The following is a 134,234-nucleotide window of genomic DNA, read 5'->3' as shown; positions in this document are numbered from 1 at the left end:
CTTGTACAGCTCAATATCAAAAAAAAGAAAAAAAGCAACTCAATCAAAAAATGGGCGGAAGGGAATTCCTAGGTGGCGCAGTGGTTAAGAATCCACCTGCCAATGCAGGGGACATGGGTTTGAGCCCTGCTCTGGGACGATGCCACATGCCACGGAGCAACTAAGCCCGTATGCCACAACTATTGAGCCCATGTGCCACAACTACTGAAGCCCACGCGCCTAGAGCCTGTGCTCCACAACAAGAGAAGCCACAGCAATGAGGAGCCCAGACACCACAGTGAAGAGTAGCCTCGGCTCACCACAACTGGAGGAAGCCGAAAGCCTGTGCACAGCAACGAAGACCCAACGCAGCCAATAAGCAGACAACATAAATTAATTAATTAATTTTAAAAAATGGGCGGAAGACCTAAATAGACATTTCTCCAGAGAAGATGTACAGATGGCCAACAGGGACATGAAAAGATGCTCAACATCGCTAATTATCAGAGAAATGCAAATCAAAACTACAATGAGGTATCACCTCACATCGGTTAGAATGGGCAACATCAAAAAGTCTATAAACAATAAATGCTTTTATTGGAGAAAATGGAACCCTCCTACACTGTTAGTGGGAATGTAAATTGGTGCAGCCACTATGGAGAACAGTATGCAGGTTCCTTAGAAAACTAAAAATAGAGTTACCATATCATCCAGCAATCCCACTCCTGGGGATATTTCTGGAAAGATAAAAACTCTAATTCGAAGATATAATTGTAAAAGATGCTATTGTAAATAGCATCACTATTTACAATAGCCAAGACATGGAAACAACCTAAGTGTCCATTGAGAGATGAATGGATAAAGAAGATGTGGTATACATATACATTGGAATACTACTCAGCCATTAAAAAGGATGAAATTTGCCATTTGCAGCAACATAGATGGACCTAGAGATTATCATACTAAGTGAAGTAAGTCAGACAAAAACAAATATCATATGATATCATGATATAGAATCTAAAATACGATAGAAAGGAAATTATTTACAAAACAGAAACAGACTCACAGACATAGAAAACAAACTCATGATTACCAAAGCAGAAAGGGTGAGGAGGAATAAATTAGGAGTCTGGGATTAACATATACACACTACTATATATGTAGGACCTACTGTATAGCACAGGGAACTCTACTCAATATTCTGTAATCACTCACATGGAAAAAGACTCTGAAAAAGAATGGATATATCTTGGATATATCTATCCAAGATACATCCAAGATATATCTATCTCTATCTCTGAATCACTTTGCTATACACCTGAAACTAAGACAACATTGTAAATTAACTACACTTCAATTAAACAAATATATATATATATATATATATAAATGTACGTGTATATATATGTAAAACAACTGGGCCAAAGCAGTCAGACCCATCCCCTTCCTCTTGCCAGTCACTTGCTTTCTGAGGTTCCCTTGCAGCTGTGGTTAGATACGTAACACTCCCCTACTCCCCCCCAGCCCCCTGCTCTGGCCATGCCTGCTTGGAGAATTTCTGAGAAAAGTGAATCAATTATCTACTGCCACACTAATGCTACATAACAAGCAACCACCATATCTCAGTGGAAAATAATAATAAGCATTTATTACTCATGCATATGGAGTCATCTGGGGGTGGGCTAGATGGCTCTGCTGATCTTGGTGGGGCTCACATGTCTGGTGGTCAGTGGCTGTTGAGTGATCAAGGCTGGCCTAGGTGACGAGAACAACTCACCTATGCTCCATGTGCCTCTCTCTCATCCTCTAGCAAGCCAGCCTGGGCATGTTCTCATGGTCATGGCAGAGGCTCAAGAGTGAGATGAGCCCAATCTCACACACCCAATTCAAGCTTGGGCTGGCATCACATCTGCTAATATCCCATCAGCAAAGGCAAGTTCCAAGGTTAAGCCCAGAGTTGTGGTGAAAGTGCACTGCCAAGCTTTAAAGCTAAGGCATGGATACAGGGGGAAAAAGGGGAATAGTATAGTTTTTTGCAATCTACCATAGAAAACGTTCTGGATTAAAATATCAAGACTCATAAGAAAAAAGCCTTTTGCTGTTGATCTCCATCTTTTCCACTTGGGACAGTGGAGCAAATATGTGATGCTTGGAGCTGCAGCAGCCATTTTGTGATCATTAGGCAACAACAATGAGAATCAAAACATCAGTACTCTGAGGACAGTAGCACAGAGGACATGAAAATCTGTGATGATGTGGCTGAGCTGTGGAACCGGCCCTGTAAAATCCACCTCCAGTTGTTGTTAGTTGAGTGTTCTTTTTTTCTTGCAGCCAAACTCATCCTAATGAATATAGTTTGATTCTGCTGAGCATGTCTACCTCTACCTCAGCACTTGACATTTGCCATTGTGTAGCCACACACTATCCCTTATGCTCTTCTTACAATGTGACTTCGGCATGTCTCCTATTTAGAATTGTGTCCTGCGTTCCTTCCCCTTGAAGCTGGGCAGGCTCGGGACTATGGCAGAAATGACTTGTTATGGGTTGAATTATGTGTATCCCCCCACCTCAATTTCTATGTTGAAGTCCTAACCCAAGATACCTCAGAATGTTCTCTTACTTGGAAATATGCTTGTTGCAGTTAGGCTAATTAAGATGAGGTTATACCGGAGTAGGCTCCTAATCCAATATGATTATAAAAAGGAGAAATTTGGGAGTTCCCTGGTTTCCTAGTGGTTAGGATTCTAGGCTTTCAGTGCCATGGCCCGGGTTCAGTCCCTGATAGGGGAACTGAGATCCCGCAAGCCGTGCCTTGCGGCCAAAGAAATAAAAATAAAAATAAAATAAACAAAAAAGAGAAATCTGGACACAGACACTCACACAGGGAGAACACCATGTGATGATAAAGGCAGAGATTGGGGCGATGCAGCAGAAGCAAGGAATACCAAAGTTTGCCAGTAAACCACCAGAAACTAGGAGATTGGCATGGGACAGATTCTCCCCCAGCCCTCAGAAGAAAATCAACCCTACCAATATCTTTACCTTGGACTTCTAGCCTCTGAAATTTATAAGTGAGACAATACATTTCTGTGGTTTGAGCCACTTGTGTTTGTGGTACATTGTTTATACCAGCCCTAGCAAACTAACATATGACTCTATGTGACTTTTGAGGTGAGGTCATAAAAAAGCAATCCAGTGTCTGTTTAGCTCTCTTGGGACATTGTCTTTGGAACCCTGAGATGTCATGGAATAAGTCCCAGTGTCCTGAGGCCGCCATGTTGTAAGGAAGCCTGGACCACATGGAGAGGCCAGGGGCTTGTGTTCTGGCCCACAGCCCCAGCTGAGTTCCTGGTCAACATCAGCATCAGTTACCAGATGCTGAGTGAGGAAGCCTTTGAGATGACTCCAGCTCACCTGCCATCTGACCATCACTGCCTGAGAGACCCTGAGCCTAATGAATCTGGGAGTTGACTGGACACAGGCTCAGGGTCTCAGGCAGTAACGGTCAGATGGCAGGTGAGCTGGAGTCACCTCAAAGGCTTACTAATTGTAATTATTTAAGCCACTGTTTTAGGGCAGTTTATCATAGCAGCAATAAATAGTCAGAATACTGGTTAAGTCCTACTTATCCATTAAATCTTAACCGAAACATCCCTTGCTAAGCAAATCTTTCCTGACCCTCCAGGCCTGACCAGATCCTCAAGTCACACCCACCCTCTCACTGGCCCTCCACTTTACCTTTGTAGCGCTTCTCACCATCACTATTAGTTGCATAATTAGTTTAATGTCTGTCTCTCCTACAGACTGTGTGGGCAGCATCTGACATACTCAGTTTTGTATCAATACAACTCCAGAACCTGGTCCACTGGGTCCAAATATGTCTAAAACTGATCTCGTGACTGTACTCTACTCTGCCATCCATTCCCCGTCTCTGTGACCACACTACCACTCATTCACCCAATTGCTTGGCTTAGAAATTACGGAATCATGGAATTCCCTGGTGGTCCAGTGGTTAGGACTCTGAGCTTTCACTGCCGAGCCCGCAGGTTCAATCCCTGGTCGGGGAACTAAGATCGCGCAAACTGCGTGGCTTGGCCAAAAAAAAAAAAAAAAAAAAAAAAAATGGAATCAGCTTTGACTCATCTTCTCTTTCCTCAGCAAATCCTCTACCTTCAAAAGCAATCCTCCTTGACAGGTTAAACATAGAGCTACCACATGACCTGGCAATTCCAACTCCTAGGTATATATGCCCAAAAGAATGAGTCCAGGTATTCAAACAAAAACTTGTACATGAATGTTCCAAGCAACATGATTCATCACAGACAAAAGGTGGAGGCAATCCTGTGTGTGCAAGTTTCATCCGTGTGGCAGCATGTATCAGTACTCCACTCCTTTTTACTGCTGAGTAACATCTCACGGTAGGGATACACATTTTGTTATCCACTTATCAGTTGATGGACATTTGGGCTGCTTGCACTTCTTGGCTATGATGAATAACGCTGCTATGAACATCTGTGTACAGGTTTTCATATGGACATTCTTAGGGGTTTTTAAACAGGTGAGAGTGACAATCAGATCCATGTTCTTAGATGAGAGGAGATGATGGATCTTAAGAGGGTTTTGGTGGGCAGGCACCATATCTCATTCATTTTTTTTTAATAGATTTATTTATTTATTTATTTATTGGCTGTGTTGGGTCTTTGTTGCTGCACACGAGCTTTCTCTAGTTGTGGCGAGCAGGGGCTACTCTTCATTGTGGTGCATGGGCTCCACATTGCTGTGGCTTCTGTTCTTGCAGAGCATGGCTCTAGGTGCGTGGGCTTCAGTAGTTGCGGCACATGGGCTCAATAGTTGTGGCTCACAGGTTCTAGTGCGCAGGCTCAATCGTTGTGGTGCACAGGCCTAGTTGCTCTGTGGTTTGTGAAATCTTCCCAGAGCAGGGCTCGAACCCATGTCCCCTGCATTGGCAGGTGGATTCTTAACCACTGCACCACCTAGGAAGTCCTCTCATTCATTTTTGAAACTCCAGGGAATTCCCTGGAGATTCAGTGGTTAGGACTCCATGCTTTCTCTGCCAAGCGTGCAGGTGCGATCCCTGGTTGGGGAACAAAAGAAAGAAAGAAAGAGAGAGAGAGGGAGAGAAAGAAAGAAAGAAAGAAAGAAAGAAAGAAAGAAAGAAAGAAAGAAAGAAAGAAAGAAAGAAAGAAAGAAAGGAAGGAAGGAAGGAAGGAAGGAAGGAAGGAAGGAAGGGAAGAAAGAGAAAGAAAGAAAGAAAGAAAGAAAGAAAGAAAGAAAGAAAGAAAGAAAGAAAGAAAGAAAGAAAGAAGAAGGAAGGAAAGAAAGAAAGAAAGAAAGAAAGAAAGAAAGAAAGAAAGAAAAAGGAAGAAAGAAAGAAAGGGAGAAAGAAAGAAGGAAAAGAGAAAGAGAGAGAGAAAGAAAGAAAGATAGAAGGAAAGAAAGAAGGAAAAGAAGACAAAGAAAAAGAAAGAAAGAAAAAAGAAAAAGAGCGAGAGAGAGAAAGAAAGGAAGGAAAAGAAGAGAAAGAAAAAAGGAAAGAAAGAAAGAAAAAGAAAGAAAGAAAGAAAGAAAGAGAAAGAAAGAAAGAAAGAAAGAAAGAAAGAAAGAAAGAAAGGAAAGAAAGAAAGAAAGAAAAAGAAAGAGAGAAAAAGAAAGAAAGAAAAAGAAAAAGAAAGAAAGAGAAAGAAGGAAAGAAAGAAGGAAAAAAAGAAAAAAGAAACTTCAGGTCCTGGAACAGTGGCAATTAGGGGGTACTCAGTAGATGACGGCTGAGTGAACCTAAGTCCAAAGAGGGATGTATAAGGCTATGAATGGTTTAAGAATCTCAGAATATTCACTCTTCCGAACTTCTGGGATCCAGGCATCTCACAGGCTGCTGAATTACTCTTGTGCCACCACAGCTGTTGAGGATGGTGGAAACAGAAAAGGTGTTTGAGTTGTCCGTGGGCTCAGATTCTACTTTGGAAATTATTTCAGTTCCTGCAGGCAGGAGGATGGAAAGGAAAGTCTTGTCTTTCTGGGCTCCCAAGAAAATAATTCCAGACCCATGTATGTATCCCTCCACTGTTCAAAAAACTGCTAGTGCGATGGTCCTCAAACGGGAGCGATTTTTGCCCTCGGGGACCCTTGGCAATGTCTGGAGACATTTTGGTTGTCACACTGTGGGGAGAGGGTGCTACTGGCCTCTAGTAGGTCAAGACCAGGGAAGCTGCTAAACATCCTATGCAGGACATGTTCCCCACAGCAAAGGGTCATCCGATCCCAAATTGTCAGTAGTGCTGAGGTTGAAAATTCTGCTGAGGGGGTTCCCCATGGCTTACTGAACAAAGTCTAAGACTCCTCCACATGTCACATTCTGTTAAAAGTCTCTATAGAATGAATAAACAACAAGGTCCTACTGTATAACACAGGGAGCTATACTCAACATCCTGTGATACACCATAATGGAAAAGAATATGAAAAAGAATATGTATATATATATGTGTGTATATATATATATGTGTATACATATATATGCATATGTATAACGGAATTACTTTGCTGTACAGCAGAAATTAACACAACATTGTAAATCAACTATATGTCAATAAATTTTTTTTAAAGGCTCTTCCACGAAATGAGGTGAGCAATAGTATCTACATCCAGGGGGGTGGTTGTGAGGATTAAGTGAGATTATACAGATGGAACGTGTAGAAGAGGATTTGGCAATGATACACACTATTGAAGGCTTTGTATCATGGCTGCTACCTCTGTTTTATTATTATTATTATTATTATTATTACTATATCATTCTTGGAGCATCAATCTGCAGCCCCCAGATCTAACTCTGGCCCTTCTCAGAACTTCCCAGGCTCACTTTCCCTTTCTTACCCCTCATTCAGGGAGATTCCACCCACCCACACCCTGGGGATATTTTTTAGCCAAGTGTTTGGCATATGGGAAGCAACTGATGGCTATTGGGCTAACTGAATCCACCATCCACACACCCTTTAAAAATGCAGATTAGAGAATTCCCTGGTGGTCCAGGTTAGGACTCCCCGCTGTCACTGCCGAGGGCACGAACTAAGAAAAAATAAAATAAAATGCAGATTAGATCTGAAACTTTAAAACATCTGCTCCAGTCCTCATAATCTTCTCTTTCTTCCTTTAGCCTGTAGAAGCTAAGTTCCTCCTTTGGTGTTTAATCAAATGCTGCTGGTGCTTGAATGTTTGGGGCTGTGTGATTTCACATTGATTTACTGTGTGCCGTACGCTCCTAGGTACTAGAGATACAAAGATAAGTAAGAGTGTCTTACCTCTTTGACTTGATTTTATGGTCAAATACTAAGGTACTAAGGATTCTTAATTTATTCATTCAATCAACAAATATTTCTTGAACAAGTATGTTTTACCTACGGTGGTAAAGAAGGGGGGTTATTCCCACCTTTGCCTCTTCCTTGCTGCGTAGCCTTGAGAAAGTTACTTAACCTCTCTGAGCTGGTTTCCTCTTCTGGAAGGTAGGGATGATGATAGTATTTCTATCACATCAGCATGTTGTGAGGAGTGAATAAATGTAAGTAGAGCTCAATAAATGTTTTCTGTGTATATCATACATTATAATTAGGTTGACCAACTATCCCAGGTGCTTAGAATTGAGGAGTTTCCAGGGACGTGGGGCTTTCAGTGCTAAAATCAGGAAAGTTCTGGGCAAATTGGGATGAACTGGTCACTTATTGAACAAAGGTGGATGTGTGCTGTGTTCAGCGTGCAGGGCTGGGTCGCTGCGGTGGTGGCCAGCCTTCTCCTGAAAGAGTCTAACAGAGCACCCCAAAACTGAAGTAGATTAATGGTACCAAAACTAGTGATCCTTGAAGGGTGATCTCCAGTCTCACAGGTGCCACTTCACCAGAGAATTTGTCAGAAATGCAAATTCTCTGGCTCCGCACCCCGATTCGGAGTCAGCCCTCCAGGTGACTGGCGCAGACTCAGTTTTGGGTACCACTGTGCTGGGGAAAGTAATAATAATTCTTTCAAAGCAATATTCTTTGAAAATATTCAAAGTATTCTTTCAAAGAATCTTCCTCTAAAAGAGATGGAACTGTGTCTTTTCACCCTCAAAAGCAAAAGTTTAAAAATACTGAGGGTCTTTTTTTTTTCAGTTTTATATATATATATGCTTTATTTCTATATATATTTATATATAAACATTTATATATACATACATATATATATATACATGCTTTTTATATATATTTTCTTTTCCATTATGGTTTATCCTAGAATATTGAATATAGTTCTCTGTGCTATACAGTTGGATCTTGTTGTTTATTGAGGGTCTTTTAATTTTTTATTGAGGTAAAATTCACAAAGCAGAGGTAAACATTTTAAACCTTCACAATCTTGTGCCACCCTCAATTCTAATTCCAGAACATCTGCATCACCTCAAAAGGAAAACTTATACTCATTAAATAGCCATTTACCTGAACCCCAACCCTGGGCAACCACTAAACTGCTTTCTGTGTCCATAGATTTGCCTATTCTGGACATTTCATATAAATGGAATCATACCGCTTATGGCCTTTTGTGTTTGGCTTCTTTTATGTGGCATAATGTTTTTAAGGTTCATTCATGTCATAGCAGACATCAGCACTTCATTCCTTTTTTATGGCTGAATAATATTCCACCAATAGACATTTGGGTTGACTGGAGTTTTTCTGTTTTTTGTTTTTTTTAGGTGTTTTTACGCAGAAGGGCTGTCTTGATGGAAAATGCCCTTCCACACACAAATCTTAAAAAGAAGTCTCCACTTAAAAATAGGGGTAAAGCCATTTGCACAGACACCAGTGTCTCCTCCAGACAGGAAGAAGGCTGCCATTCTGAGGCCAGTTCCAGCAACCTTTCTTCTCCCTACATGTTTCCTCCTACAGATGTCCTCAGGGGCTGGAGATGCCTGGCCCTCATGAAACTATAAGCTCTCCCAACAGGAGGGAATTCTTAATTTTGGGCACAAAGTCACCACTTAGGCAACCAAAATGTGATAGTAAAACAAGGACATGAATCCTTTTCTGAGATTTTCCAGAATTTACTAGGCTCCTTGAATTTTCTTTTTCTCTCTCCAGCATATGCTCTGAGCAAAAGACAGACACAATATTTCTTAATATCTATTAAAAAAATGCAAGCATCCTTGTTCGTTCATTCCTAGGATTTCAGTCCCGTCTTGCTAAGGGGACTGACATCCCTCTTGTCCAGTGCCCCCTCCTTCCTGAGTCTTGGTCTTTTCGTGGAAAAGCTTATCTTGAGTTGGACATAAGGGGACACTCAGTACAGTGAGTCCCTTACATACCAAATGAGTTCCGTTCCCAGAGCGTGTTCTTAAGTCCAACAAAGTTAGCCTAGGTACCCAGCTAACACAATCAGCTATATACAGTATTTGCTTAAGGGAAGAAAGAATGGCTCACTCATTCTTGACTTCATCCCATGAAGGCTTCATCCCATGAATGGCTTCATCATGTCAGTGGTTAAGTCCTACTTCCTGTAAGTCGATTCTCAACGGCCAGGACCCTGTCTCCTTATTTTCTTATCTGCCCAGCTCAGGTGTGGCACACAGGCAGAGCCTCAGAATTTCCTAATATTTGCTAAAGAACAGAAGAAATGAATGCTTTGAAATCTGTTCTCAAGGTTTAAATCCTGCCTCTTTCACTGGACCACCATCTCCCCTGTGACCAGTGTCCTCTCTTCTTTTTTTTGTGTCTCCTTCAAAGTGCAGCATCCCCACCCCCACTCCCCACCAAAAAAAAAAAAAAAAGCACAGCACCCAAAAGATTTCAAGCATTGAGAGGGGATAAAAGGAGTTACTTGAATTGTTCCAGAGGCCAAAATCTTGCTTCCCCAGCTGAACTCTCATTTCTCCCTATACGAAATAACAAACAAAACCCCCAAACCAACTTTGTTTTCAACTAAAAATGGAGTAGATATTTTAAAATCAAATATAAAGAAGAGGAATAAAATGAGCACCAGTGAGCCCACCATCCAATTTAAGGAAAAAAACCCATTTCCTCTGCAGTCCCCTATGGGCCATTCTCCATCTCAATTCATTTCCCTTGCCCCTCAGAAGTAATTACTTTGCTAAATTTTGTGTTTCTCTTTCTCTTACATAAAAAAAGCCAACTCACTATACTTGTGTCCCTAAACTGTATATTGTGTAGTTTGGCCTATGTTTTGAAACTTTATAAATAAATGGAAGCATATCTGTATTGTAGTAACTGAAACAGATGCTCACTGCTATAAAATATTTCATTGAATAAATATACCACAACTTATTCAGCCTCCTCCAGAAGGACATTTTCTTTTCCTTTTTCCTATACATTTGATTTTGGAGTAATTTTACATTTACAAGAAAATTGGAGAGAGACACATCTCCATATACCCCTCACCCAGTTTTCTCTAATGTCAGCAACTGATGTTATCACAGTACGTTTGCCAAAACCATGAAACTGACACTAATACATTACTATTAACTGAATTTCAGTCTTTAAGATTTCATTAGTTTTTCCACGAATGTCCTTTTACTGTACCAGAATCATCCAATCAAAGTTGGTTTTTTGTGGCAATTCCCAGGCGGTCCAGGGGTTAGGACTCTGTACTTTCACTGCCTAGGTTTGATCCCTAGCTGGGGAACTAAGATCCCACAAGCCATGGTGCACAGCCAAAAAAAAAAAGCCAAAAATAAAAAAGTCAAGTTGGTTTTCTGTTTGTTTTTATTTGGTTATTACAAACATTGCTGCTTGGGACTATTCTTGTGCCCCTCTCCCCGTGCATATGGGCAAGAGTTTCTCCACCATCAACTCCTGGATTGCTGGGGCATGGGACACATTTCATCTTTACTTTTATTCAATAACTTGAGTTTCTTCTCCAATGTGACTGAACCAATTTTACGCATTACCAGTACTGTGTGAGCTCCCCTCGCTACGCCTGATAGAAAAAAATTTTTAAATTTGCCAAACTGGTAGATGTGACCTATTATCTGTGGTTTTAATTTGCATTAAAATCTTGCTATTGTTAGGCCCTTTTTCCTATGTTTCCTCGTGTATGAAGTGCCTCTACAAATCTTTTGTTTATTGGGTTGTTGCATTAATTTGTAGTCTTTTAAAATAATTTCTGAATGTTACTTGTGTTTTGTGTTGCAAGGATCTTCTGTCTCTGTCCATAAAGTGATCGATGTTTGTCAAAGGACAGTAAAATGTCACTTTCCTTCAGGAGCTTAAAGCCTGTTTTTTAAACTCTCATCTACCCATTGGCCAGGGTCCTCATTTCTTCTACCAGGAGATCATACTGCTGAAACTAAGTATTTTTTAATGTTTGCTGAGTAAATGAAGAATCCCTCCTAAATTGAAGGCAGGTGTTTAATGCCTGTCTTTGCACAACCTACAAGATCCTGCACCATCTGCCCCTAGTTTACTCTTTCCTTTACTCACGTGGTTCTAACCACACTGGGCTCCACTGTTCTTCATGGATCCCACATTTTCCTGTCTCAGGGCCTTTGCACTTGCTCCTCCCCCAGATATTTTTATAGCTCCCTTTCTCATTGCTTTCCAGTCTGTGCTCAGTGTAACTTTGCCAAAGAGGCTTTTACTGACCTGTATAAAATAGCATTCCCTGACACTCTCTAGCTTCTTCCCTTACATTTTAAAAAAAGTATAACCACACTGCATTATAAATGTGTTTGCCTGTCCCCCACTAAAGGTATGCTTGCTGTTCAGTACCACAACCATTAGCTACATTTGGCTATGGAGCTCTTGAAATACGGTTGATCTGAATTGAGATGTCCTTTTAAATGTAAAATATACATCAGATTTTAAAGAGTCGCCCCCATAGTAAACTATCTCATTAAAAATTTTTGTATTGATTATATGCTGAAATAACATTTAGGGTTAAATTGTATTATTAAAGTTACTTTCACCTTTTAAAAAAAAATACCTTTAAATAATATGGCTACTAGGTAAGACAAATGAAAAAAAGAAGAAAAATAAATAAAAAAAATATGGCTACTAGGAAACGTAAAATTATGTGGCTGGCACTTGGGGCTTGTATTATATTTCTATCAGACAGTGCTGCTCTACAACATAAGCCAGAGTGGGGATGTCTGACTCATCCACTGTGGTATTTCAGAACAGGAGAGAAACTCAACAAATAATACTCGCTGAATGAAGAAATCCAAAAGTGGAATGTCAGTCCTTTTCCTCCCCTCTCTGTTCTACCTACCCCAGAGACCAACTTTTTAAAACATCAAAACTTTATTGAGGTGTAATTCACATGAAAGTCACCCATTTTAAGTGTATGATACAAGGATTTTTAGTAAAGTCGCCACGTTGTGCAACCATCGCTACAACTCACTTTCAGAATATTTCCATCACCCTAACAGATCCCTTCGAGTTTGTCTACAGTCGACCCCCATTCCCAGCCCCAGGCAACCACGAATCTGCTTTCCGTCTCCATAGCTCAGTGAGCAATTTCTAAGGAACTAAATTCCCCGTCTAAGTCGTTCAGACTTGGCAGATCAGCACATCCTTCCCCCCGCCCCCCCCCCCCCCAATCCCGGACCATTGCTCCTCGCGGTTTCCTTCTGTCCGGCAGCACAGCTCAGCACAGAGCCCGATCCACAGATGGGTCAGGGTTTGCTTAAAGAAAGGTAGAGCAGATCGCGACCCGCTTTGTGCTTCTCCAACCCCACAGCGTCCCAACCCACTGCCGGGGAGGTCTCGGTGGCCCCTCGAGAGCACGGGGCATCGCCTCGCTGGGCCCCACGACCCTGGCGAGCGTAGCCCCTGCTCTCACACACCCCCCCGCCCATCGCGGGAGACCGCCGCTCAGAGAGGCCCGCGGGGAGACGGAGCTCCCCATGCTGCGTTCCAACACCGCCCTCCGAGAACAATGGCCAGAGGCGCCCGACTCGGCCTTCGTGTGTGGGGCGTGGGGGGGCCGGCCCCTCCCCCCGCAGCGCCTTCACACCCTCCAGTCTTCAACCGCCCTCCTCCCAAAATGGCGACCAACCGCCTCCTTTCCCGCCCGCCGCCGGTCACCTGACCGCGCCAGGCCCCGCCCCCTTGTGTGGCCCCGCCCCTCGGCGGCTGCGGCGGACTAGCGGCCGAGACTGCGCGGCCGGGCGGCACGCGCCGGGAGCCCGGACGGCGCGAGGCGCGCGCGGGGCCGCTCTGGGTGGCGCGAGGCGCCCCGCGGTCACGCCCGCGCGCCCGCGCCGAGGGGTGAGCGGGGCGCTCCGGGGGCGGGCCCGGCTGCGCGTGCGCTCCCGGCCGGCGGGCGGCGCGGAGGAGGCGGGGGGCCGCTGGGTGGCCCGCGAGGCGCGAGGCCCGGCGCGCGAGCCCCCGGGGCGGGTAAAACCCGGTTGCTGCTGCCCCTGCCCCGCCCCTGCCCCATCCCCTTCCTCCTTACCCCGCCCTTTCCCGCCCCTTCCTCATTCTTCAACCCCGCCCCCCTTTAAAAATCTATTTCATTTATATATTTCTTGTTTAGGGGGGCCCATCTCCCTTTCGAGGGGCGCAGCAGGCGCGGCGGGCGCCCCTCATCCCGCGTCACGCACGCACCTTCTGCAGCCCAACAGCCCCGGGCCCCGCTGCACCCCCGCAGCCCCTTCCCCCTTGGAGAAGACGCTCCTCAGCGGCCCCTGGCCCACTGCACCCCCTTTGCTTTCCTACCCCGCCCCCCCAGGCCCCAACTGCCCCCTCGCAGCTCCCCAGCTCGCGCCGCGGGCCCTACCCGACCTCCGCACTTTCTGCATCTGGGCCTTGCATTCGCCCTCCGCTTTCCAGGCCCCTGGTGCTAAAAACCCCCTTTCCTCCTGAAGAGTCCCACTTTAGGGGATCCAGATTTGTTTCTTTTTAGAATCTTCCAACAAAACTCAAAAGCCCTCCTAGACTCCTTGATTACGCCCCTCCACCTCCTTTTAGGAGCTTCCTGTAGCAAAAAAAAAATTACTTTTTCTTTCCCAGATTTCTCCTCCATTGAGGAGCACTTTCCAGCAAAAATTCTTTCTTCCCACCAAGAGTCCCCCCTGTTTGGAATATCTTTCCACTGATAACGAACCAACTCAGTCCTTCCATTTTCTCTCTTGTCTAATATTTATTTTTCCAACCCTCTTCCCCCAGCTCTCCGACAAAAACCACTTTTCATCACCAGTTCCACCCCCATTAGGCTTCTCCCAGCAAAGCTCCCCAGGTTCCCTCCCAAGGAAAAAAAGAAAAAAATAACTCCTTTAACAACAAAATCCCTTTTCCTACCTAGATCTCCCCAGTTTAGTATTGCTTTCTCCTTTCTTCCAAAAATTGCCAATCTCCCCCCAATTTCACCTGTGTCCTTGCTTCTTTGGGGACCCAAGTTCTGACTGCCCCTTCCTTTCCACCACCTGCTTTCAGGGCAGAAGAAGTTGGACGAGTGTCCCAAATTTACTATCCAGCGTTTTAGGAGGAAATATCCAATGGTGTGACTGTCACCTGAACCCCCTTCCTTGTGGGGCCTAAACTGGGCCCTCCTGTTCCCTGGAGATTCACTCACTCCTACTTCTCCTGGTGAGTTTCCTGCCTTTGCACTTGTCCAAGGACATCTAGATACTCTGTCAGATGGATTCCTTTCTTTCTCAGAAGGGTTTCTGATCAATTCAAGGGTCTCTGTACCAATGGTGAAACCATTAGAAGTTGCTGCTTTGGGAGGTCAAATGAGGGAAAGGGTTGTTTATTGTACATGTTGGCTACTCTGGAGAAATGCAGACATTTATTAGATTGGTGTATGTTTCATTGTTTATTGCAAAGAAACTCTTTTTTGTTCTCTAGCTCAGCAACTTAGATACCTACAGGGGATGCGCAGGTAAAGGCCCAGAGTATGGCGAACCAAAGATTGTGTTTCCCATCTAAGCCATGCCAGCGAGTGGAAATGGCCAAGTGGAAATGTCAGGGCAGTGTTGCCAGAACTACTTCCATGTTCTTTTTGTCTCTTTCTTTCTTTTTTCTTCTTATTCTTCTTTTTTTTAGAAGAAACTAGAACACTTTTTTTGTGAAGCGTTTTGATCTTTAAATGTTGGCAACCAGTTTAATGTGTTTAAAGACAGTGTGGGACAGGGATATGTGTATAAAAACAGATGATTGAACTTGGTATACCCCCCCAAAAATAATAAATAAATACATAAAATTTTTTTTTAAAAAGCATGAAAAAAAATAAATAAAGACAGTGTGGGGCCTTGCAAAACATGTTTGCATGTTTACTGGCCACCAGTTTGGAATTTGGGGTTTAGGTTAGACACACATACACGGATACCCACCCGTTTGGGTCTGTTTAGTGTACGTACTGGACTTTTTCTCTTCTGAGGAGCAGTTCTCAAACTTTTTCATCTTAGGATCCTTTTACACTTAACAGTTATTGAAGACCCCAGAGTGTTTCTGTGCATGTGAACTGTATCTGCTGATATTTGCTGTATTAGAAGTTTAAACTAATAAAATTTTTAAAATATTAATTTATTTAAAAATAGCAGTAGTAGGACTTCCCTGGTGGTGCAGTGGTTAAGAATCCACCTGCCAATGCAGGGGACATGGGTTTCAGCCCTGGTCCAGGAAGATCCCACATGCTGCGGAACAACTAAGCCCGCGAGCCACAACTCCTGAGCCCACGTGCCACAACTGTTGAAGCCTGCGTGCCTAGAGCCTGTGCTCCACAACAAAAGAAGCCACCACAATGAGAAACCTATGCACCACAACAGAATAGCCCTCGCTCACCGCAACTAGAGAAAGCCGTGTGCAGAACAAAGACCCAACACAGCCAAAAATAAATAATAAAATTTTTTTAAAAGAGGTAAAAATAGTGACAGTAAACCCATCACATGTTAACATAATTGACATTTTTGTTAAAAAGCTATATTTCAGGAAGTAAAAAACAGAATAGTGGCATTGTTTTACATTTTTAGAGTCATCTGGAGTCTTTTTTGAAGATTTATTTTGTTTGGCTACATTGGGTCTTCGTTGCTGTGCATGGGCTTTTCTCTAGTTGTGAGATGGGGAGCTACTCTTCATTGTGATGTGTGGGCTTCTCATTGCAGTGGCTTCTCTTGTTGCGGAGCATGGGCTCTAGGCACGTGGGCATCAGTAGTTGCAGCACACGGGCTCTAGAGCACAGGCTCAGTAGTTGTGGCGCACAGGCTTAGTTGCTCCGCAGCAGGGGGGGATCTTCCTGGACGAGGAATCAAACCCGTGTCTCCTGCATTACCAGGTGACTGGAGTCTTATATCTGCTTCTGCATTCAGCTTTTTGAGATAAGTCCTGTAGCTCCTGGACAGTTTCACTGAGAATAAGAAAGGCAGATAAGATCTAAGTATTATTTTGAAAGTAGTTTTGACCTCACAGACTCCCTGAAAGACTCTCGAGGACCCCAGGGGTCCTCTCATTGTCCTCACTATGAAAATGTCTATTCTAGATTTTAACAATTGTCTGCATTTTCTGCTAGGAAGAGCTTGTGGAGTGAGAAACTTTGATGTCTCTTTTCCTCATTTAGTTAATTCTATGTAAGAATTCTCTCTGCAAGCACAGTCATAGCCTTCTGATTCCTCTATATCTTTCTCTTTTCCAACGTAAGCTTTACATCTGCTTATTTAGTTATTTATTTAATTTATTGGCTGCGTTGGGTCTTCGTTGCTGCAAACAGGCTTTCTCTAGTTGATGGAAGCGGGGGCTACTCTTCATTGTGGTGCACGGGCTTCTCATTGTAGTGGCTTCTCTTGTTGTGGAGCACAGGCACTGGGCGCGTGGGCTTCAGTAGTTGTGGCACGTGGGCTCAATAGTTGTGGCTCACGGGCTTAGTTGCTCTGCAGCATGTGGGATCTTCCCAGAGCAGGGCTCGAACCCATGTCCCCTGCATTGGCAGGCGGATTCTTAACCACTGTGCCACCTAGGAAGTCCTAAATCTGCTTTTTAATGAGTGATTAGAGGAAATGAATTGACCTTATGGTTAAAATTATATATTGATTACATGGCTAGAGGAGGAGTTTTCCTTGATTGTTCAACCTAAGAATGTAAGTGCAGGGTATAGGGTAGGAGTCCCAGCATCAAGCATGGAATCACAGCACAGTGGAGTGGTTAAGTGTGAGGGCTTTGAAGTCAGACTTCCCGGGGTTGAATCCTAACCTTGATTTGGGACAAGTTACTTAACTTCTATGGACTTTATTTACTTCATCTGTAAAATAGAGTTAATAGTATAGTAATTGCCTCAAAGGGATGTTGTGGGAATTAACTGAAATGATATGTAAGTGATTGCAGTAGTGCTTGGAATTTGATAAATCTTTGGTAAATGTTCGCTGCTGTTGTTATTAGAATGGTGATTATTATGGGGGCCAGGCAGGAAGAGAAGTGAGGACTGTGGGAACTGGAGCCCATTGCCCTATCCAGAGATGACCGTTGTCCCTCACTCTATCCTAGTATACCTATCCAGGAATATCAAATCTAATCGTTTGTAAGAGAAGCCAGAAATTCATATCTCTAGGTGAAATCTCCCCATTAAAAGCAATGTTGGTGACTGATCCACTCTTTCAAAACACTGTGTAGGTTGAACAGAACAGGCCTATAGTTTACAACAATGTTTGGAGTGGGAAAATAAGGCAAGAATTGGTATAGGTAGGGTAAAAGCTGCAAGTTACTCCTATCTTCTAGGTGCCAACAACCCATTGTTACTGAGACATGATCACTGTCTCCCCTGATGCAGAGAGAGAAAGAGAAGGTGGAGCTTGGGGGGGTGGGGGGAAAGCTGACACACCAACAGGTTAGGGCTTCTCAAAGAGGAAAAGAGGTGACACAGTGGAATCCTGTCACTCATCAAGGAGAGGGTTGCTGAGAACCTTATTTGACCAGAGTTCTATGCCCGGCAAGATGCTGTGAGAAGTAGAGACACATAAGGCAGAGTCACAGCCATTGTAGAGCTTATAATCTGGGGGAAATAGAAGAACCTGAAAGATAAATCCTGAGGCCATTTGGGATAAGTGTTAAGTGTATTGTCAGTGCTTATCAGAGTTCAGAGGAGGGAGAAATAATCTCAGACTTAGTTATGTTGGGAGTATTCTTTACAGTGCAGGGGGTATTTAGGTCTGATTTTGAAGGGTTTCATTTGCTAAAGCCGACTAAAGAGAAGGTGGTCGAGGGAAACTGCACATATCAGGGTCATAAATTCAGATGTCTTGAGGGGCCTGGTGGGCATATAGATGAGTTGGGTGGGAGGGTGGGAGAGATTAGGGAGTGGTGGGGCCTGTGGCAAACTGGAAGGTACATGCTGTGTCTAAGGGCAGCTGTAGCTTCTCAGCTCCAGCCAGTTGTTGTTTTATGGACTCAGTGTTGACAGAGGATCAGATTTTTTCCCCCAGATTTTTAAATAGAAGTTGGAAAACCCTATTTTCAATGCAGTGTCCCAGGTGGTAGCCACAAGCCACTTGTAGCTAATTTAATTAAAATTAAATAAAATAAAGAACTTGGTTTGTCAGTTGCACCAGCCACATTTCTAGCTGCTCATTGGCTACATGTGGTGAGTGGCTATCATTGGACAGTGCAGATTGAGAAGGACCATCACAGAAAGTTCTTTTGGACAGTGATACTGTGGCCAAAAGAACTCTGATAGATTTTCCAAATTGATAACTAATTGAAAAATATTTAAACTTACTGCAGGTTAAATAAAGCATCTTTGTAGAACAGGTTGATATTGAAATTGTTCTCTTCCTTCCCTCCAAACAAGGCCGCAGTAAATATTATTTACCTAATTGTGGATTTATGGCTGCAGTCTAGGATCGTGTGGTGGGTTACTTTCCCGAGAGATTGTAACATTTCACAGGAGAATCCACTTCTTCTCTTACCCTCACCAGTCATAGAATGATAGACCTTTTTAATTTTATTTTTTAAAATTTTATTTATTTATTTATTTATTGGCTGCGTTGGGTCTTTGCTGCTGCGTGTGGGCTTTCTGTAGTTGTGGCGAGCAGGGGCTACTCTTTGTTGTGGTGTGTGGGCTTCTCATTGCAGTGGCTTCTCTTGTTGCAGAGTCCAGGCTCTAGGCGCATGGGCTTCAGTAATTGTGGCATATGGGCTCAGTAGTTGTGGCTGTGGGCTCTAGAGCACAGGTTTGGTAGTTGTGGCTTACGGGCTTAGTTGCTCCACAGCATGTGGGATCTTCCTGGCCCAGGGCTCGAACCTGTGACCCCTGCATTGGCAGGCAGATTCTTAACCACTGCGCCACCAGGGAAGTCCTAGGCCTTTTTTAAAAGAAAAAAATTAAAATTGCTTTGGATCCCCAGTGTTGACTTAAATTGTTTTTTAAACTATGAAACAAGGCCTAAATGATGATCAAGTGAGGCACAAGCTCCTAAAGCTTACAGCTCTTGTGCCACCATAAAGCCAAAGTCAACTTACAAATTAACTACAAACAAAGCAACCAAACCAGTGTAACTCAAATTACAAACATTAATTTAATGAGAGGGATGGTATTTTGCTGGAACTTAACTGCTTCCTTGAAACAAATACTTTGCAGACTGCAACACTGAGCCCTTTTGGGTTTAGCAGGCCTCGTGGTGTCTCAGGTCTCCCATCCCTGATCTCAGTTTGAACTCTAGTTGAGCCTAAAAGCATTATCATGAGCTAAACCCACCTCTATCCTCTTCTCATTAGCCTGCAGCAATTACGGTAGTCCTAGTCTGCTTAATGGCATTAATGCAATTATAAACATACCCCGGGCATGGAAACCTAATGGTAATACTGCTGGGTTGTAAAGTGTTAATCTAATAATAATCCAGATATACAGATTTTCTTCTTTTAAATTTTTCTCCAAACGAAAGCACAAAATTACAAAATTCTTGGAAAGAGTAGTTGAACGCTTGGGAATGCCTCCAGGGGACCAGAAACCCTGCCCTACAGGGACTAGCGGGGAGCTCTGTGGGTAAAAGGTGCTAAAACTTGTTGAATTGAATTTATCTGTTGACAGAACAAGAGCAAATTCAATATTGGTTGATGGGGGGTTGCTTTACTATTGGGAAAAGGATGTAAATATTAAAGCCTGGCCTTTGGACTTTCGGCGTGCCTGCCTGAGGTTGTAACTGGACCAGTTTGTTCTCTGGCTGTAGGAGTGTGTTGGAAGGCGGGGGATCCGGCATTGGGGAAATCCCAAGACATACCCTGACTCCCGGCCCGCTCCCATCCGGCACCTTTTGTGTTTTCTAGTGCAGTTGGTGCAGTGCAGTCCACAGTTTAATTTATAGGGAATCAGTATTGTGCAGCGGGTAAGAACACAAGCTCTAAAGTCGAAATATCTGGGCTTAAGATCTGGTTCAACTACTTGTTAGGTGTGTGACTTTGGACAAATAATGTACCCTCTCAGAGTCCCTTTTCTTCTCTGCAAAGTGGAAGTAATAATAGAACCCACCTTGGGGTCATTGTGAGGGGTGAGTGAATGCACCACTTGGTGTGATACCTGACAAGAAGAAAACGCTTACGATTTTACTTTGTAAAGATACTGCTGTATGTTTCTTTTAGATAATGCTTTATGTTTTATATTATTTGCTTGTTTTTATTATTGGGAGGTGAAGGAGATGGGTCCTTTTCCCCTTGGCATGCTGGGGACACTTTATAGCAGCACTGTAGAAGAAACTTTGGAAGTGGCAGAGAAATTCACTTTACCTTAAAATATAAACTTCTGTAGTCCACATTCCCTTGTCTGCAATTTAGAATCCCCAAAAGCTCTGAGAATGCTGAGGTGGCTCAAACCTCATTTGGTGGCCACACCTGAACTCACACGTTGCTCTTTATGCTCTTTATTTATTCTGTTTACTCTGAATTGTCAGGGTTTCGATGCAGAAAGGATGATTTGGTCACCGGGTGCTGGACCCACTGGGGATTACTTACAATATGGCATATGCATTGATTTACCTTTTTAAATCCCCCAGATTCTGAATTCTAAAACTCACTTGGATCCCAGACTTGTGGTACAGGATTTCAGACCTGCACTGAGCTTTAATTTGAGCACCCTCAGTAGGCTACTTACACAGACACACAGATGGACATATTACGTGACACTCAGATGTAGAGGGTGCAGCTGTTCTATTATATTGCAACATGAAAGGTTTAAAAACAGTAGAAACCTATGGCCTGGAAACTAGGCCCAACTCCAGTTATTCTAGGGTCCACTCAATTTATCAGTGAGTCGTCAAGCATTTATTAAATGTCTAGCTATGGACAGAATTACTCGTGACAGCCCAGAATGTCAACAACCCAAAAACCCATCGACAGGTGAATGGATGAAGAAAATTTGCTCTGTGCAGACAGTGGAATAGCGCTCATCCAGAAAAGGGAATAAAGTGATGATACGTGCCCCGGGGTGGGGGTGGGGGGCACGGATCAAACTTGAAGATGCTGTGCTTGGTGAAAGCAGCCAGACAGAAGAGGCTGCGTATTGTCTGATGCCATTTGTAGGAATGGATGGCCTTCTCCGTAGTTTGTTTGCATGCATCATAACTTTTTTGTTGAAAAACTGGACATTTTGAGTATTTGATAATAATATGGTGACTCTGGGAATCAGATTCTCCCCCGCACCCTCCCCCCCCAGGCGCTGCTGCTGCCCACTGTGGGTTGTAAGTGTTTGCTCATTTAGTGACTCCTCTAGGCTATTTTCATAAAGACTGTATTTTTGGTCATGTGTGGTCAGTGAAGTCTCTCTTCTGTTAGCTTAGCTGTCAGCTGGTGATTTGACAGAGATTTCCTTAAACATCCAAAGCAAAAAAAAAAAAAAAAAGAACAATAAAACCCCGCATCAGACAACTCACAGTCTTTGCACTGGGCTCTGGGTGAGTGTTGGGACAGGCCTTCAGCATTCAGCAGGCGGCTTACACCTCTGCTTTAACCTTCACTTCCTGCTTGCACAGAACGAAGGTCTGCCAGAGGTGACAGCTCAGAGCCTTCTCAGGCCTTTTCTGAGCACGTGCCTGCCCTGGGCATGTGGCCTTCTAGATTCCCTACAATATGGAATATATGGAAGGTTTTGTTTTGTTTCATTTTTTAAATTAGCTTAAGTCCACAGTTTACATTGGGGCCCACTCATTGTGCTGTGTAGCTCTGTAGGTTTTGACTAACGTATGATGTCATGTATCTCCCATTATGGTACCACACAGAATAGTTTCATTCCACTGAAAATCCCTCCTGTGCTTCACCTATTCATCCCTCCTCCCTACCCCTTGAACCCTGGCAACCACAGGTCTTTTTACTGTCTCGCTGTAGTTTTGCCTTTTCCAGAATGTCATAGAGTTGGAATCATATAAAGTATATAGTCTTTTCAGACTGGCTTCTTTCACTTAGCAGTGTGCATTTAAGGTTCGTCCATGTCTTTTTGTGGCGTAAGAGCTCCTTGCTTTTTATTACTGGATAACATCCCATTGTATGATGGTAGTGCAGTTTGCTTATCCATTCTCCTGTTGAGAGACATTTTGATTGCTTCCAGTTTGGGGCAGTTATGAATAAAGCTGCTATAAACATATGCGTGGACATATGTTTTCAGCTCATTGGGGTGGATACCTAGGAGTGCGATGGCTGGGTGGTATGGTTAGGCCATGTTTATGTTTAGCTTTGTAAGAAACTGCCAGTGTGGAAGCCTTTCAAAGCCCTTATTCCCCAAAGCATCTCACTCTCCAGCTTTTCTCCCTGGCTTTCCATGGTGTCTGTTGTCGGCCTCAATTAATATCCTTTGCCCCAGGCTGCAGTGACTGGTTCATTGCCTTGAATGTTTTTGACAAATGCCTTCCCCATGGCCTCTCTACTCTGAGCCAGTTCTTAGGCACAATGAAGGCAAGACCTTTTCATTAGACCTTAAGGGGCTATTCAACAGGTCAAGACAGACAGCCTCAGGTCTTTGAGAACAAGATCCTCTCTGCTCCCTCCTGCACCAGGAGTTTGCTCCTTCATTTGTATTTTCTCAACTTCTCATTCATATTTTCATCTCTTTATCTCTCTACACTGAATTGGGGGAGGGGATTGTTTTCAGATTGCTCCATCAGTTCGTTCTTTGTCTCTTCAGCATGGTCTAATCTACTGTTTAACCCTGCCAGTGAGTTTTAAATTTAAATGTCTTTCATTTCTAGACGTTACATTTGTTTCTTTTAAAAAATGCCCTTGCCCCTGTGTCCTGTTCTTTTCTCTGCTAGGTTTTGTTATCTCTAGTTCTGTTTTTCCCTAGTTCTTGGGATGCTTCTCTAGGCTTGTGTGCAGGGTTTTTCTTTTCATTTATTTAGTTCTTCCATGGCTGGCTCAGCTCTTGCAGAGTCCCAGGTCTCCCTTTCCTGTGAACTCAAGGCCCTGTTTCCTTTTCCAAGTGTGTGTTTCAACTTCAGGTCCCAGCCTCCAAAGTAGTGCTCTTCAAGGGAAATATAATTCAAGCCAGGTGTATAACTTAAAATTCTCAAATAGCCACATGAAAAAGAGGTAAATGAAATTAATTGTAATAACATATTACATTTAAGCCAGTAGATCCAAAATATTATCGTTTCAACATGTAATCAATATGAAAATGAATTTTTTTTTCTTGGTACTAAGTCTTCCAAATCAAGTGCGTATTTTACACTCACAGCAAGTCTCACCTCGGGGCCTCACTGATGTCAGCTCCAGTCCCTGTATCAGAGTCTGGCTTTCCCCCATGGGCCAGCTTGCGCCCATGCCTCTGGCTTTGGGTTTCCTTATTAGTGCTGGCACTTGGGATTTCCTGTCTCTTGAGCTTGGCTCTGTATTAAAAACGGTCTGTTCTCGTATCTCTGTGTGTTTACAGTTGGAGAAAGAGGTCAATTTGGTCCACGGTGTTGCAGAAACCCTTTCATTTATTCGTTACAACAATCTTATGATGGAGGTACTGTTGTGCTCAATTTACAGATGAGGAAACCGGGGCTCATGGAGCTTAAGTGACTTGCCCAAGGTCACATGGCTAATAAGTGGCAGAGAATAGACCCCAGTACAGGTGTTTTTGAATTCCAAGTCCACGCTCTCTCCACCGTGTGTGTTGCCATCTCATAATTGTGATTCCTCCTCATTCATTCTCAGGAATTAGACACCACCAAGAGCTCTCTCCTCCCTGACTCCTTTACACAGCCTCACGTGTCTAGAGAGTAGCTCTTGGCCCAGACCTGGCAGTGGAGAGCCATGGACCAGTACAGCCTGGGGGACGAGGGCACCCTTCCATCCGAGATGCACCTCCCTTCGTTTCCCGAGAGCCAGGCGCTCAACTGCAGCGACACCCTCAGCCAGGATCTGGGCACGCGAGACCTGCTCTGCGCCGGCCTGAGTGGCTCAGACCTGGACCCCAGCCTCCCGACCCCCGACGCGCCCAGCGAAGCGCTGGAGGACAACTTGGACACCCTGTCCCTGTACTCGGGGAAGGACAGTGACTCCATGAAGCTGCTGGAGGAGTACGCAGACCCAGAATCTCAGAGTTCCTTACAAGGTGAGAATGTCCACCCGGGTCCCTGGCCTGGCGAGCTGTTTGAGAGTCCCCGTGGTCAGTAAGGGGTTGAGTGTGACTATATTGGCTAAGAACATTTTTCTCTTCCACGGGTAAATAGGGAACAGTCATTATTTTCCTACTTGGAAATTGTTCCCAGCTTCCTAGTCAGGGAAACCGAACACTGATCCTGGGGAGTAACGTTGAGAAACTTGGGTGTTTGAGGGGATCCTAATCTCGTGTGTGGTGGGCAGACCTTTGGGTTGGTGGGACACTTTCCCATCCAGTCACCACATCTCAGAGGCTCCTTTCGCGTGTCCAGAATGACCTGGGATCCTGTCCACCTGCTGCTTGGTCGTCTTAGCTTCCTAAGCCTCAGTGTCTCCATCTGTGAAGTGGGGGACAGTAATACCCACGCTGCTTCCCCCCACCCCCAGAGTGATAGCAGTTAGGAAGCAAAAGAAGAAATGAATGTAAAGGCTCTTTGCAGACTGTAAAGCACTAGACAGATGATAGTGATTTTTACCAATATTGTCAGAATTAACTCCAGACAGTCCACTGATGCAGTTCCAAGTCTATCTCTTCCGCACCAGAGGAGCAAAGGAAGAACTAATGGGACAGTCAGAGACCTTGGTTAAATAGCCTTTTGGTTTACCTTCAGACTTCCCCTAGGATAAATTTGATTTCTGTTTTTAACCCACTTCACGGGTTCTTGGGTAAAGTCGTCTGGTCAGGCTGACTAAGAGCTCTTAGATATGTGTGATCACACACCACATGCGTGGAAGACCACACCTGAAACAGCCCTGCAAAACAAGGGCCAGTGTTCACTGGCATCAGCAGCTCAGGGAGCGTCCTGCGAGGCCCGCACTCCGCACAAGTATAGGCAAGCCAGCAGCCTTGTCCCCGTGTTGGAACCCTGGCTGCACGTGAAGTCCTGGAACCCCAGGACATCCTCGGCGTTGCAGGCGCTGGGCCAGGCCTGGCTACAGTAATTAGGGTTGTCAACCTGGGCCACAGAAGTTACCTAAAAATGCTGCTAGTGTGACGACGTGTGCATTTTGCTGGGCAGAGAAACTGTGGTTTCCACCAGATTTTCATATGGGTCTGTGCCCCCCAGCAAATGTTACAAAACATTAATCTAGTTCAATTTTTTCTAATTTGTTTTAAATGTGAGGGGGTTTTTTTTTGTTACCTTATTTTAAAAAAATCCACTGAACATTAAAATTTAACTCTTTACACTTCTCTAACTTAAATTCAGATTCACACAAATGCATATACTTATATTTTTTAATTAGAAAAGTAATACATGTTTATAAAGAAAACTCAGAAAATAAAGTAATAACAAGAAAAATCCCCACCATGGCTCCCACACGTGAATTTTTAAAAAACGTGAGTGAAGCCACTGAGGTACACACGGTTTTGTAGAGATGCACGAAGTGTCTAATTCAACTTAAAGTTTTTAAAACTCAGTGTGTTTGCTTTCTTATATGAAGGTAGACTATTCACTTGTCATTGTAATGGTCATTCCATTGTATGGTCAGACCACACTCTTGCCTGATAGGCTGTTATAGTGTATCTGTGAGTAACTTTTACATTGAGTTTTCTCTTGCATGCGTTCTTTGCATGTATTCCTCCCTTGTAGGCTTGCCCACTGGAGAACACACACAGTTTTAGAGCTCGTACTCAACGCTTTCTGGGAAGAACAAGTGGCTTCCCAGGCCAGTGACTTGGTTTGCCTGTTTTTCAGTGTTCTTGCCAGTGTTTTGAAACCACATTTTGTTTTCTAGTTTAATAGTTGCTTTAATGAGCATTTTAAAAGTAACTTAGCAAGGCAAGGACTTTCCCCTGTGGGAGTTGTATTTTCCCTCATTTAAACTGTTAGAGGGACCTCCCTGGTGGTCCAGTGGCTAAGACTCTGCACTCCCAATGCAGGGGGCCCGGGTTCGATCCCTGGTCAGGGAACTAGATCCCCCATGTATGCTGCAACCAAGAGCTCGCATCCTGCAACTTAAAAAAAAAATCCCACATGCCACAGGTAAAGATCCCGCATGCTGCAGCTGAGACCCGGCACAGGCAAATAAATAAATATTAAAAATAAATAAACCGTTAGAATCATATGACCACTCATCATAGCAGTTTTTCATATGAATAAGATGTAGACCAGGCAGATTAAGTGACAGATGGCCAGAAGCAGGGTTGGGATGAGAGTCCGGGTTCCTTTCTGCTGTGTCTCTCATGCTGCATCTCAGCCACAGAGAATTAGCATTTGGGGTCCTTTAGTGCAATCCCTCCCCCCTCCCCATGCCCTGGCCTATTAAGATTTTGGGTCCAACCTCTGCGGCATCCCAAATGAAGGGCGATTTTTAACCCTGCCATCGCATGAGCCGGTCTGATCCATCTTAAGGGGTCGAAAAACCTTCCACGATTCATCCATCCAACAGTTACTGCGTGCCTGCGAATACCAGGATGGGAATCCCAGGAGCTGGGAGCACAGCAGCAAGCCTGCAGAGTTCTTGTATCCATGGCCCTCACGTTTCTAGTGATTTGAAATCAGCTTCCCTTTCCTTTTTTTTTTTTTTTAATAAATGTATGTATTTATTTATTGGCTGCGTTGGGTCTTTATTGCTGCACATGGGCTTTCTCTAGCTGCAGCGAGTGGGGGCTACTCTTCATTGCGTTGTGTGGGCTCCTCATTGCCGTGGCTTTTCTTGTCACGGAGCACAGGCTCTAGGCACGTGGGCTTCAGTAGTTGTGGCACATGGGCTCAATAGTTGTGGCACATGGGGTTAGTTGCTCTGCGGCATGTGGTTATCTTCCTGGGGCAGGGATCGAACCTATGTCCCCTGCATTGGCAGGTGGATTCTTAACCACTGCCCCACCTAGGAAGTCCCGCTTCCCTTTACTTTTTATTCACCAAACCTAGCTCTGCCCCTATAGCAAGACAGAAGCAGTCTGCTCCATCCTCCACATCCTGGCACTTCAGGTACTTGAAGACATCTATCTCCCCTCTCCCACGTGGACATTCCCAGTCCCTTCACCTGCCCCTCTGATGACATAATTCATAAAAATACCTTTTATCATTTACCCGAGGAGTACAGAAACGTGGAAAATTCAGGTATATGAGGAGAGGAGAATCAAAATGAACCATAACTCTACCAGCCAGTCCCATTCTCTGTTTTCTGTTCAAATTTATTTTTCTGTTTTAAAGACTAGATCATTCTGTCTTGCAACAGGCTGCTTGTTAGTGGTATAGCACTTAGTGGTACAGCACGAACATCCTTTCACATCATTGGATGTTGTCCAGAAGTTTTATCTTAAATGCCTACGCCATAGACCACTGAGACCAGAATGCAGTCACTCACCTGCCCTCATAGCAGATGTTAGGTGATTTCTCACATTTCACCAGGAAAAGGGATGTTGCTGTTATCGTGCTTGCAGTGAACTGCAAGGCTTCCGTTGATTTGTAACAGATCTATGTTGATTTTCTTAATTAAAAAACCCAAAGTGGAATTGGCTGGGAGAAGGGACTTAAACTTTTTTTTAATAAATTTATTTATTTTATTGTTTATTTATTTGGCTGCATTGGGTCTTCATTGCTGCACACGGGCTCTCTCTAGTTGCTGCAGGCGGGGGCTACTCTTCATTGTGGTGCCCGGACTCCTCATTGCCGTGGCTTCTCTTGTTGCGGAGCACGGGCCCTAGGCATGTGGGCTTCAGTAGTGGCAGCACATGGGCTCAGTAGTTGTGGCTCACGGGCTCTAGAGCACAGGCTCAATAGTTGTGGTGCACGGGCTTAGTTGCTCCGTGGCATGTGGAATCTTCCCTGGGCAGGGCTCGAACCCATGTCCCCTGCATTGGCAGGCGGATTCTTTACCACTGCGCCACCTAGGAAGTCCGGGACTTAAACTCTTCTAAGATTTTCGACTGTACATTTCCGGATGGCACTTGCGAGAGTGCCGTTGATGGTACGGTCATGAGGCCCCACCCATCGTGTCACTCTGTCCAGGAAGCGCTCAGACTGTTGCCGTCTGCCCCCACACACATGTGTCCCCAAGACTGGGTGCTGCCCTGCACGGGTGGCCTGACCAGAGTCCCTTCTCCCCTTCACCTGGGGCTAACCCTGGTCTTCTCTGCGAGTGGAGCTGCTGAAGTTGGGGTAAGGGTTCTTGGCCCGCTCTCCCGGAGTCTGCCGTGGTCTGAGAGTAGTGGAATGCTTTGGCCCACTCTCTTGTGTCCCCGGATGTCTATAACCTGTGCTTTCTCCCTCCATCTAGACCTGGGGCTGGGCGCGCTTAAGGTGCCCAAAGAGGCTGACGAAGGAGGCAGGGCCACCTGTGGGAGCGCGAAGAAAGGAAAGCGACAGCACAGTTCCCCTCAGAACCCGCTCCTGGACTGCAGCCTCTGTGGGAAGGTGTTCAGCAGCGCCAGTTCTCTCAGCAAGCACTACCTGACGCACAGCCAGGAGAGGAAGCACGTGTGCAAAATTTGCAGCAAGGCCTTTAAGCGTCAGGACCACCTGTATGTAGGAGTCTGCTCAGGGCATCTGTTCAGAGGGCTGGTGGGGACTGGGCGTGTTCCTGGGTGTTTTTCATCTTCTGCCATCAATCCGCACCATCCCCTGCCGTCAGATTCCCCAGGTGTCTTCAACCTGTGCTTCTCACACTGACAGTGATCCGGGGGCAGGGCCCACACTGCCCTGGACAGGCGTCCCTCCCCAGCCCCCAAATTCACTCCAGTGGGGAGGGCACCCCTGAGACTTGCAGATGGGACCCTTGTGGTTTAAGGACACACTCCAGAGGCCATTTTATCATGGAGGGAATTGGGCTAACTCTGTAGAGAAACGTTCAGAGTCCCTGGGAGGTGTCTGAGCAGAATGGATCTGCCCTCCAAGAGGAGTATATGTTGGGAAAACACCGTGGTGTGAGAGGTTCTGCAATGCCTGTTTCTAGAACCTGGCAATGTTCATTCTTTTTTTTTTTCCTTTTTTTAATTCCCCCTTTTTTTAGCTCTTGATTTTTTTAACTCAGTTTTAAAAAGCAAGCTCAGTATAAGAGGAGAATTCCTTTTGTTCTTCATAGCGTACAAATGAAAGCTTTTCTTGCTACTGAGGAGGGAAAGACAGACTTTCAAACCGAGGGATGTGTAAGAGGAGAGGACGCTCCCTTGCATTTTACAGCACGCCCAGCCTTTACTGAGGGCTTTGATGAATCCTGCTTTCGTTTTATCGTCCCCCATCTCCCCATGAAGCATAGGACGTACTTTACTCCCGTCACAAGTTGGTAACTGTCAGGGCTAGAGACTGGATCTCCTGACCCCTTCTCTGCTGCTTGCCTCAGGTGGAGGCCGAGGGTCCATCTGTGGGGGAGGGTTTTATCACTTATTGGGCCACATTTATTAGAAGCATCCAGAGTAGGACTGTTGGGAACCCAGAGGGTGATGTACCCATTTGTTTATATTTAAAATATAGTCATGTAGATATAAGTATGATATAAATATAATACATATTTGTATTCATTTATATTTTTACGGAAATTATAGGCAAATCTTCTAGAGAGTTTTTACAGATTGGGCATCGGTAGTTTTGTTTTGTTTTGCTTTGCTGTGGGGGTCCCAGGTAGCTGTCTAGAGGAATCCTATGAGAAGGTGAAGACTCCTTTGTTCAGGGAAGGCTCATCCCCAAGTTAGCATCTCTTCAAGTGCCTTCTCAGAACTCTGGTTCTCAGAGATGCTAAAAGGGGCCATTTGAAAAAATGGTTCTGTGGGCAAACAAGTTTGAGAGACGTGGCACGTTAAACAGATGTCTCTTTATCTACTACGTGGCTTTTCAGTTTGCTGCTATGAACCTCCAAGAAGCAAGCAGTGTTTTTCCAAAACTTATTCACCAGCTGAGCCCAAGTCCTCAGGGAGCAACTCTGGAGGACTGGTGTTCCTTGGGAACCCACTTTGGAGAACTCTGACTTGGCTCCCACTGACTTGTTTTTCTCAGGGGTTTGCTTAAGGGTGAGGGAAGAGCCCCCCTTCCAGATGGCTTTGGCCGCCACAGGAGTCTTTCCTTGTGGGGTCTGAGCACGGTTTCTGAGCTGTGATGTAGCTGCCCTGCGGCCCCCAGGGACACACGTGGGGTCCTGCGGTGGGTGACCCGTGCCGAGACGCCAGCTGACTTCCTCCTCGTGTGATTCCAGGACGGGACACATGCTCACGCACCAGAAGACCAAGCCCTTCGTGTGCATCGAGCAGGGTTGCAGCAAGAGCTACTGCGACTACCGCTCCCTGCGCCGGCACTACGAGGTCCAGCACGGCCTGTGCATCCTCAAGGAGGCTCCCCCGGAGGAGGAGGCCTGTGGGGACTCGCCCCAAGCGCACGAGGTGGCCAGCCAGCTGGCGCCCGCGGGCCTGCGGTCCCTGGTGCCCCCGGAAGCCCGGTCCCCCCGCTCCCTCTTGCCCAACCGAGACCTCCTGCGCTGTATCGTGAGCAGCATCGTCCACCAGAAGATCCCCTCCCCCGGGCCGGCCCCGGCAGGGCCCTCAGACAGCGGCCAAGGGAGGAGCACGGCCCGCCCCTGTCTGCCCTCAGCGGGGCCCTCCTCCTGCGACCCAGCCAGTGCCCCGGCGGCCCCGGGAGCCCTGGGAGCTGAGGTTCCTGAGGAGCCCCGGCCCCCACAGAAGGAGCCCGCCGCCGATGTGTTCCCAGCTGTCCACTCGCAGGCAGCGGAGAGCAGCGGCCCTGACCCCGCCGAGCCAGAGCCGCCACTGCTGCAGCTCCCGTCCTCCCTGGAGGGCTGGCCCGAGGGCGCCCCCCTGCCCGCCTGCCTGCCTCTGTTGCGGGGCCAGACCGTCCCCGCCGGTTCCCAGCCGTCCAGCCACAGCTTCCAGTGGCTGCGGAACCTGTCTGGCTGCCCTAAGAGCAAAGGGAACAGTATGTTTGTCGTCCACAAGCCCCCTGTGGTGCCTTCCAGGGAGGGCCCCAAGCCTGGCCCCGGGCTCAGCAGCGCCTCTCCTGCGGGGGAGCCCTTGCCCAGCCTGAGCACCGGTCTGGAGGACACACCGCCCTTCCCTCCCGCACTCCTGAAGGCTCCCGGGGAGGCCTCGGGCGACCCCAGATACAGCAGCGCCAGTGGGGAAGACGACTCCTGGGCTTCCAAGAGGAGCAAGTTTGACTGCGACTCCTTCTCGTGGCAGAACCCCGGGGAGCCCGGCCCCCAGGACGGCCCGAAGCCCAGCGGCCTCCCATCGGACGCCACGCCGCTCTTCCGGCAGCTGTTCCTGAAGTCACAGGAGTCTCTGGTGAGCCACGAGCAGATGCAGGTGTTCCAGATGATCACCAAGTCCCAGAGGATCTTCTCCCATGCCCAGGTGGCCACCTCCTCCCAGCTCCCCACACCCGATGGCAAGCAAGTCACCCTGAAATCGCTGCAGGGGCCGTGGCCACAGCAGCCCCTGCCTCTGGCGGCCACTGTTGACTCGCTCCACGCGGGCCCCGTGAACCCCGAGCCAGAGGGATCCCCAGTCCGCAGGAGAAGATCCACACCTGCTTTCCCCAGAGAGGCCTCCCCCAGCAGCATGAGCTGGGACTCGAAGGGAGGACCAAAAGGGGCTGCTGCTCCGCCGGCCCTCACAGCGTCATCCCTGGACCCACCTGGGAACCCAGACATCTCTCTGGCCAAGCCGTGGAGATCCTCAAAAGAGACCTTGGACCTCGGGGACATCTTCTCCCCCGGGGGTCTGCGTCAGACCCAGTTAGGAGGGGACGAGCCATCTGGAGCCCACCTCCCAGGGAAGCAGGCACAGGCTGAGAATGGCACGGCTTCCGGGGCCACAAAAGGCGAAAAGGGCCCGGCCTGCTCCCGGGGCGGAGGCTACAGGCTCTTCTCCGGCAACTCCAGGGCCCAGCGCTTTTCGGGCTTCCGGAAGGAAAAGGTGAAGATGGATATGTGTTGTGCGGCTTCTCCAAGCCAGGTGGCCATGGCCTCCTTCTCATCGGCCGGGCCTCCAGCAGATCCCCCACGGGACTCCAAGTCCAAGCTGACGATATTCAACAGGATCCAGGTACCAGGGCCCTCTCCCGGAACCTGACCGTACAGGAGGCAGTCTCGTCCTTACTTGTTTCCGTGTTTCTGCCTTGTTCAGGCACCTTGTTTAAACCTCAGCGAATCCTCAGATGCGGTTTTACAGAGGGGGGAGTGAGTGTTCAGAGAAGTGATGGTTCCTCCCATCACCGCCACCCCCCCCACCACACACACACACAAAACAGAACGAGGGCTTTAGAGACTTTGTCATGTTTCTTCACTAAACTTTTTCTATTTGCTTTCTCTCTGCCTTTCGCTTCCTTTTGGATTTGCCTCCTTCACTTCTTCAGAGGATGTAAAGGTAGAGCTCCTTGGCCCTTGATGTTTGTACATGAAATGCTGAGTCTTTTCTGGTTGTGAATCACAGGTCCACAGGTCCACAGGTCCAGCCTGGCCTCTGCTGCAGGCCTGGTGCCAGTCTGCCCTTGTGGAGCAGCTTGGGTTCTCCCACATCATGCCCACATGGTCTGGGCACAGAGAGCTTGGCCACTTCTCTTCGTGATGTTCTGAGGTCCAGCATCCTTCCTTTCACACCACAACTACCTCCTCTTTTTATTTTTTCCAACAGCTTTAATATTCACATACCATCTAATTCGCCATTTTAAAGTGTACCATCCAGTGGTTTTTAGTATGTTTACGAGGTTGTGCACTCATCATCGCTCTTTGCCAAAATGCTTTCGTCGCCGCAGAAAGAAACCCCACACCCTTAGTTGTTACCAGCAGTCTCTCCATCTTGCCCAGCGCGTGGCAGCTGTCTCCATGGATTTGCCTGTTCTGGACACCTCATATGATGGGAATCACACGCTACATGGCCTCTTGTGTCTTTTGCTTCTTTCACGTAACGTGACGTTTCCGAAGTTCATCCGTGTGGTAGCGTGGATCAGAGCCTCCCTCCTTGTTGTTGCTGAGAATTGTCCATCACCTGGATTTACCGTCTTTTGTTGATGCATTCGTCAGTTGACAGCTGTTTGGGTTGTTTTCGCTTCTTGGCCTTTGTGATGATGCCGCTATGAACATTTGTGCGCAGGTTACTGTTTAGACGTGTGTTTTCATCTCTCTTGGGAAATACCTAGGAGCAGCATTGCTGGGCTCTAGGCTAATTCTACTTGAGGAAGTGCCAGACTTTTCCAAAAAGCTGCACCATTTTACATTCCCACCCAGAGTGTACGAGGGCTCCAGTTTCTCTGCATCCTCAGCAACACTTGTTATTGTCCAGTTGTTTCTTTTCATTACGGCCACCATAGTGGGTGGGACGTGATATCTCATTATGGTTTGATTATTAGCCATCATTTCCCTGATGCCTAATAATCTTGAGCATCTTTTAATGTCTTTATTGGCCATTTGTATATCCTCTTTGGATAAGTGTCTATTCAGAATCTTTGCCCATTTTTAAATTGGGTTGTGTTTTTATTATTGAGCGGTGAGAGTGCATTATGTATTATAGATACATAAAGATACATAGTCCCTTATCAGATATATGATGTGCAGCTCTTTTCTCCTATCCTGTCTTTTCACTTCTTGATGGTGTCCTTTGAAGCACAGAAGTTCTACGTTGTGATGAAGTCCAATTTGTTCTGTCTTTTGTTTGGTTTTGGAGTCATCCGAGAAACCAGTGCCCACTCCAGGGTCACCAAGAATTACACCTGTGTTTTCTTCCAAGAGTCTCATAGTTTTCACTCTTGCACCTCATTTCTGATATGTTGGCTCAGATGTATTTTCATCCTCAGGGTGGAAATATCTACCGGCTCCCCCACCCGCTGAAGGAGGAGAACATGGCAGGTGGCTGGTAAGTTCAGGAGCCCCTCGGGGGTCCCCTGGTGGCTTTGCCGTGCCGGCCCTGGGTGAGCAAGCTCTGGATGCTTCACTCCGGAAGGGGCGAGCGCCAGGCTGTGGAGAATCGGGGCATCGTCTCCATTCCTTAGGGGTCGTGCAGAGCTGTCAGAGGATCTGTGTTTGGGGACAGAGTCCCACTCTCACTTTCATCCCTCCTGATGTGTCTCCCCACAGTAACCAGCACAATGGGGGCCCCGCAGACTGGGCAGAGCCAAGGAGCACTTACATCTGCAAGAACTGCAGCCAGATGTTTTATACAGAGAAAGGGCTGAGCAGCCACATGTGTTTTCACAGCGACCAGTGGCCATCGCCTCACGGGAAGCAGGAGCCGCAGGTGAAAGGGTGCAGCTGCCTTTCGTCTCAGGGTGGAGCCGTCCTCCTGCGGGGAGCCTGGCAGGGGCCATTGCTCCCCACCTACTGTGTCTCTTAAATGGCTGGCGCTTCTCTGTGTGTAGGTGTTTGGCGTGGAGTTTGGCAAGCCACCAAGACAGGTGCTGAGGCCGGAGAGGGACGGGCAGAGTCCCTTGGGAGCCAGAAAGTCCTTGGACAACATGACCGCAGCCCCTTTGGTGGTCCCCATGTCGGTGCCTGTGGCTCCAGTGAACCGTCCCCCAGGGAGCAAGGTGGGTGCTGAAGGGAGCGGGTGCACTTCCTTCCTGCTGCTCTCCACCTGCCAGTGGGAGCTGTGGGGAAAGCCCCAAGATCTTGACTTCAGAAGAGCGTGGTTTGCACGTTCATTCATCCATTCAGCCTCCTCTGAACTTCCTCTGGGTCTGGCCCTGTGCTGGGGACACTGCAATGACCACAACAGGCCCGCCCCAGCTCCTGGGACTCCCAGCCCAGTGGAGGAGATAGACCTGTCCCCAGACAGCGAGGACCCAGAGCGGCCTGGACTGGGAGAGGGAGCTGGGGGAGCCTCGAGCAGGCCCCAGAAACCCAGCCTGAGGAGGTCAGGGAGGACTTCCTGGAGGAGGGGGTATCAGAGCTGAGACCTGGAAGATGAGAAGGAATAAGATGGGCAGAGAAGAGGGGAGGTTGCATAGAGGTAAGAGAGAGCACAGCAGGGGCAAGCGATCAGTCTCCTCCACCTGCACTGGAAGTCCCCACCTGGAGAAGCTCACGCTGGACTTGGGCACGGTGTGCACGGAGCCCATTGTTTGTCTTGCAGGAGCCGCTGTCATCTTAAGGGGAACAATTTTTCCTTTTGTCATCTTGTTGCGTGCATCTGGCCCCTGCTGTTTAAGTGCCAGTCATTTTAACAACAGACAGAAGTGTCCAAAATGGCCTGAGTGAGGGCCTCTCCTCGCGGGTGTGGGTGCTTAAGAAGGCTCCGACCTTGAATGTCGCCCGGCTTAGGGTGTGGGGTTTGGCTCAGGTGTGGTGGGCCTGCTCAGCTTCCTCTGCGGAGGGCTCTGCGCGCGGCCGTGCTGGGTGTGCGCCTCTGTGGTCAGCACTCTTGTGCCATCTTGCAGACTGAGCTATGGGGCAGGTGGCCTCAGGTGCCCCCCCCCCCCCGGCCCCTGCCCCATGATTCTGAAGTCTCTTCTTCTCCAGGGACAGGAGAAGGATGGGGAAGAGAGAGACAGCAAAGAGAGCAACCAGCACAGGAAGCGGAAGAAGCGCCCCCAGCCCAAGGCACTGTTCATCCCTCCTCCACCCTCCACGTTTGGGGAGCCGGGCCTGGAAGGATGCCACCAGAGCTGCCTGCGCTCCCCCGTGTTCCTGGTGGACCACCTCCTGAAGGGACTGTTCCAGTGCTCTCCCTACACGCCGCCCCCCATGCTCAGCCCCATCCGGGAGGGCTCTGGGCTGTATTTCAGCACTCTCTGTTCCACATCTGCTCAGGCTGCTCCCGACACACTCATCAGCGCCATGCTTGGTGAGCGAGGCTAATCGCCCTACGGCAAGCCTGCGGTGGGCCAGACCCACCCCGTCCTGTAGCATTTGGTCCAGGCATTCTCTCTGGCCTGTGCCTGGGTCTGGTCTGGGGGTCCCATTGCCGTTCAGAACTATCCCAGGACCATCTGGGACCAGCTGCCTTCTAGGTGCTTATAATTTTATAGCCAGAAAGAAAATAGAGGCCATTTAGCCTAACCACCCTTCTGCCTGTCCTTTTGAGTAATTGTTAAAACAGCTTTATTGAGATATAAATCACACACTATATGAACCACCCAGTAAGTGAATATTTTAGTATATTCATAGGGTTGTGCAGCCATCACACCGTCTAATTCTAGAGCATTTTCATCACCCCAGAAGATGCTCTGTGTCCATGGGCAGTTACGCACAGGCCCAGTACCCCCAGCTCCTCAGCCCTGGGCAGCCTCCCGTCTACCAGTCTACTTTTTCTCTCTATGGGCCTGCCTGTTCTGGACATTTCATATAATTGGAATCATACAGTGTGTGACATTCTGTGTCTGCTTTATTCACTTAGGATAACGTGTTCAAGATGCAGTCACGTTGTAGCGTGCCTCAGTGCTTTATTTCTTTTTCTGGGTGAATGATATTCCATTGTCTGGACAGGCGACATTTTATTTATCCATTCAGCAGTTGATGGGCATTTGGGTTGTTTTTGTCCCTTGGCTGTTGCAAATAGTGCTGTTAACATGTATGTATAAGCTTTCGTTGGACGTAAGTTCTCATTTCCCTTGGGTGTGTGCCTTGGCATGAAATTGCTGGGTCATAGGTTAGGTATGTTTAGCCATCTAAGGAACTGCCAGGCTGTTTTCCAAACTGCCGAGTCATTTGATATTTCCACCAGTTTCTCCACATCCTTGCCAGCACTTCTTATCTGTCTTTTTTGTATTATAAGCATCCCAGTGGGGGTAAAGCGGTAGCTCATTGTGGTTTTGATTTGCATCTCCCTGGTGGCTGATGACATCAAGCATCTTTCCATGTGCTTATTATCCATTTGTATATCCTCTCAGGAGAAGTGTCTATGCAGATCCTTGGCCCATTTTAAAAATTAAATGCATATCTTCTAATTATTGAGTTCTAACGGTTCCTCATAGCTTCTGGATGGCAAGCCCCTTATCAGATATATGATTTGCAAATTCTCTCCCATTTTGTTGGTTGTCTTTTCATTTTATTTATGGTATGGTTTGCAGTACAAATTTTTTATATTTGATGAAGTCTAACTTACTTTTGTGTGCTTTTGCACAAGTTTTGCCTAACCAGAGGTCACAAAGATTTAGTACTCTGTTTTTTTCTAAGAGTTTTATAGTTATAACTCTTACATTCAGGTCCTCCATCCTTCTTTAGTTAACTTTTATATATTGTGTGAGGTGGGAGTCCAGATTCATTCTTTTGCACGTTTATATCAGTTGTTCCAGCACCGTTTGTTGAAAAGGCTATTCTTTTCTCATTGAGTTTTCTTGGCACCTTTGTGGAAAACCAGTTGACCATAAATGATTTGAGATTTTTCTTCTTTTTTAATACATTTTACAGCTACAAATTTCCTTCTGAGCATTTCTTTGGCTACATTTAAGTCTTAGTATGTTATGTTCTTATATTCATTCACCTCAAAGTATTTTCTAATTTCTTATACATTGATTATTAAGGAGTGGGTTGCTTAATTTTAAATATATTCGTGAATTTTCCAAATTGCCACCTTTCATTGATTTGTAATCTAATTCTGTTGTGGTTAGAGGACATACTTTATATAAAATTTATTTTAAAAATTAAAATTTGTTGAGACATGTTTTATGGGCTAGAATATGTTCTGTCTTGGAGAATGTTCCATGTGAATTTGAGAAGAATGTATTCTGATGTTGAGTGGAATGCTCTATAGGTGTCTGGGTTTGGCTTTTTGTTTTGTTTTGTTTTTTGGGGGGCATTGGGTCTTCGTTGCTGTGCGTGGGCTTTCTCTAGTTGTGCCAAGCAGGGGCTACTCTTTGTTGCAGTGCACAGGCTTCTCATTGTGGTGGCTTCTCTTGTTGCGGAGCACAGGCTCTAGGCACGCAGGCTCAGTAGTTGCGGCACACAGGCCCTAGAGCAAGCACGTGGGCTTCAGTAGCTGTGGCATGTGAGCTCAGTAGTTGTGGCACATGGGCTTAGTTGCTCCACAGCATGTGGGATCTTTCCCAGACCAGGAACCGAACCTGTGTCCCCTGCATTGGCGGTGAATTTTTAACCACTGCGCCACCAGGGAAGTCCCTACCATGCAATCTTAAAGAGGTTGCTTTCAGCTGCTCTGGAAAGGCAGGAAGAAAGGTGCCATGGGTCGATTCTAGCCAGTCTTCTTGAGGCTCTTCTTTGTGCATTTTCCAGATCACGTGGATGGCTCTTTTGGCATCTGTGTGGTGAAGGATGACACCAAGATCAGCATTGAACCGTGAGTTGGAACAGACTTAGAACCTGGGATCCTTCCAAAGTGGGGATGCTTTTACCCTCCTTGCATTCCAGTGTCAGTTTTTCCCAAGGGCACCTTCATCAGGGGGAAATCAGGTCTAGATCCAGAGCCTCTCTTGGAGAGAAGTGTGGATTTCTCCAGGTGTTCCACCAGTATTCCTTCTGTCCAGACATACCATAGTTGGGTCTGTGAGGACAGAATGCCCAGCTCCCTGGGGTTCTAGGTAGAATGGTGGTGGCACAGTGAAACACTCTTGTATAGCCATGGACGGTGGCTAGGTGGATGTGACCTTGGATGTAGAAGCATACCAGGTATCAGCACATAATTCCCCTGTCCTAGACCCCAAATGCCTGAGGCCAGAAAATCAGAGGAAGGAAGGGAGTATCCCTCGAGAGGTTTCTGTAATGCCTGCGCGTATTGATCAGGGTGACAAACAGTCCCTGCGTCCGCGACATGGCCGAGGGTTTCCACAGAGCAGGGCTGTGGCCCAAGAGCAGGGCTCAGCTCACGTCTCTATTTTATTTCCCATCTTGGTCACACACATATGTCTTATATGTCCATGTGTGTGGCCTCATTTCAGACACATCAACATAGGAAGCCGGTTTCAGGCTGAGATCCCAGCTCTCCAGGACAGATCGCTGGCTGGAATCGATGAGCACGTAGCTTCTCTGGTCTGGAAGCCATGGGGAGATGTGATGACCAACCCGGAAACGCAGGATCGAGGTGGCTGAGACTCTGAGGCCAGGTTCCCAAGGGCCTTCCTCCGTCGCCAAGGAGTTTCTCCTCCCAGTTCTTGCCTTGACCAAGAAGCAGTGTCCCTGGGGTAGGGAGTGGAGGGTGGGCAGAGGTGGCCTCCAGAGCCGTATTGCTGGCCTGTGCTGTGGTCCTGGGCCCCCACCTCTCCTCTCACCCAGTCGCTGTCCAGGCCTTCCAGAGCAGGGTCTCTGCCCTTCCTCCTTGTCCCTCCCTCCCCTCAGGCTACTTTTCACAGAGACCTGAGGGAGATGGTGGCCAGGAGACCCCCCCCCCGCCCCCGCCCCATCTGTGCTGCCGGGGGGGGGGGTTGCCTGCCTGGCCCTTGCTGACTCTCTGCGTCTCCTCTCCCTTCACGCTGCCGGGCTGCTTGCTGGAAACAGTGACTGAGCTCTGCAACGTGGCCTGCTCCAGCGTGATGCCTGGCGGGGGCACCAACCTGGAGCTCGCTCTGCACTGCCTGCACGAAGCTCAGGGCAACGTCCAGGTGAGGTGCAGGCGAGGGTGGGCTCGGAGGAGCCGTGGACGCTCCCTGCTCTCTTGGGGCGGGATGCTCTAGGCACATGCCACGTGGCCTTCTACTTGGGGGTTTGCAGCTCATGAAAACGGAAGGCCGGCCACCCACCCTTCTCCCTGGCGGCTTTGGGATGGGTGTTGTCCTTGTGGATGTAGGGGACATGCACACCTACGGGCTCAATCAGTTATTTATCTGGGGTGACAGCAGAGCACCAGGGTTCCTCCAGGATGTCTCAGCGGCCCTGGGGAGGGGAGTCTAGCAGGAGCAGCTCAGGGCCTGCATTAATCTGGTTTACTTACTGAACTTTAACTTTCTGATTAAAAATGTGTGTGGAAAGCCTCTGATGCAACAGGAAGGCCTCTGCCTCCTCCAAGGACCCTCCTCACAATCCTGACGTTTAAAAAATAAAAGTCCAACTCTGTGTAGTGGGACAGGAACTCACGTCACCCGAGTGAGAGACCCAAGAGTCAGGGCCACAGGGTGCTTTTTCTCAAGCTGAGAGGCAGCAGCTGCCACGTGGTGGGTGCTCAGCAGAGTAGGCAGCACATATCTGCCAAGTCCTGCTGACCCCTGGCGACGTGGTGGGACGGGGCTGGGGCCAGCTCAGGGGCCCATTCTCCGTTTACTGCTCTGCTGCCGCCATCTTGAAATTCCCCATAGTTTTTGAACACGGGGCCCCACGCTTCCGTTTTGCCCTGGGCCCTGCAAATTCCGTACCTAGTCCTGACTGGGGTTACGCTGCTGAGCAAGACCAAAGCCTGCTCTTTGCGGGCTTATGTTTTAGGGGAGTCAAAACACGAAATGCGTTTTTTTTAAAGTGATAGATAATGATTCATGCTATAAGGAACGTAAAACGGGGAAGGCAGGGGCGGTGCTCCTCCAGATGCTGCTTGCTGAAGAAATCAGGAGCTTGTGCCAGAAGAAGTCCACACACTTCTTCCTTCATCGAGCGCACTTAGTGCTGGAGGTGACGTGTCCTGGTTCACACGTGACCACACTGAGTCGCCCTGGGCTAGGGGTGGCTTTAGGGAGGGCTGCACGTATTTTTCGAATCAATGAAAGAATGAAGGTGGGTCTCTGCCTCACCTTCTCTCCCTCAGAGAGTTGCCCGCCTCTCCTCTCATTCCAGGTTGCCCTGGAGACCCTCTTACTCAGAGGACCCCTGAAGCCGCAGACTCACCCTCTCGCCAGCTATCGCTACACAGGTTACTGGAGTGTGGCTGCCGGCGTGGTTTGGGCCTGGCTGAGGCCCCTGTGAGCCAGTCAGTTTCTCCGGCAAGCTCCGCGTGTGCCGCTGCAGTTCTCTTGGGGCCTGCACCTGCCTTCCCAGAAGGGCCCGTCGTCTCCGGGGGACTCAGTGGGCGCTGTTCTCTAGTTGGACCCGAACTCTCCCTTTCCACTGGTTCCCTCATGGGCTCTGCCAGGCCAGGAAGGGGGTGCCAGGGAGAGGGGCAGGGGCTGGACTCAGGTTCCTGCGGCTGAGCACTCCAGCCCTGGAGTCAGGCAGCCTGGGGACCCCACCTGTCCTTGGCCATCCCTTAACCAGTGGAAGCCTCCGTTGCTGCATCTGTCAAGTGGGGATGGTCGTAGGCCCCAACCTGCTCAGATCTTTGTGAGAATTGTGTGAGATGAAGCAAAAAGGGGCTTAGCAGAAATCTTGGCATGTAATTGGTGCTTGGTAAGAGTGGCCTGAAAAAGGAGGGGAATCTGCACTGCAGCCGTGGCTGTGGTCCCAGGAGAAATGTCCCTGCCCCTCTTGGCTGTTTCTCCAATAGGTTCGGACATCTGGACCCCCATGGAGAAGAGGCTCTTTAAGAAGGCATTCTGTGCCCACAAGAAGGACTTTTCCTTGATACACAAGACGGTAAGGCGAACGTGGCAGGCTGGTGTAGACGGGGCTGCCTCACTTGGCTGAGGCTCAGGGCCTGTCAGGGGCGACGCTCTGCTCATGCTGTGACTGTCGACAACTTTAAAAAGCCACTGCTGTGGGCAGCCCCAGATAGTACAGCAACGAATCCCATGATCAAGGAAAGCCCTCCAGGCCCCTCCCTGCAGTCCTACTTGTGACTGATAACCTGACAGGCAGTTACAGCCAATACAGATTTTACACACATACATGCACTTTCTCAAAAAAGGATGAGATCACATATTTAATATCCTGCTGATGGGTTTTGCTCTTTTCTTTTAACTTGATGTACACAAAATTGCACATAATCGAAGTGTAAGATTTGATGTTTTTGATGATTTTATACACTTTAAGACCATCACCATGATCAAGATAATGCAAATATCCATCACCCCCCAACGTCTCCTCCTGCCTGTTGGTAATTCCTCCTTCCTGCCATCAATTCCTGTCCACTTTCTGTTGCTATAAATCAGTCGGCATTTTCTAGAGTTTTATATAAGCGGAATAATCACACAGCATGTGACCTGCTTTGTCTGGCTTCTCACACTCAACGTCATGGTTTAGAGATTCATCCATGTCGTCATGTGCACGTGTGTACCGATAATTCACCTCTTTGTTGCTGAGGAGTATACCACTGTGTGGACAGACCACTGTTCATTTAATCACTCACCTGTTGGCAGTTTCCAGTTACTGGTCACTGATGACTACAGATGAAGCTGCTGTGAGCATTCACGTACAAGTCTTTGTATGGACATGTACTGGTTTTCTTTGGGGGCGGGGTAGATACCTAGGAGGGGATTGAGGGTATCATATGGTAGATACATGTTTAACTTTTTAAGAAATGGCCAAACTGTTTACCAAAACGGCTGTACCATTTCACATTCCCACCAGCAGGTTATGAGAGGTCTAGTTGCTCCGCACCCTCGCCAGCACTTGGTATGCTCGGTCTCTTTAATTCTAGCCATTTTAATGAGTGTACAGTAGCATCTGACTCCATTTTCCTAATGACCAATGAGGCTGAGCATCTTTGCATTTTTTTGCTGTCTGTGCACCTTCTTTGGTGAGGTGTCTGTTCATATCTTTTGCCTATGTTTTTGTTGGGGTGTTTGCATTTTTATTGAGTTGTAGGAGTTCTTATTTTGTTCTGAACACCGGTCCTTTATCCAGATATATGTTTTGGAAATATTTTCTCCCAATATGCAGCTTTTTAGTCTCTTAACAGGGTCTTTTGAAGAAAAGTTTTTAATTTTGATTAAGCATAACTTATTAGTTTGTCCTTTAGAGCGTGTTTTTGGTGTTGTGTCTAAGAAATCTTTGCCTAACCCAAAGTCACAAAGATTTTCCCCTATGTTTTCTTCTGGAGGTTTTACAGTTTTAGGTTTTATTTCTAGATTTATGATCCATTCTAAGTTAATTTTTGTATGTGGTGCGAGGTGTGAGTTGAAGTTCATTTTTGCATATGGATATTTAATTGTTCCAGTACCTTTTGTTGAAAAGACCATATTTTCTCCACTCTCTTTTGTATGTTTGTTAAATATCAGTTGGTCATATATATATGCATCTACTTCAGGACTCTGTATTCTGTTCCGTTTATCTATTTGTCTGTTATTAAGCTATCGCCATAGTGTCTTTATTAGTGTAGCTTTATTCTGTCTTGAAATCAGAAAATGTTAGTCCTTCAACTTTGTTATTCTTTTTCAAAGTTATTTTTTCTATTCTAGATTCTTTTTATTTCCCTATGAATTCTAGAAATAACTTGTCAATTTCCAAAAAAAAAAAAAAAAAAATCCTGCTGGGAACTTGATTGGTACTGTTTTGACTCGATAGGTCAATTGGGAAGAGTTGTTATCTTAACAGTATTAAGTCTTCTGACTCATGAACAAGGTATATCTCTCTATTTAAATCTTTAATTTCTCAGCAGTGTTTTGAAATTTTTAGTATACAGATGTTGCATACTTTTTGTCAGATTTATTCCTATTTCTGTTTTTTTATGATGTTATAAAGGGTTCTTTTTTATTTCAATTTCCAGTGGTTTATTGCTAGTATATATAGAAATTAAATTGATTTTTATATTGATCTTGTGTTCTGAAATGTTGCCAAACTTATTAGTTTTTGTAACTTTTTTGTGGATTCCATTGGCTTTTCTATATAGACAGTTAAATCATCTGCAAATACAGACAGTTTTATTTCCTCCTTTCCAAGGAGGCCTTTACTTTTTTCTCGCCTCATTGCACTGTAGAACCACCAGTGCAGTATTGAGTAGAAGTGGTAAGAGTGGAAATCCTTGTCTTGTTCATGATCTTCAAGGGAAACCATTTCGCCTTTTACCTCTAAGTATAATGTTAGCTGTAGGGATTTTGTAGGTATCATTTATCAGGTTGAAGAGGAGTTCCTTCTATGCCTAGTCTGCTGCGACTTTACATCAGCACTGCACACGGATCACATGCTTTTTTCTGCACCTATCAAGATGCTCATACGATTTCTCTTTTTTAACTTTAGTGAGATGAATTACATTGATTTTAGACTGTGAAACCAATCTCACGTTTCTGGGGTGAGCTCCACTGGGTCATGGTATATTGTCCTTTATGTATATATTGTTGGGTTCTATCTGTTAAAGTTTTGTTTAATAATTTCCATCTGTGTTCATGAGGGAGATTGGTCTGTAGCTTTCTTTCCTTGTAATATCTCTGTCTGGCTTTGGTATCGGAGTAATGCTGAACTTATGGAATGAGTTGGGAAGTATTCCTCCCTCTTCAGTGTTTAGGAGAGCTCTGTCTAGCTATCGCAAAGGCTGTGAGGTATCCACCGCATGAGGGCCTTCCGCTTTAGTTAGTCAGTCGGTAGACACGTGGCTTCCCATGATGTCACAGCGAGCATCCTCATGTGTACTTCATGTGCGTCTTCCTGGAGGGAAGGGTTCCTGGGCCGGCCTTGTTGCTCAGAGCGTGCAGAGCTTAGATGGTGTTGACTCTGGTGGCTTCTCTCTGAAGCCCCTCATCCAGGACTTTGTGATTCTCCGCCCCCCTGCAGCAGAGGGGCATGCCAAGCCACAGGGGAGAGGCGTTTCAGGAGGGCTTGCCACAGCCGGCTTCTGTCTTCCACTAGATCCAGACAAAAACCGTAGCCCAGTGTGTTGAGTATTACTACATCTGGAAAAAAATGATCAAGTTTGACGGCGGCCGAGCTCCAGGGCTAGAAAAGAGGGTCAGGAGAGAGCTGGATGAAGCAGACAGGACGGAAGCGAAGGTAGAGGGTCTCAGGGTAGGGGGTCTGGAGTCCAGCGCTGATCTGGAGGCCTGGTGTGCATTCACATCGGGGGGGGCGGGGGTGTGCCCCGCTGGAAGGGCTCTGGATCCCTGCTTCTCCCTTAGAAGGGGGGCGGGGGCGGCGCAGTCGGCACCCTTTTGTCACCTCTGCCCCACTCTGCAGGTCATTTGCAGCCCTCGGGAGAGACCCAGCCACCGTCCAACCCCCGAATTAAAGATGAAGACTAAGAGTTACAGGAGGGAGTCCATCCTCAACGCCAGTCCAAACGCCGGCCCCAAGCGGACTCCTGAGCCGCCGGGGAGCGTGGAGGGCCGGGGCGTCTTTCCCTGCAGGGAGTGTGAGAGGTAGCGCCCTTTCCAGGATGCGCCCACACCGCCTGCCCTCAGCCCCCTGGGGTCCCCCTCAGGGCGCTCCGCCCCCCACACCCCCCTGCTCTGACCTCCGGTGTCCTTTGGTGCCTCCTCAGGGTGTTCGACAAGATCAAGAGTCGAAATGCCCACATGAAGCGGCACCGGCTTCAGGACCACGTGGAGCCCATCGTCAGGGTGAAGTGGCCCGTGAAGCCCTTTCAGCTGAAGGAGGAAGAGGAAGAGGAGGAGGAGCTAGGAGCTGACATCGGCCCCCTGCAGTGGTGATTCTGGGCGGGCGGCAGCAGGCTGGGACGGGCACCTCCAGCCCTGTCACCTCTCTTTTAGCCTCTCCAAGGTACCCCTCTGCCTCCCCCGCCCCGTCACTGTCCCCACTGGCCAGCTCGGCTTGCAGGCGTTAGGCCCCGAGCAGGCAGGGACCACTTCTCTTTAGGTGAATCGTCTGCCCCCCTCCTCAGTTCTGCTCCTCCCAGGGCAGAGAGGCTTGGGGAGGTTAGACCTGGGGAGCTCTTCAATCTTAGCCTCAGTTTCAGGCTTTGGTTCCATTTGTTAGATAAGGCCAAGATGTAGAGAATCAGTGGGAAATGCCTTCAGATCTCCACCGTGTTGGGGCCCCTCAACCCAGGAGTCTCACTGCATTGGGGATTCTGTCCCCAGTCTTGCCATGACTTGTACATTGTTAGGTTTTTTTTGTACATGTCCACTTGTAAATCTTATTAAATTGGGTTCTTAAGCAGCTGTCTTCTGGCTTCCCTGCCTGTCAATCCAGCGAAGGCTTTTGAGCCCCTGCCCCTCCCAGAAGCCCCAGAGACGAGTAAGCTGAGCCCTGCCTTGCAGGAACCTCATGCGTTCACCCCGCCAGCATTTCTGAAGCACCCACTGTAGTTGTGCCAGACAGTGCCCAGTCCCTGCAGCAGGGACACAGTGATGCAGAAAGACAAGGCCCCTCCCCTCACAGAGCTTACATTGTAGGAGCAGGAAGGCAGCAGGATACATCAGCAAAAAGACGCGTTTACATATAGATCGTGCGTATGCTTTTGGCCGTAATAACAGAGGAGTCAGCGTAGGTTTAAGCTGTCAGGACATGCAGTGGTGCCCGCGTTGGCACGTGGCATGTCGTCGGCTGCAGCAGCAGCAAGAATCCCCTCCTCCTGCGCCAGCACTCGAACCTTCGGAGGTGCAGGGCAGAGAGCACCTCCCTCCCTTCCTCGTTCCCCTTCTTAAGAGTGAGGAAAGCTGTTGGCAGCGCCCAGCAGACCGCCCCTCATGTCTCCTCAGCCAGAAGTGTAGCACATGCTTTCTAAACTGATCCCTGGCAACGGGAGGGGACACGGCCCCCGTTATCCTGGACTCTCAAGATTTGTCTCCAGAACTGGGGAGAACCAGTGTGTTCCCTCAATTTTGCTGTCACATGATCAAAACTGGAATTTCATTTGCCAGGAAAAGAAGCAGGAGCAGAAATGGCTACTGGGGAGTCAGACCTTGTGTCCACCACAAAATGACACAAGGAAAGTATAGCAGAGGGCTGAGAGGGCGGGACAGGGCGTGACACAGGCTGCTAGGTGGACGGTGGGGGTGGTGGCAGCGGGAAGCCACGCTGAGGAGGCTGCTGAGGCTGAGATCCGGCTTCCAGGCCAGACCGCGGCGAAGCACAGACTCTGTCGCAGGCGGTTGTTCGAGGGTCTAGCTGCTGTGTGGAGGCCGTGGGTCACATGAGGGGAAGCCTGGAGGGGAGCTGGAAGGCTCTTGGGTGAGATGGTGGCCTGGGCTGGGGTAGCAGTGAAGAGACCAGAAACACGGGGATTAGGGATCCTGTTAGAAGTAGACTCAGACTTGTGGATGGGTCTCCTGTCACAGGAAGAGCTGGGAAGGAAAAGGACGGACCGAGGTTGGCGTGGCAGGTTGAGGTTCGAGCAGCTTGAGTAGATTCTATGTACTGAGACGGGGAAGAGGCACACATCAGAGGACTGATGGCTTCACGGCGTGATTGTGTCTATGACAGCGTGTGCTGCCTTCGGGGGGACTGGTTGGGGGGGCAGGGTAAACGGTGCTGTCAGGAGGCTTCACTGAAGGGCCACATTTCAGCTCAGTAAATCTGAAAAGACAGGGAGGCAGGAGGAGCGGAGGAGGACGTCGAGTTCGAAGCGCCGCAGGCATTGTGGTTAAGGGAAAGGGCTCTAGCATCAGATGAACCAGAACTTACAGCCTGGCTCCTCTTCTTTCTTTGTGACCTTGGGCAAGTCACTTTCCCTGTCTTGAGTCTCAGTTTTCTCATTCTGTAACTAGGATGGAAAACGCCCACTTTCCCTGTTTTGAGTCTCAGTTTTCTCATTCTGTAACTGGGATGGAAAACATATCTGTTCATGAGTAAATGTAAATCGGGTATCGGCAGGTGCCCCGTGTGACCTGAGCAGCTGCCACTTAACGAGCACTCACGCTGTTGCTGTCACCATGTGGGTCCCACCCTCCATAACAAGTGAGGCCCGATGACACTGGAAATGAAAGTCTCTGGCTTCCCGGTGGGGTGGTACATTAGTTATCTATTCCTGTGTAACCAATTAAGCTGAAACTTAACAACTGAAAACAAATGGAAACTTTTACAATACTGCTGCCATAGAGGGGCAGGGAACCCAAACTGCTTGTGGTTACCCAAACTCACCCCCATCTTATCTGTGGTCAGAATTCAGTGGCAACCACAACTGGGTGGTCCAGAAGAGTCTCTAGGTGTAAGAAGAGAGCTGGGCAAAGGTTTCTTGTGAATTAACCACCCCCCTCAGCCAAACTCCACCCCCAGAAAACATTTTCTCAGACCAAATTATCTGCATCCTAATCATCTAGGGGTCCTGTAAAAAAATGCATATTCTTGTGCCCCACCACAGACTTTCCTAATCTGAATCATTGGAGATAGGGCCCTGGAATTTAAGTTTTTTGAAGGAGCTTTCTTAGAAGAATAGTTTTTAGATATACATTAAAATTGGGAGGATGGTACAGAGAATTTCTATTTACCCCATACCCAGTTTCCCGTTATTATCTTACATTAGTATGGTACATTTGTTAACAGTTAATGAACCAATATTACTATATTATTATTAACTAAAGTCCATACTTTATTCAGATTTCATTAGTTTTTACCTAATGTCCCTCTTCGAACCAGGATCCTCCTGGACACCACATTACGTTTAGTTGTCACATCTCTTTAGGCTCCTCTTGGCTGTGACAGTTTCTCAGACTTTCCTTGTTTTTGATGACAGTTATGAGGAGTCGTGGTCAGGTATGTTGGAGAATGTGCCTCAATTGGGGTTTGTTTGATGTTTCTCATGATCAGACGGGAGGAAGACCACAGAGGTGAAGTGCTGCTGTCATCATATGTTATTAAGGGTACCTAGTATCAGTGTGACTTGTCACTGTTGATGTGGACCTCCATCACCTGGCTGACAACATCTGTCAGGTTTCTACACTGTAAACTCAGTCCCCGTCCCCAATACTGTGATCTGTAGAAGGAAGTCACTGTGCACAGTCCACGCATAAGCAGTGAAGAGTCATACTCCAACTACTTGAGGGCGGAACATCCACATAAGTTATTTGGAATTAGGCACGGAATATTTGTCCACTTTCTGCCACGTATTCATTTGTTCAGTTATTCATTTATATCAGCATGGGATCATGGCGATTTTATAGACTGGGTTATAATCCAGTGCTACTTTGTTGCACAAATTGTTCCAGCTTTGACTATTGGGAGCTCTTTCTGTTGGCTCTTGTATCTCTTTGACATACCCCATCTGTGTGTGTGTGTGTGTGTGTGTGTGTGTGTGTGTGAGACAGACAGAAAGACAAAGAGATGGTGGCTGAGAGACTTCCCTTCTGGAACTACAAGATGCTCCAAGCGCATCTTGTATAATTTCTTGCCCAGTCCCAGAACCAGCCATATATCCAAGGCGCCCTGGTTCCTTTTATTGGAGAACAGTATTGAAAACTAAGATCTGGGCACTACGTGTGGTTGAACCTGAACTTTTAACACAGTCTCACCAGCTTTTTTTCCCCAGATCTTTTATTTATTCTTTTTTTCCCCCCACCAGCTATTTTTTAACAAAACCAGAGTTAGAGAACCTCTGCTCAGTTTTGACTCCCATATCTCAAGTACCAGTATGTCTCAAAGGTATTGCAGGTTCAGTTCCAGACTACCACAATAAAGCCAGTCACACAAGTTGTTTGTTTCCCAGTTGCATATAAGTTCTGTTTACACTATACTGTAGTCTATGCAGTGTGCAAAAGCATTGTTTTTAAAAAAGTACTTACCTTAATTGAAAAGTACTTTATTGCTAAAAATTGCTAACCATCATGTGAGCTTTTCGCCAGTCATAACAGTAACATCCAAGATCAACGATCACAGCTCACCCTAACAAATATAGTAATGAAAAACTTTACAGTATTGTGAGAATTACCGAAACGTGAAATTGAGACATTAAGTGAACCCACACTGCTTGGGAAACGGTGCAGCTTGGACCGTTGAGCAGACTTGCTCAACGCAAGGTTGCCACAAACCTTCAATGTGTAAAAACAAAAAAAACGCACTTTCTGCCAAAGGCAAGAAAGCAAAGCACGATAAAATGAGGTTCGCCTATTTCACTGGCCTTCCCAAACCAATTTCAGCGCAGGTCGACAGAGGGCGCAAGAAAAGGGGGACCATTTTCCTTCTTAACACTATGGCCTTTCCAAGTGAAGAAAAACGTCAGGTCGTAAACAGCGAAGGCGGGGACTGAACTCAGCGCAAGGGAACTGTCAAAGCCAGGAGTGGATTGGCGGCGTCTTCCCGCATGGAGCTGTCACATGAGGATCAATGATCAGCTGACTAGCGTCCAAATTCTGCAGGGAAGTACACACGGAGCCAAACGCTGTTGTTGATTGGTGGAGGAGGATCCAGAAAGGTAGCACCTCAAGGCGGGCCCTTGGCAGCGAGGGCCACGATTGGCTTATGTGCAGTCACTTGGGCTCTCATCCGGAGCACCAGGAAGAGAGTACGAAGGCCTACGCGGATGCTTGCGCATGCGTTAAAGCATCGGCCCGCCGATTGGAGGCCGTGAGTCACGGGGTGGCGTGCGGCGCTTAGTGAGGGCGTGGCCAACGGAGCTCGAGCCGCGCTGCGAGGCCGCTGATTGGCCAGCGCGAATCACGTGGTTCTGAGCCGCAGTAGGCGCGCGCCGGTGCGACGTCAACGCAACCCGCTAAGCTCCCGGTATCTGGGTACCGCGGGCCCAGCGTAGCTGAGTCCTCCGACGGCCCGGGTCGGGCAGTTTGCTGAGTACTTTTGCAGCCGCCATGGACAACTCCGGGAAGGAAGCGGAGGCGATGGCGCTGCTGGCCGAGGCGGAGCGCAAAGTGAAGAACTCACAGTCCTTCTTCTCGGGCCTCTTTGGGTAAGAACCGCGCCGAGGGGTCGATCGGGACTTAGGCTGAGAGGACAGAGGAGTCACGGACTGGGGCGGCGGTAGAGACGAAGGTCTCGGGCCTAGAGGATGGGGGAGGATTGCGGGATTACGTGGCATGGTCTGAAGCAGCAGAGGGGACACAGGCCGAGGGCCAGGGTGCCCGGGCTGTGGCATTGGCAGCATAGTTTGAGGAGAGTCTGTCCGAGATGGTGGAAGGGCCTTGGGCTGGGGACGCCCAGGCCAAGGCGACACCATCTGAAGGGAGGAAGGGGACCCAGGCTGAAGACGGGCCAGGGTGCTGGAGGAAAACCTGGGCCGAGGTGAATGTGGTCTCAGGCCTTGAAGGGGACCTGGCCTGCGAGGATTGAGGGAGCTTGGGAGGGCAGCCAGGTCAAGAAGGCTTTTGGAGCTCTAGGAGAACCTGTTTGAAGGATCCCAGACGGGCGTCTTGGGGCCATGGGACTCAGGACCCCTGCCCGAGGACTTCACCTTTCCAAAGCCTGGGGCGGCGGTTGTGTGAACTTGGGCTCAGGGGTCAGGGCCAAGGTGATCCTGGGTGTGACGAGCCCAAGTCTGAGGTGTCTGAGGTGAGTATGGCACTAGTCACGGGTGACTAGCGTAAGGGGACCTGACACCCGAGTGAGATCTGAGCAGAGGAATCTCTGGGGTGCTGGAGTTAAGGCTGAGGAGGCCTGGGCTAGGAGGCTGAAGACTAAGATGGGGTGAGGCTTGGTTTAGGAATTGGAGGGATAAAAGGGAGAGATGAGGGAGGTGAGAAAACCGAAAGGGGCGGAAGGTCTGCTGTGTAATCCTTGGTTAAGGATTGGGCAGGCAGTGTGAGTAGGATGAGAGTGGCGTGCCCAGGATAGGGCTGAAGGCGTCTGGGAGACAGAACCAACACCTACAGTGTGGCAGACATTTCACATAAAGTTCATGTTGGCTCATAAAAGTTGTTTGGATGCCCATCACTGAGGAATTTTAGTGGCTTAGAGGTGGTTTGAAGTGGGCTCTGCCGTTTCATGACCTTGGGTAAGCTGTTTAATTTCCTGTTAACAGAGGGTCTTAGTGAGACCTACCTCAGATGTTTGTTACTAGTATTGAATAAGAGTGTGTGTCAAGTGCTTAGAATTAAGCCTGGGACGCGGTTATCGCTGTGGAAGTGTTAGCTGCCATCAGTGTAACTTCCAGGAAGGAAACAGGTGTGGAGCCTGTACGGGGCTGGTGGGGATCACGGTAAGGGTCTGATGGGAGAAATGGGGATGGGGGGATCAGAGCAGAGAGAGACAGTGTGTGAGAGGAGCTGAAAGGGGTTGGGGAAGGGACTCCGGGCCATGGGAACTTAATAGAGTTAGGGGAGGGGGTCTGAGGCCCCGGGCAGAGGGCCGAGGGTGATGAGAGCCAGGAAGGGCTGAGGAGGGTTCTGTTGCTCTTCGGCCTGGGAGGAGAGCAGCAGCGGGCGGGTGAGTTTGTAGAGAGTTAGAGGAACAGTGAGGAGAAGGCACGGAGCCTAGCAGGAGAGAGGCAGAGGGCTGGGGGCTGGGAGAGAGGGCCAGAAGACTGGGGAAGGGGTTTGCGGGGAAGATCAGGGATTGGGAGGGACGGTGTTAGGAGGTTGGTAAGAAATGGAGGGGAGGATTCTTCCCAGGAAAGGAGTTGGGGGCCGCTCATTGTTATTTGAGGGTGAATAATGTTTAGCGAAAGAACTTAAGTAACCTGGTTGAAAATAGTCTGGTGTGGAGAAACATCCGGGGCCGATGGACTGTATTGATTAGGTGAGGAATGTTTTATTTTAGAGGCTGAGTGTGGGGAGAGGGTGTGTGTATTTTGCTTCCTTCACAAGGGGAGAAATTGAAGTGCACTGTTTTGGGGTGGGGCCAAGAGCTCAGTTTTAAGTAATGGTTTTCCAGGGTGGCTTTTGGCATCTGGTCCCTTTGGACTGGGGATTAGTGTACTGTTGGGCCACACTTGGAGGGAGCAGCTGAGTCAGACCCTGAAACACTTGCCACCTGGTTGGAAAGGCAAGATGGACACGTGCTAAAACACTAGTAAAGCAAAATTGTCAAATGCGACTGAGGGCTAGACTCTGTCATTTGTGGGAGGTTCCTGACCTGAGAGGAAGCTGTGTGAGCTGAAGGAAGGTTCTGGTGAGGTGTGAGCTGGGCCCCAAGGAAGCCTAGGACATGCTAAGGGAGTAGGGGCTGGGGAGGGTGTTCTAGGCAGTGGGGATTGTGTGAACAGAGGTCTAGTGTGAAGGGAGGTTCCACCCAAAATGCTGGAGAACCGAGATCCAGAGGGACCAGGGATGGCTCCTCGAAGGAGAGGCCTTCATCTGGGAAGATGAACAGGACTTCCCACCAGGGGTGCCCTCCGGTGGGGGAGCACTGCTTCAGGCAGAGGAGACAGCTTGAGCAAGGCCCTGATGTGTGAAGGTTAGTGTATGAAGGTTTAATACAGGGGGTTCTGTGTTAGCCCATAAAGGGAGACCGGGCAGAAGGGGGTGAGACTGAACAAGAACCAGGCTGAGTCCCAGGGAAGGGCTTGGATTTGAGGAGGCACTGGAGAGCATTGAAGATTTTAATGTGGGCCTGTCAGGCTGTTCGGGCTGCTGTAACAAAATACCAGAGGCTAGGTGGCTTGTAACTGACAGACGTTTATTTTTCACACTTTCGGAGACTGAGAAGTTGAAGTTCATGGTGCTGGCAGATTTGGTGTCTGGTGAGGACCTGTTTCCTCATAGACAGCTGTCATTTCACTCTGTCCTCACATGTGGAAGGGGCAGTGGAAGGGGCAAACTAGCTCTCTGGGGTCTCTTGTAGAACACTAATCCCAATCCTGAGGGCTCCACCCTCATGACCTAATCACCTCCCAGAGGCCCCACCTCCTCATAGCATCACGTTGGAGGTTAAGGCTTCAGCACATGAATTTTGGTGGGGGACACAAACATTCAGTCCATAGTAGGGCCGGTGCTGGAGGCTCCCAGTTGCCTGTTAGAAGGCCTGCAGCAGGTGTGTGGGGGAGAGGGAAGGCAGTGACCGTAATAACAGCTGATAACGTTTATTGAGCGCTCACTCTGACTCGGAGTCCGGCCTGAGCCAGGCGCTTTACCGGCGTCCTCGCATGTAATCCTCACAACATTCTTGTGGAGGTGGACAAGTGGGGGCTTCGAGATGTGGATGTAATTGTCCAGTCCTGCAGTGAGTAGGAGATCCACGTTCACACCCAGGCCTGTCTGATCCCAAAGCCCTCTCACTGCCACACGGAGTTTCTCCTTGACGCTCAGGCCCGCTTCTGGGCACTCAGTTTAGGGAAGATGTTGACAAACTAGGTGTCTTAGGGAGCTTCTTTCCTCTGATTTCCCCATCTTCCCCACCCACGGTGCCGTTTTCTCCAAACATCTGAAAGAAGGAGGAGCAGGTGTGTTCATCCCAGACCCTGCAGCTCCAAGAGCAGTTGTGTGGGTGCAAGGCGCGCATACAGGACAGGGATGCAGGTGGAGACTGAGCCCGGCCTGACCAGAGCCTGTCTGCTGGAGGGGCCAGCCCAGGAGGACTCGCCTCGTGGGTGGGAACCACTGCGGACTCCTCCCCTCTGGAGCTGGGGTTGCCGGGGTTCCGTGTTTCATAACCCATCTTTTCTCAAGGTTCTCCGTGGCTTCTGGGGACTGGAGGACGGAGTGTCAGGGCTCGGCTTGTCCCTCTTGCTCCTCCTTCCCGTTTTAGGAACCTCAGCGATGACAGCCTCCCAAATTGAGAGGTCTCTGCTCATGTCAAAAGGGCCAAGTAGGGTCACTCCTGCCTGGGATTGGGGGCAGCCCCATCGCCTTGGATGTTAAGGCCTTCTTTGCTCTTTGTTGTTTCTGGGCTGCCAGACACTAGGGGGCTTTGGTGCACCAGCAGCCTGTGAGGGAAGCGGTACCAGCCAGCGCGTAGATCCAGGCTGCTTCTGTACCTTCCCCCCGTTCCCCTCCCCCCTCAGCTCCCCAGCCAGTGCTCAGGAGACGGGGGAGCAGCCGAGACTTCTGCTCTGGACGCAAAAAGGTAGCGATTTCCCAAACAGTGCAGTTGTGGAGAGGGAGAGGGGAGAAGCAAGATGCATGTTTTCTCCCTTCCTGCTCCATCTCCCGATGGATCTAGACGTCCTTGTGATGCCCCTTCGGGATTGCGCGGATTCCAGACAGTGGTTCTGTTCCCTGGGGGTTTTCCTCGTCCCTAACATCTCCCCCCGACCCCCTCCCCCAAATCCAAAATAAAAGCTTCTTTCCACTCAGATACCAGTGTGTTCAGCAAGTTTCTTCATCTGTGAAATGAACATCATAGTAATACTTACTACATAGGGTTGTTCTAAGGAGAGAGAGAGTTTATACACGTAAAGCCTGCGAGCACAGTGCCTGACCCTGGTGAGCTCTTATTAAGTGCTTACTGTTATTAGCAGTATTAATATTAGGTATTGTGATTGGAGTTGAGCCCGAGGCGCTGGAGAACTAGAGATAACAGGGTGTTCACATTCTGTATACAAACAGCAGCCTACAGATCAAACGTTGACACAGTTCCTGCTTGCAGTTCCTGCTTGAACCGTCCGTGGGCACCAGCAACCCTTGGAGCCCTGGAGGCTGGCTTTCCTGAGGCGAGCATTGCGGCCAAGGTCCGGGTGGGTGTCCCCCATCCAGGACCCCCCTGGACCCTGGGCGGAGCCTGGGGAGGAAGTGATAGCTTCTAGACCTCCCTCCACCTGCAGGGCACACAGGACCCCCAGACGCCAGTGAGCTGGGCACCGGGGTGACTCACCGTGCCCTGCCAGCTGCCAAGATCCACAGCTTAAAACTCAACATCTCTTGCCCAGGCTCAGAGTGGAGGCTTTCCTGAGGGGACACAAGGTTTCCAAGGAACCTGGCCGTCATTTCGCCGCCGTCCTTGGGTTCTGCCTCACTTGATGGATGGGACCCCACTGCCTGGTCACACACAGGTTTCGATGCTCCTGTTTGGGGTGGAGCTCCTGAGAGGCATAGGTCTTTCAGAAACATCTTTTAGGGATAGGAACCATTGGGCTCTGGCTGGAATGAAGGAACCCTGTTGGGGTGCAGAGGGCATCAGTATAAGAACCACGGGGAGGCCTGCTGGGCCATGTGGCAGCCACAGCCGCTGCCTCTGAGCTCATGGTCAGGAGGGCGATGGCCCAGGAACCAGCCCCGTCAGCGTGGGGTGCTGGGGGTGGGGTAGGTGAGAGGCCCCCGGCTCCATGGAAGCTGGGGGAGGGGCGCCACTTAGTTAATCTGGGGGTGGGGAGATGAAGCCCACACTGAGATGCTGAGGGAGGTGAACATTTCCAGAATCTGCTCTCCGCCAGCCTGGGGGGAGTGACGCTCTCGTTGGCTGAGCACCTGCTCTGTGTGGCAGGCACTCCTCTGGGTGCTGCCTGCGGGGAGGTGGGGGGCTGGTTCCTCGTGCCTCCAGCAGGCCTGCTGGGTGTGGAGTCTTATCCCCGCTTACAGATGAGGAGGCAGAGGCTGGGGCGCCACGAGCTGGCGCTGGAATCCAGGCCTGTCTGACTGTAGTCCCTGATTTTCCCACCCACCCCAAGCGACTCTAGAATTCTCATTGCCGTGTGGCCCACAGCCCTTGGAATGCATTTCTCCTCCTTCATATAATGGCAGCCATTCTAAGCCATCTCTGATCCTCACAGAGACGGCTCCCAGGTCAGGCTCATTGTCTCCATGTGACAGATAAAGAAACCGAGGCTCAGGGATGGCTAGCCCAAAGTGACACAGCTAGCAAAGTGCCCAAGGCTGACTTCAGCCCAGGTCTCTTGGCCCCCACGTCCATTCTCTCTTTCCCGCTTGCCTGTCCAGGCGTTTCTGAGCTGGGCAGTTAGTGTGTGACACTGGATTCTTCCGTCATTGCTGGGGCCTATGCGAGCACGATGGGGCCAGGCTCTGCCCCACGGGAGCTCAGCACACTGCAGAGCCCGGGGGACAGGGAGGGGCTTAGCGCTCGTGGGCGATGCGGGAGGAGATGCTGAAAGATGCCAAGGGCCCCCCTGCAGCTCTGGCTCTGAAAGCCTGGTGCAGTCAGCAGAGGGGCGAGGCTGGGGGCCACTGCTTCCTGTGTCGGGGGGCCTCTCTGTTTTCGGATGTTCTTTCTGCTTGCTACAGCACGAGGTGCGCTAGGGCTCGGCGGGGGGCTGGCTTCATGACTCCCTCCTCGGCCTCGAGGCTGCTCAGCCTGGCTCCAGCAGAGAGCAGCATCTACTCCTCAGATGTGGGAAGCCTGAGCAGCGCCAGCTGTTTAATCCACAGCAGAGGCCAGAGCCAGGAGGGACCTTGTGTGCCTCCTCCTTTTCCAAAAGACTCTCAGATATAGGAAGGAATCACCTAGGATCACCTAGGAGTAAGCGAGAGGCAGGGCAGGTTTCACGGCCCTGCCACTTCCTGGCAGCGTTGTCTTGGGCCAGCCCCTTCATCTCTGTGAGCCCCAGCTTCCTCCTCTGTAAGCCAGGGTCACACCTAGAGGACCTCGCTTCAGGAGGATGCACAGCTAAGGAGAGGAGGTCAGAGAGGGACCAGCCCTTGGGTCCGTTCTTCCCCACCCAGGGCACTGACCAAATATCAGGCCCTGATATTTTGGGGACCTTGAGGCCGAGGAGAGGACCGAGGGCAGGTGTCTGTGGCACCACAGAAGGATGGGGGTTTAGGGAGTGTTGGGGGCCTAAAATGGGAGTTACTCCATCTGCCTGCCTCCTGAGGCCCTCAGGAGACTGCAGGTGGGGTGGGTGGAGTGTTTCTGGGAGCCAGAAAGTGCCCAGGGGAGAGAGGAAGGAAGGAGGGAGGCTGAGACTCTGTCCTGTGGCCCCCTGGCCCGGGTCCCACCGGGCCGTCTGTGCCTCCCTGGCACTGCTCCCTCCCCTCCATATGGCAGTCACTGGAGGATGGTGGCTGTGCCTGGGAGACCTGAGACTGCTTCCTCCGCCTTGGGAGCGGGGAGAAAGCAAAGATGAGCGGGGTAATTATAGACAGCCCTGCACCAGGCCAGCCCGAACCAGTTCCCTCTATTCCCAATGTGGCTCAGAGCCGTGGGATGGGAAGATCGGAGCAGAGGCAGCTTGCGGGGGGGGGGGGGGGGGGGGGGGAATCAGTGGGGGAGGGACAGTCAGCTGTCACAGGCGCTGCCACCCCAGCTCTCCCGAAGACGCAGGGCCAGCTAGCATCTCTGGCTCTTGTGCAGGGGTCCGAGGGAGGCCTGGTTTCTTTCCCTCAGCAAGTTTGTGGGTTTTGTTGGGGAGGCCACCCTTGGATAAGTGACACAAAGTGATCTGACCAAGGAGAGAAGTCCTGTAGTAAACCATGCAGGTTTACCACGTGGAGAGACAGCTTGGAAAAGCAGAGGAGCTGGGGTCTCCTTCCTTACCTGTTCTTTCCTTGCCAGAACCCTCCTTATTATAGAACCTAAACCCTTCACCTGGCTTCCAGCGTGGGGTCCCCCACCTGCCATTCCAGCCTCGTTGCCTGCTACTCCCTGCACCTTAGCCATCCTGGCCCCCTTCTCTTGAACTGACCGAGTGTGTTTCTGTCTCAGAGCCTTTGCACGTGCTGTGACTGCTGCCTGGAACGTGCTTCCTCTTTGCATGGATGGCTCCTTACTCATCTTTAGGCACTAAGCTTAAGTCTCTCATAGTCCCAGCAGCTTTCCTTGACCTGCCCATGCAAAGAAGCTCCTCGTCCCCCAGTCGCTCTGCAGTTGTCTTGCTGTTGTCCTGTTTACTGAGGGGCAGGTCCTTCTCCTTCGTTTGCTGCTGTTATCTGCAGTGCCTGGCACATAATAAATGCTCACATATTTGCTCCCCAGATAAATAAGTGGCCATGTGAATGGCTTCTCCTTCAGGATCTGCCAGGGACCCGAGGCACGTTACTTTCCCCTTTGGTGACTCCACTTCCATCTCTAAACCAAGAGGATGGCGCTCCAGAGATTCTCCTGTCAAAGTCGCCTGGCCGTGGAAGCCGCTGGGACCCAAGCTTTGAGGGGAGGGAGGAGGCAGGCCTGGAGGTCTAAGCAGATGTTAATCCCTCTGGCTTTTCCACCCCTTAGTTAGAATCACTGACCCAGCACGGGGCTGGCCCAGCTTAGTCTGGGATCATAGAACTTCAGCCCAGCAGCTGACAGGCTTTGCGTTGAGCTGCAGCAAGCCAGCTGGGGCTGACTCTGCTCATTGTTCATCACCCGACTTTGGGTCTCTCCGTGGTGGCACTGGCCCTTTCTGCTCATCCAGGAGCCGAGCTTTTTCAGGGAACCTCTGGGTCTGGAGAGGACTTAATGGCACCCACAAAGAAAGGAAGGATGCGCTAGGGGACCCATGGGGTGGGCAGACCTGTGATAGCGGCCTGTGAATGCCTCTGGCTCCTTTAAGAGAACCTTCCAGAGAAGATCCCCCAGGGGATTTTGTAGCCTGCCCAAGGGACCCTTCTGAAATCTCTTCTGCCCAAAGCTTGTCAAAGTCCCTCACCTCTCCAGGGTGGGGAGTGGGTCCCGAGGAAGCCACTCCAGAGGAAGCCACTCCAGAGGCCCCAGGCGTGTTGTGCAGCTGTGGGGGGAGGACAGTGGGACCCAGTAGGATGAGCATGGGAGGAGCGCATGGCCACATCCCTCAGGGCTACTTCCTGTGGGGGGGGAGGTGCAGAGGGTCCGCACAACCCCAGGAGGCAGAGGGGAGACTTTCCTCTAAAGAAGAACCTTACCTGGTGCAGTTTGGATTCAGGAGGCCAGGATTCCAGTCCCAGCCAGCCCGCCCTGGGGGTGTTGCCCTCTGACATCACCTGACATAGGACAGGTCACTGGTGGCTGCTTCCCACGCGGTCGGTCTAGGTCAGCCTTTTCCCTCCCAGAGGGGACGCCTGATCATCTGAATCTTCTGAGGCCATTGTTACAAATCCTGATTGCAGGCCCCACCCAGACCTACTGAGTGGACTCTCCGGGGGGGTGGCTCCAGGGCTCTGGTTTGACTTTTATAACAAAGGCCCGAGGTACCTCCCTGAACCCCCCAGGCCCCTACCGAGCCAGCAGCACGGAGGGCAGGCGTGCTCCCCACACGGCACCCAGAATTGCCCTCTGAGGCTGGTGCCGGCGAGGTTCCGGGGCTGGGAGACACAGGGCTGAGGGTGGAACCGTGAAGGTGATTTGTGTAGCTTTATTTTTGGGGATTGGGGGCGTGGTGGGCAGCCTCACAGCTTGCGGGCTCTTCGTTCCCCAACCAGAGATTGAGCTCGGGCCACCGCAGTGAAAGTGCCAAGTCCTAACCACTGGACCGCCAGGGAATTCCCTGTGTGGCTTTTCATTGGAAAATACCCACCTTTTTTCTTCCTTCAAAACGAAACACTAGTTGATGTCAGGGAGGAGAGAATCTGAAATCCATTCACTGGGACTCCTGAGCCTGTGGATTTCACTCCACCAGTTATGTGGGCGGTGGGTGTTTGAACACTTAGAGAGGCCACAGACCTCATGGGCTAAGCCTGGTTGGATTATTGGAGGTGGAAGGACAGAAGGACACAGCGGGGCCCTACGGGTGAGGTGCTAATAATAAAAGGTCCCCTGATTCAGGAAGAGGTTCGTCTGTACCGCTTGGAAGTGAGAAAGCTGGGTAAAGCTGCCCAAACAGGGCGCTCTTCATTTTTTTTTAAAATGTACCTCCCCTGAACCTCCCAGGCCTCTACTGTTGCACAGTAAGTTTCTTGAGAGTTATTTTGCTACTTTATTTATTTTTGGCCATGCTGCACTGCTTGCAAGATCTTAGTTCCCCAGCCAGGGATTGAACCCAGGCCCCAGCAGTGAAAGCTTCGAGTCCTAACCACTGGACCGCCAGGGAACTCCCATTGCTTTGCCATTTTAAATAACCCTGTGCTGAGCATCCTTGTAGCTTCTCTGCTTAGTTTATTAGGATAAATTGCTAGGACTGTAACTCACTGCTGGATCTCAGGACACAATGTAAACCCTAATATTTAAAATACATATTTTTTTCTCAAACAGGTAAAATATGCAGATGATTTAAAAATCCAGACAGTACTAACGAGAGATATGAGTCTGTACCCCCAACTGGCACCCAGTGTGTACACCCCGCCTTGGAGAAGAATACCGTATTTTTTGTGTGTATTTTTCCAGAAATAGTCTATGTTTACCTGTATGTTTCTGTCCCCACTCTCTTTTTTTGTTTTGTTTTAACACAGATGGGAACTTTCTGTGTACACATTTAAAACCAGTATTTCTTCATGTGTCTCTATTATATATCTGCCTGTTTGTGAATTTGCAGTGACACGCTTTTAGGGTTGAGAGGTCTTCATTCGACAGCTGCGGTGTGCAAGGCACAGGGTTAGGGCATCGAGGAAGGGACAAGATGTCCAAGGGTGGACTCTTCCCCCAGAATGCTTTGCAGTCTTATGGGGAAAAGGGATTTGCAAAGAGCCCGGGAGCCAGTAGTCAACCACCAAGCATCTGAGCTGGAAATGGAGGAGGCTGTCAGAGGCAGGGCACCTGGGGGAGGTAGGGAAGGGCCTCCCCCCATGTGAGGGTCCAGCCCAGAGCTGCCCAGCAGAGAGCCTAGACAGCCAGGGACTCCTTCTCCCTTGAGCCTGAGCAGAGGCCTGAGCTGCAGCTGGACTTGGGAAGCTGGCTTCACGGGGAGAGGCTGGAGCTGGGGCTGGGGCTACCATCCAGTGGAGGTGTAAGGGCACATCTCCACTGTCGCTGGGCAGAAGGCTTGCTTTCTCTCCCTCCCTCCCTCCCTCTCTCTCTCTTTCTTTTTTGGCCGCACCACGCAGCACATGGGATTTTAGTTCCCCGACCAGGGATCGAACCTGTGCCCCCTGCATTGGAAGCAAGGAGTGTTAATTAAGCACTGGACCACCAGGGAAGTCTTGGCTTGCTTTGATACCAGATTAGATCTTCTTATCTTTTTTCCTTTCCTTTTCCCCAGAGGCTCATCCAAAATAGAGGAAGCGTGTGAAATCTACGCCAGGGCCGCCAACATGTTCAAAATGGCCAAGAACTGGAGCGGTATGTGACCCCTGCCGGAGCGCCTCCGTGGCTCTTTCTCCTCTTCCCCCCGCCGGCTCCTGGTCCTGAAAGCCTGGCTCAGGGGTCAGCCTTGCAGCGCCCTCTCTCCAATGCCACCTTCAGCTGTACAAACCCACTGGCCTGCCATCTGGTCGTTCTGAACCCACTGGGTCATTTTACAGCTTGGGTCACAGGGCCTTGGAGAGAGAACTTAGAGGACAAGGATGGATTATTGAATTCAGATAGCCCGGTGTGGATTGATGAGCTCTTTGAGGAGTTTCACCTTAAATTCAGAATTTCAGGTTTCCAGCGAGGACCTACTGTATAGTGCAGGGAACTATATTCAATATCTTAGAATAACCTATAATGGGAAAGAATCAGAAAAAGAAATATATATAAAATTGAATCACTTTGCTATACACCTGAAACGAACACAATGTTGTAAATCAATTATACTTCAATTTGGAAAAAAAAAAGAAAAGAAAAGACTCTCAGGTTTCCCCAGGAGCAGTTCCCTAATTCTTGCATCAGAGTCTGAATTGTGGACCTGGGGGGGGAGGGGGCGACATTCATACTGGTTCCAGTAATGACATTAATCACGGCTCCATTTACCGAGCGCTCCCTAAGCACCAAACGCGCGTTACATAATTGAATCATCACGGCCATGGCGTGAGGGTCGGTACCATTAACATCCCCGTTTCACAGATTCAGAAGCTGAGGCTTGGCCCAGCCCTGTGCCCACCAGGCCAGGACTAGTGAGTGACTGAAGCAAAATTCAGAAACCAGAACGCTGACTCTGGAGCGGGAGGGCCTAACCTGCCCCATGTGGCCTCCTGACCTTTGGAGCCAGAGTGACTTATATTTGTGTCACAGCTCAGGCTGGCCCTGTGACCCCGGGGAAGTTACCTGGCCCCTCCAAAACTGTTCCCTCCTCAGCACGACAACGGGAAGAGGAACGGTCCTGACCCTGCGGGGCTGTCGTGTGGGTTCAGGGACATCAGCTGTCCCCACGCAGGGCAGTGAGCACAGCACAGTGGCAGCCGCCAGCTCCGTTCCCCACTCCTGTTAGCAGCCCCCTCCCTCTAGAGGGGGAGGGAGAGCCCTCAGAGGACTCCGGTCAACAGATTGGCAAACCGCAGGAGCGCTTGCAAGGTCCCCATCCCCGGCCATCTGTGTGCTCGCACTCCAGTTGGGGCAAGACACACACAGACAGCGTCATAGAACACTGCAAGGGCCTCTTCCCGGAAGAGGGCATCCCAGGTCACGTGCCTCCGGAGACGCTCACAGGCTGTGTTGGTGGGCGGAGCGGCCCTTCCGACTTGGCCGGGGGGTTGTGGTCAGACCCTGGCAAGGCTGGAGCTTGGGTGGCGTCCACCGAGGAGGGGCGGGCAGGCGGGCAGGGAGGGGCTGCTTGAGGTCAGAGGGGCTGAAGATCTGTTTGGGAGCTACCTGAGGGCCCGCAGGAGAGGTTCAAAGAGCCAGCGCTTGAGCCCTTTGGAGGCTGACTTCATAGCATGGCTTCAGACATCAGCAAGATTGGATCAAGAAAATCAAGAAAAACCAGTGTTGAAACCCAGGGAGGAACTTTCCCACCACAGAGGAAAGGAAACTCGGGATGGGGCAGTGGAGGCACAGGACAAAACGGACGATCGTTTTCTGAGAATATTTTTGATTTCCTGAAAATTAGAAGAGTTTTTCCTGAGCTTTCACTGCATATATTGTGCTTGGAGCCAGATTCTATATGTATTTTTTATATGCTCCCAGGCTAACAGAATACTAGTAGAGGAAAAATATTTCTTTTTCTATCACATAGATGGTACTTTTCTCCTAAAATTTGTCACCTCCCTCCCTCCCCCCAAAGATTCAAGCAAAAGTCTTAGGCCGTTTTTTTCTTTTAACTTTTCCCCAATGATACTACTTTTCTGGAAATTCTGCACTCAAGTTTGGAGCCCTTAAAAATCAGAAAGAAATCACACATCGTGAAAACCTGGGCGGCTCTGTCTCCCTCCTGCTCTGAAGGTGCAGGACGGGGCCAGGCCCTGTCGTCCTGCTCCAGCTCAGGGGTTCTGTGGTTCGTACTCAGCTGGACGAGGATGAAGGGCAGGGCCCGCGGCGCTGAGCTGGACGTGGGCGTTGGAGCCCCTCCCCTGGAGGAGGAGGGGTCCCGCTGTCTCCCACAAGTCAGATTAGGGGGCAGAGACGTGGAAACAGGGTGGCCCGGGGCCCGGAAGGGGACAGGGCACCGCTGAGTACAGGACAGCCTGGGCTTCGGCGTGGTCTCCGCCACCCTCCACCCATGGCCCTTGTCCCCACGCGCTCAAGCTCGTGGCGTCCGCGTCCTGTTTCCCTCTCTGGACGTGAAGCTCCTGGGGGAGTGGACCCCATGAGGCCTCCTTGCCCCCACAACCTTCAGCGACTCCCCACGAGGGACTGGCATGTGGACAGAGGCAGGGGAGCTGGGGAGTTAGACTGGAAGGGCTGGGGGCTGTGAGGGGAGGAAGTCAGACTTGGAAAGGGGGAGGCAGTGGCGGCTGTGATGTAGCTGGATCTTGATCGCCCCTCTCTTCCCCAGCACCCACGCGCGGCCCCATCCCACGATTCAGCCTGCACTCTGCCTGGGATGCGGGTGCCAGGTGCCCTGGGGCCGGTGGGCAGGGCGGCACCGCTGGGGTCAGGAGGCCTGAGGTCTAGGCCGGCACCTCCGCTCACCCTGGCTAGTCTCTGCCACTCTTGGGGATGCTCCGCACGTCTCGAGGGCTCGGCTACCTCCCCGGGCACTGTCTGAGCGGCTGAGTAAGGCACGGAGCCCCGCTGAGGCCGGGATCGCCCTTTTCTGTTGCAGCTGCCGGAAACGCTTTCTGCCAGGCGGCCCAGCTGCACCTGCAGCTCCAGAGCAAGCACGACGCAGCCACCTGCTTCGTGGATGCCGGCAACGCGTTCAAGAAAGCCGACCCCCAAGGTGAGGGCCTCTGTGGGCCGCGGGGACTGGCGGCCCAGAGCCCCAGCTGTGCCCCCCTCCAGAGAAGGCCTCCAGTTTCCAAAACGAAATGCGATAGGCTGGGCGGGAGGCGCTGGCGCTCTCACTTCAGAATTGGCTCCCTCCCGCCGGCGTTGGCATCCCGCTCTGGGCCTCCGCCGCCTCCCCCTCCTGCTCTGTGCCTGCAGCTGATCCCCCCACCCCCGCCCCGCCCCGCCTGCGAGCATTTGGGAGTGGGAGTTACATTTCAGACCCACCGCATGCCGAGGAGGGAGGAAAATCTGTTCTGTTGTCAGAATTAACATGCAGGAGGGGGTGGGAGGGGGTTCTGAGACCAGCCAGGTAGGAGTCGCTGCTGAAAAAGGAGCGGAAATTATCCTAACCTGGCTTCCCCACCCCCTGGGGGGATGGGGGATCGGAGAGAACAGAGCCCAAGAGATGTAGTTGCCAGAGAACAAGTTCCTTAAAATGAGCGCGTGTTAGGGACAGAAGCCCAGTTTGGGACTGACTCACTGTGAGGAGACCGTTTTGGTCCCCCTGGGCTCGTCCTGAAGCAGAAGCACAAGCCCGTGGGCACCAGACTTTTGGGTGCCGTGGAGCTGGAATGTTACCTTTTTTTTTTTTAATCTTGGTGCCAGACGTGGGTTGCCAAATTTTAATTTTAACAGGCAAAGACTTCTTTTTTCTTAAGTGACCATCTATTGTCACTCTCCACTCAGAAGAGAATGGGAAAATATATGAATGTTCATTTTTTTTTTTAAAAAAGGAGATGCATCACCTTGTAATAAAAGCCTGTCCTTCCCAAGAGAGGGCGATTTGCACCCGTGCCCGGAGGTCTCTCCAAGGATCTGGGAGTACCGGTTCACATTCGTTTCCACCATCGGGACACTTAGTTCCCAGTCGAGGATTTGACATCTGTGTGGACCAAGTAGCTTTTCTCTGACCCCAGACGTGACAGGTCTTTCGTCTGCAGCCGGGTGTCTCACACGTATTGGCCTAAGTGGTCGCGTGGTGAGCTCACGCCCAGCAAGGAGGCCTCGTGACTGAGTGGGCTGTTGTCACTCTGCACAAAGCTAAGTGCACCTGGCTGGTAGCAGGCCACGTGGTCATGTGACGATGACCCAGGGTGACCTTGGGATTGTTTTCAGCTGGGACCACCCAGGGACGTCTGGGTGACTTCCCCCACAGAGGGTCCCCTCCCCCCACCGCCCCCATCCTGCCTTCTCCCTGGGGAGCTGGTTGATCTGGAGATGCCACCCTAGCATCTGTGAGGTTCAGCTGCTCCTCCAGAGTGACTGGAAGGGCTGGTTTCTGGGGCGGGAGCTGAGGCCAGGCTTCATGGCATGTGCATAGAGCCCTTTACCCTTTAAACAAGCCCCAGCGCTTCAGGCAGACAGGCCCCGCCTGGCACCATGATGTCGTGTTCTTCCCCAGCTTTTGATCTGAGCCTTTTCAGCTCTGCAGGGTGTTTGTGGGGGCTAGGGCCTGGGTTGGGGGTGTGGCCCTGCGTCCCCAGGCCTCCGGAAGCGCGGAGGGTGGCTGAAGCGTCAGTGGAAAGGCAGCCGTGGCTAGGCGTGGTGACGTGCCCATCGTGGGGCACAGAAGCTGACGTGGTTTCTTTAGGGCTCCGCGAGCCTGGTTCCCTGCCCTGGATCTGGAGGCTGGGAGGGGGTGGATCTGGCACTGGGGGTGGCTCTCAGCGAACAGGAGGCACCGTGGTGCAGGGAGAGCCTGATGTGGGCAGAGCCGGGAGCGGGTGCCTCGGCCAGAGCCCCGGGTTCGTGGTGCTGGGTGGGGAGGGGTGTGGAGTGGCGTCCCAGCACCGCCACGTCACGACTGCCCACCCCAGTCAAGGAGGATGGGGCTCACTGTGGTCTCTGAGGCCCGGGGGAGCCTGCTCCCCTGTGACATCGGGCAGTCGCCTTATCTCTTGGGTCTCCATTTCTTGGTCTGGTAAAGCAGAGACCACACGTGAGATAAAAGCACAGACGTGCCCAGCACGGCCCCTGGCGTGTCATAAACGACCAGGAAGGGGCAGCCCTCGGCTCCCATCAGATGGGGGGCCTGGCCTGGGCGCCCCCCGCCTCCACCCGGCCGCTTGCCTTGTGAAACAGAGCCGGAGGGCCCCTGTGGATCCCTGCCCGGTTTCCCCAGGCAGGTGGCCAGCTCCCTGGGGCCTCGCCACGTGCCCCACCTGCCTCAGAGGCTTCTGCCTGAGTCGGCACTTCATACGGAAGCCCTGGAAGCTCTGGAAGCCCCACCAGCACCGCCAGGCCGCCGAGCTGCCAGGGCGGAAGGAAGGGATCTGGCTCCTCTCACCACGCTGCCCTGCCCTGCGTGTGGGCCAGGGCGTGGCCTGCTGCCCTCTTGGTGGTGGGCGGGGCTGGGGGTGGGGAGGTGATGCTCACAGCTGTCATGGGAGTTCCCTGGAGTTCCCCAGCCACTGCCGGCCGCTTTGGGTAGACTCAGGCCAGGGAGGCCTCTTACGCTGCCCACCTGCTAGCCAGGCCCAGGGGTGCGTATGCGCACGTGCCCGCGTGCACCCAGGGCAGGGGAGTGGCCAGACCCCCCCCCCCCACGGCGTCTTTCTTTTACCTATTCCGCTTCTTAGTGGGGTTCTGCAATCTGCTCCCATTTTACCGAGGAGGCCTGTCTCCCTAAGCCAGTGCCTTCCTCTCTCCGGGCCTCAGCCCTCCCCTCCCACCTTCCGAGGCTGCGTCCTTCCCAGAGCCCCTTTCTGGCTCCAGGTTCCTGCAGGTAGATGGTGTTGCAGGTGTGCTGGGGTCTGCTCTGCTTGTCCAGGGGTGCGCAGGCCATTCACCCCTGGGGCCCTGGTGAGCGGAGATGAGCCGCTTATAGCCAGTGTGTCCACAGCTTCTCCGCCAGCGCTCTGGCGGGGTGACAGCTGGCAGCCCGCCGCTTTCCTGCCAGCTGTCCTGCAGCGAGGGGACGCAACCCTGTGAATCCATGCTGCTGCCTGCGGGTACGTCTTCCTGCCCCGCCACCACCGCAAGGGCCGTCTTGCTGACGACACTCCGGGCCACTGCCCACCGGCCCCCAGGCTGCCGGGGAGCCCATCCTGCCAGGGGACCTTCCGGCCTCTCCCCTCCAGGGCTGCTAACCTCACCTGGGGCAACCTTTGCCACCTCTGCCTGCAGGTGCCAGGTTGTGCACCCTGTCCCAGGAGAGGGAGCCCACGAGTCGCTTGCCAGGGGGACCTGTTGATCGCGTCCGCGTCCGCGCCCCTGGGGTGGAGGCTGGAGCAGGGGGTGTGCAGAGACCATGCAGTGCGGCCCTGCAGCCTGGTTCCTTATCATCCTTACCGTTGGGTTGCCAGCTCATCAGTCACTTCCAGCAACGCTCTGTCACACAACGTGTGTGTGTGTTAAAGTGACACTGCTTCCGGCTGTGCTTGTGTGTTGTGTTCTCTCCCTTTCCTCCTCCTCTGCCCCTCTTTGCCTTCTTTTCCTCTTCCTTACTGCCTCGGGCTTCCACCTGGCAGCCTCAGGACGTTGACCCAGTGGTGTACGTTCTCTGAATCTTTTAGGGGTCCCCAGAGGCCGTGCAGAATCCAAGCTACCGACCCTCCCCCAGAGCAGTGCTCATAGACACCACCTTTTGGTCTGTAAATTTAGGGGGGCTTGTGGACTCCCTGTAGGGCCAGCCACAGGTCTGAGGCTAAGAGCCTCTGGTCATGTGTCTCCCCGGGTGATAAGACCATCAGCCCCTTGAGAGCAGACACCGGGCCTGTGGCTTCTTGGCAGCATCTCAGCCCAGTGGGCCCTGCTGACTTTGGAGACCCAGGCAGCAGACCAGGAGGCTTACAAATGCTCTGGGACCGCAGAGTGAGCTTTCAGCCTTGCCCCAGCTCAGAGCCCCCCTCCCATGGTCTGTCCATCTCCCTCCACCTCCCCCAACGCCCTTTCCTCCTGAGACGCATTAAAGTGGTGTTCAAAAAAAATCCACCCCAGAGCTCATCTCTATCTGCTAGAAGATGCCTCCCACTCACGCTTCTCTCTCTCTCCTCCAAATAACTTGTCAAAAAAAAAAAGAAGCCTTTCCCAAATTTCCAAATTTAAAATCTTGTGAAAGATAGTACAACAAAGGTACCCCAATTCTTCCTCCCAGGTGTGTTTGTTTTGTTGGTGAAACCTGTGGCTTGAAGAGCCGTGGGCAGCAATGCCAGGCTGAGTGGGGCGCGGAGGGCTCTGCTGCAGGTTGAGGTGTGGGCACGAGAGGACGCTGGAGACCCCACCTGCAGGGCCCTCGGCCTCATAGCACCCCTCCTCCTCCTGCCGCGGAAGGACGCCAGGCAGGTGCGGGGTACACGGCTGGTTCAGGGTCCCACCGTGAAAGGGTGACAGAGCCCAGGTGGGACCTGGGTGTCTCTCTGGTGTCAGGCTGGGCCACCTCTGCCGGCAGCTTCTCCTCAAGGGCAGGGCCTTGGCAGGTCTAGCTCAAAACACCCACGGGAGTCTGGCCATCGCTGGCTGTGCCCTGCCCCAGGGGCTGTGGGGAAGATGGTGGCATCGTGGTGGCCCAGGGGAGAGGGCAGCTGTATCAGCAGGGCTCCCCCAAAATCACGTGCCTGGCAAGTCGCAGTCTGCGGAATAAATTAGCCTGACCAAGTTTCCTGGGGCTCGGGGGTCCCCTCACCTTCCCTCCCAGCCCAGGAGCATATCCCTGGCCGCTCCCAGCGCAGCCCTGAGCCTTCCTCCTCTCCGGCCTCTGCTGAAATGACGTCACCTTCTTTCTCCTCCCCACCTCCCTTTTCTCCCACCAGAGGCCATTAACTGCTTGATGAGAGCAATTGAGATCTACACAGACATGGTAAGGGTCACTGAGTGTCCCGTCCCATCCCCGCCCCGCCCCAGGTCCTCCCATATTGTCACAGCCTCCCTTCCTCTCCGGCCCCAAGTGCAGGCAAGTGGGGCTGGTCTGGCTGGGTCCTCACGCAGCTCTGCACCAGCCTGGCTCCTGGTGGCAGCTCCCAGCACATCACAGGGGCCGACGGCCCCGCCCCAGGTCCTGCCTCTGGCCGCCCACGGGCCATCATCGTCCTCACGTGTAGAAGTTACTGCTGCTGGAGCCCTCATGTGTCCAGCACGTTGCCCACATGGCCACGTGGGACGGGGAGGCCAGGAGGGAGGCTGTCTCCTGAGCAGCGGGAGCTTTCACCAGGTGACTCTGGGCTGGTCATTTCGCTTCTCTGGACCACCTGTCCCGTGCATCCTCGGGTCAGGGCCTCTGGCACGACCCTGTGCACATGTTATCTGTGATGTTGCCCCACCTGCCTGTGCCACCGTGGAGGCTGAATGTGGAGGGACCTGCCCACAGTCACCCAGTCGGGACAGCGCTCAGACCCAGGCCACTCGTGCTGGAGCCTCCCTTTGAAGCCCAGTGCCCCTCGGGACCCTCCTCTGCGCACCTCTGCTCCCAGGGGCGGCTGAGGGCTGAGAGCCCAGCTTCGGGGACCCAGAGGGCCGTGACTGAGCTGGGGCGGGGCCGCTCAGGACGCCCCTCGTCGCTGACAGCCCCGTCCCATGTCTCACCCAGGGCCGGTTCACCATCGCGGCCAAGCACCACATCTCCATCGCCGAGATCTACGAGACGGAGCTGGTCGACATCGAGAAGGTCAGTGGCTGGCGGGGCCCGGCCCAGCCAGTGGTGGGGGAGGGCTGCCTCGACCAGGCCTCTGGGACCAGGACGGGAGCCGGGGGCACCGTCAGAGCCCGGGTAGAGGGCTCCGGCGAGTCCCAGGCCATGCCAGGCCCGCGGGTGACGACGGCTGCGTGGGCCCCACCGGCCCTCTCCCCCCACCCCCTGTTTCCCCAGGCCATCGCCCACTACGAGCAGTCCGCAGACTACTACAAAGGCGAGGAGTCCAACAGGTACCCGGGGCGCCTGTCCTGCCCGCCCCAGCCCCTTGGTGAGGGCCCTGGGCCCGGCCACCACCGAGCTCCCTCCCCTCTCTCTGCCCCATTCAGCTCCGCCAACAAGTGTCTGCTGAAGGTGGCCGGGTACGCGGCGCAGCTGGAGCAGTACCAGAAGGCCATTGACATCTACGAACAGGTGGGGGCAGGCAGGGCTCCAAGCCCTGCGCCCCGGGGCGGGCATGGCGCCCCATCCCGCCTGCCAGCGCCCCTGCTCCAGCATCTCCCCCTCCCTCCGCCCCTTCTCGGCGCGTCCCTCGGTCATCCCCACGCCCTCACCATGCACTCAGCCCGGCTGCACACTCTCCACCCACGACCCCACGCAGCAGCACCACCCTCTCCCTAGACACGCCCTTCCCACACTCCTCACAGGGAGCTTCCCGGGTGGCCCCAGAGCGGAGCTGACTGCAGCAGAGTCAGGGAGAGAACAGAAAGAATTGCGAGGCCTGGGGTGGCCAGAGGCAGCTGAGCCGGCTGGAAGGGGACTGGCTGGGGCCCGGGAGGGGGTGTCCCCTGGGTGTGCGGGCTCCCCTCTGCTGGGCAGGGAGGGCTGGGCGGGGCCCGGCCGCCCCGGTGGGTTCAGCCTGGCCGGGAGAAAGGCAGGCAGCTGGCCTCGGAGGAGAGCAGGGCGGACGCCGCCTCTCACGTTCCCGCAGCCGGCTGCCTCTCTGCCCACCGATGTGCCAGCCTCCTGTCGGGCCTGACCGTGGGGCCGCCGCCCCCTCCACCATCTCGGGCGCCTTGGGAAGCCCACGGACACCTGGCCTCAGCCCTGTGGCCACACCCCCAGCCCCCATCATGCCCTGGTCCTCAGTCATTCAGGGACTGGCCGCTGACTTCCCCAAGGCTGGTCTCTGGCCTCCCTGCCCTTGGGGTCCTGGGTTAACAGGGCCTCACTGGGGCATGGGCCCTGTTCCCAGCTGGCCCCCCAAGTGCCTGGCAGTGACCCTGGCCCTCTGGCTGCCTGCCTCCTTGTGCCCGCAGGTGGGGACCAACGCCATGGACAGCCCACTCCTCAAGTATAGCGCCAAGGACTACTTCTTCAAGGCGGCCCTCTGCCACTTCTGCATCGACATGCTCAATGCTAAGGTGAGCCCAGGCCCAGGGGCCCACCCAGAGCTTATCCTGCCCCCCACAGGGTGACCGCCCTTGGAGCACCAGGTCTGTGATTAGGCCAAGTCACCTCTCAACCCCTTCGGAGGGGCAAACCCCTCAGTCATGTTTGGCCCCTGGCAGTCAGCCTTCAGGCAGGAAATGGTTGTTTCTACCCCTGATTTCACTCGCTCGGTCCTGGTAGCCTTGGAGTTTCCAGCTCCCAACTTGCTCAACGCCAGGCTTTTACTTTTGTGGAAGCACTTTTTGAGTCCTTACTTCACCCCATGAGGTTGGCACCATGGTTGCCCCATTTTACAGATGAAGACACTGAGGCTGAGAACAGAGTCCCTTGTTCAAAGCCATATGGCTAGTAAACTACAGCCCCAGGATTCCAGATCTTTCTGACTCCCATTGTCATGATTTGAACCAGCACCTGCATGCCAACCCCACCCATTCTCAGGGCTTCTTAGCAAGAGAGGGATTAAGGCTGGGCGAGGGATTGGGGAATGGCAGGGGAGAGGAGCTAGGTTCTGCCAGAGATCGGGATTTCCTGGGGTCTCCAGCTGCCCTGTCCGCAGCCACATGGCGCGTTTGAGCCCCACCCTCACTCCCTTTGCGGGCATCCAGCGGGGCAGGTGAGAGCTTGGGCTTTGGGGTCAGGACGGTTCACGTCCCTCATGAATCCTGTGCCCTGAGCGGGTCACTGCTGTTTCCAGATCTGTTTCCCACTTTCAAAATGGGGTCCGCGTTGTTTGAGCTCCCCTGGGTCCTGCTGAGGGTTAAACGTGAAAAGTGCCTCGCATCAGGCCTGGCTCATAGGATGTGCCCCTACCCTGGGTGGGCCGGGTGCAGGCAGAGGCACTGAGGACCGAGCAGGGGAACCCTGCTTCCTCCCCCAGGCCCCTGCCCCCCGCCCCCCTCCCCTGCAGCTGTCTGTGTCGTCAGGCTTGCGCTGAGCTCAGCTCTGTGGAGCCCCTGCCGGGCACGGGGCCCAGTGTCGCTGGAGGCTGGGTGGGGGCGCAGACAGCTGACTCAGGGCCAAGCGGCCCCAGAGCCCCTCGGCTGCCAGGCCAGCTGCTCCGAGGGCCATTCTTTATTAGCCTGTCCCCTTCTTCCTCTCCTCCACCCTCACCAACGCTCAGCTTGCTGTCCAGAAGTACGAGGAGCTGTTTCCCGCGTTCTCCGACTCCCGGGAGTGCAAGCTGATGAAAGTGAGTGGCAGGGCCTCGGGCCGTCCCTTTCCTGCACCTGCGCCTGGCGCAGGACGCGTGGATGGGAACCTGCGGGCTCGGGTCCCGGTTAGCACAAGCGCTGAGATTTCTACAGTGCTCCTCAAGGGTCTCTGTTTTTTTGCCCCTCGTCTGCCATTTAGGTCTCCATTATCTAGATGAAACATGTAAGATTCAGGCAATGATGGAGCCGGGGGTGGAGCTGGAGGCTGCAGGATGTTCAATGTCAGTGACCTTCTGACGCGGAGGGCAGGACTGGAACACAGCCCCCTCCTTCCTGTCAGCATAGGCGTACCCCCTCCTCCACCCCCGCGATTTTCACTCTCCTAGATAGTGTGTGTGAATCTCATTCAGGTCAGGCCTCAGGCCAGCCTGGGCCCCTGAGCCCTGCCTGCCATCTTCTTGCAGAAATTGTTAGACGCCCACGAGGAGCAGAACGTGGACAGCTACACCGAGGCGGTGAGTGGCCGGTGAGGGTGGCTGCCCTTGTCAGACATGGTCCCGTGAATTTCATCCTTTTTCATCTGCAGCCCTGGCTCTGAATTTCTTTCTCTAGTCACCCCCGAATCCTCACAAGTAGCCCCAAGAGGTGCAGGGAGTGGTCTCCCCATTTTAGAGATGATGGCACTGAGGCCTCTCGGGGACAGAGCTGGGATTCAAACCCAAGTCTCTCTGCTCCTGAAGGCCAAGGCCTTTGCACGACCTTGGGTGAGCAGCTGAGGGCATCTCACATCAGGCCGCTCTGGGTGACGCAAGAGGTGCAGGGAAGGAGGGAATGGGTTGTGTCATCCCCCTCCTCTCCTGCCTGAAAGCAGGAGGGAGGGAGGAGCAAGGGGCATGAGAGGCCAGAGCGGGCACCCCTTCCAGCAACTTCTCTGATAGAACTGCCCCACAGAGATGTTCCTCCCTTTCCTTGCCCTGTCCTGGGCTTTCTGGAACTGTTACATCCAACTCAGGTCCCCTAGCCTGCATCTGCCGAGCGTCTCTCCCTGGGTACCTCTTACAAATTGTAGGCCCCTGAATGATGACCGAGACCAGGCTCGTCCAGTCCATCTCCCCCAGACAGCTGGCTGGGGGTGGGCATCGAGAAGCTCACCATGGCGCACAGGAGGGGGGAGAGGAGGAGGCATGACAGACCTTGGGGTCTCGCTCCCTTCCCCGCCCCTCCCCCCGGCGCGCAGGTGAAGGAGTACGACGCCATCTCCCGGCTGGACCAGTGGCTCACCACCATGCTGCTGCGCATCAAGAAGACGATCCAGGGCGACGAGGAGGACCTGCGCTAGGCCGCCCGGCCGGCGCCCATCTTCCTGCCCCGCCCGCTCTCCCCCGGCCCGGCCCTCCAGCGAGGACGGCGAGGGTCTCGGTGTGAGCCCAGAGAGGCGGGCCCGAGACCTCGGCTGTGAGACCCCCCTCCTCCCCACCGAGGACTCGCTCAAGTCACAGCACGCGAGGCCGGGCCCGCTGGCCAGACGGTCACCCTCTGTTCTCGCTGCACCTCTCGCCCCTGCTCCTTTATTTAAGCCCCTGGAGGTACCCTTCACCCCAAAAAGCAGACTCTTTGACGCAGACCTGTTAGCTGGGGTTGTTGCCAGGGGGCGGGGTCAGCATCCGGCCCCCCACCTCCCAGCCAGCTGAGTTGTGAGGTTGGGGTCTGTCTCTCCAGCCTTTGTCCGCCAGCCGAGCCCTGAGCCCACGTAGCCACCACGATGTGCTCTCACCGCTGGGGTGGCCTCCTTCCCCCGCACCAGCGCTGGGAGCCTCCCAGCCTCCTGCAGCCCCGACCTCTCCGGATAGACCCAGGCCCTGGCGCTCCGAGGGTCGTCCCCGTGCCCGCCCTTGCATCTCCTCCCTGCGCTTCAAGGTGTTGTTGGTGGGAAGCTGCCGCTGCCCGAGGAAGGAAATAAATGACAACACTTGTGCTCGAGTCTCTTCCTCCCCACCTGTGCTCCCCCCTCACCCTTCAGGGCCCGCGTCCCGTCTTCCTGGCCCTTCTGGCTCCCCTGCCTTGGGTCTGGGCGCTCCTTGTGAGGAAGAAGAGGGCAGGCTTGACAGGGAGGGTGGGCTGGGGGGTTTGGGAGCCACGGGCTTGGGCTCTTGAGCTCTGGGCGTTCTGGGCCCTGGTCTCCTCAGCTGGGATGCTGGGTGGCAGTGCCTCCCCCCCCCACCCGCCACAGAGCTGGTGGGAGGATGGATGCAGCAACGGCGATAAGGGGATGGAGAGGACGTCCCTGGCGGTCCAGTAGGTAGGACTCCGAGCTTCCACTGCAGGGGGCCCAGGTTTAATCCCTGGTCAGAGAACTGAGATCCCGCGAGGCCATGGCCAAAAAAAAAAAAAGTGGGGTGGGGGGCGTGGAGGAGGCCCACCAAGTCTCCCAGCCTCACACCCGTCCACGTTTCCCTGGAGCAAGGGCTGAAAGCCCCAATGGCACTGCTCCATCTGTCGAAGGATGGGGGAGGGAGCGGCTTTGGCGGGCAGAGTACAAGGACCCAGTGGGTACAGGGAGTGGGAGAGGAAACAGCAGGAGCCCTTTGCCCAGGAAAGGAGGGCAAGAACCAGCCACCGCGGACTTCCCTGGTGGCGCGGTGGTAAAGAATCCGCCTGCCAATGCAGGGGACACGGGTTCGAGCCCTGCCCTGGGAAGATTCCACATGCCGCGGAGCAACGAAGCCTGAGCGCCACAACTATTGAGCCTGTGCTCTAGAGCCCGTGAGCCACAGCTACTGAGCCCGTGTGCCACAATTATGGAAGCTCACGCACCTAGGGCCCGTGCTCCACAGCAAGAGAAGCCACTACAATGAGGAGCCTGTGCACCACAATGAAGAGGAGCCCCCACTCGCAGCAACTAGAGAAAGCCCATGTGCAGCAACGAAGACCCAGTGCAGCCAATAATTAAATAAATAAATTAAAAAAAAAAAAAAGACCCAGCCACCTCCTCCACACTCGGCATGCGGGCCTGCCTGTTGGGTGGACTGTCTGATGTGTGTGTGCGTGCACCCGGGCCGTCCCCACTTGGGGGTAGCCCTAGGAGGGTCAGTGCCTGGAGGCAGACTCAGGGTCACAGTCTGTGGGATGACATTAGGAAGTGGGGGGGCTGCAGAGGAGGGGCTGCCTGGGAAAGCAGGGCAGGCTCCTCAGGAAGCTGCTCCAGCCTAGAGCCTGGAAGGAGCTCAGGAAAGGTTCAGGCTCGCCGTGTGTCGAGAGAGTGGCCTCCGTGTGACACCCTGCCCCGCTCCTCTGTCCCCTTCAGTGTCTCCCGTGGCTTTAATCGATTGATCATGACTGCCTGGAGCTCAGTGAAGACTCCTGAGACCTCAGGTTGATTACCAGCGTCTGCCGTGGCACAGGCTGAAGGATAAGTAGCGTGAGAATGTTTCTGCCATCCATGACCTAAATAGTGATTCTCAACCCTGGCCGGGCTTTTAAGTCATATTAAAAGTGCTCAAGCTCGGGTCGCACTCTGATAAATTGTGGTTTGATTGAGGTTCCCCACCCTTTTGGTTTTTGGGGTTTTCTCCCCTGAAAGTTCCACAGGTGACCCAGATGTATAGCTAGGGTTGGAAACCACTAAACAGGACAGTTCTTTCCTTTCCAATCCATAACTTCATTTTGATTATTCATTCACTCAACAAATATTAAGGGAATATGGTTTAGCATTTACCAAGGAAGGGAGAAGAAAACATCCTTCAGAAGTGGCAGAGCCAGACCCCACATCTGTTAACTCAGTGAGAATCTGCTAAGCACCTACTGTGTACTGTGCCCAGCTCCAGTCCCTGGGATCACAGCACTAAACAGCATAGCCAGATCTGGAATTGACACAAACCTCTGTCTTTTCGCCACTCTCCAGATCCAACCTGCCTTTGAGAACTCTCTTCTTGTGTCTCTTATGCAACAGTGTCCCGGATGCTTGGCAGAGGGCCTAGTACATAGTTTTGGGTTCTTAACATTTACTAAATGCTCTCTCCGTGTCAGGCCTTGTGGTCCAGGTGTTGGGGGTTTGACTGTGACCAAGGGAGATATAGTCACTGCCTTCCCAGGTCTTGCAGTCAGTGTGTGCACACGTGTGTGTTCTTTTTCTGCATGAAAGGGAGTGACAGAAGATTACTCAAGGTAGCCAGGACAATTGGCCAACTCATGTCTTCTGGAAATAATATACTGGTATACACAGAGTCCCTAAACCCTTGATGCCCTTCCAGGGACAAAAAGGTATATACAGGAATCCCAGAAGACCTCATCTTGTCTCCACTACTTACTATCGTATCAGTCAAGGGACTTATTCTCCCCGAGCCTCAATTTCATTCTCCAGAAACTGGGATAATAAACCCCTTCCCAGGGTTGATGCAAGAGTTTACTGAGATACATTTGTAAAGTGCTCGATAAATGCTGAGTAAATGAATGGGGTGACAAGAGCTGGGTAGTTGGGAGGACTCAATGAGAAAATCAGCCGATACGACCGGCATAAAGTTGGCTTTCAGTAAAGAAGGTGGTGGTTATTGGCCAGGACAGATATCTAGAACTTTTTCCTTGGGGTAAGAAGAATGCATTTCACCATTTTAAAGGTGATGTGATTAAAACAATAAACTATGCAGGACTTCCCTGGTGGCGCAGTGGTTAAGAATCTGCCTGCCAATGCAGGGCACGTGAGTTCAATCCCTGGTCCGGGAAGATCCCACATGCCACGGAACAACTAAGCCCGTGCGCTACAACTGCTGAGCCTGAGCGCTGCAACTACTAAAGCCCTCGTGCCTAGAGCCTGTGCTCTGCAATAAGAGAAGCCACTGCAATGATAAGCCCGTGCACGGCAAAGAAGAGTAGTCCCCGCTCGCTGCAACTATAGAAAGCCTGCATGCAGCAACAAAGACCCAACGCAGCCAAAAAATTAAAAAATAAAATAAATTAAAAAAATATTTTTGAAAAAGAATTTGTCTGACATTAAAAAAGCAAATAAAAAAACCTATGGAGCTATCTTGTTTGGGTTCCAATACTGACTGCTGCTTCTAGCTGTGTGATCTTAGACAAATTACTTTACCTGTCTGTGCCTCAAGTCTTCATCAGCAAAACGTTATCATAGTACCTACCTCAGCTTGCTTGTGAGTTTTAAGTAAATTAATAGATGGAAAGCGCTTAAAACAGTTTGGCATGTAAGGGCTATATTGAGTTTTATGGTCCTTCTTATTCAGCCTTCCGCACAGCCCACAGCAGGGGCCGCCAACTCCCACCTTCAGGCCATAATCTGCAGTCACCTCGGCCCTGAAAAGGACCAGACAGGAGCGCGCAGGCGCGTTGAGGCAAAGTCTTGTGGGCAGCCCGGCTGGCGGCCATCTTGGTAAAGGGCAGCGGCGGCAGCTTCTATACGTAATCAGTCTGCGCTGCCGGCGGGCGCCTGGTGATCGATGGGGTAGAGCGGGCAGCCGCGGGGACTAAGGGGATGAGTGGCTGAGGGGCGTGATGGGGGAGGCGGCCGTGGCCGCGGGGCCTTGTCCGCTGCGCGAGGACAGCTTCACACGCTTCTCGTCGCAGAGCAATGTGTACGGGCTGGCGGGCGGCGCGGGCGGGCGCGGGGAGCTGCTGGCCGCCACCCTTAAAGGCAAGGTGCTAGGCTTCCGCTACCAAGACCTCCGACAGAAAATCCGGCCTGTCGCCAAGGAGCTGCAGTTCAATTACATTCCCGGTGCGTGGCGCCGTGGGGCTGGGGGCTTGGAACGTAGTGTTGAGAAGGTTTCTGAGGCTCTGTCTGAGCCAGCTCACCAGGATGGGAGAATGGGATCAGGGTGATGGCGATTGGAGGGGGTCAAGGCTGGTAATCTGGAGGCATTGCGGTCAGAGGACCAGGGGTAATAGGGGCCTGAATTAGTTAGGGTTCAGGATTACCCGGACTCCGAAACCAGATCCCTCCTACCATGGTGGTGGTGATCAGGACTCACTCTGACCCACAGGTCATGATAATTTGTCGTGGTCGGAGATGACTGAGTCCTGGAGGTCAGAGGTCACTGTGATTGGGGATATTGGGGTGATGAGTCTGCCTGAAACGTGAACTTTGAACTGTGCTTTTCCAGTGGATGCAGAGATTGTCTCCATCGACACCTTCAACAAGTCGCCCCCAAAGCGGGGCCTGGTTGTGGGGATCACATTCATCAAGGTACCCAGAGCCCCCTCCGCCTACCCATCTTCTCCTGCTTACTAAGTCAGACCCAGATCCCTCTTGCCGCCCCTTCTCTCCCCTGAAGCCAGTTTCCTCTCCCAGGATTCAGGGGACAAGGGCAGCCCCTTCCTTAACATTTACTGTGATTATGAGCCTGGCTCTGAGTACAACCTGGACTCCATCGCCCGTAAGTGTGGCCTGTAGGGAAGGAGGGATGGGGGAGGGGGGCCGCTGTCCGGTCTCCTGTGCCCATCTGCTGTGCTCCCCCTGCAGAGAGCTGTCTGAACCTGGAGCTCCAATTCACTCCTTTCCAACTGTGCCACGCAGAGTAAGTAAGCCGCAGGTGTGATGCAATAGGGGATGTGTGTATGCGCGCACGTGTGTTTATGTGTGTGTGTGTGTGTGCGCGTTGGGAGGGCGGAGGCTGTAGCAAACTGGAGACCGCAAACCTGCCTGTAGACAGTCAGACTAGTTTTGTGTTTTAGAGCATCGTGCATTTAAGGTAACCATGGACCAGCCTTGGTTGACGGGCTGCCATTTTGTTATCCCCGAGCTGGATAATTTGAGAGTGAATTGAGTACCTGTGCTCCAGATGTGTAGAATTCTCAAGTCCAGAGGTCTAGATTTGGACATTCCAAGATCCAGAAATGCTAATTTTTCTAGAGTTGTAAGCGCTGAGATTTAAGGTCTACAGTTTGATGATTTTGAGATTCTGTAATATTAAAGCCCTAACATTGTTATATTTCCAGGAGGTAGAATACAGACCATCTAGAATACTGATGTTCTAGAATCCCAAAGGATAAGAATTCCCTTCTAGAGCTCTGAATTTCCAGAACACCAGTGTTTTAGCAGAGGAGTTGGCAAACTTTTTCTTTTAAGGCCCAGCTTGGGGGTCCAATAATCTCTATCACAGTTACCCAAGTTGGCCACTGTAGCAAGAAACCAGCCATTGACACTGTGGAAATGAATGGGTGTGGCTGTCCCAATAAAACTTTATTTACAAAAACAGAGGAATTCCCTGGCAGTCCAGTGGTTAGGACTCGGCTATTTCACTGTTGGGGCTCTGGATTTGATCCCTAATTGGGGAACTAAGATCCCTCAAGCCAGGTGGCACGGCCAACACATGCGCGCGCACGCGTGCGCGCGCACACACACACACACACACACACATCACACACATACACAGAGGCAGTGGGTTGGATTTGGGCTGCAGGTCATGGTTTGCCAGCCTCTGGTCTAGGAGATGAGAGTTCTATAAACTGAAGGTTCTAAAGCACTAAGGTTCTGGGTTCTACAATCTGGATATTCTACCAATTCTCTGAGTCTGAATATCCATGATGGCAATTTCCAAAAGTTCTAGCATTTCAAAGGAGGCATAAAACAGAACTTCTAGAACACTGGGGTTCTAGGGTAAAGAGTTACTAGCGTTCTGAGGTTCTGCAGCCCATTCCAGAGCTCCATGTTCATCCCTGAATCCACATCCAGAATGATGATTTTAGCAGGTGAGGGCTCTCAAAACAGGAGGTTCTAACATGCTGAGTTTCTGTGATTCTGAGGCTGGAAGGTTCTAAAATTCTGTGATTCGGAGATTCTGTGAGGGCTGTTCTCTACAATTCTACATCCTGAGTTCCTAGCTCTGGATCCAGCATCTGGAATCCAGAATGATAGGGTTCTCACAGGCAAGAGTTTTTACAAGAGAAGGATTTTAAAACACACGGACTCTACCACACTGGGGTTCTAGATTTCTTTGCTTTCAGGGTCCAGGTCGGGGATCAACTGGAGACCGTGTTTCTCCTGAGCGGGAATGACCTGGCCATTCATCTCTACAAGGAGGTGAGGCAGGGGGAGGCGTGTGGGCAGACCCCTGCCGGGGCCACCGCGGGCTGGCACAGGGCGCGGTATGTGAGGCCGGCCGCCAACTCTGAGCAGGCGGCGGGTCTTGGTTCCCCCAGAACGAGGGGCTACATCAGTTTGAAGAACAGCCCGTGGAAAACCTCTTCCCAGAGCTCACGAACCTGACCAGTAGGTAGGCGAGCCCCTGACAGAGGCCAGTGGGAACCGGGGCAGGCGGCCTCGGAGAAATCAGGTGATGGGAATTGACCCCTGGAGAAATCAGGCCCAGCGGAGGCCCAAGGCTCTACCGGAGGTGGGGGTGGGGTGGATGCTTCTTGGGAGGTGGAGGTGGGGGGCTGGGGCGTGGTGACGGCCCTCGGGCCCCTCTGTCCACCCGTCCACCCCCAGCGTCCTCTGGCTTGACGTATACAACCTGCGCGGCACGTCCCGGCGACTCTCAGCTCTCGGCTGTCAGAGCGGTTACGTCCGAGTCGCCCATGTGGACCAGCAGAGTAGAGGTGATGGCCGGGGTCGGGGCTCGGACGTGGGGGTGGGGGTCGTTGCTCAGAGCCGGGACGGGGGCCTGAGTCCTCACCCCCCACACAGAGGTCCTGCAGACGTGGACGATCCTGCAGGACGGCCCCATCTCCCGAGTGATCGTGTTCAGCCTCTCGGCCCCTGGGGGTGAGCTCCGGGCAGGGGGAGGCGAGGCTGCGGGCTCGGCTCCCCCCCGCACCTTTGCACCCCTCCCCCGAGATGTCCAGCTCCCCACCCACCCACCCTCCCTGCCTCCTGTGTGCCTCCACGCCAGCCCTGGAGCTGCAGTGTGCCCCTGCCCTCCCCCGACGCTCCTGAATTTCACTCCCAGCTGCTTGTCTCTGTGGTCTAACCTTAGCTTTTACCCTGGAGTTGAACTTCCACCTTTCCCTTGGTGGTGTAACCTTCACCTCTCACACTGCGACTTCCTCTGCCCCTGCCCCCCGCCCATGGCCTCTTCACTCTGTCTCTTGCTGCCATGCAAGTCCAGGCTTTTCTCATGGACTCAGCGCTGTCCCTCTACTCCAGGTCTCTCCTTTTACCCCCTGCGTGCTGATCTGTTCCTCTTCCTGTAGTCTGTCCTGCTCTGGCGTTTCTCTTGGCCTGGCCTCCGTGGTCTGTCTTCTGCCCCTCCCCTCTGGTTTGTCCCCTGGTGTGCCCATCTTGGACTTCTGTGCTGTCACCTCACCTTTGTGTCTTCTACCCTGGTGGTCTAACCTTGGACTTTTTTTTTTTAAGAACGTTTATTGAGATATAACTGACATACCATAAACTGCATGTATTTAAAGTATATAATTTGATATTGTTTTTCTTATTAGTAATGTACATATGGCAGTCACACTCTCCCAGTTCATCCCACCCACACCCCCCCCCCCACTTTCCCCACTTGGTGTCCATATGTTTGTTCTCTACATCTGTGTCTCCATTTCTGCCTTGCAAACCGGTTGATTTGTACCGTTTTTCTGGATTCTGCATATATGCATTACTATACGATTTTTTTTTCTCTTTCTGACTCACTTCACTCTGTATGACAGTCTCTAGATCCATCCATGTCTCTACTAATGTCCCCATTTCTTTTGCTTTTACAGCTGAGTAATATTCCATTGTGTATATGTACCACATCTTTATCCATTCATCTGTTGTTGGACCTAACCTTGGACTTTTTAAACAGTTGTCCAACACCTCTTCCCCCTCCTGGCATCTGACCTCCATCATTCTCCTGTGGTCTAACCTCTAACCCTCCCCCTGTAGCCCAGCCGCAGGTCTTTCTACCAGGGTCTAACCTCTGTTCCTCTCTGGTGTGGAGGGGTGGGGAGGAGAGAGGAGGAGCCTGGAACCTGTCCCCTCACACCCTCCCCCCCATTCATGTTCCTTCTCCAGAGACTGAGGACAGGCCACAGCGAGAGGAGTACAGCGTGCTGGTAACGAGCATGTTGGAGCCAGCGGTGGTGTACCGGTGAGGGGCGTGTGGGCGCGGGCTGCCCCGTGCCTTTGCACCGTGACCTAACCTTGTCATTGTCCACAGAAAGTAAAGCTTTGGGTGCGGTGGTTCAGGGCTGGGCAAGTAAAGGTGTCTATGCCGCAGAGAAGGGAGCGCGAGTGTTTAAATCTAGAACTTGTAGGGGATGTGCTGAGGCCTCAGGTGGGAACTGAGATGTCCAGTCCCCCAAGGTAGGTGGACAGAGCATGTTGACAAGTGTTTAACCACTGGCTCCGTGTGGAAGAAGGCCCTGGTGTATAGCATCTGCCCGTTTCTGTAGTGTCAGCACTCCCAGCACGGTGGATTTTGAGCCACCGACACGGTACCAACACGCTTGGAAAGTTTCTGAAAATCTCCCAGTCGGCTCCCGTGAGCCAGTATGAGCCAGCCATGTGCAGCTGGGGGCAGTGAAGGTGGATGGGCCGGGCCAGGCTCTCAGGCTTCAGGGGGCCTCGTGAGTGTCCAGACTGGAGACACGGGGATCACCAGGAGGAACGGTGTGGGTTTCCATTTGGGAACAAGGTGGTCGTGCCTCCAGGGGACAGTGTGGGTGTCCAGAGCGGGGACAATTTGCACTCCCCTTGGTGGATGTGACGATGTCCAGCTTGGAAAGGAGGGTGTCCAGGCTTCAGGAGGAATAACGTGTCCAGACCTGATGCGTGAGGGGCTGGCGCTAAGGGTGGCAGGCACCGTGGTCTACGTCAACCTCCCCGCCGTGGTCGGACCCACAGGGACCTCCTGAGCCGGGGCCTCGAGGACCAGCTTCTCCTGCCTGGCAGCGACCAGTTTGACAGCGTCCTCTGTGGCCTGGTCACCGACATCGATTTGGATGGGCAGCCAGAAGTCCTGGTGGCCACCTATGGACAGGTGGGGCTGGGGAGGGATGGAGCTGCCATGGCCTACGCCCTCCGCTTCCCGCCTCTGCCCGTGTGACCCCGACCCCTGCCCCTGCAGGAGCTGCTCTGCTACAAGTACTGCGGCCTGGAGCGTGGGCTCCCTGGGGCCCAGCCTGGCTTCCGCTTGCTGTGGCAACGGAGCTTCTCCAGCCCCCTGCTGGCCATGGCGCACGTGGACCTGACCGGGGACGGGCTGCGCGAGCTCGCCGTGGTCTCCCTGAAGGGCGTGCACATCCTGCAGGTAGCTGGGGGGGGGGGGCCTGAGACAGGGCCCTAACACCCGCCTTATTGAAGGCATGTTCTCACTGGAGAGGGGAGGTCTTGGCTACAGGCCCCCTCCTGGGGGAGGGAGGCGGTTCCTGTTGGTCAGGGAGAAGGGGAGACTGGGGGCACTCACGGCCAGGGGTGCAGGGGACTCGGCTGCAGCCTCTGTCACCCCCGGCCCCCTGGCCTCCCTCAGCCTCCCGAGCTTCTGTCCTTTGTTCCTCCCACTTTGACTGTGTCGCTTCCCTGTGGTCCAGCCTGGATCTGTCCCCGTGACCTGACCTGCACCCTTCCCCTGCGCCCTGACCTTGGCCCTGCTGCAGCCACCTTCTCTTCCACGTGTGTGACCACTGTCGCTCTGCCTGGGGTCTGACCTCCAGCCCTTCCACTTTGGTCTAACCTCTGAACTTTCTACTGTGGTCATGCCCTTGACCTGTGGCCTAATGTCCAGCCTTCTCCTGTGCTTTGACCTCTCACCCTCCCACAGCAGCTTAACTGCCCATACGGTTTAATATCCAGCCATTCCAATGGCCCAGGGTCCAACCTGGAACCTTCCATGGCTGTCTAACCTCCAACGAATATGTCTGACCTCTGACCTTTTCCCTACGGCCTGACCCCAGCCCTTCAGCTATGATGTACCTCTGTTTGCTGATCTGGTGTTTGTCTACCTCTTCCCTCTGGTCTCACTCCAGCCTCCTTTCCCATGTGGTCTACCCTGGGTTCTTTCTACTGGAGTGTGACTTCACTGCCTCCTTTGCAGGCTCTGCTGGGGGCCTTTTCCTTCAGTCTAGTCATCAGTGGAATCGTCCAGGTTAGACCTCATAGGGATAGAGGTTGGACCCCAGTGGAAAGGTCTGAGGTTGAACCACAGTGCACGGGACAAAGGTTAGACCCCTGAGTCAGACAGAATGAAGTTAGACTACGGCGGGAGAGGCTGTGGTCCAGCTGTGGGAGAAGGGGCTTCCCTTTTGCTGTGGTCTCAGCATCCCCGCATCCCTCATTGTGATCTGTGTCAAGCCATTTCACTGTGATCTCCCCTGCATCCCTCCTGTCAGGGTCTAACCTCAGGGTCTGGCTCCGTCTGTCATGTGGTGACATATTCCTCTCTTTCCCACTGTGATCTGCTCCTGCTTTGTCCCCTGGGCCTAACCTTTTCTGCCAGCGCCTCACCTTTGTCCCCTGTGCTGTGCTCTAACTTCAGCACCCCTGGTGGTCAAGTCTCACCGCCGTATAATGCCAGCTCTCCTTTAGGTTTCGATCCATCCTCGCCCCCTCCACCGAGTTCTCAGGTCCGGGACTGGGCTTTGTCCCTCCCACTGGAAGTTCCCTGAAGGCCGTCCCCCTGGGTCTGACCTTCACCCCATCACAGAGACCCGTGCTAACGCCACGCTCGGTGGTCCTCTCTCCAACCTCCCGCCGTGGCCAAACGGCCAGCCTTTGGCAGGGTGGGGTGGTGGCGTGTACCCCGCCCCCTGCAGCTGCATCTCAGCCCCACCTGCCGCCTCCTCTCGTTCCCCACAGCACAGCCTGATCCAGGCCTCGGAACTGGTCCTGACCCGGCTTTGGCACCAAGTGGAGCAGAGGAGACGTCGGCGACAGAGGCTGGGGGACAGGGTGGGCGCCGGGCCTGCGGAGACCCCCGCCTCCTGAGCCCCCGTGCTGGGCCTGCGCCAGTCCCTTGGGGCGCCCGCCCCCAGCCCTCCGTGGCGGGGTGGGGAGGGGAGCATCCTGAAGGAGGCACTGGTCTCCCCAGACCCCCCAGGGTGGCGAAGCTCTGGGTGCTGCTCTGACTCCGCCCCAGCATGCCCCGTGACCCCCCACTCCCCTCTCTGTGCCTCAGTGTCCCCATGTGGAAATGGGATGATCCCACCCCCCCCGTGAGAGTGGGTCAGCAGTGATGATTTCTGTGTCCAGAGGAACCAAACGTGCACTGGTCTCCGTGCGTTTGTTCGGCACGTGTTTGACGAGGGCCCGCTTCAGGCCAGGCTCTGTGTCGGGAGCTGGGCTCGCCCGGAAGAATGGAGGGAGGGGACGTCGAGGGTTGGCGATCCAAGGTTAGACCCAGAAACAGGCCTGACGTGGGGTCGGAGTATAGATTTCAGAGGAGAGAAGGGATGTTGGGCCCTACAGGAAGGCTGAAGTTAAACCTGCGCAGGAAAGACTGTAGAACGGAGGGGAGAGGTCTGCAGGGTGAGACCTCCGCAAGCGAACTGTGGTTAGACCCCACTGGAAAGCTCTGGATCTGCGGTCAGGGCTCAGTGAGAAGATAAGGACACCGAGCCTCCGAGGAAAGGATGCGGGTGGAAAAGATGGTTGTGGGGAAGCCACGGTCAAATTGTAACAGAGGGTCTGAGGTCAGACCCCCTGTGAATAATGCTGGAGTTGGACCCTGGTGAAAATTACGATGGTTTGACCCTGCGCCAAGGGCCAAGTCGACCCCCAGCAGAAACTGATTGAGTTTAGATCCCCACTGGGGAGTCCTGAGATGAGCCCCGGGCGGGTAGGACCCAGGCTATACCGTGCTGGGAAGGACTAGGGGGCGGGAGATAAGGCCAATTTCCCTGCCCCATGGCTGTAGGGATTGCCCCTCCTGTGGCCACTTCCACGGCACCATCGAGGCCTACATGACAGGCACCAGTAGAGGACAGGGTGACAGAAGAAATCTGGCCGGGAATAGAGTCCAGGTCAGGAGGGTTGGGGAGCAATGTCTGACCGGGGTTCAGGCCGGTCGGGGTGGCGGGGGAGGGGCACATGCTTCCTCCCAGGGACAGGGTTTGGCTGGGACTCCTGCTTCCTAGTGGAGAGGGGCAGGCAGCGAGGTCATTCTGGCCGTCTGCCGGCTGCCATGGAAGTCCACCCGTCAGTCTGCCCATCTGCACCGAGGAGGAGGACCAAGCTCCGGTGCCCCACAGTGGGTCTTCAGGAGGCTGGAGCCTAGCCATTCTTGGCCATCCCTGTCTTCACCTCCAGGAACCTAAGTCTGAGCGTGGGAAATTGCAGGGAGCGGGAGCTGGGGCGCCTTCCTCCTCTCCTGGCAGCGCGCCCGAGGCTGTCCAGCCAGACGGACCACTGGCAACAGCGGGGGCTCACTCCTGCCACCCGTCTGCAGAGGCAGAGTGCTCCGTCACCTCCGGGCCCAGGCAGGAGTGGGACCCTAGGGTGGCATTTGGGGCGTTTAACTAGTGATGTTGTGAGTCTGTGAAGTATGTGCACGTGTGTGTATGTGTGTGTGTGTGTGCGCGCGCGCGCGCGCGCGTGCTCACTGTTTCAGGACTCGTGAGTTTGTGTTTCCAGCGCCCGCCAGGTCATCTGCAGCTCGCTCCCTGACTCGCCAGCATCTCAGTCTGGGACAGCATGTAGTGTAGCAGTTAAGGGTAGAACCTGAAGCCACACTTCACCACTCTGTGCCTCAGTTTCCCCATCTGTAAAATGGGCCTAGTAGCATTTACCTCACAGGGCTTTTAGGAGCGCTGTCAAAAATGTTACAGCCGTGCCCGGTACATCCCTGGTGAGTGGTAAAGGCTGGAAGCAACCGTGTGTGGATGGCAACTGCTATTATTATTACTGGGTGCCTTTGTGGTTGTTTCTGGCTGGCTTTGTGAGGTTGTGTCTGCAGGCATAGCGTGAGTTTGGATATGACTCTGGCTAAACATATTCTTGCCCTCCCCCTCCCCGCCCCCCTCCCAGTTCTGGGAGCTTGTGACTATTTGTAGCTGTTTTGCCTCTTTGGCCCTTGTATGGATCAGAGACTGTATGTGGGGGGTGGGCAGTGTGGAGGATGCTTCGGAATGACCACCACAGCCCCCCAACACACACACGCACACACACACACACCCCTTCCGCCGCTGTCCCTAGCCTGTGGTGCTGAACCCAGAGGGTGGGTGGGCGGCTTGGGCTGCCTCATCTTCGCCCCCTTTCCCTCCCCCCGCCCCTCCTCTCTCCAGGCCCCTCCCCGCCTCCCGCGCCTGCCTCCCCTCTCCCCGCCTCCTCCTCCTCCCCTCTCCCTCCGGCTCCTCCTCCTCCCTCCCTGCGCTCTCCCCCGGCCCTCCTCCTCCTTCTCTAGCCGACTCCCCCTCCCCCGTGTCCCTCCCCCCTCCTCCTCTCCTCTCCTCCCTCTATCCCCTCTCCCTCCCCTCCTCCCTAGCTCTCCCTCTCAGTCTCCAGCTCCTCTCTCTCTCCCTCTCTCCCTCTCTCCCTGTCTCCCTCTCTCCCTCTCTGTCGGGCGGAGTCGCCCACCACTGCCAATCCAGGGCTGAGGGAACCTGCTCTAGGCTGTAGCTGCAGGTAAGAGACCCCCAGTTAGAGGGGGCTTGGGGGAAGGATGGTGTTACCCCCGGTGGGTGGAGGAGGGCACTTGAGGAGCCAGGAGCCGCTTCTCCCTGAGCTCCGTTATGGGGGGTGGGGGGCTGCATAGCCCCGGGCGCGGGTACCAGAGCCCCGACCCGGAGTGAGGGGCGCCACCAGCCGTCAACACCCTCAGCCCCTCTTGCGCTTCAGGAAGCATGGCGGGCTGGGGAGGGGGTGCCTCCTGGGCACTGAGGGGTGAGAGCAGCCCACCCCGTCTGGGGCAGCCCCCGCTCCGTCCCCCGCCTTCTCAGCCTCCGCCCCCACCTTCCTGTGTCTGTGTCTCCACATCTCTCGGGTCTCTGTCCTGCGGGGTCTGGCCACCTCTCTGAGTCCCTTTCCCCGTGTCCCTCAGTCTCACTCTTGTCTCTGTCTCTCTCGTGCCTGGGTCTGTTCCGGCTTTCTATCTCTCAGTCCTTCGCTCCTCTCTGCTTTCCTCTTTCGCCATCTCTGTGTGTTTCCCTCTGTCTCTGTCTCTTTCCACGGTCTCAGCTTTCCCGTGTCTCTGTCTCTCCATCTCCGTGCGTGTCTTCCTCTCTCTCCCCTGCTTCTCATCTCCATCTCTGTCTCTAGGCACCTGGTCTCTGTTTCTCTTCCTCTCCCTGGTTAACTCTGCCTCCTACACACCTTTGTCTCCGCCCCTGGCAAGGGGAGACCTGGAGGAAGACGATCCCCCCCTGCCGCCACCGCGGCAGAGTGGGCTCCCCCAGGAGGCATGGAGTCCCCCGAACTCCTCTCCCTTCCTCAGCCGAGCTCCCCCCATCCTCCTCGCTGGCATCCGCCCATCTCTCTCCTGAGGACGGAGCTCCTCTGCTCTTCCCTGCCTTATTTCTGGCATCCTGAAGCCAGTCCTTCTTGCAGTCTAACCTGTGCCCTTTGTAGCAGAGACTGAACCAGTCCTGTCTGCAATCTGACTTCTCATTCCTTTTCTTATTGACTGGACCAGTCTCTCCTGCAGTCTAACTTCCATACCTCTTTTGCCATTTATCCATTTGTTGACTCATTCATTCTTTTGACAATTACTGAGCACCTTTCCTGCTCCAGGCACAGCTCTAGGTACCAGATTGGGCCAGGCCAGTCCTTCCTGCAGTCTTGCCTCTACCCCTCTCATAGTGTACCAGCCCTAGACCCGTCTCCCAGTGGGGCTGGAGCTCAAAAGCTTCTCCACACCCTTTGGGGACTCTGAGAGGGCCCTTCCGAGTCTATGGGTCCCTGGCTGATACATCCTCTTTTTTCCTGTTGGGAAGGGGGGTCTCAGAGAAGGCAGGCGAGATGAGAGGTGTGGGGCTGAGCCTGTAGCCCATGCTGTGAGGGGATGAGGTCCCCAAGTGCCCACGTGGGGCTCCAGGTGGGTTAAAACAAGCACCAGGTTAGGAGTCCCACACCGTGAGTTCCATCTCTGCTCTGCCCCTGACTTGAAATTGCATGACTTGGCCAAGCTCTGTGCCCCTCCGAACCTCAGTTTACTGATCAGCGTATCATAGCCTGAACACGAGACTGTGTGCGTCTGTGTGTGATCCCCAGGCTGGGACATTGTGTGCTGGTAGGAGAACCTGGCTCACCCTGGGGCAGTAAGCGTGCGTGTTTAGCAAATCGTGTCCCCACTGTGGGCAGACAGCGGGCACCCCCTGCCCCACCCTGAGTGCAGTCAGGAAACACCACCCCCCTTACCAGTATGAGGGACTTGAAGGAGGGGTGTCCCAGCTGGCGTGCCAGACTGGCCGCCCTACCCCGCTCAAGCTTGCAGTCCTACCCTACAGATGAGGTCTCCGAGGGCCCGAGAGGTGGGTGAAGTAGAACTGGGGCGCTCACCACTGACCCAGCTGGCCACCAACCCATGAGGGAGGGGAGAGATGGCCCCAGGAGACGATGCCCGCCATCTGCCCTCCAGAGGCTCACCCTGGCCTCCACCTGATCCTTTTGCCCCTGGATTCTAAACCCAGATTAGGTTTCAGGGCCGCTGGTGGAATGAGAGAGGCAGAGACAGGAACCTCAAACAGAGGGAACCCAGCTGTCCCCAGTGACAGAGCTCAGACCTCTTGGTGGTTCATCTCACAAATATTTATCTAGTGCTTTCTCTCCCTGACCTCTCTTTCCCTAAGGCCTCAGGGAGAGGAAACCAGGTCTTACAGGAAAAGGCGTTGAACCAGGCTGCCTTGCCCAGCACCCGGCAAGGAGGGCAGGCCTGCCATCAGCTCATTCTGGTCTCCCTTGAGGACCAAGATGGGAAGGACAGGTGGTTGGACTTGAGGGAGGACTTCCCAGGCCAGGGCCCTTCCCTGAGAGGAGTGAGATGCTATAGATGAATTCTTGACTCCCAGGTGGCCCTCGTTTCTCCTGAAAGCTGGTGGGGCGGGGCGGGGCGGTGGGGGGGGGGTGGCAGGGAGGGAGGGAGAAGAGAGCGTGAGTCTTTGTTTTGGATCCTGGTGGGTTTGTAATTATGCCTAAGTCGTTGCTAATTAGGGGGCTGCTAATTAGACGTATCATTAGGGGCCTTGCCGAGGGGGCTAATTGTGTGGTGGCCCTTTAAGAATCACCCCTCTCCCCCGCCCCCCGCCCCCCCCCACACACACACACTCACTACACTCCTTCTCAGGGAAGTTCTGCCAACATTCTGCCTCCCTCCCCCGGAGGAGCTGGCTCCCAATCCGTGATGACTGGGTGTGCGTTGGGGCAGGCTGTGGGTTAGACTCTGAGAACTTTTCAAACAGAAATGGAAGTTTCTGGGAGAACAGAGGCTGGTAGCCAGGAGAGGGGTCAGGGAAGGTGGAGGCCCTGAGGATCCCTCCCTTCCTCTCTCAGTCCCATTTTATAGGCTATGGGGTTACCATGGCAACACAAGGGTGGGGCAGGGGAGCTGGAAGTCAGGACCACTCTTGGAGAGAGAAACTGGGAGCCGCAGAATGGGTGCTGGGGGACGTAGGGCAAGTTATTTAGCTTCTCTGAGCCTTGATCCTCTCATCTGTGAGATGGCTGGGGACGCCCCAAAGTGGGATGGTGTCATTTCGAACAGAGTAGTAAGGGAAGGTGACATCTGAGTGGAAAGCTGAAGGAAAGGAGGGAGTGGATATGTGGGGAAGAGTGTCCCAGGAAGGGAGGCACAGCAGGTGCAAAGGCCCTGAGGCAAGAACTTGTCTGAGGAACAGCAAGGAGGTAGTGTGGTTGGGGCCAAATGAGGGAGGGGGAGAGGGAGAGAGATGAGGCCAGAGAGGGAATGAGGGGGCCACATTATGTGAGACCTTATGAACCAGGGAGGGGACTTAAGTGTTCTGAGTGACACCGGAGCCATGGATTTGCATTTTTAAAGGAGACCTAGACACAGAAATAGCCACTCAAACCCAGGACCAGAGGCAGGAAGAGAAGTATTGACACCACACCCTCAAATGGGGGCAAAAAGCCCAACCTGGGGCCTCATATGTCACAGCTTCTAAGGAACCCTGCATCTCTCAGAGACCCAGGGATACTGGAGAGAGACACGTGCCAGCATCTCAGGGAAGGATGTGAGTGAGAGACCCTCCAGCAGCCCCTCCCCAGCCCCACCTGAGACAGACAGACAAACACCCCAGCACCTGCCACAGCCCAAACCCCAAGCAGGAGCCGTCCGAGCACCAAGTTGGAAACCATAGGAATCACCAAATGAGTTGAGGGCCCCCAGCCCCCTGCCTCACCCACTAACTTATTCAGTCTGTGTCCTTTGGTGCCTCTCTTCCCTCTTGCACGCTATGTCTGTGAGATACATCTGCGTTGTTGGCTGTACCAGTTGCCCTCTCCCTTTTCAGTGCTGTATAATATTCCACTGTGTTCTTCTCCATGTTCTTGCTGATAGGCGTCCAGGTTGTTTCAAGATGGGAGCTGTTATAAATGAAGCTGCTGTGAACCTTTGTGTGTGTGTCTTTTGGCAAACACATGACTTATTTCTCTCGGGTACATACCTGGGAGCAGAATTGCTGAGTCCTAGGATGCTTGATGTTCGGCTGTAGTTTCCTGCGGTGGTTTGATTCCCAGCAGCAGGGCACCATGTCTTTATCTTTCTGTGTCTTTCTCTCTTGGTCTCTGCCGGGTGCACTGTGTCTCTTTGTGTCCCTGTCTCTTTGAATCTCTGTCTCTCTTTGGCTCCCCCAGTCTCTCACCTCCCTCTGCTAGTCCTCATCTCCTCCCCCATTCTCCATCCCCAACAAGCCTTGACTCCTGAACCACAGGGAGGGGCTTGCTCCCCTCACCCAGACTTCCTCCTCCCCCACAGGACCCCGCCCCCCTCCATGGCTCCCCTGGCCTTGGTGGGGTTTGCACTCCTCCTGGGGACTCCCCCATGCTCAGGGGCAGCCACCCCGACCCCCTCGCTGCCACCTCCTCCAGCCAATGACAGCGATGTCAGCAGCACAGGGAGCTGCCAGGGCTCCAACCGCTGCCAGCCAGGGGTCCTGCTGCCTGTTTGGGAGCCCGATGACCCATCGCTGGGCGACAAAGCAGCGCGGGCTGTGGTCTACTTTGTGGCCATGGTCTACATGTTCCTGGGCGTGTCCATCATCGCCGACCGCTTCATGGCATCCATCGAGGTCATCACGTCCAAGGAGAAGGAGATCACCATCACTAAGGCCAACGGTGAGACCAGTGTGGGCACTGTCCGCATCTGGAACGAGACCGTGTCCAACCTCACACTCATGGCTCTGGGCTCCTCGGCCCCTGAGATCCTGCTGTCCGTCATTGAGGTCTGCGGCCACAACTTCCAGGCGGGCGAGCTGGGCCCAGGCACCATCGTGGGCAGCGCTGCCTTCAACATGTTTGTGGTCATTGCCGTGTGCATCTATGTCATCCCGGCTGGCGAGAGCCGCAAGATCAAGCACCTGAGAGTCTTCTTTGTTACCGCCTCTTGGAGTATCTTCGCCTACGTCTGGCTTTATCTCATCCTTGCCGTCTTTTCCCCGGGTGTAGTCCAGGTGAGCAAGGACCCACGGACATTTCCTTGGTGCATGTATGTCAGCAAAATCCAGAGAGGTGGCTCCCTGGGCTTGGAGAGTCAATGCCTGTATTTGTAGAAATGTACGCTCATATCTGAGAGGGCTGCCAGGTATGGTTGTGCAGGTCACACACTGCTCAAATGCATTGGGCCAGAGAGGGCAAGCTGGGGCTGCAGTCCAGTGGGTGTTTCCAAGCCAGGTCTGGATGGCACTGCGGGCCCTGGAAAGGGCTCATCTGCACAGAACGGGGTGCCCTTTTGCAATACGCCCATCCAGAGCAGCACCTTTCAGCTCTCACAAGGGTGCCATGTGTGCTAAAAGCGTCCTAGTAATCTGTGTAATGCATACGACAGTCTCGCCAGGTATTTGCCAGGTATGGTCACATGTTTTTCTATGCTCCCTGCCCTTTGCATAACTTATTTCCACTTTTGCAATAAGGCATCCCTCATTTGCATAATTCATGTTACAGTTGCCTAATCCAGCCTCGTGTTTTCTGACAGCGTTAATCATTTTGGATAACTCAGTGTGATTTGCATAGTTTACGGATGGACTTTACATAGATCCATGCCCACATCGGCATAATCTAGCTCTGTTTGCCAAATGTGCAGTCATGTTTGCATAATTCATACATTATTAATAATTGATTTCTGATGTTAGGATAATTTATGCCACTTCACTGTAATTCATATCACATCCAAACCAACCTAGGTATAAACCCGGCCCACTGCAAAGACCACTTTGCATAATTTATTCCAATAGTGAGACAAAATTTAGACCCACAGCTGCATAATTTACACCCACATTCACATAATCATTTGCCTCTCATTTATCCAGTGTCTTAATGGGCACACTGCTTAGTCTTCCTTTAAAACATTTACCTAATTTATTTCCCACAACCCCACGGTGGCTACCTGTATTTGCATAATTTATTCATGGGCCTGGCTTAATTCGCTCACACAGATGCATAATTTATTTGAGGCTACCCAGGATTCCTTCACACATGCGTATAATCTACTCAAGCGTATCTGTCACGTTTTGCCAGTTACAGTTACTTTCCAGGAAGGATCTGAAGTTAGAGGTATAAAAACTCTGCAGATGATATCAAGGCAGAACAGAGGGATTAGAAACCACAGCAAGGAAAAGGGGAGATGGTAGCACCAGAAAACAGGGATGAGGGGGGAGAGAGACAGTTACTGTGATTGATTCATTATTGTAACGCTGAGTTTCCTGGCTGCCATGGTGAGAAGTACAGAACGATGCTTCCCAGTGTTCTCAGGCCTAATTAAAAAAAGGATGCTATCCTGACTTGGGTTTTCAAAGTAGTCCCTGACAAGGATTTACACCTAAACTGTGAAAAGAATTTTAGACACCATGGGTGGGAGGAGGGAGAGGGAGAGGTTTCCCCTGAAAAGGAGCTGGTTCAGACAGAGAAGACTGTAAAATGCCACAGCTCTGGGTAGAGAAATGGCTACGGAGGGATCCCTTCATGAGTAAATGGAGACAAGATTTATGGGATGTTTTCATGAAATAACTGAAAGAACAGGCATGAGATAAAGATGACGCCAGTCCCTCGTAGAGGCAGTGGCTGGGGCAGTGAGGAGATAGCTCTGGCTCTGGGTTTTCTCCGGAAGCGCTGTGTGACCTCAGGCAAAGCCTGTACCCTCTGGACCTCAATTTACACATCTGAACCACAGAAGGGGTTGGACTAGACCGTTGGTTCTTGACCCTTCACACCTAATCCTCCCTTTTTATAACAAAGTTTGCTATGTCCCCTTTACTCTGCTGGTGTGAAATTCTTAGCTAATAGGAGAGAAGCCTTCTAGCTTCGGAGTTTGGTGCCTGGACTCTGGAACCCGAGATCTGGGTTCAAATCCCATCTCCGTTGTTTCCTAGCTGTGTGACCTTGAGGAGATTCCTTACCTGCTCTGTGCCTTAGTTTCCCCACCTGTAATCATGGGGTCATCCTAGTACTGACTTCAGAGGCCTTTGTGAGGATCTACTGATTTGCTGCATGTGGAAGGGCTTAGAACAGCGAGCCTGGGACAGAGGAGATGTGAGCTCCTCTACCCATTAACAAACCTGCCTACACTATTGGCTTCCCAAAAGTCAGTATAATGCCCGGACTGTGATGTAAAGTCATATCTAATAGAACAATCTGCATTTCTAGATGCAAACGCTTCAGCATGACTATCTTCAAAGACATGATGAAGGAGCCAGATGCTGGCACCTACTTACATGTAAGGAACAAGTGTGGGTTTAAGAGAAAAAAAAAAAAAGATCAGAAACTATTCTCATGCACAGAGACCAGCAGAGGAGTGGGTAGCCACGAGATTAAAATCAGGGGTATTCAGTGTACATTAAAGCGTACAGGAAAATACTTCATACAGACATAAAACAGAATGGCGTCTAGTCTCCAGTTATCATAAGCAGGGTTTTCGCTGACATGAACATCCAGTGGGAGGTTCTGAAGTCAGGCAGGACATGGGACAATTCTGTATTGTGTGGGACTGTCCCATGAGTCGCTGGGTGTCACCAGGCTGGGAGCATATCCCCCTCCCCAATTACGGTGGACAACCCATGAACACCCCTAGATCTGGGATACCCCCTCTTGGGGGTGTTCTGTCCACTGAGACCCGAAGGTGTCTCACTCCCCTCTTGGGGTGGGCAACCCCGTGAGCCATTTGCAGGAGACGGCCTAGAAAGCAGATGTGAATCTATTAGAATCACCTTTTGTTTACCTGCAGGGAAGAAAGCAGATCTCAGGTGTTTGAGATCTCTCTTCTGATTAAGAGAGAATCTCCCACAACATATACAGTGGCCAGTTCAATAAGCACGAGGCAAGAGTTCATTTTACAGCTTGCGTAGAAAATTCAGCTTCTTTTCACAAACCTGCCTTGATGGCTTTGTGCGGTTGTAACTATTTCCAAGTCCTGCCTTTTCTCTGAACCATCAGTAAACACAGTGACAGGGGGCCATGACAATCGGAGCTTAAAGATATTTTCCCTACCAGGCTCATTTTAAAGATACCTCTGGGGCCATCTGATTTGTAAATACTCTTTAATCTTTTCATCCTTATTTTTAATGAGAAAGGTAACATATGAGTCTTTACATGAATATTTCAAGGCGAACTGTCAGGTGTTGGTGGATGTTTCCTGTACGTGCCTGGGCCAGTGCCAGACCACGGGCAGACTGAGTCCCAGACCGCAGTAAGCCCGAGACAATAGCACTAGTAATAATAATAACAGTAATGGTAGTGTTAATTTCACCTTTTGTGTATTTTCCATGAGTCAGTAACCAACAAGGCTAAGTGCTAGGGGTACATAAGTTCATTCGATCTTGGGGATGTCCCCATTTTACGGACAAGAGGCTGGGCCAGGCATTCCTCTTCTAGAACCAGGATCTAAACTCAGCATTGCCTTGTCTCTCTGGGGAGGTAGCATGTAAACATGGGAACACCCTTTATGAGGCTGTCAGATGAGCCAAACTTGTGCCTCTTTTAGAGTCAGAGTCCTGTCCCTGAGGGCCAAACAAATCCTAAGGAACAAGAATCTGGCAAGGGCTGTATTCACTGGTGGTGTGTGGCGGGGGGTGGATTGGGGAGTCTGGGGAGGTGAGCAGAGGGCAGACCCTGAGTGATGGGTGGGGTTCGGAAAAGTAGAGGCATCCTGGATGAGGAGGGGCAGAGGGCAAATGGAGCAGGGAGAAAAAATATAGTGAGAGAAAGAAGCAGGAAGAGACATCAACTCTTCTCCTGGACAGGGGCTGGGACCACAGGGTGGGGACGTGTCTCTGGTTTGGTGGTGGCTGAGGATGTCTGGAGATAGGATGTCCGGGTTCCTAGCACTTGGGCAGCTGGGTGTGGTTCTCAGTGTGACAAAAGGTGGGTGGATGGATGGATGGATGGATGGATGGATGGATGGATGGATGGATGGATAGGACCAGGAGAGAGACAGGAAAGGCGGGGGAAGAGGGGACACAAAGAGAGAAGGAGAGGTGGGGAACAGCAAAGAATCTCATAAGAGAGAGGTAGGTATCTACAAAAGATTTACAAGACATGGAGACAAGGAGACAGGGGCAACAAGAAAGGAAGAGACGGAGGGAGAAATAAAAAACCAGCTGACACAGAGAATGAGACAGAGGTGGGGAGAGAAAGAGACAACCAGCTAGAGAGACAGAGAGAGAGAGAGAGAGATGGGGAGAGGCAGGGAGGAGCGGAGACAAGAGCCAGCAAGAGAGCCAGAGACGGAAAGAGAGAAGGGAAAGGGGCAGAAGCAGAGACACGAAGAGAAATGGGGAGAGGCCGAGATGAAGAGAGACGAGTGAGGGGCAGAGACAGGCCAGATGGGGAGAGATGCGGGAGAGGGACGCGGGGAGCGCCGGGTGGCGGCAGGGACTAGGGCGACGGGGAGAGCGGCGCCGGGAGGCGGCGGGCGGGCTGCGAGCGCGCCCCCTCCCGGCGCGGCGGTCCTGACCCGCGCGGCCGCCCGCAGGTGTGGGAGGCGCTGCTGACCCTCGTGTTCTTCCCGGTGTGCGTGGTGTTCGCCTGGATGGCCGACAAGCGGCTGCTCTTCTACAAGTACGTGTACAAGCGCTACCGCACCGACCCGCGCAGCGGCATCATCATCGGCGCCGAGGGCGACCCGCCCAAGAGCATCGAGCTGGACGGCACGTTCGTGGGCGCCGAGGCGCCGGGCGAGGCGGGCGGCCTGGGCCCGGGCCCCGCCGAGGCCCGCGAGCTGGACGCCAGCCGCCGCGAGGTCATCCAGATCCTCAAGGACCTCAAGCAGAAGCACCCGGACAAGGACCTGGAGCAGCTGGTGGGCATCGCCAACTACTACGCGCTGCTGCACCAGCAGAAGAGCCGCGCCTTCTACCGCATCCAGGCCACGCGGCTGATGACGGGCGCGGGCAACGTGCTGCGGCGACACGCGGTGGACGCCTCGCGCAGGGCCGGCCCGGCCGAGGGCCCCGGCGAGGACGAGGACGACGGCGCCAGCCGCATCTTCTTTGAGCCCAGCCTCTACCACTGCCTGGAGAACTGTGGCTCCGTGCTGCTCTCCGTCACCTGCCAGGGCGGCGAGGGCAACAGCACCTTCTACGTGGACTACCGCACGGAGGACGGCTCCGCCAAGGCCGGCTCCGACTACGAGTACAGGTGGGTCCCCGCCGGGGGTGGGTGGCGCAGGGAGGGCTGGCTGCTCGCAGGTCACGGGTTCCCCCATCCTGCACCCTCGGTCCGCTGGTTACATCTGGCGGCCGTCCTTACTTTGCTATGGGCAGACCTGCAGTATTCTGGCAGACCTGCAGTATTCTTTTTCCCTTTCTTTCTTCCTTTCCTTTCTCCCTTCCCTTCCCTCCTTCTCTCTCTCTCCCTCCTTTCCTTCCTTCTCTCTCCCTTCCCTCCCTTTTTTTAAAAATTTATTTATTAATTATTTATTGGCTATGTTGGGTCTCCTTTTTGCTGTGCGCGGGCTTTCTTTAGTTGCAGTGAGTGGGGGCTACTCTTTGTTGTGGTGCGCAGGCTCCTCATTGCTGTGGCTTCTCTTGTTGCAGAGCACACACAGGCTCAATAGTTGTGGCACACGGGCTAAGTTGCTCCGTGGCTTGTGGAATCTTCCTGGAGCAGGGATCGAACCCGTGTCCCCTGCATTGGCAGGCGGATTCTCAACCACTGCGCCACCTAGGAAGCCCCCTTCGTTTGTTTCTTTCTTTCTTTCACACTTGACAGTCTACTTTGTACCAGACACTGTTCTAGGCATTTAGCAAATGCCGCTGGACAAGAGAGACAGCGTGGCTGTCCGCTGACCACAGGCTGCTCCTCCACGATCTACCTGCGCGTTCTTGTGCTTGACGCTGCACTGTCATCATTATAGCTCCATTACATGTATCCTTACCTGGTAGAACAAGTGCCTCCCACAGGCCATGATTAGAGTAAAAATGTCTATAGAGCACCTACTATATGCCAGGGGTATACCCCGGTGAACAATACAGCTAGGGTCCCTACTCTCAAGTTGCAATAAGGTTATAAACAATGAAACATAAAAACATCAGGTGATGATAAGTGCTATGGGGGAAAATGAAGTGCGATAAGAGGAGAGACAGTGTCCAGACTGCATCCAGGTCTTTGGTTCCACCGTAAAGCCACCCATGCTTTGCCCCGTCCCATGTGTCACTGCCCCAGGCCTTCTCCTCACCCCTCTTTGAGCAGAACTGTGCTCTTGTTCAGCAGTTCCTACTGCGCGCCTACCAGGTGTGAGATGCTTTTTAAAAATTTTTTATTGAAATACAGTTGATTTGCAGTGTTATTGCAATTTCTGCTGTACAGCAAAGTGACTCAGTTATACATATATATATACATTCTTTTTCATCTTTCTTTCCATTATGGCTCATCACAGGATATTGACTAGAGTTCCCTGTGCTCTGCAGTAGCACCTTGTTGTTTATCCATCTGCCAGACACTTTTTTAAGGGACTCAGCAGAGAACAGTAAGCAAGACAGATAACTCTGTGTCCTCATGGGACCACAAAATTCTTTATGTATTTGTACAATAGATCTGTCTCACACTCTTTCAAGAACTAGAGGTTTACAGTACGTGCTGTTAACTGATGTGCAAGTCTCCCATGGTTTCCTGTAATACTGTTTATCATGTGTCTTCTGGATGCCAGAGACGAATCTGGGCGATGGAGACCAGCAGTCAACGAAAGATGGGAAAGTCCCAGCCCCAATGCAGCTGACGTTCTCATGGGAAGGATGGGCCATTAGAAAGTATACATTCAATACATTAAAATGTCATGGAGTGGCAAGAACAGTGAAGAAAAATAAAGCAGAGTATGGGAGAGCGTGTTGGTGGCTAAGCTTTTCACGGGCTCTACCTGCTAAGTTGAAGCCGAACTATTCACAGATTTTTGGTTCTGCCATCGTGCAGCAGCCAGTCCCTCATCCACGAACTCTTCTCAGTCTGGGGTTGAGGCCCCTGTTTCACAAATCTTTAGTTCCACCACTGTGCCTCCGCAAAGACCTTTGGTAGCTCAGGCTCCCCTCTGCCCCATCACAGCCACATATCTCTCCACTGCTTCCAACATTTGTAGGGTTTTCCCTCCACCTCAGTCAGTCCAGCATCCTTTAGTCTGCCCGTCCCCATCCACCTCTCCTGCCCTGCTCCTCCACAGCCTTCCCTGAGAGGGGAGCCCAACTGTTCTTGGATCTTTGCTCCAGTAGCGTGGAATCGCTTTGACCACCCATGACCTCCTCCCTCCATCCTCTATGCCCATCCCACATCTCCAGCCTCCTTCGACTGAAGAAAAGGCATTCACCATTTGGGGGCCTCCTGTCATTCAGTCTCTTCACCATCCCACTCCTACCCACACCTTTGGTCTACACTGCCTCCCTCAAAGCCCTGAGCCTTTGCAGAAAGAAGTGAGTACAAGTGTCACCTGCTGGGATCAGAGGCTGCCTTCTCACCTTCAAATGACCTCGGGAAGGAGATGTTTGAAGTAAAGGAGTAAATGCTGCTCAGTGGTGGAACCAAAGAGCTAGGAAGAGTTGACACCTTCCTACCCAACTCTGCTCTCCCAACCTAGTTGATATTCACAGGCATTGTGAACTGTGACATTCAACTGGCATTGCTCATCAAGGCAGCTTACGTCCAGGACTGGGAGGAAGGACACCTGGGTTCCAGTCCAAGCTTAGCCCTGCCCCCTGTTCCTTGGGCAAGTTCCTGCCTCAGTCTGGGCAGGCAGGGCTGTCACGTACTGTTGTTAAGATTGTGTGCTGCATAAGAGCAGCCCATCTAAGGAAGCGCTATTCACATAGTGGACATTGTAGGTTTCTATGTCTATTAAGACAATTTTCAGATTCATGGAAATAGTGTCTTGAAGAAGGGGAGCCTTTTTCTAATTTGCCCAGAGGTATCGCTAGGCTAGGGTGGTCCTGTGGGGGGGGTCTCAGTTTCTCCAAATTAATAATGACTTCTGAGGCCCGCAAACTGCACAGTTCTTCCAAGATTTTGAGATTTAAGCCCCTGTAATCCTAACACGCTCAGGGTCTAAAGTTCTAAGAGGCCAGGATTCCCATGTTTTGGTATTCTGTCCTATACCCCAATCAGTCTCTGACCGATGGTGCTAAGATTTTCATCTTCTCAAATTTTGTACATCCAGTGTTGGAATATGAGTCCTGTGAATCTAGCCTTCTGTGATTCTGATACCTAGTTTCTAAAATCCCCACGTACTTTTTCTCCCCAACTTTTTATTTTGAAAAATTTCACACCTACAGAAGGACTGCAAATATAGTCATATAACCTTCACCCAGATTCACCAATTGTTCTTATTTTGTCCTGTGTGCATTCACTCTCTCTAATATATAATAATATGTATTTTTTGAAATGCTACTGTATTTTTTAAATTTTTTATTTTATATTGGAGTATCATTGATTTACAATGTTGTGTTCGTTTCAGGTGTGCAGCAAAATGATTCAGTTATACGTACACATATATCCATTTTTTTTCAGATTCTTTTCCCATATAGGTGATTACAGAATATTGAGTTCCCTGTGCTATACAGTAGGTCCTTGTTGATTATCGATTTTATATGTAGTTATGTGTATATGTTAATCCCAACCTCCTAGTTTATTCCTCCCCCCACATTTCCCCTTTGGTAACCATAAGTTTGTTTTTGAAAAATATATAATATTAATAACTGTGGCACTTTATTAGAGTGAGTTGCAGGCAGCATGGCCATTCAGCCATAAACAAGCGTGCATCTGTTAAGAATAATGACATTCTCCTACATCATCACAATACGATGATCACACTTAGGATGTACAATAGTGAATCAATATTATGACCCAATCTACAGTCTATGTTTGCATTTTCCCGGCTGTCCCTGTCTCACCCTTTATGGCTGTTTTCATTCCCTCCCTCTCTTCCCATCTGATCCTCAACCGTGTGGTGCATTTGGTTGTTGTGTCTCTTTCGCCTTCTTCAATCTGGATCAATCCCTCAGCCTTTCCATGACTTTCGTGACCCTGACACTTGTGAAGACGACAGACCACTTACTGGAACACCCCTCAATTTGGGTTTGTCCAATATTTCCTCATGATGTGATTCAGGTGATGCACTTTGGCAGGACTCCACGGAGGAGATGCTGTGCCCTCCTCGGTGCATTGTATCAGGAGGCACATGATGCCCGTGTGTCCCATTCCTGGTCACATCCAGGTTAACCATTTTGTAAAAATGGTGCTAAAAGCCCAATATTCTACTATCCTTTATGTTTCCACTTCTAACTTTAGGATTCACTAGTTAGTGCAATTATCATTCAGTCCTTAACACCACCATGAAGTAGACATTATTTTTTTTAAATTTTTATCACATTTTATTTTATTTAGTTATTTATTTTGGCTGCGTTGGGTCTTCGTTGCTGCTCGCGGGCTTCAGTAGTTGCAGTGCGTGGGCTCAGTAGCTGTGGCTTGCTGGGTCTAGAGCGCAGGCTCAATAGTTGTGGTGCACAGGCTTAGTTGCTCTGCGGCATGCGGGATCTTCTCGGACCAGGGATTGAACCCGTGTCCCCTGCATTGGCAGGCGGATTCTCAACCACTGCGCCACCAGGGAAGTCCTTAGACGCTGTTATTAGCTCCATTTTATGGATGAAGAAACCAAGGCTCAGAGGGCTGCAGAATCCTAACTGCCTGAGATCACACGGCTGGCACAGGGTGCCAGCCAGCTTGGAGCAGGTCGGCCCACCCAGCTGGAAGCCTCAGCCACCATGGACAGCACCTCCTGAGCTGATGGCTGCCCCAGCAGGGAGCCCTTGCTCCTTCCATTTACCTCTTGTCATCCAGTTCTACCTCTGCCAGAACCTTGGGGTCCCTCTGCCCCTCCACAGAGGGGTGGGCGGTATATTATAGACTTTTGACATTTGTGAACATCCCAGGGTCATTTTTTTTTTTTCTTGAGCCATTTTATTTTATTTCTCTTTTTGGCAGAGCCGCGCAGCTTGCAGGATCTTAGTTCCCCAGCCAGGGATCGAACCTGTGCCCCCTGCAGTGGAAGCGCGGAGTCCTAACCACTGGACCGCCAGTGAATTCCCCCAGAGTCATTTCAATGTCTGCAGCCCTGCCAGGAGAACCCCATTCATTCCCTGTCCCCTCACAGTTTCACCCTGCCTCAGGTCAATGCCTCACTCCCTCCCCCACCCCATTATAGAGCATCTTGCATATGCTTTAGAGACTTACACAACTGACGCTCTTTTAAACCTAAGTCAGTTCACGTCCCTCCACTACTCGGAGGCCTCCCGTGGTTCCCATCTCACTCAGAGTAAAGGCCAGAGTCCTCAGCGTGGCCCACCAAGGCTCCATGACATCTGCCCCTGTTCCCTCTGTGACCCCATCTCCCACCCTCTCCCCACTGCTCCCTCAGATGCAGCCACCCTGGCCTGCCTGGTGTTCCTCAAACACTTCAGGCCCATTCCTGCCTCAGGACATTTGCACTGGCCATTCCCTTTACTGGAATTCTCTTCCCCAGGTATCCTCCACGTGGTGCCCTCCCTCAGGCCTCTGCTCAGGTGTCACCTCCTCAGAAAAGCTTTCCCTGACCACTGTAACACAGCTCTTTCTCCTCACTCTCTACCCTCTTTCCTCTGTTTTCTCCAGAGCATCATCACCACCTGACATTGTGTTTTATTATTCGTCTCCTGCACTGGAACAGAAGCTCCATCAGGGCAGGGATTTTTCTCTGATCTGGTTTCGCTGCTGTTTCCCCGACACTAACAACAGTGCCTGGCACACAGCGGGTGCACAATACCTATTTGTTGAATGAATGAACTGTAATTAAATCCCTAGATGTGTGACTGTCACTGCGATATGGCTCTGCCATGGGGCTGTTCCCGTGTTCCCAGCACCACCCAGCAGGCACCCTGGGAGGGTATGTTATAGACTGAATGATGCTAAGTTAAGGAGTGTGGACTTTCTCTTGGGGATACCTGGGAGCACAGAATGGTTTTTATGAGAAGCACGACAAGGTCAATCCTAGGCCCTATGTTCCTGCTACTGAAAGTGTGGTCCATTACCAGAACCATTCGCGTCCCTTGGGTGCTAACTAGAATTGCAGAGTCTTGAAACCTAGGAGCTACTGAACCAGAATCTGCATTTTAACAAGATGCCCCAGGGAATTCGTGTGCACATGGAGGTTCCAGAAGCATGGCTGTGGAACACTCCAGGCTCCCCCTCCACCCTGGGATTTTGCATGTGCTATTCCGTCTGCCTGTAGCTCACCTGCCCACTAAATCTTCTCCCACGAAGCCTGCCCTGATCTGACCTTCATCATCACGTGATGATGTTGGGAGGGACCGACTGTGTCTTGTTCTCCCTCTGCATCTCCTGCCTCGGAGAAGCCCACCCTCATTCACCCTCAATATCACTTGTTTAATGCCTGTCCACCATTATACTTGTGAGTTCTTCCACGGTGCGGCCTCTCCTCCAGGAGGCCCACCCTGACTCCTCCCACCTCCCCAATAGCCTTCCAGCAACCTTCACCCCTCTCTTTCCCCCCTCCTCCACCGCAGCGAGGGCACGCTGGTGTTCAAGCCGGGCGAGACACTGAAGGAGCTGCGCATCGGCATCATCGACGACGACATCTTCGAGGAGGACGAGCACTTCTTCGTGCGGCTGCTGAACCTGCGCGTGGGCGACGCGCAGGGCATGTTCGAGCCCGACGGCGGTGGGCGGCCCAAGGGGCGGCTGGTGGCACCGCTGTTGGCCACCGTCACCATCCTAGACGACGACCACGCGGGCATCTTCTCCTTCCAGGACCGCCTGCTGCACGTGAGCGAGTGCATGGGCACCGTGGACGTGCGCGTCGTGCGCAGCTCGGGTGCGCGCGGCACCGTGCGCCTCCCCTACCGCACGGTGGACGGCACGGCGCGCGGCGGTGGCGTGCACTACGAGGACGCGTGCGGCGAGCTCGAGTTCGGCGACGACGAGACCATGTGAGCGCGCCGGCCGGTCGGCCCGCGGGGCCGCGCGAGACCGAGCGGGACCGGCGAGAGGGGCGGGGCCAGGGCCTGGGAGTGGGCGTGGTCGAGAAGTGGGTGGGTCTCGCAGAGGCGTGGTCTGGGAAAGGGGTGGGGCCTTGATGGAGCCTTGCTCTTGAAATGGAGAGGTCCGGGGAGGTGGGGTAGGGCCTGGCCAGGGAAGGGGCGGGACAGCGGGAGGAGGGAGGAGACTGGAGTGAGGGGGCGTGGCCAAGATGTTGGGGCAGGGCGTGGGCGGGGCCTGGGAGAGCTGGGCCGCTTTGGGGAGAGGAGAGTGGGACACCAGGAAGAAAGGCCAAGTGAGGAGAGAGAGAGGAGAGGAGATAGGATGGGCCCTGGAGAGAGGAATGTGGAGGGCTTAACTGGTAGAATGGAGAAGGAGTGTGGCCTGAGGTTCCTTTCGAGGTGGGAAGGTGTCCGCGGAAATGGAGAGCGAGTCTGTGGAACGGAGAAGGGGCAGGGCGCAAGGAGCCGGGTGGGGTCTGGGTAGGGACGCGAGGAAAAGGACGAGGACAGCAGAAGAGGGCGTGGTCTAAGACGGTGGGGCGGGGCCTGAGGAGGTGGCTAGGGAGAAGGGGTGGAGCTATTGGGTAGGAGAAAGAACCTGGGGAAATAGCAGGAGACCTAAGGGGAACGAATGTGGGCGAGGCTTTGGGAAGAGGCTGAGTAGGAATATGGGGGCCTAGGAAGATACACGGGAAACTGGAGGGCTGGGATTTGGGAGGGCGGGGTGGAATCTCAGGAGGTGAGCTGGGTCCGCAGGCATACGTATGTAGACACACAGACACAACCAACACGCACGCCGGCACGTACATACACACAAAGGCACAGACACAGAGTCAGGGCTGTTCTCACGCCCAGACACCCGGCCACCCCCTTACACAGATGCCTGAGGCCCCTCATGTGTGCCTGCAGCCTCACCTCCCCCACCCGCCTGCCTGGGATGCAGAAGGTGCCTCCCCTCCTTTGCCCGCTCCCTTCCGCCCCCGCACACCCGTCTGTCTCCCTCCTCCTGCCGCCCACGCTCCTCCCACGGAGCAGAGCCCCCACTGCGCCCCCCTTCCCTCTCCTCCTCCCAGCCTCTGTGGCTTGGCCTCCGGCTCCGTTTCTCACTGCTCTATCTCTCCATCTCTCCCTTTGCGTCTCTCATTCCAAGCAGTCCCCCTCTGGGTTTCTGTTAATCTCTAGGTCTCTGTCCCCAGTATCTAGCTCTCTGACTCGGGTTATATTTGAGTCACGGACTCTCCATACCTTTCCATCTCTCTCTCCTTCTGCTTAGGTTGAGAACTTGGATTGAGGGCTGAGGGCTCCATTCCAGACCCCATCTCTCACACCCAAGAGGCAGAGGGGATGGGGTAATTGTCTTTCTGCTTGTTCCAGTCCTTCTTGTAGTCTACCGCTTCCAAGCAACTTCCCGCCTGCCGCCGCAGCCCCACAGGCCCTCTCCTCCCCCACACGGCTTCCCCAGGCTGGGACACCCTCTGTCCCCCGCCCCCGTCCAAGCTTCCAGCTGTGGCTTCAGGAGACAGAGAACAGGAGGCTAATTAGCGTTTAGGGAAACACATCTTTCCTTTGACGGGCAGGCGCTAATTAGAGATGCTCCGAAGCAGCCGGGCTGGAGGGCTGGCCCCAGGCAGGATCAACACAGAGATGGAAGAGAGACGCCCAGAGATGGGGTGGCAGGGAGAGATGCAAGAGACAGACAGACAGACAGAGAGGTACCCAGAGACAGAAGAGACCTAGCGAAAGAGAGAGCCAGAGAAACGGAGAGTCAGAGAGAGAAAGAGAAAAGAGAGACAGAGAGCGGGAGAAAGACAGAAAGACACAAACTTAGAGATGGATACCAAGGGAGCTGGAAACAGTGACAGAGGCCCATTGAGAGAGGGAAAAGGGATTGGGAGACTGAGATGGAGGAAGACTAAAAGGAACAGAGATGCAGGGGAGATAAAGAGAGACATTCTTCTCACTGAGAGGAACTCAGTGGGATTCAGGGAAGGAAAAGTCCTCCTGGTGCTACAGAGAGAAGAGAATTTGGGTCAGCAAGGGAGGACGGGAGACAGAATAAGAAAGAGACTGGGTCCGAGATCAGAGTGGAGTTTCCAGGAAACAAGGAGGGCAGGTGTGAGGATGACAAAATGTCAGGCTGTGGAGGAAGGCTGTTTCCTTTTGAAAAAATAATTAATTTTCATTGAACTATACTAGATTTACAATATTGTGTTACTTTCAGCTGTACAGCTAAGTGATTCACACACACACACACACACACACACACACACACAGATATCTATTCTTTCTCAGATTCTTTTCCATTGTAGGTTATTACAGAATACTGAATATAGTTCCCTCTGCTCTACAGTAAATCCTTGTTGTTTATCTATTTTATATATAATGGTGTGTATCTGTTAATCCCATACTCCTAAGGCTGCTTCCTTTGATCTCAGGAAGTCCTGCCCTTGTGTAGCTCGAGTCCGTCTTGCTGTCCTCTGCCAGTGGGGTGTCTCGTTCTTTTGGGTCCCTCGAGGGCACTTGTCAGGGTGCCCGTTGGCGCGTGTGTCACTGCGTGTCAGTCACTTCGTGTCAGTGGATCACGGCATGTCTGTGAAAGAGTGCGCGTCGGAGGTGTGTGTGTGTATCACCCTGTCAGGGTGTCAACGTGTCAGTAGGTGCTTGCCTGTATCAGGAGACTCCCCTCCTTGCCGCTGTGTTTCAGCACCGCGGACAGCTCTCAGCCCCCTCCTGAGGTGGGGGGCCGTTATTCTTTTCACCCACAGAAAATTTTAAATATCTTTAGATCGGGAGTGGATGAAGGTGGAGGTGGGCGTATGTCCCCACATAACCATCTTGTGTGCGTCTGTCTTTGCATCGGTGTCACTGACTGTATGATTGAGACCCTTTTGCTTAGATTGTGTTGACTTGACTTTGGCTGTTCCATTCTGTTCCATACAGTCTCACTGACACTGAGAGATGGAGATGGGGAGAAGAGGATACAGAAAGAAAGGCAGAGAGCTAGGGAGAGACTGAGACAGAGAAGGTCAGAGAGATGGAGAGAGAGACACAGAGAGGCTGAGAGAGAAGCAGAGAGACAAAGGAAGATTGAGAGACGGTGATGCAGAGACAGACGTTGAAGGGAATAAACAGACACCAGGAGGCATAAAGAGTGAGATGTAAGCAAGGAGAGTCTACATGGAATCACAGCAGGGGTCTTATAGGCTGGCGATGTTGCCCAGGCTGTGGTGGGGGTGTCGTGCTAATTGGCATCTGGTCCGTGCGATTTTGCCACTGCATAGGGAATAGCTGCGGGGTATGATGGTGTGTGGGTGTGGGCGGTGTGATTGGCTGTGCTTCCTCTGCACAGGTGACTGTGTGGGCTGGGTGTTTGTGTTTCTGGGTTCTGGGGCCAGGCCTTGTGGTTCCTACAGCTGAAAGAGCTGCTGCTGGCAGAGCTGTGGGCTTTGGGGGGTTGTGGGTCTTCATAATCGAGGAGGGTGTCGATTGTGCCTGAAGGGGATGGGTAACTTCTGGCTGCTTCTCCCCTCCTACCCCCTGGTTACCATGGCAGCGCGGATGCTGGGAAAATCAACTAGTGCTTGGTTACCCCTTTGAATGTGGTCAGGACAGGCAGCAGGAAGCCAAGGGTCTCCCAGGCTAAAAATTTTGAGTTAACAACTGTTTATGGAGGGCAGCTATATGCCAGGCACTGTTCTAGGCATTGGGGATACAGCAAAGAACATAAATAAACAAAGATCACTGCCCTGGTGGAACTTACATTTTAATGTGAAGAGGCAAATGGCAAACAACAAACAAAATAAACACATTAGATGGTGTGTTAGAAGGTGATCTGGAACAATGAAGACATAAAGCAGAGGAAGGGAGCCAAACGTACTGGGGTAGGGGCCGTGATGGATTTCAATATTAAAAAAGGTGGCGGGAGTGGGTCTCATTGAGAAAGAAGATAAAGTTTGAACAGAGAACTGGGGAAGCTGAGGGAGTGCGCATGGGGGAACAGTGTTCTCGGTGGAGGGAGTTGCCAGTGCAAAGGCCCTGAGGCACAAGCAGGCCGTGCATGTTCAAGGAGCAGTGAGGAGGCCAGTGTCGCTGGAGTGAGTCAGCGAGGGGGAGAGGGGTGGGAGGCCAAAAGGGAACAAGGGCCAGATCGCAGGGGGCCTTGTGGGCCATCCTCAGGACCTTGGCTTTTATTCTGAGTGAGATGGGAGCCACGTGAATGTTTTGAGCAGAGGAAGCACTCAATCTAACTTAGGTTTTATCGGGATCCCTCAGGTTGATATTTAATACAAACTCAGCTTCTTCAGATGTTTCTGAGCTTGTTTCTGTCAAATGGGGAAAATGAGAGAGTCTTCCCCCCAGGGTGGTTGTGAGGATTAAATGAGATTACAGAGCCTGAGATGGAGCAGATGCTCAAGCAACTGGGTGGCTAATGGGCGAGTTATTGGTGATTCAAGGGGAGGGGGCCTTATTCTGGGTGTTCTGCCTCTCTACTCAGGAAAACTCTTCAGGTGAAGATAGTTGATGATGAGGAATATGAGAAAAAGGATAATTTCTTTATCGAGCTGGGCCAGCCACAGTGGCTTAAGCGAGGGATTTCAGGTGAGGAGTAATGGGTGGGCTGTGGAAGAAGTAAGGGGTCCAGGGTGGGGGACCCTTGGTGGCTCAGTTATGGGCAATCCTTCAAGCTCCTGAATCTGAGCTTCTCAGGGAAGATCTCACCTTCTCCCTGTCTCTGTCTCTCCCCAGCTCTGCTACTCAATCAAGGTGAGTGGAGTTACTTCCAGGCTTTGGGAGGTGGGGCTCACTGGAGAGAGGGTCTTGGGGGTGGGTTAGAACCTCAAGCTCCCCTCAAAGTCAGGTTTGAGGCAGGTTGAAGGTGAGATAAATTTGGTAGAACCAGTGTGAATTTGGGGTGACAGAAGTTTAAAGGCCAAGATCATGTTTTGGTTGTAGTTAAGGTGGGAGGGGGGAAGTAAGTCATAGAATCTGATTTGGGTTTGTGGTGGGGTCAGAGGGAACCAGGTTTGAGGTTGATTAGGACTGGCTTGGGGTTGGGATTTGGGATCAGTGTTAGGACTGGGTCAAAGCTAAAATTAAGATGGAGATTGACTTCTGGGTTTGTGATGGGATCTGATTAGAACTGGGGTCAGATTTAGGTCAAAGCTAAGGTTGGAATTTGAGGTGAGATTGAGGGATTTGAGGGTAGAGTTGGGGCCAAGGTCAGAGACTGGGGTGAGAGTTGGGAGTAGGGTCAGGGGCTTGGAGATGGTGACAGAGTAGTTTTGGAGTTGAGATCAGACTTGGGGTTTGGGGTTAAGATTAGGAAGAGACTGAAGATTGTATTAGTTAGAGTAAGTAATACAAGCTGCTGTAACAAATAGGCCCCCCAAATCCCAGCAGCTTAACACAATGAAAGTCATTTCTCACTCAGGCATATTTTTCTGAGAGTGTTCTTTGTTGGTGGGTGGCTTTCTTATGAGAGTTATGATTGGGTTGGTGCTGGGCTTGGAGCAAAGGATCAGCATACTTTAGGGAGATCAGTGAGCCCAGAGCCAACTGTAGGTGGTTCTGGGTCCAAGATTTGTACCAGAATTGGGAATCTGCCTTCCTCCTCACCACTTCAAACACACACTAGAATGTTTTTAGAGCTTGGATGTAGAGACCAGGCCTCCTCCACAGGGTGGTGATGGTAATGATGATGGCGGTGATAAAAATAGTGTAACATTTTTGATTATTGTGTGCCAGGCAGTGTTCTAAGCACGTCACATGAATTAACTCTTTTAACTCTCACAACCACCCTAAGAGGTAGGTAATGTTATTGTGCCCATTTTATAGATATGAACTCTGAGGCACAGAGAGACTAAGGCATTGCCCAAGATCACACAGCCCCCACCACACGAACCTCAGAGCCCACCAACTGAACTTCGTGGACCAGCCCATAGGAACTGGGTCTCAGGTTGGGGAAGGTGGTGGTCCGATGGGAGGCAGGGGTAAGGTGGGGAAGCATCACCAAGGAGGCATCCCAGAGAAGAGCAGACAGGGTTTTCTTTATCAATGGGAACAGGTAGTAAAGGCATCACAGGTTCAGGTAGGTAGGCCTCCCTGGAATCTAACGCCTGTCCCTCATGCTGCAGGGGATGGGGACAGGAAACTGACGGCCGAGGAGGAAGAGGCTCGGAGGATAGCAGAAATGGGCAAGCCAGTTCTTGGGGAAAACTGCCGGCTGGAGGTCATCATCGAGGAGTCGTATGATTTTAAGGTGATTTTCTGGGGCCTCACCTTCCTGGAGGCTTGCCTGGGTCATTTCCTTGGGAGAGTCCAGGAGGGGATCAACTATGAGGGTCACCAGGGAGGGGCAGCCAAGGTCTGAGGCCACTGTCCAGGTCCCTCCATTAGCACCACAGACAGCATACACCTCCCTTGTCCCTTCTTGCTAGTAGAACAGGGATATGGAGGGGTGAGGACCCCTGAGCATGGGGTGTGAGCCCCCATCCCCATCCCCCGCATGGAGCTGCCCTGGGGTGATCATGGGCAATGGTCTCTCCCCACCCTCTCATCCCCAGAACACAGTGGATAAACTCATCAAGAAAACGAACTTGGCTTTGGTGATTGGGACCCATTCGTGGAGAGAGCAGTTTTTAGAGGCAATTACGGTGAGCGCAGGTAAGTGGGGAGGGAGGAGAGAGGAAGAGAGAAAGAAGAGAGGGATGGAGAGACAGAGAGGCAGAGGAAGAGAGATGAAAGGGAGAGGGAAAGAGGGACAGGAAAGACGCACAGAGAGCAACAGAGAAGAGAAAGAAGACAGGAAAGACAAAGAAAAAGACTAAGAAACAGTTACAGAAAGGGAACAGATACAAATAGGAGAGAGACACACGGAGAGGCACAGAGAATCCCAGAGAAGGACAGAGATGCAGAGAAAGCATAGAAGATGAAGGAAGTGAAGATGCAGAGGGCCAGAGACACAGACACAGGGCAGGTAGACACAGACACAGAAAGTTGGTAGAGACAGGGGCAGAGGCAGAGAGCTGTGGAGATGTGGGGTCCCAGCCCAGGCTTTCTCCTGGCATCAGGCAATTGGAGGGTGGAAACAGGTTAAATGGCACGGCCTCCCCGACACAGCCTGGGTTCCTCTGTTGCTATGGAGACAGTCACCAGGGCACCCAGCTCTCCCACCTGAGCAGGTTCTCACCCCTTTAGGCCTCAGACAGGTTCACACTGCCCCCCTGTGGCCAGATATATGATGACATGGATTCACAAGACACAATCCTGGAGATTAGCACTGGCCCTTTGTGATGGAAATTGGGGAACCTGAGGCCCAGAGACAGAAGAGGAACTGGCCTGAAGTCCCACAGGGAATCCAGAAAGGGCCAGGGTGGAACTCAGGACTTCTATCCCTTGAATAACATCAGGTTTCCTTCAGGGAGGCCAAGCTGTTGGGAACTGAAAACACATGAGGAATTGTGGTTGGAAAGAAACTGGTAGGTGGGATCAAAAGACACCAGGCATCAAGGATGGAAAAGTACCAGGTAGCAGGCCTAGAGACACTAGATGGTAGACCTAATAGAAATGAAGTGGCATCTCCCTCTGAAGCCACATTCTTTCAGCGCCTACTTCTGAAGGATCCTCCGAACCTGGTCCCATGTAGGGCCATTACTGGGGACAAAGAAGTGATCATGACAGCTCAGGCCCTGTCCTGACAGAGCCCACTGTCCAGTGGGGGAGACAAACCTGTCACAAGAGAGTGACAACCCAGAGTGGGCAGGACTGGGATGAGGGACCCCAGGGAGCTATGGGAGCCCAGGTCGGTGTCTGACCCAATTTGAAGGTCAGGAAGGGCTTCCTGGAGGAGGAGACTTTTGAGCTGAGTCTTCAAATAGGAATAAGAGTTCGCCAGGAGGAGGGAGCCAGGCAGAGGGACAACCAGAGTCTGAAACTATGCGAGATTATGGCGCATTTAGGGAGGGTGATTGGTTTCAGGCATGAAGAAGAGGCATGGGAAGAGGCATGAGAGGTGAGCAGGGTCCAGACCCCAAAGGTCTTAGAGGCCCCAGGAGAGGTTTGGGTGTCATTTTAGGTGCAGTGGGAAGCCATGGAGTTTGTGGGTTTTTTGTTTTGGGGTTTGTTTGTTTGCCGTGGAGTGTTTTTTGGATGAGGGGAGCTCCTGGAAGTGGAGACAGCCTGTGGAAGGAAGAGGGAGAGGGTGGGATGGGGTGTGAGTTGAGGCTGTCAAACTGGCAGGCAGATTCTTAACCACTGCACCACCAGGGAAGTCCGAGCACGAAGCTTTCTGAGGTGCTGAAGAAGGGTGGTTCTCACTTCCTTAGGGGATGAATCATGTCCCGTCTTGCACTTAGAGGTGATTTTGTATTTTCTTTACCTCCCTTTCTCGGTGGAAAGTTCTTTACAGGCTAGATATGGTTTTGAGCATCTTTGAATCCCCCCAGGCACTGGAAGGGGCCTTCAACAGTGCCCTCACAATGGAGATGTGCCAGGCCCCGTGGAGAGCACATCACAGGGTCTGACTCATATAGTCATCACAGCCTTCTCTTGAGGCCGGTCTAATTATTACACCCATTTCCCAAATAGACATTCGGAGGCTCAGAGAGGTTAGGACACTGATTCAAGACCGCACGGCAGATCCAGGGTTTGACACCAAAATCGGCTCCAGAACCACAAGCACACCCATGAGGCTCCCTCTAGATGAGAGAGGCTGGAGAAGTAAGCACAGAGCCAGAGCCTGTGGGTACTGGAATGCCAAGCTGAGAAGCGCGGGCCGGGTCTGAGTGCCATGGGGAGCCAAGGCAGGATTTGGAGCAGGCAGGGAGAAGCCCCAAGAAATGGAGTAATAGCAGCCCCCTCCCTCCCAAAAGTATGTCCTCCCTGCTCTGACCTCTGCCATGTCTCAGTGTGGTCAGTTAGGAAAGCATTCACTGGCAAACAACAGAAAACTTGACCTTAAGTGGCTTAAACACACTAGACTTTATTTTTTCTCACAGGACAAAAACATCTCTAGGAGGCAATCAAGAGTGATCAGCAGCTTGGTAATGTCATTAAAAGCCCAGGCTCCTTCTTTGTTTCTCTTTCCCACTCTCAGCTGTTGCCCTCATGGTTGCTAGATGGCTGCTGCACCTCCAGGTGTCAAGCGCATATTCCAGGCAGGAAGAAAGGAAGCAGGGAAGCAGGAAAGGGCAGGGTGCCTGTTGCATTTGAGTTTCCAGTTCCAGTTTCCAACTGCATTTTGCTTGGGGTTGCAGCAAAAACATTTTCTTTGAGATGCAAAATGTAGAACCAAGAAACCTCACAAACCACTTAGTTAAGCATTTACAAATTCAGCCACTTATTTCTTTAACAAGCCAAGTGGCTAAGTGAGCTAGAAAAGTGGAAAAGGGATATATGACCTGAATCCCCAAATCCACCAGTTTCTCTCTGCCTCCACTGCCACTAGCTATCCTCTGCTCCCCGACATTCCAAGGAACCATCGGGTGGGACCATGGAAAGTGGCTTCATGATTTGGTGGCTGATCTGGCTTTTATTCCTTGACTTGCTCTGAGCAGCTGGTCAGGGGTTACAATGTTTCTTATCAGCATCCTTCCAGATGTAATTCTTGGCACACTCAAGGATGTTCATTGCTTCTCATTCATGGCTTTCTGCTTATCAGTTTCTGGTGAGGTAGGAAAACATTTCATTTGCACTTTCCCATTGCACAAGTCACTGCAGGTCAAAAGTGGGTCAAATTCGGTCACAATAGGTGACACAAACAGCTCTAAGGATGAGGCATCCTTTACAAAACTCAGAAAACACATCCATAACAACAAGAAAGTACTCCTATCAGGAAAGCTAGAGCTTTCCAGAAACCCTCTGTCTATGTCTCATGGCCAGACTGGGTCACATAGTTGCTCCTGCAAGGGATTCTGGGAGAAAAAAAACGTATTTAGCTGAGGAGGTGATTGCTGCTAGCTGCAAGGGATTCTGGGAAAGTGAATATTTTTTATCTGAGGATAGTGCTGTTGCTAGCCTCAAGGGATTCTGGGAAAGTGATTAATGTTAGCTGGGTACATGGTTGCCTTTAGCTGCAGGGGATTCTGGGAAAGTGAGCACCTTTAGCTGAGCCTGTGGCTACTGTCAGCTGCAGTGGATCAGAGGAAGTAAATATTTCTAGCTGCAGACATTGCTGTCAAGAGCTGCAAAGGCTTCTGGGAAAAGATGTATCTTTAGCTAGGGATATGGCCACCCCCAGCAGAAGGGATCCTGGGAAACTGGATGTTTTTAGCTGGGCACGTGGCCTCCTCTAGCTTCAAGTGATTCTGAGGAAATGAATTTTCTTACCTGAGCCCATACATTCCCCTAGCTGCAAGGGGTTCTGGGAAAGTAATTCGCCTGGCTGTCTGGAATTTGAACAAAAGAGGGGGTCTGTAGGCGAGGAAGGAGGCACGGGTGTGTGCCCCAGCTGGGTTGTGTGCCCACAGGGGACGAGGAGGAGGAAGAGGACGGGTCCCGGGAGGAGCGACTGCCATCATGCTTTGACTACGTCATGCACTTCCTGACGGTGTTCTGGAAGGTTCTGTTCGCCTGCGTGCCCCCCACCGAGTACTGCCACGGCTGGGCTTGCTTCGGTGTCTGCATCCTGGTCATCGGCCTGCTCACCGCCCTCATTGGGGACCTCGCCTCCCACTTCGGCTGCACCGTGGGCCTCAAGGACTCTGTCAACGCTGTTGTTTTCGTGGCCCTGGGCACCTCCATCCCCGGTAACCCCTAGGGAGACCACTTCTTGGGGGAGGGTCTCAGGGAAGCCAGGCAGGCGGAGCCTAAGAGAAAGGTCCTGCAGAAATAGGATGGTGGAATCACACAGAACCCGTATGGTGGGTCCCTCGGAAATAGGTAGGTGGGGATAATAGAAACTAGGCGGAGGGAGCCCGTGGATTCAATAAGTGAACTGAATCCTCCCCAAAGCAACCAGGTGGAATGTCCCACAGAACTAAGGTGGTGTGAAACGGTAGAAACCAGAAGATGGATTCCATAGGAAGAAAGTGGCAGGACATTGAAGAGACAGGTGTTGGAAGCAGGGTCCCGTAGAAATCAGGTGCGGACTTCATAGAAACCATGCAGTGAGTTCCACAGAAACGAGATGTTCATTTTCCCTCCTCCCCCTGCCAAACAACCAGATGGAAGATTCCATAGACCTTTGTTGCTGGGCATGGTAGGAACCAGGCTAATGAATCTCAAAGCTTTAACTAAGATGAGAGGCAGAGTGGAAAGCAGATGCTGGAGGAGGTACCACAGAAATAAGATAGTGAGGCCTCAGAGACCACAGTGTATGGGATCCCTCTGCCCCCCAGATCTGAGGGAGGGTCCCTGAGAAACCAGGTGGCCGAGACTGAAATTCCTACAGGAGGGAGAAGACCCCTTGTGGAGCCTGACACCTTTCTTTTCCACATCAATGTGTTTGCCGGCCAGGTGGTGGTGCTGTCGGCCCAGAAAGCAGCACGCTTTGGTGTCTGGTTCTGTGAGGCTTGCCCTCCACACCAGAGCCTTGCCATCTCAGCAGGATGTTCAGGAATGGGTGGAGGACAGGTGTGCTTGACAGAAGCCAAGTGCGCGATTGACGGGCAAGGGGTGCCGCGTGGGTGGAACCTAACACTTCTGTTGTCCAGCCAGGTGGCAATGGGATGATTGGGCCTGTGGAAACACAGGCAGTGGTTTCATGGGAGACAGGTAGTGATTCCCTTCAAAAGGAGGCAGCAAGTCCCATAGAAAGTAGTCAGTGAGCCCCACAGAATAGAGGGGGTTCCACAAAAATCAGGTCGTGTGTCCCACAGAAAGCAGACTGAGTCCCAAAGAAAGCAGGCAGCAAGTCCCACAGAAAGCAAGCCGCAGCCCCCAGAGAACATAGGCAGTGGTGGGGATTAACAGAAACTAGGCGCAGGGAGGGGCGTAGATCCCATATGTCAACTGAATCCTCCCCCAAAGCAGCCAACGGCATGTCCCATAGAACCAAGGTGTGGGAAATGGTAGAAACCAGAGGATGGATTCCATAGAGAGAAGGTGGCAGGGCACTGAAGAGACGGGTGATGGGAGAGAGGTCTCATAGAAATAAGGTGAGGACTTGATGGAAACCATGTAGCAGGTCCCATAGAAAGCAGGCAGCAGGTCCCATGAGAGGGGTGCTGAGTTCCAGAGAGTAGATAGTGGATCCCATTGGATGCAGACACATTCCATAGAAAGCAGGCAGCAGGTCCCATAGAGGCGCCGAGTTCCAGAGAGTAGATCCCACTGGATGTAGACAAGTTCCATGGAGAGCTAGAAGCAGGTCCCATGGAGGTGGTGAGTTCCAGAGGGCAGGTGGTGGCTTGCATTGGATGCAGACACATTCCCTAGAAAGCATGCAGCGGGGCCTGGAGCGAGCAGGCACAGGGATGGCGACTGACTTTGCCTCCTGGGTGGGGTCAAGGGCACAGAACTCCAGGGGCGGGAGGCGAGGCGCGCACCACACTGGGGTGGGGAGTCTGGCGCCTCGGGCCAGCGGGGTGCTAGTGGGTCTTCTGGGAAGGAGGTGACCGACGGGGCCAGGCGGATGCTCGTGGGGGGCCCGCGGAGCCCCTCTGACCCGCGGTGTCTCTGCCCCCGCAGACACGTTCGCCAGCAAGGTGGCGGCGCTGCAGGACCAGTGCGCCGACGCGTCCATCGGCAACGTGACGGGCTCCAACGCCGTGAACGTGTTCCTGGGCCTGGGCGTGGCCTGGTCGGTGGCCGCCGTGTACTGGGCGGTGCAGGGCCGCCCCTTCGAGGTGCGCACTGGCACGCTGGCCTTCTCCGTCACGCTCTTCACCGTCTTCGCCTTCGTGGGCATCGCCGTGCTGCTGTACCGGCGCCGGCCGCACATCGGCGGCGAGCTGGGCGGCCCGCGCGGCCCCAAGCTGGCCACCACCGCGCTCTTCCTGGGCCTCTGGTTCCTCTACATCCTCTTCGCCAGCCTCGAGGCTTACTGCCACATCCGGGGCTTCTAGGGCCCTCCCCAGAGACTCGGCCTCCCCCTCGAGACCGCCGCATCCTCGCTGGACTGCGTCTCCTTTGTCCTCCAGAGATTCAGCCTCCTCTCTTGGGACTCGGCCTCCCTTCCTCCTGGGAAGCGATCTCCCCCCGTCCTCGGTCCCCGCTAACAGCCTCCTCCTCCCTTCCCCTCGGGAGCCTCCCCGGGTCCTCCTGCGAAGAGCAGCCCCTGCAGTTACCTACAACTCTAGCCCATCCGCCCCTGTTCGTTACTGGCTTTGTTCCTGGAGAAATTTCCACCTCGAAGCCCCTCCGCAGAGAACCCTCCCGCATCCACGATCCTCCACAGAGTCTACCTTCCCTCTCCCTAGACACACAGCCTTGCTCCAGCCCACAAGTCCCCCTTCCGCTAGAGGACCCCCACTTCCACGGGCCCGTGCCCCAGGGCCTCAGAACTCAGCCCTCCCTGGGGGGCCCTGAAGGAGGCTGAGCCGTCCCTGGAGGTCACAGATCCCAGCCCTCAGGGAGCTCCGTCAGCCTCGGGGGGTGGGGGAGGAGCAGGTGGGTGCGAGCAGAACCAGGACACACCTTCCCTGATTTCTCCACTCAGGCCCTTGGGAGGACGCTAATTCTCGAGGCTTGGAGAAGGGAGGGGAGAAGTTTGGGGTTTCAGAGCTGGAGGAGGCACATTTTGGACCTGTAACTTCTCACATTCCAGCGCCCCCACTTGCCTCCACTACCTCTGAGAGCCCAGCCATGCCTTGGAGGGATGGGGGGGGCTGTGTGTGTACATAGTGTATTTGGGGGAGGGGGAACGTGGGAGGGTGCATGACTTGGGGAAATGGGGGTGACAGACTTTTCTTTTGAGAGGGCAGCAGACTCCCCCAGCCGTGAGAATTGGCTTTGGGGAGGAGGCCGGGAATCCAAGGGAGTACAGCCAATCTCCCCTGACAATCTAGAAGGCTCATTTTGCCCTCAGTGCCAGCCTATCCAGGCAGGACCCTCGAAGAGGAGACCGAGGGTCCCAGAGGACCAATGCTACAAGCCAGCAAATGCTGCCACATCTCTGTCTGATGGGGAGCAGGGGTGGGTGGGAGGGTGGGACTGGGACCAGGGGGTCTGGGTGGGCATTTTTAATTTTGGAGGCCACCTATCTGTTGGTAGGCCATCTGCATTTTCTTACTGTTGATGTTTCCTGCCCAAAGGACATACTTGGGGTGTGAGGAGTGCTGCCCACTTCTTGGGACCCCGAGGATGACTCTGCAACCCCCATAACACTCTTCTTTCCACAGGTCTTTAGTGTCCTGTCGTCCTGTTGTGCACCAGCCCCAACATCCCAGACCTGTTGTCCACTCCCCTTCTCTGCTCCTAGCTCATCAGCACCAGTCGCTGTCTCTTCTTTGTGATTTCTGTAAAAGTTGTCATAAAACTTTGAAATTCTGCCTGGAAAAACAGCCTCCCCGTGGGAAGTTGGGATTCACGAGGAGAGAGCTAATGAGGTCTTTGAGATTTGGGCAACTGTGAGACAGACCAGATAATCTGGGTTTTTCCATGATCCCCGCATCCTCTGCAGGACACACCCGCATGCGCCAGCCACTCTGAAGGCCCGCCCTAAGCTTCCCCTAGCCACTCCCCCACTAATTACCCGGGAGCTTCCCTAGCCACGCCCCCATCCATCACCCAGGAGCTTCCCTAGCCACGCCCCCACCCACTCAGGCGCTTCCCCTAGCCACGCCCCCATCCCCTGAGCCACAAAATATTCCACGTCACAGGGTATCCTGAGAACACAAGGAGGAGGACCCTGAGTTGTCTGAGCAGGAGAGCTGAGGGTTAAAGGAGTTTCCTAAAGAGAGCAGGTAACTTTCTCAGAGGAGGGGTGTGTGTGTGTGTGTCTGGATAAAGGGCACAGCCTATGTAAAGGTGTGCAGCCTTGTTAGTTAATGACTTTTACGTAGACTTGCAAGTGGTTGAATCCTGCAAGCAGGAATGGAGTGTGGGCTCATGCGGAGTGGGGAGTGGATCTGGAGGGGGGAGGGGGGCGGACAATGTGGACAATTTTCAGCCCAGATAGTGAGGTCTCCCCTGGGCTTGGGGAGCCAAGTGAGGGATACGTAGGAAGAACAGGTTTGGAGGAAATGCTGGATTCAGGTAAATACATGCTGAACTTGAGATGCCTGTGGGACATCCAGAGGGGACATCAGGGCGGGGAGACATCCGGGGGACACCTGGGGCTCAGGAGAGGGGGGCTGCACTCGAGAGAGATTTGGGATTTGTTGGCAACGAGGTGTCACTAAGCCGCAGGACGGGGTGGGGCTGCCCGGGGCGTGGGTAGTGTGAGAAGAAACCAGTGCCTTGAAGAGTCTCAACATCTAGGTGGGAGACCTGTCGATGGAGAAGAAGCCAGAGAAGTAGGTGGGAAACCAGGAGACTGGGGCACCTGAAATGGAGAGAAGTTTCCAGAATGAGGGCGTGGTCAGCAGGACCCAAAGCCATGGAGAGGTGGAGGACGATGAGAACTTAGCGGCTACCCATGGTTTTAGGTCTTGATGTGAGCAGTTGGGGGGAGGGCGTGGGGGCAGAAGTCAGGCTGAAGTAGAGTGCGGGAGGGAGGAAGTTGGGGAAACTGAGTCAGAACATAGCAACCACGCTTTGGAGAATCTCGAGAGAAAGGGAGTTTCTAGAGGAAGCTGTGGGGCCTGAGAGGACTTTTCCTGCAAGGTTGGGAGAAGTGTGGAGCCCAAGGGCACAGAACACAAGGGGACCGAAGCTTGTGAGAACGGTGCCAATAGCAGCGGGCAGTTAGGCAGCACCCACGATGCCGGCACTGTGCTGAGTTCCCCAGGGCACAGCCTCATCCGGTCCCCCTGCCACCCCAGTCCCTGGAGTTACCCCCCTTCTGCCAGTGAGGAAACTGAGGCTCAGAGAGGCGAAGCAACTTGCCCAAAGTCTCACAGCGAGGAAGGGCAGAGATGGAAGAGGATGACGTCCAGGGTGCAGAACAGGACCAGGACACAGCACCTCTGTTTCAGCAGACGTGAACGAGGACAACAGGGGTAGAGGCAGGGAAGGGTGTGGGTCTGGGGTCAAGGAGAGGACTGGTGTCTCAAAGAGGGGCTTCCAGAGCTTGGGATGTGGAGGAGACGAGGAACATTACAAACGCCCCTTCATCCCGCCCCAAACGCCATGATCCTCGCCTGGATACAAGGCGATCCAAGGGGAAGCTTGGGAGTGATTTGAATTATTTGTCTCAGGTGCTTCTGTTCCCGCACCTGGAAAATGGGAATAATAACAGGAACTAATAGTACCTGATTCACAGGATTGTTGTATTAAGTATATACATATTTATTTTTTCGAATAATACCTGGCACACAGTAAGAGCTTAACAGATGTGAATAGTTATACTTTCCAGGTATTTCCAGCTTACTTGCTCGCTTACACACACGCACACACGCACACGCCCCACCATTGCCAACCTGGAACAAACAGCCTCAGAAGGACAGAGACGTGCACACTCCGCGTGAACTGCTTTGCCCCCTGAGTCCCAGTTGTTAAATGGCCAAACCCAGGGGACAAGAACTAGACAAGGGGGAGTATTCCTTCCTCTCCCTCCAGACCCTGGGATTCTTTCATTCACTTTTCCATTGGGTGCCTGCCCTGTGTCTGGCGCTGTGCTAGGGACACTGCAGTGACCAGAACGTCTGTGAGCCCTGTTTCTCCCCAGGCTTACACTGTAGTGGGGGGCACATGCCAAACAGGGTGCCAGACGTGGTGGTCGTGTTGGGACTTGTGAGGGCAAGGACTCTATAGCAAGACCCAGCAGGACACCAAGATGCCCCTGAACTGGGCGACGCAGGCAAGTGTAAAAGGGGTCATTAACAAGACCGTGCAGCGTGCAGGGAAACAGACAAGGGATGGTGGGGCTCCCTGGGGCTAGCAGAGGTGGGGCCGTTACCACCCCTAGCCTGCCGGGCACGTGAAGGGGGTGATCTCCGGAACCTGGAGAGGGTGGCTGTATGTGAGCCCTCATGAGAGCTTCCTAATCAGATTTTTATTAAGAGCGATTAGATATGGGTTTAGATGTGAATAACAGGGATCCAAAATAATAGTGGTTTAAATGAGTTTATTTCTCTGCAGTGTAACAGTTCACATCTGATATGACACCTCAATTTCAGGAGGGCGACACAAAACCTAAGCTGCTTCTACCTCGTTGCTCTGACATAGCTAGACTATCACCCTCATCTGGTTAGTCCAAGATGGCGCACCTGCGTGCCATCATCCTCCAGCCAGAAGGATGGAGAGGGAAGGAGTGGTCCCGGACCCACCGTCCTTTGTAAGGCTTTGACCCAGGAGTTCCATATATCGCTTCCTTCTACATCTCAAGTGTCCAGACCTGAGTCATCTGGTCACACTGAGCTGCAAGAGGAGCTGGGGAAAAAGTAGTTTTATTTCTGAGTCATCATGCTAAAAGTCATAGAGAATTTTTAAGGAAAAGTGGGCGATTGGATGTTGAGGAGCAATGAGCAGTCTCTTCTGCAAAAAGGGTTGAGGGAACTCACACAGCTGATGCTTGAAAAACCAATCAGATTGTGGGTACTGGATGAGATCACCACGGAAATCAATGCCGAAGGGCCCCACGTCCTCTGCATCATCTGTTCTGAGATCCAGGTCCTCATCTGGATCCAGTCCTGATCCTCTAACCTTCCCCCAATTCTGAAGCGCACATTTCCTCTGCTTTATCTCTCTAACAATTTCGCAAGTTCTTAATCTATTTCCTCCAAATAAATCAACCTAAAACCTCCCCCTAACTGCCCCCCCCTGCCCCCCCCCCCCCCCCCAGTTTCCTTACTCGCCTTTTTGTGACACTCCAAGCATCCTGTTCTGGGTATCTGTTGCTACATAACAACCACCCAAAACTTAGCTGCTTAAAATGACAAGTTATTATCTCTTATGGTTTTGTGATTGGCTTCAGTTCACTTAGGCTCTGCAGGTTGATTTGGGGTCTCTCACGATTGCAATCAGCTGTCAGATGAGGCTACAGTTATCTGAAGGCAACTCACTAAACTCCTAAGATAACTCACTCACGTGGTTGATAGTAGATGCTGACTGTCGGCTGAAAGCTTAGCTGGGGCTGTTGACAGGAGCCTGTGTCTTTCTGGACAATTTCTATTTCTCTCTTTTTTGTATCTTGTCTGTATACTGCTGTCTCTCCTCCCCACCACCACCTCCTCCCCACCATCTCTCTCTTTCCAGAGGTCTCTGTCTCTTTTTGACCCTGTCTCCTCCATTTCCTTAACTTCACCTCTCTCTGTTTCTCTGCTTTGCTTTCTTGATCTATATCTTCACTGCCTCTCTCTTTATCTCTCTGTTGCCAAACGTCAGTTTCCCCTACCACCCCACTGTGTATCAGTTATCTATTGCTGAGTAACAAACCACCCTGAAACTGGGCAGCTTAAAACAATGATTTTAACAATCCTGTGTGTTGACAGTGGTGTTGGCTGATGTCATTGCGTGGCTGCATTCATCTTGGAGCTTGACTGGGGCTCCAGTGTGCAAGGTGCCCTCATTCGTGGCTGGCAGTTGGTGCTGTCTGTAGGCTGGGCCACTTCACTTCTCCCTGGAGTCTCTGCTTCCTCCTCTAGTTGGCTAGACCAACTTCTTTGCGGCATGGTGGCTGGGTTCCAAGAGAACTACTGTGGAAGCTGTAAGGCCAGTCTGCCATATTCTATGGGTCAAAGCAAGTCACAAGATTCAAGGGGCAGCATAATAGACACCACCCCTTGGTGGGTGGAGAGGGTGCCTAGATGGAGGGGAGGAATTGTTGGTGGCCATTCATGGTAGGCTGAATAATAGCCCCCAAAAGATACCCACATCCTAATTCCCAGAAACTCTGAATGTGTTCCCTTATCTGACAAAATAGGATTTTGCAGATGTGATTACATTAAGGATCTTGAGATGAGAGATGATCCCGGGTCACATGGATCCTTAGAAGAGGGAAGCAAAGAGATTATACTACACACAGAGGAGGAGGCCACGTGAAGATGGGGCAGAGATTTGAAGACGCTGGCCTTGAAGATTGGAGCAATGTGGCCACAAGCTAAGGGATGCCACAGCCCCCAGAAGCTGGAAGAGGCAAGGAAATGATTCTTCCTCCCCTCGAGCCTCTGGAGGGATTGCAGCCCCGCTGACACCTTGATTTTGGCCATGGGGACTGATTTTGGACTTTCAGCTTCCAGAACTGTGAGAGAATAAATTTGTGTTGTTTTCAGCCACTGAGTTTGCGCTAATTTGTTACAGCAGCAATAGGAAACTAATACATCATCTTGAGAGTTGATTCACCACCACCTCTTGTTTCTGAGTTTCTTTTTTTTTAATAAATTTATTTATTTATTTATTTATTTATTGGCTGAGTTGGGTCCTTGTTGCTACAAGCGGGCTTTCTCTAATTGCAGAGACTGGGGGCTACTCTTCGTTGCAGTGTGGGGGCTCCTCATTGCAGTGGCTTCTCTTGTTGTGGAGCATGGGCTCTAGGTGCGCAGGCTTCAGTAGTTGTGGCACATGGGCTCAACAGCTGTGGCTCACGGGCTCTAGAGCTCAGGTTCAGTAGTTGTGGCGCAGGGGCTTTATTGCTCCACGGCATGTGGGATCTTCCCGGACCAGGGCTTGAACCCGTGTCTTCTGCATTGGCAGGCGGATTCTTAATCACTGCGCCACCAGGGAAGCCCTTGTCTCTGAGTTTCTATGGATCTCTACATCTTGAACTCATTTTTAAAAAATTGTAGTAAAATATACATAACATAAAATGTACCATTTTAACTATTTTCAAAGGCAAAACTCAGTGGCATGCAGTACCCTCAGGATGTTATGGAACCATCAACACTCTCTAGTTCAAGACCTTTCACATCACCCCCAAAGGACACCCTGTACCCATTAGGAGTTACTTCCCATTTACCCCCAACCCCCACCGCAGGCAGCCACTAATGTACTTCCTGTCTCTGTGGGTTTCCCTATTCTGGACATTTCACCTCAATGGCATCCATACCATCTGCAGTCTTTTGTGACTGGCTTCTTTCACTCAGCATGAGTAGTGTTTTCAGGGTCCATCCATGTGGCAGCATGGATCAGAACTTCTTTCCTTTTTATGGAGGAATCATATTCCACTGGAGGAAAACACCACATTTTACTTTTCCGTTCATCTGTTGAAGGATGCTACATCTTGAACCCTTATGTTCTTTTTGTGTCTTTGCCATGTCTCACATGCTCGTAGCAATTTAGGTTTTGGAAGTATATTAGTAAGGGTTCCCCAGAGAAACAGAACCAACAGGATGTATAGATAAATAGATAGGTAGGTAGATGATAGATGATAGATAGATGATAGACAGATGATAGATAGATTAGATGATAGAGGATAGATAGATGATAGATGATAGATAGATAGATGATAGATGATAGATAGATGATAGATGATAGATAGATGATAGATGACATGATTGATAGATGATAGATGATTGATATATGATAGATAGATACATATAGTAAAGGATTTATTTTAGAGAAATGGCTTATGTGATTGTGGGGGCTCGCAAGTCCAAAATCGGGAACCCAGGGAAGCACTGAGATTGCAGCTCAAATCTGAAGACAACCCAGAAGCAGAATTCCCTGTTTCTCACGGACCCTCAGTCTTTTCCTTTTAAGGCCTTCAACTGATTAGGTGCGGCCCACCCGTGTTATAGAGGCTAACCTGCTTTACTCAAAGTCAACTGATTTCAATGTGAATCTCATCTGAAAAATACCTTCACAGCAGCATCTAGGCTGGTGTTTGACCAAACATCTGGGTACCAGAGCCTAGCCAAGTGGACAGAAATAATTAACCATCACGGAGGGGGGTGTCTCTTCTCCCCTTGCCCCACTTTCTGCCCATCTGCCATGTTGCTGGCTGTCCCCTGTCTCAGGCTGGGCTCCAGAGAAATCAGCCCGAGGCAAGCGACTTGTTTGTAAGGCGATTTCTGGAAACACTGGTGGGGAGAGAGGGAAGGAAACCATTAAGCGGTGTGTTGAGAAACAGGTCACCCCCTGTGGGCAATGACATCCGCTGGGGACTCTGCAGAACCCTCTTTGGGGGCTCAACCCAGGGTGAAGAAATTGGGGTGTTTATTCATTAACTCCAGCGGCTGACGGGGAGGGCTGCTTCATTGGGGGGCGGGGGCACAGGTTGCAGCGTGGGGACTGCTGTTGGGTCAAAGGGATGTGAATGGGGCATCCCTGTTCCCATGGGAAAATGTGTGGGCACCAAGGAACGAGGGGAGGCACAACAGTGCCCAGGTCACACCCACCTCTGGCCCCACAGCCCCAGCTCCCTTTTCCGCACACAGCTTCTGGTCCCTCCAGGGACTAGGGAAGGGCTTGCTCTTGGCACCTCTTCTGCATCGTGCTGTCTCCCTGAGGACTGATGTCAGACTCTAGGGAGGAATTCCAGGCACTCAGGGCTGGTGGGGTGGGGGGAGAAGAGATGGGCCTTCCAGGCCTCCGACACGGCTCCCAGGGCGCTCTCCCTTCGCTCCTCCTCCCCCTGCCCTCTCCCTGCAATTTTCTCCCCCTGAGGTGGAGGGAAGGAAACGTCAAGGATGATGGATTGAAAAGGGGCAGCTGGGGTCAGGAGAGGAGGGACCGCAGGGCAGCCGGGGAGAGGAACAGACAAGAGGCAGGAGCAAGGGAGAGGGGGAGGGAAGGGGCCCAGAACAAAACATCGGGTGGCGGGGGCAACAGACACAGCCAGGAGGAGTCAGAGAATGATGCTGAGGAGGGGGGATCCCAGGGCCCTAAAAACGCAGCGCTGAGGAAGATGCAAGAGGCAGAGAAATCCGGGCAGAGATGGTGTCAGGTTGAGAGTAATCCTCTAGCCTCTTAACCAGCACACAAAGCTGGAGAGGGGCAGCCACCTGGAGACGTGCGGGAGAAAACCAGAGATTAAGAGGCGTAGAGATGGGACCAGAGCAGGGCGAGGCGGGGAGAGGGAGACAGAGGGAGAGAGGGAGATAGAGGCATAGAGTTATAGAGAGACCCAGGGGCAGAGAGAGACGGTAAGGGAGAGACAGAGACAAAGAGTCACCAGGGACCCAGGGGTGGGGCACAGAGGCGGAGAGATGGAGAGGAAAAAGAGAGAGAGAGGAGACAGTGATGGAGAGACAGAGGTCCGCAAAGAAAGAGAAAGATGGGGATGGGGGGTGGGGGTGGGCAGAGACAGAGAAAGGAAAGGAGAGATTGAAAGTGATACTGAGAATGGGAGAGAGATGGAGACAGAGAGACACACACAGAAAGAGAAAAAGATGGAGGGAGAGACACAGGAGACAGGCGGATGGACAGACAGACACACACACATCCAAGACATGGAGGGACACAGTGAAAGAGGAATGAGGGTGGGGGAGGGGGAGGAAGAGGCGTGAAGAGGGGAGACCCAGAAAGAAGACAGGGAGGCAGATTCGGAGGAAAAGGAGAGACAGGCCAGAGAGCCGGGAAGGCGCGTGGGTGGGGAGTCGAGGCCCTGTGCCCCTCCCCCGCCCGGGTCAGGCCCAGTCCTCCCGGTGGCCTCTGCCCAGCCATAGCTAATGGTATGATTGCTTGGTGGGGCGGCAGGCAGCGAGTGACAAATGAGCCGCCGGAGTCACCAGCTCCGGTGATAGATGGGCCTGGGCAGCGGGTGGAGGGGCGGGAGCAGGCTGGGGCGGGGGGGTGGGCGCCCACCGAGATAAATGTTTCCTTCTCCTGGAGTCGGGCCAGGCACGGGGGAGGAACTAGGGATTCGGGGCGATTCGTCTATGAAAGGCCTGGGCAGCGGGGTGGGGGAAGGCAGAAACCGGGGGACAGGGGTGGGGGCGCAGAGAGGTGGAGAGACAAAGGCCGAGAGAGACACAGGCCCCCAGAGAGGGAGTGAGGGCCGGGGAGGGTGCAGACCTGAACGAAAGAGAAAGGGAGAGATTGGGAGGCAGTGAGAGAGATGGAGACAGAGACACAGAGAGATGGTCCAGAGAGAGCCACAGAGATGGAGAGAACATGAGCAGAGGAAGAGATGCATGAAGCAGGCAGCTGGAAAGACAGGCAGACACCCAAGACAAACAGAGACACAGAGGGCCCCTCGTTTAGGACCCCCTCTTCCTCCACCCCCGAGACACAGACCCTTGGAGAGAGACTAGGAGTAGAGGAGGCAAGGGGAACACAGCTGATGAGAAAGAGGGGAAACTGAGGCAGAGAGCTCACTGGCCCCAGAGAAGATGGGGGGGCCCTGAGCGGGTCCTCGCTCGCTCCCTTGGCTCCTGCAGCCTCGGAAGGAAAGCAGACCCTAGGGACGACTGGGGTTCCCTGGGGGTCTCCACTGCCTGGTGGGCACAGCCCCAGTAACTGGTGCTCAGCTGGGGGGACTGAAGTGGGTCCCACCCAGCCACTGAGAGCTTGGTGGCCACGCTGGGGGAACCAGTGTTGGGGAGACATGGGAGGGCCCCCAGAGCTACTCATGCAGGGTTCAACTGGGTGGGCTAGGCCTGGGGCCTTCCCATCTGTGAAATGGGGGCAGGGTGGGGCTAGGGGGTGAGACCCACTCCTAGGGCTGGTATTCATGTGACAATCTGTGCCCCCGCTGAGTTACACACACACACACACACACACACACACACACACACACACCCCAAGAGACATGCACGCCCAGAGAGATGCACACAGGCAGTTAAGATGCTTCCAGATGCCTGCACACAGGGTCCCAACATCACAGATGCAGCCAAGGTGAGGCCCGCAAGCACAGGGCACCTGACAGCCAGGGGCTGTGCCTGGACACACCCGCACCTGCCCCTGCCTGGGACGAAGGGTCCAAAAGTCTAACCAAGGACCAGTTAAGGGAGACAGCGCTGCAGAAGAGGCCTGAGGTCTGAGAGAGATGGGCTGGGGTGTCTGTGTGTCTGTGTGTGTCTCAGACAGACAGATTGCGGGCAGCAGGAGTGAGAAAGCCAGCCTCCCCCTCCTCCTCCCTCCAGCCTCTGGCCTTCCCCATCAGTTTCTCTCCCAGACACTCCTTTTTCCCCTTGCTCTTCTCTTTAATTAAAAAGATTTATGCCCAAGAGTCCAAGCCCCTCCTCCTTGTTTGGGGGCTGAGGTTAGAGCGTTGCAAGAAATAACTCTGGTCTCTGTCTCCCTTCTTCCCTGTCTCTGTCTCTCCCTCCCTCTCCTCCCTCTCCCCCCCCAGCCCCTCCTCTGTCTGTCTGGCCCTGAGACTCAGCGTGACCCCCTTTCCTTCTTCCTCTCTTCCTGCCACTCTGTTTTTGCCTTTCCTCAGACACCCCGCCCCCAGAGTTGGCCTCACCAAGACCCCTACCCACTTAAGACACGGCCGGCTCCTCCCCTCCATCCACTAACTTTCCCCTCCCCCCTCCCCCCACCCGTCCCCTGCACCACCAGCCCCCCCCCATTAGATCAGGCCACCCTTCTTGTTTTCAGAATCAGCTTGGGTGAGGGGACCTCAACACACCCGAAGCGAGGCTGGGGGCCCAGACCCCTGACTCCCCCATCCTAAGCCTCCGCTGAGGGTGGTGGGGGGGGAGGGGGTACACCCAGAAGAGCTTTGCATCTTTAATTAAAAAGTGATTTAAATTAATTTTCTGCTCCAAAACCCCTATCTGGGGGGCGGGGTGTGTGTGGCAGTGATTAAAGGCTTTCCCCTGCCCCTCTGCCTGCCTTAAAGGGCCAGTGTCGTCACCGGAGGACAGTGCGTGGGAGAGCTTCAGGGCAGCAGCCATTGGCGTGAGGACCGGGGACTCAGCCAAGGCACCCGGAGTCCTGGCATCCTCCAGTTTAACCATTTCGCCATCACTCCCCACTCCTCAAACCCACGGCTCATCCAGTTTATGGGGAGACTGAGGCTTAGAAAGGGAAGAACTGGTCTGAGGTGGGTCTGGACCCCAGATTCCTGGAAGAGACCCAGAGACAGCCACGGAGGAAGGCTGGTGGTGTGCTGGGGGTGGGGATGGTCAGAGGACAAGAGTCAGGGACACAGAGAAAGACAGGGACGGAGATCGTGGATGAGACAGAGAGCAGGTGAGAAAGAGATCTCAGGAGAGACAGAGATAAGGGTGGGGGTGGGGGGCTGGAGGATGACGAGGGGCCTTCCCGGGGCCTCGGGGGGACCAGGGCCGTCATCCTCACCGTCCCCCACAGCCCTCCAACTCACCCTCCTCCTCTGGGAAGTGCTGCTACTCTCCTAACTCCAATCCTTCCTGCCGTAGCTCCAGCTGTCTCACTGCCCTTCCCGGGGCCTGGGTGATTTTGTTTAGTTTCTACAAGATGGGAGGAGGCAGGGGCAGCAGGGTGTAGCAGAGGTGGAGCTGTTTATGAGGGTCATAAAAATATCCTTAGAGAGCCCAGCAGGGGTGGGTGTCGGCTTCCAGCCCACCCTCTCAGTCCCCTTCTCTCTCTCTGGGACACTGTCTCCCCCCTAGCACCTCTGTCCCTCCTTTCCCTGGGTCTTTGTCCCCTCTTCCAATTTCTGTCCCCTTCTCTCTGGATCTCTGTCTCATTTCTTCCTGGAGCTCTTCCTCTGGCGTGATGGTTTGTAACTTTGGAGGGTCAAGTATCCCTTCTGATAACAGGATGAAAACTATGGGCCATCTCCCTATAAAAACACATAAGCTCCAAACCCCTAATTTGCCAGGCAACTTGAGGGAGTTCACAGGCCTCTTGATACCCACTTACACATCCCCTCAGGAATCTGAGGCCACCAGAGGATAAAGATCCTACTGTAGGAAAAGCCAGTGAGAGAATGAATCCCAGAGGTCTCTCCCTCTCTCCCCTCAACCTTGTGCCCTCTCTTGCCCTCCGCTGGCCTCCAAAACATTCCTGCCCCAGGACCTTTGCACCTGCCATTCCTCTGCCTGGAATGATCTTCCCCAGACATCAGTGTGGCTCCCTCCCTCCCCTTCTTCAGGTTGCTGCTCAGATGTCACCTCCTCTGAGAACTTGTCCTGTCCAGCTTTTGTCACCCCCTGCCCTTATTCTGCTTAGTCTCAGAGCACTTATCACCTCCAGGCATGATTTTATACTTACACATTTATTTACCGCACTATTCCCTCTCCCCCACACCATCCCCAGTAGCATGCGAAGGTTGTTGCCCAGCACACAGTAGGAGCTCGATAAACTTTTGTTGCAGAAATCTTTATTTCATTACAAAACCAGTTTCAAAGGCTGCCTGGGTCCCAGTTCCTCCAGGAATCAGATCAAAGCTGTGAACCTGTTCTCCAGCAGATGTGTAACCAAGCACATCGGTTACCCTCAATTTTGAAGATTCCATTACAAACTCCTTGAGAGCCCTTGAGGGGTTTTCAGGCTAAGAAACTTCCAAAAGGCAAAGCTCAAAAATGGGCAGAGGGGCAGAGTGATGTTTTCAGGCACGCACGCGCGCGCGCGCGCACACACACACACACACACACACACACACACTTACACACCCAATACTCACCACACTCAGAGACAGAAACAACACACCCACACCAGCCATGATCCAACAACCAGACACACAGACAGACACAGCTGGACACACACACACACACACACACACACACACACACACACACACACACACACGGATTCAGGCCAGCACACAAGTGTCCTTGTCTCCCAGGGGTGGGAAGTTGGGGGACTGGAGCAAGAAGAAAAGTACAACACGGGGTTTGGTTACTCCCAGCCCCTGGTTCTCCTCGGATCTGTCTCACAGTGGGGGGGGGGGGGGGTTGTGGGGGGGGGAGAGGAGAGAGAGAGAAGGGAAAGAGCAAGGAGGGGAGAGGGACTGATCTGAAGGCCTGTGGGAGCGTGGGGGGTCAGGAGAGAGGCAGAGATGTGGGGGGCAGAGATGGGAGCGAGAAAGGGAGAGACACAGAGAGAGACAGAGAGACAAAGAGGGAAAGAAATGGAGAGAGAGACTTGAAGACCTCGAGAAAAGAGGGAAGCAGGGGGATGGAGAGGGAGAGAGAGACGGGAAAGGGTGGAAAGGAGGAGGAAAGGGGGAGAGAGGGACAGGGACCTGGGGCGGCCGGGAGGGGGAGAGGCGGAGAAGCCCCGAGCGCGGTCGGCGGGGAGAGCGCGACGTGGAGAGCGGGAGGCAGGAGGGGTGGGGACCGAGGCCGACGAGACGCGGGGAGACTCGGATACAAAAAGCCGCGCGCGAAAGCGGCCGCAGCCCCCGGGAGGGAGGAGGGGGAGGGGAGGGCGGAGGGGAGGGGGCTCTGGACGCTCCCGCCCTGCCCCGCCCGCGGCCGAGCCGCCGGCGGACAGTGGGTTAAGCATCTCCGCTGTGGAACTTCCGGATGTGACCACAGAGAGAGGGAGAGACCGGGAGAGGGGGAGAGACGGAGAGACGGAGAGACGGAGCCGCCAGCATCCCTCCGGCCCGCCAACGCCGGGACCCCGCACCGCGCTGGGAGCCGCCGCCCGCCCCCCGCCGCCCCCCGCCGCCCCGGGCCGGGGCCCCCCCCGCCCCTCTCTCCCCCGCCTCCCGGCCTGTGCACCTCGGGCCGGTTCCATCCTCCCGGGACCCGGGGGAGGGACTGGGGGCCCCGGGGAGGCGGCCTCGGGCGGCCCTCCCCCGCCTTCTCGCCCCTTCCCTCGCTGGCAGGAGCCCCTCGCTGTGACCCCCGCGGGGGCGGGAGGCTGGGGGTCGATGCTCGGAGCCTCCGCACGGCCCGGCGCCTGCCGCTGACGGCGGTGGGGGTGGGGGGGCCGGGCACCCAGCCTCCTGCCCCACCCCCTGGCGTCGGCACCGCGGGCCGTCGGGGGCCCCTGCTCCTGGCTGCGCCCTCCCCGCCGGCCAGGCCCTGGAGGGACCCGGGAGCTGCCGCCGGCATCAGCCCATGGCCCGGAGGGTAGGTCTGAGGGCGGGCGCTCCTGTGCGCCAGCCTATGATCGCATCCCCCAAGCCTTCCGTCTCCTCCCTGGGGAGCTCTGGCCCCCGTCAGCCCATCCCGCTCTCCGCACCATCTCTTTCTCTGCCTCCCCTCTCCCTGCCCCTGCATCTCCCCTCTTCCTGCCCCTGCATCTCCCCTCTTCCTGCCCCGGGTCTCCCCTCTCTCTGACCCTCAGCCTCCCCTCTCTGCCCCCCGGTTTCTGCTCCATCTAAGGCCTCTTATCCCACCCCCCTCTTCTTTTTCTGCCCTCCCCCATCTTTCTCCCTGGTCTACTTTTGTTCCAAGTCCTCCGAAGGGTGAGGGGTGGGGACAGTGCTGGGAGAGGTGGGTCTCACCAGGCAGGGCCAAGGGATTCTCTCGTTCGCGGTCCTGGGGATGGAGAGACAGGTGAAGAGGTGAGCAGGCACTTCTAGGGGGTGGAGGGAGGCAGGAACACCACAGGATTCGAGGGCGTCCTAAGATGTGCGTTGAACAGTGGGGGCAGTTGGATTCAACTTCAGGGCTCAGGAGAAGTTAGGAGAAAAGGAAAGAGACACACACTGAGTCCTCCAAACGAACACCCGCGATGGCAGGAGCATGGATACTCACCCCTCTCCAGTCCCTTTGC

The 134,234-nt window shown here is 52.5% G+C and overlaps 5 protein-coding genes and 1 non-coding gene across 16 annotated transcripts in view; all 6 read left to right on the top strand.

Moving 5' to 3' along the window:
• The first annotated feature begins 13,108 nt into the window (after positions 1–13,108).
• Positions 13,109–46,260, top strand: ZNF541 (zinc finger protein 541). Of its 4 annotated transcripts, none has more exons than XM_057713261.1 (17): positions 13,109–13,238; positions 14,406–14,558; positions 24,078–24,477; positions 28,749–28,992; positions 30,657–32,520; positions 34,268–34,326; positions 34,548–34,707; positions 34,829–34,996; positions 35,928–36,252; positions 38,640–38,703; positions 39,302–39,444; positions 39,858–39,961; positions 41,121–41,196; positions 41,767–41,855; positions 45,003–45,143; positions 45,327–45,508; positions 45,631–46,260. In XM_057713261.1, the coding sequence occupies exons 3-17, from the start codon at positions 24,177–24,179 to the stop codon at positions 45,797–45,799; spliced, it is 4,089 nt and encodes a 1,362-aa protein (XP_057569244.1). In that variant the 5' UTR covers positions 13,109–13,238; positions 14,406–14,558; positions 24,078–24,176; the 3' UTR covers positions 45,800–46,260. The 4 variants fall into 4 exon arrangements, with proteins under 4 accessions (XP_057569244.1, XP_057569247.1, XP_057569246.1 ...); XM_057713262.1 differs by lacking the exon at positions 13,109–13,238 and adding an exon at positions 13,307–13,367; XM_057713264.1 differs by lacking the exon at positions 45,327–45,508.
• On the top strand, positions 26,364–26,436 carry TRNAG-CCC (transfer RNA glycine (anticodon CCC)). Its single transcript has one exon. It is a non-coding gene; the product is annotated as a tRNA-Gly (tRNA).
• Positions 46,261–50,705: 4,445 nt separating the features above from the next.
• Positions 50,706–75,149, top strand: NAPA (NSF attachment protein alpha). The gene is made up of 11 exons (XM_057712243.1): positions 50,706–50,946; positions 61,912–61,991; positions 64,834–64,950; positions 69,752–69,798; positions 70,525–70,602; positions 70,804–70,859; positions 70,956–71,040; positions 71,886–71,990; positions 73,139–73,207; positions 73,634–73,684; positions 74,407–75,149. Exons 1-11 carry the CDS (start codon positions 50,849–50,851, stop codon positions 74,506–74,508), a joined length of 888 nt encoding a protein of 295 aa, XP_057568226.1. The 5' UTR covers positions 50,706–50,848; the 3' UTR covers positions 74,509–75,149.
• Positions 75,150–78,609: 3,460 nt separating this feature from the next.
• KPTN (kaptin, actin binding protein) lies at positions 78,610–86,300 on the top strand. Of its 3 annotated transcripts, XM_057711919.1 has the most exons (13): positions 78,610–78,894; positions 79,280–79,362; positions 79,468–79,552; positions 79,639–79,693; positions 81,123–81,198; positions 81,318–81,391; positions 81,607–81,716; positions 81,805–81,882; positions 83,116–83,191; positions 83,947–84,082; positions 84,170–84,352; positions 85,136–85,186; positions 85,897–86,157. In XM_057711919.1, the coding sequence occupies exons 1-13, from the start codon at positions 78,672–78,674 to the stop codon at positions 86,023–86,025; spliced, it is 1,359 nt and encodes a 452-aa protein (XP_057567902.1). In that variant the 5' UTR covers positions 78,610–78,671; the 3' UTR covers positions 86,026–86,157. The 3 variants fall into 3 exon arrangements, with proteins under 3 accessions (XP_057567902.1, XP_057567901.1, XP_057567903.1); XM_057711918.1 differs by lacking the exon at positions 85,136–85,186 and having other exon boundaries at positions 85,902–86,300; XM_057711920.1 differs by lacking the exon at positions 85,136–85,186 and having other exon boundaries at positions 85,897–86,300.
• A 6,678-nt stretch (positions 86,301–92,978) lies between these two features.
• Positions 92,979–118,838, top strand: SLC8A2 (solute carrier family 8 member A2). Of its 2 annotated transcripts, XM_057713453.1 has the most exons (9): positions 92,979–93,656; positions 98,168–98,832; positions 105,234–105,656; positions 110,203–110,306; positions 110,454–110,471; positions 111,842–111,966; positions 112,271–112,370; positions 116,174–116,452; positions 118,335–118,838. In XM_057713453.1, the coding sequence occupies exons 1-9, from the start codon at positions 92,979–92,981 to the stop codon at positions 118,709–118,711; spliced, it is 2,769 nt and encodes a 922-aa protein (XP_057569436.1). In that variant the 3' UTR covers positions 118,712–118,838. The 2 variants fall into 2 exon arrangements, with proteins under 2 accessions (XP_057569436.1, XP_057569437.1); XM_057713454.1 differs by lacking the exon at positions 110,454–110,471.
• Positions 118,839–133,214: 14,376 nt separating this feature from the next.
• MEIS3 (Meis homeobox 3) overlaps positions 133,215–134,234 on the top strand; it is an 11,683-nt gene continuing 10,663 nt past the window's right edge. For all 5 annotated transcript variants that reach the window (XM_057711792.1, XM_057711791.1, XM_057711790.1 and 2 more), the window contains exon 1: positions 133,215–133,585. In XM_057711792.1, coding sequence (XP_057567775.1) covers positions 133,574–133,585 — 12 coding nt within the window. In that variant the 5' untranslated portion in view covers positions 133,215–133,573. The remainder of the gene's footprint in view (positions 133,586–134,234) is intronic.

The sequence above is a fragment of the Hippopotamus amphibius genome, chromosome 16 (genome assembly GCF_030028045.1).
Source record: "Hippopotamus amphibius kiboko isolate mHipAmp2 chromosome 16, mHipAmp2.hap2, whole genome shotgun sequence".
NCBI classification, from domain to species: Eukaryota; Metazoa; Chordata; class Mammalia; order Artiodactyla; family Hippopotamidae; genus Hippopotamus; species Hippopotamus amphibius.
This window is presented reverse-complemented; position numbering and strand designations above follow the sequence as displayed.

Bases quoted from the DNA above. Each gene is read 5' to 3' on its own strand.
- NAPA (XM_057712243.1), top strand. From the start codon at position 50,849: ATGGACAACTCCGGGAAGGAAGCGGAGGCGATGGCGCTGCTGGCCGAG. The intron at 69,799-70,524 runs GTAAGGGTCACT...TGTCTCACCCAG, and splicing joins TTGAGATCTACACAGACATG to GGCCGGTTCACCATCGCGGC. The intron at 70,860-70,955 runs GTACCCGGGGCG...TGCCCCATTCAG, and splicing joins AAAGGCGAGGAGTCCAACAG to CTCCGCCAACAAGTGTCTGC.
- KPTN (XM_057711918.1), top strand. From the start codon at position 78,672: ATGGGGGAGGCGGCCGTGGCCGCGGGGCCTTGTCCGCTGCGCGAGGAC. The intron at 83,192-83,946 runs GTGAGGGGCGTG...TCGGACCCACAG, and splicing joins GAGCCAGCGGTGGTGTACCG to GGACCTCCTGAGCCGGGGCC. The intron at 84,353-85,901 runs GTAGCTGGGGGG...CCCACAGCACAG, and splicing joins AGGGCGTGCACATCCTGCAG to CCTGATCCAGGCCTCGGAAC.
- ZNF541 (XM_057713261.1), top strand. From the start codon at position 24,177: ATGGACCAGTACAGCCTGGGGGACGAGGGCACCCTTCCATCCGAGATG. The intron at 38,704-39,301 runs GTGAGTTGGAAC...GCCTCATTTCAG, and splicing joins ACCAAGATCAGCATTGAACC to ACACATCAACATAGGAAGCC. The intron at 45,509-45,630 runs GTAGCGCCCTTT...GTGCCTCCTCAG, and splicing joins CCCTGCAGGGAGTGTGAGAG to GGTGTTCGACAAGATCAAGA.
- SLC8A2 (XM_057713453.1), top strand. From the start codon at position 92,979: ATGGCTCCCCTGGCCTTGGTGGGGTTTGCACTCCTCCTGGGGACTCCC. The intron at 111,967-112,270 runs GTGATTTTCTGG...TCTCATCCCCAG, and splicing joins AGGAGTCGTATGATTTTAAG to AACACAGTGGATAAACTCAT. The intron at 116,453-118,334 runs GTAACCCCTAGG...CTGCCCCCGCAG, and splicing joins CCTGGGCACCTCCATCCCCG to ACACGTTCGCCAGCAAGGTG.